At 38.0% G+C, this 141792-nt stretch overlaps 2 protein-coding genes and 2 long non-coding RNA genes across 4 annotated transcripts; 1 reads left to right on the top strand and 3 right to left on the bottom strand.

Moving 5' to 3' along the window:
* Positions 1 to 24545: 24545 nt before the first annotated feature.
* LOC125261044 lies at positions 24546 to 42529 on the bottom strand. Its single transcript, XR_007183200.1, has 4 exons — positions 42470 to 42529; positions 33667 to 33859; positions 29152 to 31687; positions 24546 to 28973 (listed from the first exon to the last, which is right to left on the bottom strand). It is a non-coding gene; the product is annotated as an uncharacterized LOC125261044 (long non-coding RNA).
* A 13568-nt stretch (positions 42530 to 56097) lies between these two features.
* fxr2 (FMR1 autosomal homolog 2) lies at positions 56098 to 80897 on the bottom strand. Its single transcript, XM_048179586.1, has 12 exons — positions 80300 to 80897; positions 77685 to 77737; positions 68880 to 68973; positions 67112 to 67183; positions 61163 to 61311; positions 60604 to 60697; positions 60400 to 60516; positions 60096 to 60266; positions 59045 to 59123; positions 58751 to 58908; positions 58504 to 58590; positions 56098 to 57216 (listed from the first exon to the last, which is right to left on the bottom strand). The coding sequence occupies exons 1-12, from the start codon at positions 80348 to 80350 to the stop codon at positions 56902 to 56904; spliced, it is 1440 nt and encodes a 479-aa protein (XP_048035543.1). The 5' UTR covers positions 80351 to 80897; the 3' UTR covers positions 56098 to 56901.
* An 8602-nt stretch (positions 80898 to 89499) lies between these two features.
* LOC125261051 lies at positions 89500 to 92259 on the top strand. Its single transcript, XR_007183201.1, has 4 exons — positions 89500 to 90852; positions 90944 to 91081; positions 91208 to 91336; positions 91415 to 92259. It is a non-coding gene; the product is annotated as an uncharacterized LOC125261051 (long non-coding RNA).
* Positions 92260 to 103671: 11412 nt separating this feature from the next.
* On the bottom strand, positions 103672 to 108484 carry si:dkey-165a24.9 (probable G-protein coupled receptor 132). Its single transcript, XM_048179613.1, has 4 exons — positions 108118 to 108484; positions 107829 to 107961; positions 106374 to 106956; positions 103672 to 104570 (listed from the first exon to the last, which is right to left on the bottom strand). The coding sequence occupies exons 2-4, from the start codon at positions 107836 to 107838 to the stop codon at positions 104162 to 104164; spliced, it is 1002 nt and encodes a 333-aa protein (XP_048035570.1). The 5' UTR covers positions 107839 to 107961; positions 108118 to 108484; the 3' UTR covers positions 103672 to 104161.
* Between the last annotated feature and the right edge of the window lie 33308 nt (positions 108485 to 141792).

The following is a 141792-nucleotide window of genomic DNA, read 5'->3' as shown; positions in this document are numbered from 1 at the left end:
AAGTCTCTGAGATCCTGACACCTTGCACTTCTAGAGACTCCAGGTAGGTTACAGTTCTGGAAAATGGTTGTAGCACCTGAATCGATCAGACACACAATTGTAAAAGTTAGTCTTCCAACCCTTTACCCATGCAGACTCTGTAATGTCTGGCGCCCCCCATGGAAAGCTATCACCCTTCTGCTTCTCTCACACACTTCAAAGACACTTGGGAGATAGTGCCTGCTCATAAAAGTACAAGTCGAAAGAATCAGACCTTCAGTCCATAGAAATGGAACCCTTGCCACTAATTAATTCACAAATCGGTCCAAATGAATGAACGTGCATTTCCCCAGTACATTTTATTTTTACTGTGTGTATATTGTTCTTTTGCATATTGTTATGCATACCTGAAATTTGGAACTACTAGATAATAGGTGATGTTTCATATCAAAATACTCATCAATTAATGACTTTGGTGGACATCATCTCTCAGAATGCATTGTGTGTTTGTTATATTTATCAGAGTATAAATCTACACAAACTGCCAGCTTACTCCCCTCATGCAAATGAGTCCACTTTCAAACAAAGGAACATTTCCTGCTTGGGAAATTGCACCTTTCTCATTGGTCAAGCCAAAACTCAAAGGTGTGACTGCTGTGGAGTTTAAAAAGCCCCACGCATATTGTGCTGGTCTCTTCTGGTCTTCTGCCTTTGTTCTTGCTCATTCTACTGATTGCTGGTCAACTCACCCGGCCAGCTGGCCGGCGCAGCCGTACTGACAGGTCTCATTCACTTCAAGCCATGCACAACTTCCTCAACAACAGGGTCAAATTAACAGTGCAAGTTCATCCTCATTTCTTCAGTCAACGCAAAAGATATTGATTATAACTTCAGCACCATCAAGAATTTCTCCTGAGACTGCATACCCTGACACTCCTCAACAGCTAAGGCATTTGCAAGTATCGTACATTTGAACACAAAATGGCGATTTAGTATTAAGTTGTGAACCCCTTTGTTAACAAAGGTGCTTTATAGTGAGAAACTAATAGTTCTTCCAGCTCGTTAAATGACTCTTTTCATAGCTACATTTCCGTTATGCTATGTGTAATGGGGTAGAAGGTGTAGGACTACAAATTAGTTTGACTACAAATCCCAGGAGTCAAGACACTATAAAAGGAAACCACATTTCTTGGACTTCCTCTTTGTGCTACCATGTGCTAAGCAGGAGAAGCTGTTTGGTGTCTTTCAAGGCTGTGTAATAGCAGATGAAAAGACCAGTTGACTAATGAATAGCATAGTAGCATAGAACTGAATGGTGAAAGTAAGGGTTGTGATTTATGAATACTATTAGTCAGTTTGTCTAGTTTTAACATCTGTATTTGCTTTCTGTTTTAGTGTCTTCAGGGGAATTGTGTTGATTGATGCCTCAAAGAATTAACCCTCTGGAGTCTGAGGCTGATTTGGGGCTTGGAGAAGTTTTGACATGCCCTGACATTTGTGCTTTTTTCAGTTGTTCATAAACATATAAATGACAAAAGTGTCATTACACTGTATTCAGCACAAACTAGGCTACAATAATATGTGAGGAACATGTATGTACATGTTTGTTTTTTTGAAGGAATAATGTTTATGCGTGGTTATTGAAAAAACAAAAACTTAAGTCACTGAAATAAGGCCAAAAAAAGTATATTAAATCTATGTTCACAAGACTTTTGGGTATTGGAGGTTGTAGACTAGAGTTTTTGCTTCAGAATTATGTAAAAAATTATGCTGCCTACTCCTTCATATAAAACAATATATTGATTTAGTTTTTGTAAGACACTTTTTGTCAAGAAACACAGTATGCTTGGGGACGTGAATCTGCATGAATAATGGGCCATTTACACCTGAGAAGACAAAGGAATCACATAGTAATGATCTGAAATGACTTGCATATTAATGAGGCCTATCAGTCAGGTAGGCTGTGAAAAAAACCCTCTGTAATAATGTCTCAGCTCATCATAAACAGCAATACTGTGAAATATTATTACAATTTAAAATAATGGTATTCTATTATATTCTTTAAAATATAATGTATTTCTGTGGTGCAAAGTGTCTGAACAATTATGTTACCTCTATGGCATTTCATATAGGCTTTTAGCTTAAAAGCATGCACATTTGGAGAAATATTGATGGATTCTTATATATTTATGTCAATTTTCTATACTGAGAAATAATATTTATTGTCATCACTATGAGTGCTGGATACTGTGTTTTTAATTCATACTTGCAGCCGGAGGGCGCTCTTTACACCTTTAGTCCACAAATTCATAATATAAAGAAGAAAAGGAACTAGGAACTAATGGCATGTCTTCTAGAGATCGCTAACCATTGCTGTAACATCCAAATAAACACTTTTCAAGACAATAAATACACGATTGAGACGATGAATGCATGTATTGCCTCTGAATTTGCGTCTGAATAGCGCTGGCTCCATGGGCATGGCCACATTAGCGGATAATGAGTTGAATCACAGACTTCTGACATGGCTCTCTTTTCATACAGATTACATAAACACAGAATGTTGTTTTCGATTTGACTTGCACGATTTAAAACCTGACATTTCAACATTTCTTTAGACGTAAGTGTCATTTTTTTGTCATTAGTATTCATAAGTTACAGTTCATTTTCTGAGAACTATCAGATTGGACTTCGTTCAGAGGGAGAGGAGAGATCACGCATCATGTTAGTTTTCTTTATTTTACAAAAAGCACAACATTGTGTTTTTACTCTGAGTGTACACAAATAAAAGAAGATATTCTATAGTTTCAATTGATATATTACTTATGTCTCTATGACAAGAAATGACGGAGTATTTTAAGTCTGTTTTGCTGCAATGTGAAAAAAACCCTGCAAAACGCGCTGGTGCGTTTTCAGACCTCAGGGAGTTAAACAGATATAGTTAAGAATACAGGTACTGATCTTAATTGAATTGATTGGGGAGAGTTGGTTCTAAGATTTTAATATTGTAAATGTATGTTTAATTGTTTTTAAAGTGTTTTTTACATTTTTGTAAATATTGTATAGGGCAATCATCAATTTGTATTGGTAACACTTTAGAATAACTCACGCTATGAAGCATTAGTTAAGCATTAGTAAATAGTTAATTCATCATTTATAAAACATTAATAGACATTAGTAAGCCATTTATAAATACAGCTATAAATGCTTTGTTCTTGATTTATAAGCATATCTATAATGAGTTTAATAATTGTATTTTCATACTTTATTAATGATCAATTTATCATTTCTAAATTATGTATTACATTATTCACAAACCAGTTAATTAGGAGTTGTCAGTGGTTCATAAGATCATTTAGGAAGTGTAAGTAAATGATTAATAAAATATTTAAATGTACATTTATGCATCTTATTATTTAGACATATAGTATTAGGTACTCAGTGTGTTAATAAATGCTTTATTAACATATTCCTAGTGTCAAAACTACCTCGGTACTAACTTTAAAACATTAGAGAACAGCAGTGCAGAAGATCACTGAACCTTTAAATCTCATTTATAAAAGCTTTACGAAGCATAAATAGTCCTCACTTTAGATGAGCTCACAAAAAATAGTTAACTGACTGCTTCTAAATGTTTTATAACTACCTGAATTACTCATGAATTGCAGTAGGAATATGTGTTAATAAAACATTTACTAACACACTTAGTAACTATTACTATATGACTAAATAATAAGATGTATAAATGAATGTTTAAATAGTTTATTAATCATTTACTTACACTTACTAAATGAACTACTGACAACTCCTAAATAACTGGTTTGTAAATAATGTAATACTTAATTAAGAAATGATAAATTGATTATTAATAAAGTATGAAAATACAATTATTAAACACATTATAGATATGCTTATAAATCAAGAATAAAGCAATTATAGCTGTATTTATAAACTACTTACTAATGTCTATTAATGCTTTATAAGTGATGAAATAACTATTAACTAATGCTTAACTAATGCTTCATAGTGTGCAGTTATTATAAAGTGTTACCCATGTATTTTCTTTATTTGTTTTGTTTCTTGTTTTTTTACTTGGACCTACAAATGACCAAGGGGTTCCCGTTTTCTTATGTATGGTGTACTCTGTTAAGGCGGGGGGAAGAGAGTGTAGTGGTTTAATGTCATGATTTACTTTTGCTTTGGAGTGTGGAGTGACCGGGTGTTTTATTTGTGATTGAGTGTGCACTTATTTGCAGAGCAATTGTCATGGGATATGATTGGGAACCCTGTTGTCTGTAATGGTTACAAGTTAGTTTTTTGTTTTTGTTTTGTCTCTTTGCCATTTTGATTACTTTTGAATGCTGTATAATAAACTTTGTTATATTTGCAAAGAAACACTGTGGTTGTTACCCTTTTTGGAGTTCTCCTCATCCCTTGTGTGATGATGGGGTTACAAATGGCGTAGTCGGCAGGGTCTTTGATTTTTTTCGGGCAGCACTACAGTGTGTTTAAATGCGCATTCTGTTTTTATGGTAATTTGTTTTTTTGTTTTTTTGAAAGCCACAATTTTTTTGTGTGTTGGTATTTAATAGGTAATTGTGTAAGTAAATGGCAATCCTGCAAGAAGAAAAACTAGCAATGGAGCAGGAGTTGACAGAGTTGCGGGAGCAGATACATAGCCTACGGGCAACAAACAAACAGTTAATGAGAGAACGCTCTGAATCCAGCCGTGACATTAACCAACCTGTATACAACCCTAATGCCGCACCTTCTGTATCTTTCAGCAGGGTGATGTATGTTCCTCGGGAGTGGAAGTGTCACTGGTTCTTTGGGGACTTGGACTCTAATTTGAACATTGAGGCTGAGACCTGCATTGGGGATGGGAGTTGGACTGTACGAGAAAGGGTATCATTTCTGTTAGATCATTTGGGAGGGGAAGCCAGAATGGAGATCAAACTCCGACCAGCAGCTGAACGAGAAACTCCTGAATTGATATTTCAGGTGTTAAGAAGTATGTATGGTGCAAAACAAACATTTGTGCAGTTGCAGAAGGGGTTTTATGATCGCAAACAAAGAGAGGGCGAATCCCTCGTTGAATTTTCTCATGCACTTATGTCTTTGATGGACTCTATTCTCACAAGTCGTCCAGAGGGTGTCCCAAATGCTGATCAAGATCTCTGTGATCAGTTTGTGGAGCATGTTAATGATGTAGCGCTTAAACGCGAACTCAAACGTTTTGTAAGACAAACTCCACACTGTACTTTACTTGATGTTCAAAGTGAAGCCATAAGATGGAATAAGGAAGGGAAAAGAGAAGTTATTCCGTCTGCTGCTCAGTTATGGTGTAATGCTGCTCAGGGTAGAGTAATTGAATCACAGATGCATAAGGAATCTACTGAATTCCTAATGAACCCTCCATCTCTTTGACAAGGCAAAATACTTCTTGAAGGTGTTTACGTTGTAATAAACAGGATCATAAGCCTTGTTTGTCCTACAGTGGTACAGCGTCTTATTGGCAAATGTCCTACTGTTGTCATTCAAATGGGGAGTGTTCCTGTGTCATGTCTACTGGATACTGGGTCAATGGTGACCACAATAACAGAGTCTTGTTTTGACCAACATTTTTGACAGCTAGCACCAGATGCTTTAAAAAAGTGTGGTTGGCTTCAGCTAAAACTGCCAATGGTTTAGAAATTCCTTATGTGGGGTATTTTGAAACTGATGTCAATGTATTGGGGAAAACTTTATTCAAACAAGGTGTATTGGTTGGGAAAGACCCAGAAAACATTGTGTCCAAGAAGAAAGAACTGGTTCCTGGCCTGTTGGGTATGAATATAATAGGGCAGTGTTACAATGAATTATTTGAAGAACATGGTTCAGCCTTATTTTCAGTCCCACAGGTTAAGCAGGCGGAATCAGGCTGGAAGGATGCATTGTTGCAGTGCCAGAAAACTAGTGATCCTTCTTGTCCTGGTTTCATTGGCCATGTCCGAGTGCAAGCTAAGTATCCAGTGCAGATTCCAGCTGGAACAATGAGGTCAGTTACCACTTAGTGCCCCAAGAGTGTTTCAAATGTAGTCACTCTACTAGAACCTATGAGCTGTGATGGTAGCGGTGGATTACCTGCAGGAATTTTGATTTCTCCAGCATTGTTACAGTCATCCCAAAATACAATCTGTGTTCCTGTGGTTAATGTCAGCACAGAGACAGCATATTTACCTGCAAAAGCTAAGTTGGGTAGTTTGGTTAGCGCCGAGGTGATCAATCAATCTGGCCAAGAAATTTCTTTTGAAGAAAATTTGCAAGGTAATGTTAGTGAAATGGTTATTCAGTGCCAGATGTCAGCGTCTATTTCAAACCACAGTGAGCTGGGAAGGGTCAAGTTACCAGGGCTTTCAGAGTTTGAAAAGGAAGTAGTTAAGCACCTCTTGCATAAATATCAGTATGTTTTTGCCAAGGATGATGGTGATTTGGGTGTACTAAATTAATAGAGCACCAAATCCCTTTGTTAAATTATGTTCCGATGCGTCAGCATCATCGCCGAATTCCCCCTAGTCAGTTGGAAGCAGTGAAAACTCACATTAAGCAGCTTTTGGAGAGCCAGGTCATCAGGGAGAGTTGTAGTCCATATTCATCCCCAATTGTGCTGGTGAAGAAAAAGGATGGCTCCTTAAGAATGTGTGTGGATTATTGCCAGCTAAATGCAAAGACTCGGAAGGACGCTTATCCTCTTCCTAGGATTGAGGAGTCCTTAGATGCACTGACTGGGGCAAAATGGTTTTCTACATTAGATTTAGCAAGTGGCTACAATCAAGTGCCAGTGGCTGAAGCTGATTGTCCTAAGACTGCCTTCTGTACTCCTTTTGGACTCTTTGAATTTCTTCGGATGCCTTTTGGGCTTTGCAATGGACCGAGTACTTTTCAATGGCTCATGGAGCGAATTTTTGGTGACCAAAGTTTTCAGTCCCTACTGCTCTACCTTGATGCTCTACCTTGATCTGTTTACTAGTTTGTTCCTTTTTTGTGTTCTTTTATATTTTTTTTGTTTTGTCCTGGTCAGTCAGTGTGGGTTTATGATCGCAGTACCCTGCTTCAGATTCGTTCGTTTGTTATGGACTTGTCGATCAGCAGTGGAAATAAGAATTTTTTTACGCATTCTGTACTGCCATCGCGTACACAGTGGGGTGGAAGTGTGTGCTGCAAGCAGAGGCGCCGGCGAAGACGGGGGAGGCGTGCAGGCGCGCACGTGAAGCAGCGATTTTTGCGGAAATATTCTGATGTGGTGCAGTTTGCAAGAGAAGACGGTAATGCGGAATTTGCTGTGGAGCTGTGGGGTTGGCGCCGTTCATGCTTGCTGCCAGTCTACCCGGAGGGATGTCCGTCGGCGTTGCGCTTTTATCTGGATGGAAATTCTTCTTCGTCGTGTTCCAGAGGTGCTGACTTGAGCAACTTACTCTATCCTAAGACGGTAAAGTCCGGTCAAACCTCAGTTGTTGCTTCTACGGTCTCACAGACTTTAAAGATGTCATTGGTTAATGCACGCTCGATTACAAACAAGACTTTCATTTTAAATGATTTTATTTCACATAACGTCTTGGACTTTTTATTTATCACAGAGACTTGGATAAATGTGGATGAATGGAGTCCATGTGATGAACTTTGTCCAACTGACTATAACTTGATTAATACCCCAAGATCAGTGGGTTGTGGTGGGGGTCTAGCTACAGTGTGCAAACAGCAGTTTAAATGCCACCGGTTACTCGAGCTTTGAAGTTCAGTTGTTAAAACTGGAGCTCTTTAAGCCTGTTTTGGGTGTGGTCATTTATCGACCTCCAAAGTATAGCCAGGTCTTTATCCAGGAATTTTCTGATTTTATATCTTCTATTTTATTGTTGTCTGATTATATCTTAATTGCTGGGGATTTTAATATTCATATCTGTTGTCCTGGGAAGCCTTTAGTCAAGGAGTTTTCAGACCTGATGGACTCATTTAATTTTATTCAACATGTCTCTGGTCCTACGCATGAGAAAGGACATACCTTGGACCTTGTTTTTTCTTTAGGGTTGTCTATTTGTGATGTTGATGTTAATGATGTTTGCATTTCGGACCATATGCCTGTTACTTTCTGTGTAAATGTGCCAACTGAAATGAGGGCGAGTCAGTCCTATTATGTTTGTTCCCGTACAATTACTTCATCAACACCACAGGTGTTTGGTGAGATTTTTAGTACCATTTCTGATGTATCACGGTTGGAGTCTGCACCTCTTATGACTAATCCAGATGAACTACTTTCTGTTTTTAATTCTATATGCTCTGAAGTCTTGGACTCTGTTGCTCCTTACAAGAATAAGCATCGTAAGGTAAATCATCAGCCCTGGTTTAATGAACATACTCGTGATCTTAGACAGCAGTGTAGGAAGGCAGAACGGGCTTGGAAGAAAAATAAACTTCTGGTTTCACAACAGATTTTACGAGAATCACTTCTTGGGTATCAGAAAGCTGTAAAGGATGCTAAAGCAGACTATTTTTCAAATATTATATCGCAGCACTCAAATTCACCAAAGATCTTGTTTCAAACTATTAATAGGTTTTTTAATCCAAATGCCATCACAATACCGCCATCTATAGAGTGTTGTGAAAAGTTTTTAAGTGTTTTTTCTGAAAAAACTAAAAACATTAGGTCCGGGTTTCGTGATTTGGGCAGAAAGGTAGCAAAGGACTCTATTAATATCAATACTTTTGATGAATTTGATCTGGTTGCATCTACCGATATTAGTCATATTATTGCTAAACTGAAACGCCCAGGTACCAGTTGGGATGTTTTGCCTTCAGGTTTGCTTGGTACAACAGCTGACTTTATTGGACCAAGTATTACATCTATTGTGAACTGTAGTCTTTCTACAGGTATTTTTCCATCATGTCTTAAGCAAGCGGTCATTCAGCCTCTTCTCAAGAAGTCCACTCTGGACCCCTTGGATTATACAAATTACCGGCCAATTTCAAAACTGCCTTGTATTTCAAAAATATTGGAGAAAGTGGTTTTATTTCAGTTGAGCTCTTTTTTAGCTAATAATGATGTGCTAGATGCTTTTCAGTCTGGTTTTAGGGCAGGACACAGCACTGAATCTGCTTTATTGCGAGTTTCCAATGATTTGTTACTCATTGCAGACTCGGGTAGTTGAGGAGCTTTAATTATGCTCGACCTTAGTGCAGCTTTTGATCTAATAGATCATGACATCCTTATTAAACGTTTAGAGCATGTTTTGGGTCTGAGAGGGACTGTTTTAAAATGGTTTTCTTCTTATTTGAAGGGACGATCCTTTTCAGTGAGGGTTGGGGAATTTTCCTCTTCTTCAGTTCCTATTGACTGTGGAGTACCTCAGGGCTCCATTTTGGGCCCTATTCTGTTTTCATTATTTTTGTTGCCTTTAGGCCTTATTTTCAAAAAACACAGAATGTCTTATCATCTTTATGCTGATGATATTCAGATTTACCTACCTATTAGATCTGGAAGATCAACTTCTCAGTCTTCTTTGCTATTATGTCTTGAGGAGGTGAAGAGCTGGCTAGAGCAAAACTGCCTACAGCTTAATGAGAATAAATCTGAAGTAATCATTTTTGGGTCAAATAAGTTTGACTGTGACATAAATGATGTGTTAGGTTCATGGACAACAAATGTGCAGCCCCAAATAAGAAATTTGGGTGTAATTTTTGACTCTGCTTTAACGTTTGATCGTCAGATTAAAAGTGTGGTGAAAAGTTGCTTCTTTCAGTTGAGGACTATTGCAAAAATGAAATCCTTTCTGTCTGCTGCTGACCTTGAGATAGTGATACATGCATTTATCTCCTCCCGTTTGGATTACTGTAATGCACTTTATTTGGGAGTAAGTCAAACTCTTATTTCAAAATTGCAATTGGTCCAGAATGCAGCTGCGAGACTCCTTACTAATACAAAGAAAAGGGAGCATATTACTCCAGTTTTGGAAAAGCTGCATTGGCTTCTGGTTAAATATCGGATTCAGTACAAGATGTTACTGTACGTTTTTAAAGCTGTCCATGAGTTGGCCCCAGAATATATTTCGGACCTGATTCATATGAACTCTGGTAGATCTCAAAGATCATTTAATTGCTTACTGCTCTCAGTCCCGAAAACACGCCTGAAAACCAAAGGGGATCGTGCATTTTCGGTTGCCGGCCCAAGACTCTGGAATACCCTTCCACCTGACATCAGATCTGCATCCTCAGTTGATGTTTTTAAATCTCGCGTGAAAACGTACCTGTTTTCTATGGCTTTTAACTGTTGACTTTTGGATGATGTATATTGTTTTTTTTTTGTTTTTTTTTTTGTTGTTGTTGTTGTTGTTGTGTTGCTGTACAGTCCTTTGGTCTACTTTGTAGTGGAAAGGGCTCTATAAATAAAGTAGACTTGAGACTTGAGACTTGATGATGTGATTATTTTTTCAACAACTGTAGAACAGCATTTGCAGCAATTGGAACTGGTACTGAGTCGTTTAAGACAGCAAAATTTAAAAGTTAAACTCAGTAAATGTTGTTTTTTCAGATCAGAAGTATGTTACTTGGGACATGTAGTTTCCACTGCAGGAGTAAGTACTGATCCAGACAAGATAGATGCAGTGGCAAATTGGAAACGGCCACAGACTCTTCAGGAACTTAGGTCATTTTTAGGCTTTGCTAGTTACTATCGACGATTTGTAAAAGGGTTTTCGAGTATTGCAGAGCCGTTGAATGCACTAGTAGCAGAGGTACTTCGAGATCAGAAAACCAAGTGACCAAAAGTTGAGTTGGGGGATAAGTGGGTGGAAGCCTGTGAGAATGCATTTCAGATCCTTAACCCTCCAGGGGTCTGAGGATTTTTGGGGCCCTGGAGAAGTTTTGACATGCTCTGACATTTGTGCTTTTTTCAGTTGTTCATAAACATATTAATGGAAAAAGTGTCATTACACTGTATTCAGCACAAACTAGGCTACAATAATATGCGAGGAACATATATGTACATGTTTGTATTTTTGAAGGAATAACGTTTATGCGTGGTTATTGAAAAAAAAAAAAAAAAAAAAACTTAAGTCACTGAAATAAAGCCAAAAAATATATATTAAATCTGTGTTCACAAGACTTCTGGGTATTGGAGGTTGTAGACTAGAGTTTTTGCTTCAAAATGAGGTAAAAATTATGCTGCCTGCTTGTTCATATAAAACAACAGAGAGATTTAAATTTTCTAAAACATCTTTGGTCAAGAAACACAGTATGCGTGGAGGCGTGAATCATCATGAATAATGGGTGATTCTCACCCGAGAAGACAAAAGAATCGCATAAAGAGCTCTAATGATCTGCATAAATAATGAGCTCTTTCAGTCAGGTAGGCTGTGAAAAAATCCTCTGTTGAACATGTCTCAAGCTCATGGTGTAAATCAAACATACAGAAAAAACAGCAATACTATGAAATATTATTACAATTTAAAATAATGGTATTCTATTATATTCTTTAAAATATAATGCATTTCTGTGATGCAGTGTGTCTGAACAGTTATGTTACCTCTATGGCATTTCATATAGGCTTTTAGCTTAAAAGCATGTACATTTGGAGAAATATTGATGGAATCTCATATGTTTATGTCAATTTTCTATACAGAGGAGTAATATTTATTCAATATTTATTGTCATCACTGTGAGTGCTGGATACTGTATTTTCAATTCATATTTGCAGCTGGAGGGCGCTCTGTACACCTTTAGTCCACAAATTCATCTAAAGAAGAACAGGAACCAGGAACTAATGGCATGTCTTCTAGAGGTCACTAACCATGGCTTTAACATCCAGATAAACACTTTTCAAGACAATAAATACACAATTGAGATGATGAATGCATGCATTGCCTCAGAATTTGTGTCTGAATAGCGCTGGCTCAGTGGGCGTGGTCGCATTAGCGGATAATAAGCTGAATCACGGACTTCTGACATGGCTCTCTTTTCATACACATCAAATAAACACAGATTTTTTGTTTTCGATTTAACTTACTCGATTTAAAACCTGACATGTCAACGTTTTTTTAGACACAAGTCTAATATTTTTGTCATTAGTATTCACTAAGTTACAGTTCATTTTCTGAGAACTATCAGATTGGACTTCGTTCAGAGGGAGACGAGAGATCACGCATCATGTTAGTTTTCTTTATTTTGCAAAAAGCACAACATTTTGTTTTTACTCTGAGTGTACACAAATAAAAGAAGATATTCCACAGATTAAAATGGTGTATAGCTCTTAATTTTATGTGCAACATTGACAGAGTATTTTGAGTCTTGAATTTTGAGTTTGGGTCGGCGTGACCACCGATCCAAGGGAGTTAAGGTAGCCTTGATCAGTGCCCCTGTACTTGCTTATGCTGATTTCAGCAAGCCATTCATTTTGGAGATAGATGCAAGTTTTCAGGGTTTGGGTGCCGTTTTGTCTGAGGAGTTCAAGGGCAAATGTCGACCAGTTGCTTTTGCAAGTAGAGGGTTGAGGCAATCAGAACGTAATATGCGAAATTATAGTTCCATGAAGTTGGAATTTGTGGCTCTAAAATGGGCTGTCACTGAAAAATTTTGAGAGTATTTGCTGGGCAATAAGTGTACAGTGTATAGTGATAACAACCCTCTTAGTCATTTGCAGACAGCAAAGTTGGGGGCACTGGAACAAAGAACAAAGGTGGGTCAATCAACTTGCAGAGTTTGACCTGGACATAAAATATAAGCCGGGACGCAATAATGGCAATGCTGATGCTTTGTCTAGACAAAGCTCTTTCACTTTGGTGGGACTGGCTTCAATTTCAGTTGTGCCTGAACAGATACGTCAGTCCGTTTCTGATTATGGTTCAGTGTCAGAGGTTAACCATATATCTGTTTTTCCTAGACCATCAAAGGAGAATTTGGGTGTTCTGCAGGAAGCTGATCCTGTTATAGGAAGGTTCATGGTGTTCATCCACCAGAGGTCTTGGAGTTAGTTCGTCAGTGGCAGAAGTTTGAGAAAGTAGATGGCATCTTATACCGACGATTTTGGCCACAAGAGGGTTATAAGGAAGTTCGACAGGTGGTGTTATCATCTACCCTTAGGGAAGAGGTTCTCACCTGCCTTCATGATGACCACGGTCATCAGGGGATTGAGCGAACAGTAAGGCTAGTAAGGGCCCGGTGCTATTGGCCAGGGATGTATAGCTATGTTGAGGATTAGAGTAGTTAGACCAAAGGTGCGTACTTTCATGGGGCATTTGGTAGCTGATAGACCACTAGATATCTTAGCTATTGATTTCACACTGTTGGAACCGTCATCCAATGGAATGGAAAATGTGTTAATAATGACAGATGTGTTTTCAAAATTTACCCAGGCAATCCCTACTAAAGATCAGACTGCTAAGACTGTGGCTCGGGTACTAGAAGAACGGTGGTTCTATATGTTTGGTGTCCCACGACAGTTACATTCAGATCAGGGAAGGTGCTTTGAGAGCTGCTTGATTCAAGAACTTTGTCAAATTTATGGAATTACCAAGAGTCATACTACACCTTATCGGCCACAGGGAAATGGCCAGTGTGAGCGGTTTAATAGAACCATGCATGACTTGCTGCGCACCCTTCCTGCTGAGAAAAAAAGCGATTGACCGTCACATTTGCCTCAGGTGGTTTTTGCATATAATACCACAGAGCACCAGTCTACAGGCTATTGTCCTTATGTTTTGATGTCTGGACAAGAACCACATTTACCTGTAGATTTTATGCTAGGTCATCGAGATAATCTGGAAAAGATTTTTAATAGTGCCCGAGCTCGTCTCCAGAAGGCTGCAGCTCAGCGCGCCCGTGCAAATGATGCTAAAGTATGTCATATGTCCCTACAGGAAGGCCAGCTGGTATATCAGAGAGCTCACAGGCATAAAGGCAGAAATAAAATCCAGGATGCCTGGGACCCAACCATGTACTGAATTGTTCAATGCCCCGAAGGTCAAGGGTCAGTATATTCTATTGTTCCAGTGGTGGTGGTGGTAAAGTGAGACACATACACCGTAGTGAACTACGACCAGTTTATGTTCCATCAGATGGCCAAGTAGAAAATCTGGGACTACCCCCTTCGAATGACGATCATGAAAATTTTAGAGGGGATATGACAGTCATGGTGTCAGGTGAATTACCTTGTGTAGAGTTGGATAATTAATTTTCTATGCCCCCTTTGGCAGAAAAACGTGGTCCTGATCGCGAGTTGATCTCAGTGCCATGTCAAGATGAACTGCCTTTGCAGCGAGAGTTGGGCCAAGTGAGACGGACTGCACGGTCTACGGCGGGGCAGCATACAAATCCATTTCACCTTCCTCAGTCTGCAGTGTGTAGAGAAGTCCAGCAAAATGGTCATGTCACTCTCCCTATGACAGAGCTCTCCATGGGTAGAAATAACTTGTTTTTTCGTCCTTGGTCATAGAAATCCGATCGACGGGATGTCGATTTAAATTAAGCAGGGTGTATTGTAATGGGGTAGAAGGTGTAGGACTACAAATTAGTTGGACTACAAATCCCAGGAGTCAAGACACTATAAAAGGAAACCACATTTCTTGGACTTCCTCTTTGTGCTACCATGTGCTAAGCAGGAGAAGCTGTTTGGTGTCTTTCAAGGCTGTGTAATAGCAGATGAAAAGACCAGTTGACTAATGAATAGCATAGTAGCATAGAACTCTGAACGAACTCCAATCTGATAGTTCTCAGAAAATGAACTGTAACTTAGTGAATACTAATGACAAAAAAATGAGACTTGTGTCTAAAGAAACGTTGAAATGTCAGGTTTTAAATCGTGTAAGTCAAATTAAAAACAAAAATCTGTGTTTATGTAATCTGTATGAAAAGAGAGCCATGTCAGAAGTCTGTGATTCAGCTCATTACCCGCTAATGCAGCCACGCCCACGGAGCCAGCGCTATTCAGAGGCAAATTCAGTCAATACATGCATACATCGTCTCAATCGTGTATTTATTGTCTTGAAAAGTGTTTATCAAAACTTTAAAACTTTAAACTTTAACTTTAAGCAAAAACTCTAGTCTACAACTTCCAATACCCAGAAGTCTTGTGAACACAGATTTAATATATATTTTTTGGCTTTATTTCAGTGACTTAAGTTTTTTGTCTTTTCAATAACCACGCATAAACGTTATTCCTTCAAAAACACAAACATGTACATACATGTTCCTCACATATTATTGTAGCCTAGTTTGTGCTGAATACAGTGTAATGACACTTTTTCCATTAATATGTTTATGAACAACTGAAAAAAGCACAAATGTCAGGGCATGTCAAAACTTCTCCAGGGCCCCAAAAATCCTCAGACCCCTGAGGGTTAATATTGTAAATGTGTGTATGTTTATTTGTTTTTAAAGTGTTTTTTACATTTTTGTAAATATTGTATAGGGCAATCATCAATTTGTATTTTCTTTGTTTTTTGTTTTTTTTACAGATGATGCATGATTGCCGTTTACTTTTATTGAAAGCATTGGTGTCTTAATGGGCATTTGAGAGATGACTTTAATGTTGAATTGGGTCTTGTCTGTTGAAGTGGCAAAGTGACTTATTTTGGAGATTGTGTTTTTTTTTTTTTTTGTTGTTGTTTTGTTATTGGTTTGTTTGCTTGTTTTGTTTCGGTAACATTTTATAATAACTGCACACTATGAAGCATTAGTTAATAGTTATTTCATCACTTATAAAGCATTAATAGACATTAGTAAGTAGTTTATAAATACAGCTATAATTGCTTTATTCTTGATTTATAAGCATATCTATAATGTGTTTAATAATTGTATTTTCATTCTTTATTAATAATCAATTTATCATTTCTAAATTAAGTATTACATTATTTACAAACCAGTTATTTAGGAGTTGTCAGTAGTTCATTTAGGAAGTGTAAGTAAATGATTAATAAACTATTTAAACATTCATTTATACATCTTATTATTTAGACATAGTAATAGTTACTTAGTGTGTTAGTAAATGTTTTATTAACACATATTCCTACTGCAATTCATGATTAATTCAGGTAATTATAAAACATTTAGAAGTAGTCAGTTAACTATTTTTGTGAGCTCATCTAAAGTGAAGACTATTTATGCTTTGTAAAGCTTTTATAAATGAGATTTAAAGGTTCAGTGATCTTCTGCACTGCTGTTCTCTAATGTTTTAAAGTTAATACTGAGGTAGTTTTGACACTAGGGATATGTTAATAAAGCACTTATTAACACACTGAGTAACTAATACTATATGTCTAAATAATAAGATGCATAAATGTACATTTAAATATTTTATTAATCATTTACTTACACTTCCTAAATGATCTTATGAACCACTGACAACTCCTAAATTACTGGTTTGTGAATAATGTAATACATAATTTAGAAATGATAAATTGATCATTAATAAAGAATGAAAATACAATTATTAAACTCATTATAGATATGCTTATAAATCAAGAACAAAGCATTTATAGCTGTATTTATAAATGACTTACTAATGTCTATTAATGTTTTATAAATGATGAATTAACTATTTACTAATGCTTAACTAATGCTTCATAGCATGAGTTATTCTAAAGTGTTACTTTTGTTTCTTGTTTTTTTACTTGGACCTACAAATGACCAAGGGGTTCCCGTTTTCTTATGTATGGTGTACTCTGTTAAGGTGGGGGGAAGAGAGTGTAGTGGTTTAATGTCATGATTTACTTTTGCTTTGGAGTGTGGAGTGACCGGGTGTTTTATTTGTGATTGAGTGTACACTTGTTTGCAGAGCAATTGTCATGGGATATGATTGGGAACCCGGTTGTCTGTAATGGTTACAAGTTAGTTTTTTGTTTTTGTTTCGTCTCTTTGCCATTTTGATTACTTTTGAATGCTGTATAATAAACTTTGTTATATTTGCAAAGAAACACACTGTGGTTGTTCCCTTTTTGGAGTTCTCCTCATCCCTTGTGTGATGATGGGGTTACATATGGTTTAATTTCATTTCCACTCTCTCTTCCTATGTATACATGATTTGTATGTCTGTGTGTATTTAGTCTAGCTATGTGTTTATGATTTAGTTAAATAAAACTTTGTGTACATTCTTGAGAGTTGATTCTGATCTGCTTATAAACCAATGTCAATAATAACGATTATGATCACAGTTACAGTGCTTAGCGTAAATGAGTACACCCCCTTTGAAAAGTAACAATTTTAAACAATATCTCAATGAACACAAAAACAATTTCCAAAATATTGACAAGACTAAGTTTTATATAACATCTGTTTAACTTATAACATTAAAGTAATATAACTTAGAGAACAAAATTTTCAGTTTTACTCAAATTAGGGTGACGCAAAAATGAGTACACCCCACTGAAAGTCTCTGGAGCAAAGTTAAATTTTACACTAAAAATGTCTAATTTAACAAGACTTCAACCACAGGTGAGACTAAATATTCATTACACAGGTGTCCAGCAGACAGTTGACTATAAAAGGTTGTTAAAACCCCTTCCCATTTCATGCTGTCAGCAATGGCACCACATGGAAGCGAAATGTCACAAGACCTGAGAAAGAAAATAATTACTTTACACCAGAAATGTAAAGGCTACAAGAAGATCAGCAAAGCTTTACTTATCAGTCAGAACACTGTAGTAAAAGTGGTACAAACATTTAAAAAAGATGGAACTGCAACCATGTCACAGAAATGTCCAGGTCGTCCACAGAAGTTAACACCTTGATGACAAGAGCGTCTTCTGATGAAAATCGGCATGCAAGTTCATTGCAGTTATCTAAAGAAGTAGAAAGCCAAACTGGGGTGATTATTTTATGGAAGTAAATTAATGCCAATTTTTTTTGAAATAAAAAGCTTGATGAATTGCATTAATTGAAAAAAAAAAAAAAAAAAAATGCATTACATTAGCTGTGCTTGCATTTTGATGCATTGTATTTTTAAGGCTTGCATTTTTATGGGCTGAAATTCAGCATGATCGTATATTTAAGCTATGAATATTTCAATTAAAAAATTTTTCACACACATTTTCATTATTAAAAATTCAATAATTTATATTCACCTTTCAGATTTCACTTACAAAATATTCATTCTGTTTAAAAATACAACCTATAAAATTCGACTAGCAATTTTCAGTCCATTTTATTTCACTTTACTAATTCGCTTACACAAATTCAGTGGTTCAAATTCGGCAGAAAATTCAACATTTCACATCCGGGAACTGCAGGAAAAGCAGTAGAGTGCCAATGCATGATCTCCATCTGCTGTTAGTCGACTTCACCAGCAGGTGCCGCCAGCGGCTGTTTATGAAGACCAGAGTAAAGGCTAGTAAGTCCTCATTTATTCATAAAAACGGATTTACATAAATGGAGCAAGCGGTAAGTGAATGTGTGATGATTATCAGGGCCAGTATAAATGCAGAAAAGCTGATAAAGACAAAAGCTGCATTTATGTTTAATTCAGTACCTTTACGCTTACTTTCCCTGTTTAGTCTACATGTAAGCAGCTTTTTCTCCAGTGAACGAGATTATAACTTTATTCTCCGAAGCTGATGTACAGATCAAATGTTAAATCTGAGGTAGACATATATTTTTCTTTGTTGTTTAGTTTCCTTAACTTTATATTGTAGCGCTGTGTTGTAATACTAGGGTGTTCCCTCATTCGTCATAGGATTCCCCTGCCATCAGGACATATAAAACGCTTAACATAGCTTAATGGACTCGTACAGTGATATAAAAGACCAAACTCGCACCTCATTTGTGATGTAGGTTATACTATATAGGCTCCAAGAAAGCAGATACTGGCATAGTTTGACGCTGAACGTTTGATATTCGATATTTTAGGGACCGTCTCTAAAGTTACGACATTGGTATTCACGTTTCTACCTTCAATAGTGTTTAAAGAGAATGATTTACAGTCACAAAACCAACTCTAAAGTGTTCATCTAGGTGTCAGGTATAATGCAAACCTTTTAGATTTTTGATGTTTATTAAAATAAAAGGTAACACTCTATATTAACTATTTAATATAAACTAACAATGAACTGCACTTCTACAGCACTTATTAATCTTTGTTAATGTTAATTCCAGCATTTACTAATACATTATTAAAATCAAGAGTTGTATTTGTTAACATTAGTTAATGCACTGTGAACTGCTAACATGAACAGTGAACTGCTGTATTTTTATTTACGTTAACAAAGATTTACAAATACAGTAACAAATGTAGTGCTTATGGATAGTTCACAATAGTTAATACATTATGAACCTTATTGTAAAGTGTTAAATAAACTGTCAGGTAAATATTGCCATGTATTTAACTACTGTATGGGATCATACAAAAATGCCATAATTTAAAGCTTTTTTCATGAAAAAAAAAAAAAAAAAACATATTGTTGCAACATTTTACCAAAATCAACATTTGGTTAAAATCTCATGTTATAAAAGACGAAGTGCTATGCAGGATATTTAAGACAATATTGGCTGATTAGACGGCAATACTGTTTGCCACATCTCAGACCTCAAATACAGAAAATATTACCCATTATAGACATAGTAATTTCAAAAAGGTGAGTTCTCACTGAAAGGTGAGGATTTTGCATCTATATAAAGAAGAACAGGGTGAAAGTGATTCAGTGGCTGGACTTCAAGGGCCAGAATTGAGAACCCCTGATTTAGCGTGTCCCATTGGCTAAACAGAAGTTCTGCATACACATGAATACATTATGTAAATAGACAAAGTGGTCAAGAGCAAAGACCGCAAGTCTGGGTATTGGGACAAGCCCAAAGTTGTCGTCTCACATGGAGGATAAATTGATTTGTGTGAAAGGCCACATAAGTGCAGAGGGAATATTATTTAAAAGTTTTTGAATTTTAGGCAGAATCGTCTATATGTGTGAGGAAATATATTTTGTATATAAAAAATAAACGACAGTGCATGCAAAAAGTTTGTCTTCATTTGAGCTCCGTATGAGTCAGATGTGGCATGTTAGGAACATGGTATTTAATGATTTGACTCCAAAAGTAACATATTAAAGCTGCAGTCCATAACGTTTTTTGGTTAAAAATTATCCTAAAAAAATTGAGCAAGTACATAACCAGCCAGTGTTCAAAACTATCTCCTTACCTTAGCCTGATTCACAATGGTAAGCTTGTAATAATGTTTTCTAATTCGAGTGGTACTGGTAGGTTTCTGCGGGAAATTCGAGCATGCAGCCGTCTTTGCATCATTACGTCACGTCTGTTTACATAAAGGAGTCCCAGCTAGTAGGCTATATTGCATGTGAGGATGCTGCAGGTTACAGATCATTTATAGCCTTTTGACTATAACAGCAGCTGGAATAATTAAACTTATTTTGATGCTGGATTGTATGGTATGACAAATTAACGTTAAGAGATTAGACTGTACAGAAATTGAAATCTACAGGTAACGCTAATATACACTAAATACACGAAGTCACGCAATGCTAATGTTGTTAACATTAACAATTTTAGAACAAAGTATAACAATAATAATTTGCATGGTTTGATGTGATATGAGCTAAGTGATTGTTAGATTTATTTACCATTGGTAGTGCAATTTATTATAATGCTTTTTCCTCAGTTGGTCAGAAAAAAAGTGGCAGATTTGTTACTTGTTCAGATGACATTTCCCAGTGAAAATTCTTATTTTGGAATATTTCCAAGACTACAGTCTATGATTTTGAAGTACAGTATCCACTGGTGCGGTGACTGACAGTCACACAATCTCGTCAAAACATTAGATTCATCCGCACTAAGGAGCCGTGCCGATGCACAACCCACGTAAAGATAACTGTGCAAATAACTGCTTGTTTTGGAATATTTCCAAGACTACAATCTGTGATTTTGAGGTGATTTTGAGGTACAGTACTGACAGCGGTGACTGACAGCCACACAATCTCGTCAAAACATTAGATTCATCCGCGCTGAGGAGCCGTGCTGATGCACAACCCACGTAAAGATAATTGCACAAATAACTGCAATTGCAGGTTTCGGTAACACTATACATTAGTTAAGTACATTGGTTAACATGAACTAATAATGAACTGCACTTATACAACATTTATTAATCTTTGTTAATGTTAATTTCAACATTTACTAATAAATTATTAAAATCTTGTTAACGGTAGTTAATTCAGTGAACTAACAAACAATGCACAACTGTATTTTCATTAACTAATGTTAACGGTTATATAATACAGTAACAAATGTATTGCACATGATTAGTTCATGTTAGTTAATACATTAACTAATGTTTAACTAATGAACCTTATTGTAAAGTGTTACCATAATTGTATTGTGTGGTAACAGTATAAAAGCAATAAGGTACTTGAGGCTGAAAGGGTTGCATGCACAACGCAAAAACGATCTGTATGGTAAATATTTATAAATCTGATTTAAAATATTAACATACATTGTGTGATAATCAAAAGCATGCTACATTTAAATGAAGAATATTTAACAAATAATATTCCTTTCAGCTGTCAATGAGTGTGCAGTGAGTATAGTGTTCCCTTTTGAAAGGGAGTTCAACTCTGCGTTTATCGCTATGGGGAACTGTCACTCGTGACAGGTGTTCGAAATGCCAAGAATCACACCACTCCAATTACGGCGTGAACCGTGACGTATAAAGGGAGCACCTGAGGAAGCAGTCAACATCTTCTCGTCTTTTCGGGACTGTCTTGTTCATGCTATTGTTTCATAACACCGATAAGGAATTACTCCATTTATGTCAATGTTCAGGAGAATGTGTTCATCCGTGTCCCAGGGGTTTGACACTTGATTTACACATTTCTGGTGTTTTTCTGTCTGGAGAGGAGTGAACGCATATACGGTGCTTGAGGGCACCGTCTGTGTGTTTGTCTATTGTTCACTGTAAGAGTCTCTCCTATCGGGATGCTCCATTCTCGATTGACACTTCCCGAGGGAGGAGGTGTCTACATCTGTGCCTGGTGATTCTAGCCCCGTGTGTGCTGAGGCAATACAGTGGCTGCAATCATAGGGCTTGCAGGTAAGCTCGTTGGGAAGTTTGAGAGAATTGTATTCTTTCTCGGCTTCCCCGGGGCTGGCGAGGATGAGTGGCTGGATGATGGTGACGTCCGTGTTTGACGTCACCGCGTCTGATAGCGAGCGCTCCTCTGGCTGCTGGGTATATGGAGCTGCTGTGTTTTTGGGACGTGCTTTTCGGCGGGCTGCAGCTGCCATGAGGGCATGTTAAGAAAGGGTCCGCGCACAGACGGCTCGATGAACGGTTCCTTTCTGTCCATGAATGTTGCAGCTCCCATAGACTTTCCATTCTCTCCTGATCTCAGCGTTTGAGATCGGGAGGGCATGGAAAAACCCCTAGCCATTCAGATTTGGATCTGAGCCAGACAGACGGGAGGAGGAAGAAGCGAGAGTAATGGGTGATCGATTGTAAACACCGTTGCATTTGTAATCGATCCCCCAGCTATTTAAAGGGCGATTTATATCTACGCTCTCCTCTTCTTCTTTTACCTCCCATATATATATACATATACACACACACACACACACACACACACATATATATATACACAAACACACACTCATATATATACAGTGGGTACGGAAAATATTCAGACCCCCTTAAATTTTTCACTCTTTGTTATATTGCAGCCATTTGCTAAAATCATTCAAGTTCATTTTTTTTTCCTCATTAATGTACACACAGCACCCCATATTGACAGAAAAACACAGAATTGTTGACATTTTTGCAGATTTATTAAAAAAGAAAAACTGAAATATCACATGGTCCTAAGTATTCAGACCCTTTGCTCAGTATTTAGTAGAAGCACCCTATTGATCAAATACAACCATGAGTCTTTTTGGGAAAGATGCAACAAGTTTTTCACACCTAGATTTGGGGATCCACTGCCATTCCTCCTTGCAGATCCTCTCCAGTTCTGTCAGGTTGGATGGTAAATGTTGGTGGACAGCCATTTTTAGGTCTCTCCAGAGATGCTCAATTGGGTTTAAGTCAGGGCTCTGGCTGGTCCATTCAAGAACAGTCACAGAGTTGTTGTGAAGCCACTCCTTCGTTATTTTAGCTGTGTGCTTAGGGTCATTGTCTTGTTGGAAGGTAAACCTTTGTCCCAGTCTGAGGTCCTGAGCACTCTGGAGAAGGTTTTCGTCCAGGATATCCCTGTACTTGGCCGCATTCATCTTTCCCTCGATTGCAACCAGTCGTCCTGTCCCTGCAGCTGAAAAACACCCCCACAGCATGACCACCATGCTTCACTGTTGGGACTGTATTGGACAGGTGATGAGCAGTGCCTGGTTTTCTCCACACATACCGCTTAGAATTAAGGCCAAAAAGTTCTATCTTGGTCTCATCAGACCAGAGAATCTTATTTCTCACCATCTTTGCAAACTCCATGCGGGCTTTCATGTGTCTTGCACTGAGGAGAGGCTTCCATCGGGCCACTCTGCCATAAAGCCCTGACTGGTGGAGGGCTGCAGAGATGGTTGACTTTCTATAACTTTCTCCCATCTCCCAACTGCATCTCTGGAGCTCAGCCACAGTGATTTTTGGGTTCTTCTTTACCTCTCTCACCAAGGCTCTTCTCCCCCGATAGCTCAGTTTGGCCAGACGGCCAGCTCTAGGAAGGGTTCTGGTCGTCCCAAACGTCTTCCATTTAAGGATTATGGAGGCCACTGTGCTCTTAGGAACGTTAAGTGAAGCAGAAATTTTTTTGTAACCTTGGCCAGATCTGTGCCTTGCCACAATTGTCTCTGAGCTCTTCAGGCAGTTCCTTTGACCTCATGATTCTCATTTGCTCTGACATGCACTGTGAGCTGTAAGGTCTTGTATAGACAGGTGTGTGGCTTTCCTAATCAAGTCCAATCAGTATAATCAAAACACAGCTGGACTCAAATGAAGGTGTAGAACCATCTCAAGGATGATCAGAAGAAATGGACAGCACCTGAGTTAAATATATGAGTGTCACAGCAAAGGGTCTGAATACTTAGGACCATGTGATATTTCAGTTTTTCTTTTTTAATAAATCTGCAAAAATGTCAACAATTCTGTGTTTTTCTGTCAATATGGGGTACTGTGTGTACATTAATGAGGAAAAAAAAATGAACTTAAATGATTTTAGCAAATGGCTGCAATATAACAAAGAGTGAAAAATTTAAAGGGGTCTGAATACTTTCCGTACCCACTGTATATATACACATATATATATATATACACACACACACACACACACACACACACATATATATATGCCGACAGAAATAATTACTATGGGCCCAGTCTGATCATAAGAAGTATCTGAGCATGATTTTATATATAATATGATATGTATGTATGTATGTATGTATGTGTATATATATATATATATATATATATATACATATATATATACACATACATACATATATATACATATATACACACACACATATATATACACACATACATACATATATGTGTGTGTGTGTGTGTGTGTATATATATATATATATATATATATATACACATACATACATACATACATACATATCATATTATATATAAAATCATGCTCAGATACTTCTTATGATCAGACTGGGCCCATAGTAATTATTTCTGTCGGCCCACTTTTTCGGTTTGATAATGAGAGGATCTTTTAGGCTTAAAAGAACCCTAGATTCTATCCTTTTTCATGTAAAAAAAAATGAAGCCGCAGGAATATGAGATGGGTCTATTTTATGGTTTTAAAATAAGACCTTGTTTTCCTTTATAGTTTTTCTGAGTATGTAGTTTATCAGGAGGCTGGCCCATCTTGAGCTGAGGCTCTGAGACAGGGCCAGAGGTCCAGTATGGTTGGCTCAAGCACCTCCTCTTTTCAGAGCAGACGCAGAAATGGCTGGGCTCGAGGAGGAAGAAGCAGGTTTGAGGAGGTGATTGATCACGTACACCAATAGCGTCTGTGATCGATTCCCTCTCGTTGCGGGGGCAACATTGCATTTGCCCTCGCCCCTTCTTCCTCCGCCTCCTGAGTTTGAGATCTTTCTACTTGCTCAGGTGCTTCTTTTACAGTTAGGCTGTCGGCTGGCCTTTTGATAATATTTTTTCTAAAGGCCACCTTCTGGCTTGATAGTGAAAGTGCTTTTAGGCTTAAAAGAACTTTTGATTTCATCCTTCTTCATGCATTATAATAAGGAGGGAAAATCTTCGTTCTACGAGCCGCAGCAAGGTAAACTGGGTCTATATTTTTATGTTTATAAAAAGTGTAGACCTTGTTTTTCCTGTATAGCTTTCCTGAGCATGTAGTCAGTAAAGTTAGAAGGGGTTCTTTTGGGCAAAATAACTGTAGCATTAGGTTGGCTAGTTTTCAAAACATGCAGGCCGCTTTATGGCCACTATTTTGTAGCCTCCTATGTTAGAATAGCTTCTCAGCTAATACTTTAGTTTGGTTTGAGTTAGCATTCGTCGCTTCAGTTATTTGTGTGCAGGACGGCTTATCGGCTGCCTGACACTGTTTGCTTGCAGTGCTTCATTTTCTCCTCATATTTGAAGGATTCAAAATGAAGCCCAAGCTTTGCTTGGCCCAGTAGGCCTTAGCTAGCGGCTAGGCTAGAGCTAGGTTTAGGTGTTTGTTTGCTACATCACCCTTATTATTACTATCCCTGTGAGGTTGTGTAGTTCCTAGTTCTGGCCTCCTCCTGAGGGAGTTGTTGGCCGTATGCCCATTTCCCCTTCGATGTGAAAATGTAGGTGCTATGGCTGAGGTTAACAGCTAAGGCTATAGGCTGTTATTAGCCTTCTTGGTGCTGTTTTTCCAGGTGGTAGGCCCTTATCTTTGAGGAGATAAGTTATGCGGTGCTGCTAGGCCCCACTTTTTAGAACTTTTGTCATGCTTATAATATCTTCACATGAGCCCCTTGAATTATATTCAAGTTTGAGCATACGGTGCTAAATGTTTTTAGCTTTCAGTCTCAAGGGTTCAATGCAGATCTCAGATCTGTTTTGTGAAAGCATTTATCCTGTTTGGATGGCATGTATTACAAAGCATTTGCGCTTGCTTTGGGTTCTAAGCTTTAGCCCTACATACTTTCAATATATGTGAGCTTACTCTAGTGCTGCCACAGGTTAACGCCTGTTTCTGTGATAGCAGGCTGTGATTAGCCTCTATCTATGAACATGGTGTTTTGTTGTACTCCCCGGTTAGGGTTTGTGTTTCACTGAGTGTATCACCTGTTGGATTGCACACTCAGGTTGAGTGTAGAGAGAATTATTCTGGTTAGAATAGTATGATCTCTGGTAGCTCCCAGTCGATCATGACCACAGCAGCTCTTTTTCATATGCTGTTAGATTGTTGGCTCTCTTTTGGTAGCCTCTCTCTTAATACAGCTTGCTTCTGGGCGCTGTTGGTTTACGATCGTGAGTTTTCTCACTTAGTTTAGCACTGCCTCAGGCTTATGCTCATGTTGTTTGAGGTAGCAGGCCTTGCAGGCCTTCCCTAGACCATGATAGCATATTATGTGTACTGGGTACATTGCCTGTTGGAATGTGTACACCTAAGCTCAGATTGTGTAAGCTAGTTACCCTCAGTAAACTTTAGGGTTTAGTGCTGGTCCCTTTTTTGAGGTTGGGTCTTATATATGACCACTGGTTGGTGCCACATGGTGCTAAAAGTAGTAGGCCAGGCCTCCTTTGTAGCCTTGGTGTTGGTCCAGCTGGGTTGGTTATATCTAGACTCATTCCATGGTTGAGTCTTGTCTTATGACTCACGCCGCCATCGGCCACGCCCACCTCTGTATGAGTAGGCCCTAGGTCAGGCCTTTCGTAGAGTTCTGCAGAGCAGTGTGTACTTCTCTTACCTAAGGGTTTTCTCGAGTACTTTGCCTGCTGGCTGGTTTTAGTCATGAAGCTACCACTGGCTGATGCCATGTGTTCATGGAGGTCGAAGGCCCCACCAGGGCCTCCTTTCAGTCTGCATGTTGGCACAGCTTTGTGTGGATTTCTATGTGACTCATCACCATGGATGGGTCATGATTGCCACTAGCTGACGCCGCGTGTTTACGGGTTGTAGGCCTTCGCAGGCCTCCTATGTGTCACGCTGGAGTTTGGCTTTGTACTCCTCTTGCTTAGAGAGTAAAAGGTGCTTTTACTGAGTACATTTTCTGAGTGGCTTGCCTCTCAAGGTGAGTTCTTGTGTTAAAACCAACTGTTTGTCTGGTTTTATGCATTTGCTTCCTTGAGCTAGCTACCTTGTTTGTTACTCGGTTCTATTTTGCTCCTAGAACTTAAGTGGCCGCTAGCTGATGCCGTGTGTGACGGGTAGACCTTAAGGGCCTCCTTTGGGAGCATGCTGGCATGTACCTTTTTGAGTGTTTTCTCTGACAATTTTACTGAAAACAGTAAAAAGGGATTTGAGTCATTGGCTGGCCAGGGCTCGGGCTGACTGATGACCTCCTTTGTAGTCGGTCTGTTTAGCCTGATCCTTGATAACACTGCCACGAGCTGATGCCACGTGTCTGCTGAGGTTATAGGCCCATGGGACCTTCTTTAGCGCGTGATGGCGTACGCTGTACTCCTCTTGCTTAAAGAGTAGAAAGGTGCTTTTACCGAGTACACTGCTCGTTGTATTGTGTTGGACGGGCTGTTTCGTGGGCACTCACAGCTGCCTAATTACTTGGTTGGACATGCGCTCAGCATGCTATGTTTTCAGTCGAATGGCCTTATGGGCCATCCCCTGAATACCACCATATGAATTGGGTTCTTGGTGTGATATCAGTTAATTTGTAAGAACTTTAGTTATGTTGTAGGCCCCTTCTGGTCGGCATCATGACTATGTGCCTACAGTATGGTCTGTCTGTTAGGTTGAGCTTCATACTTCCCTTTGGGTTGACTGCGTAATTGTGCTTAGCTCCCTAAGCTGGTCATTGATTTTAGACTTCTATGAAGTCTCCCGTTCAGACTAGCCCTAGGCTGGTTTGTGCTCCCCTGTACCAGGGTTTTTCTAGCGCACAGCCTCCTCAGTGCTTTAATCAGACACTGAGTAGATCCTAGGACGAGTGGATTATACTCCCCTCAATACGAGGGTTTATAGTGCTCAGCTGAGTTCCGCTCTCCAGGATGCCCATCTCTGCGCGTGGGTTTGAGTTGCTTACTGCTCTTTCGCAGTCGCTCTTATCTGCTCTCTTCTTTGAAGAATGCACTTTGGAGATTCTGTGTATCAGACAGGGCTGGCCCAGACTATGTTTGGCTTTCATTAGATTAGTACGGCCTCCTTGGTGGCGTTGGGGGTGACTTTGTTCCCCTCTAGTGACTGGCCGGGGTTCCGTTTGGTTTCCTGGCCACATTCCCTTTAAGAGACCACTTCCCACAGATTGCTGGTCCTGATGGAGTATTTTATCCATCCTATAGAAAACAACTGTAGCATTTGTTTGCTTACTATAAAAGCTAGAAGTGTTGTGAGGCCCTTTCGGCCTATTTAACTGTACAGGTCAAACAAGAGCGAATATTACCAGCCAATGATATTACTTTGGTGTGTTTTTTAAGAGATAAGAAAAATGTATAAAACTGTGCCACAGCTAAGGGAGCCTCAGATGCAGAGCTGGCATCTCACTTTGTTGCTTGACAATAAAGTTAAATACTTCTGAGACCTGAAACTTCGAGTTTTTCTTCGAGACCAGATCTGAAGGGACAAAGAAACATCAAATCTGCCACGACAGTCCCAGATGCCTTGAGCAGCCTTGGAAGGCTTTCTGCGGAAGGCCTCTTTTAGGCTCAGCTTGGGCTGTTGGCCATAGGGAATGCTGTCACTGACAGACTTGGGGGGAGTTGCTCCCGGCTTTTCTCTGGACGTTTGTCCAGACATTTGTCATGCACTCTGCTCCAGCATGGCGCTGTGGGTATATCGTTCCCCATAGCGGTAAACGCAGAGTTGACTTCCCTTTTGAAAGGGAATGTCTCAGCTTACATATGTAACCATGGTTCCCTGAGAACAGGGAATGAGACTCTGCGTTACACTGCCATGCTTCGGGTTGCCTGCTGAACAGGATTGGAGTGGTGTGATTCTTGGCATTTCGAACACCTGTCACGAGTGACGGTTCCCCATAGCGCTAAACGCAGAGTCTCGTTCCCTGTTCTCAGGGAACCATGGTTACATACGTAACCTGAGACGTTTTCAGAGTGAATAATAAAAGCTTCAGACAACAAAATCAAATGTTAGAAGAACAGTTTAATCATACATAGCCACAATTCTGCTTCCCAAAAAAAAAAAAAAAAAAAAAATGTTTTCCTCATCTAACATCTGGAAATGTACATAAGGCCACCTGAAAATGTACATGACTTTGACAGTGTGACAAAACTCATATGTTCATATTTATATAATTGACAATATCTTACAATTATTTTGCTTACAAGTTAGTGGCTGTTCCAAAATACAGCACTCCTTTATACAAAAATAATTCTTGTGTCTTGTGAAATTTCCATGGTAGCAGGTTGAACCAAAGACAGCCCCATGTTTTTTTTTTTTTTTTTTTTTTTTTTTTTAATTCATTAATTTTTTAATTATTTTATTCAACTGCCACAAGTCAAAATGACAATGTCAACAGAAGGTGTCACTGCTCCAGGTACATAAAGAGGCTGACCTTTTCCAAAAACTGATTAAAAACAAAACCATCTTGAGATTGATGCATAAAAAGTTTTTTTTTTTTCTTTTTTTTTTTTTTTTTTTTTTTTAAAATAATCCTTGTTCAAAGAAAACTGTATACATTATATTCAAAGGGAAAGGAGTGATGAATATTCACACATCAAAATGCACATTTTGCTAATTTTTTTCTTTCCCAAAAAGTGTAAAAGACATTCCATTTACAGCATTAACGTTTACAAATGTACAACTGTACAGACAAGATAAAAGCAAATCAATACGCAATTTAGCCTGTCCAACATTACAACTAGATTTTTCTTCTTTTCAACTAATAAACTTACACTTAACTCCACATATACTACATGTATTCTACATTTATTCATATGAAGCAAAAGAACGAAAGCCATTAATATATAAGCCATACAGAAAAAATGTGCAGCAGAAGACGGCAGCCCCATGTCCATTCTCTGAAAAAGTATACTTCCTGCACATTCTCAATTTACACCAATGAACACCACACATTTGACCCGACCCCACAACATCTCACGTTGAATGAAATCAATTCTGTTATTCTAGTTCTGAAGCCAAACATCCTGGGATGACACCAAGAACAGGGACCGTCGCCCACTCACCTCTCGACTTTGCCCATCTAAATCTTAAGCACCGTCTCCCCCCACACCCGAAAAACAGCAACGATTTAATATTTACTTGTACATAAAGATGCTATACATTTTGCCTAAGCTATTACAATGTAAAGAGATGATAATCAGTACATAACTATACTGTTTCTAGGGCAGTGTTCAAAAAAACAACTCGATAGACAGATGTTCCACAAACATTACAAAAATCATTCTTTTAAAACATTAAATCCAGACAAAGCATGCCAAATCTCCCCACCCCTTCATGCCTCACATATCTCCAACACACCCCAAAATAGAAAAATTATTCCAGGTTTCATCTGTCTACCAAGGTACCGGTCTCAGAGATGTGTAAAATGGCAAGAGATCTGGTGTCCTTAGACATGATTCTAAACACAATAGTGAACCGAGACAATAGCTGTGTGGAACAGACTTGGTCAGTGGGATGAAGAGTATATTGCAACCACATGCATGCTCTTAAAAAAAACAAAAAAAAAAACACAAAAGATGGAGCAGTTAGTAGAATGCACATGAGGGAGGGAAAGAAAAGAGATGACAAGTGCATCCACGTCAAACCACTTCCGAATGATACCACTCCCATTTGAAGGCAGCAAACTCTAGGCAGCAAGGCTCTATAATTGGTATTGGATATCTTAATCCAACTAACTTAATGGGAAGGCAGACTTGTCTACTAGCAAATTTCTTGAAGATCAATCTGACTGGCTCATTATTTTTCATCAGCAGCTTTGGCTTGTGCACCATAGCGCTAAAACAGGGCTTAAACGTACCACACTTCTTAACTGTGCCATTGTGAAGTCTGGATATAAAAAACAAAAATAGGAAAATAATTAAAAAGGATCACTCAGTTTGGCCTTATAAAGTCACTTGCTGGTGTAAATTGTAAGAACTGTAAATTTTCAGCAAACATTTCTTTTTCTACAGAGAATGTACAAGTTAAAAAAAAATGTACAAGTTATTTACTAGAAAACAAAAGGAAACAGTCAGTTACATCAATTCCATCATAAACAAGAGTGTTGTGCTTTACCCAGGAAACAGCTTACAGACCATGCATTCTCTGGTGTGTGTGTGGGGGTGGGGGGTGGGGGTCAACAGAGACTGCATCAGGGCACTGGTCAGACGTCTCAGCGTTCTTAGGTGAAGCCCACTTCTTTTCCTTTCATTTTTTTGGTAAAATCCCTAAAGGCTATGACAGAGAACTCCACGGTGGAGGAGATGCCCATAACAAATGTGGTTTTGAGGGAAAGGTGCGAGGGGTTGGGTGTCAGGCCCCTAAATTAGGCCATTGGTGGGGCCCCCAATGGGGCCTAGGTCTGATCCACTCTTCATGTAGTACTTCTCCAACTTAGCCAGGATGTGTTTTCCATATGTATATTTACGGAGAGTGGCAATATGGGGCCGAATCTGGAATTGACAACATGAATTGTTTAAAAGACTGTCTGTGATTAATACATGTCATTAATTATTCTAGAGCTGTCACTAATGATTATTTTGGTGATCGAGTAATCGGTCGATTATTTTGATGATTATTCAAGTAATTGACATTTTTTGTGGTAATAAAAATAAACCTAAGCAAAGACCTAAGCCTTTAAAATGACTTAAAACACATATATAACAATAATGAGGCAATAATATTTGGTTTAAAGGTGCCCTAGAACCAGTTTTTACAAGATGTAATATAAGTCTAAGGTGTCCCTGAATGTGTCTGTGACGTTTCAGCTCAAAATACCCCATAGATTTTTTTTATCCCTCAAATGGATCTTTACAAGATGTTCGTCATGCATACTTCATGCATGCATGAGTATAGTATTTATTTGGATGTTTACATTTGATTTTGAATGAGTTTGAGGCTATGCTCCGTGGCTAAAGCTAACATTACACACTGTTGGAGAGATTTATAAAGAATGAAGATGTGTTTATGCATTATACAGACTGCAAGTGTTTAAAAATGAAAATAGCGAGGGCTCTCGTCTCCGTGAATACAGTAAAAAACGATGGTAACTTTAACCACATTTAACAGTACATTAGCAACATGCTAACGAAACATTTATAAAGTCAATTGGACCCACTTTATATTAAGTGGCCTTAACTACTATGTACTTACATTTAAATTAATAATTTGATACAATGCACTTATTGTGTACATACATGTTTTTACATTGTACTTATATTTTAAAAACACCTGCATGTAATTACATCTGTAATTAATTTCTGTAATTACATTTATAATTACACTGTTGACCCGTCCCTTACACCTTACCCCTACCCTTAAATCTACCCATACCACCAAAGCTTTCCCTAACCTTACCTGTATCCCACCTCAAAAGCAGCAAAAGTGTTTTGCAATTCAATATGAACTCAATAAGTACATTGTACTTATTTTTTGATGTAAGTACATAGTAGTTAAGGCCACTTAATATAAAGTGGGACCAGTCAATTCACAAATATCAATTAAAATATCATGTAATCATGGATCATGTCAGTTATTAATCACTCCATCTGCCATTTTTCGCTATTGTTCTTGCTTGCTTACCTAGTCTGATGATTCAGCTGTGCACAGATCCAGATGTTAATACTGGCTGTCCTTGTGTGATGCTTTGAACATGAGCTGGTATATGCAAATATTGGGGGCGTACATATTAATGATCCCGACTATTACGTAACAGTCGGTGTTATGTTGAGATTCGCCTATTTTTTGGAGGTCTTTTAAACAAATGAGATTTACACAAGAAGGAGGAAGCAATGGAGTTTGAAACTCAATGTATGTCTTTTCCATGTACTGAACTCTTGTTATTCAACTATGCCAAGGTAAATTCAATTTTTGATTCTAGGGCACCTTTAAATAAAGAATCAAGAAAAACACTTAAAATACATAATATGCATAATATAAATTATCTTATTTACATTATGTATTGTAACAAATGCCTGCAGAGGGCACCAACGGCCTGGTGTTGTTACACTTTACAGCACCTCAAATTCTTGTTTAATGTTGTCCAAATGACAATTGAAATGTCCACTTAATCTGTAATATTTGGCCACTTCTTTACGATAGAAATGCTACAGCCACTGTAATTTCTTGAACAAGAACGTAACCTACACACATGTAAATAAATAAAGCACATATATATATTAAATACACAGCGCATATATTTAACTGAATCACAGCCTTTGTGAATTCACAATAGCATTAAGCTATAGTATGGCTTTTAAATGATTTTAATGCATTATGCACCATTTCCGGTATTTTGCAGGTTACTCGACGGGAAAATTGCAATCGAGTATTTTTTAAAATAGAGTACTCAAATTTAATCAAGGAATTGTGACAGCCCTAAATCATTCCTTTAATTATTTTACTGATGTGACAAAGCATTCTGTACTTATACCTTGTGCATAATGATCTTGCGCTGGGCGGGCTCAGCCATGTCAATCATCCTTTGCACCACATAATTTGCATACTGGTCCTTCATCATGGTGTAGAGGGCGCTGTGAGGGCCATCCTTCTGACAGCAGACTTCATCGATGAGCAGGGCCCTCTCTGCACGGGACGAATGAATCACACACTTCTCTACAACATTACTGTAAGAGACAGACATGAATACAAAAAAAAAAGTTGTTTTCAGATATAATCTACATAGTACAATCAAAGATCTAACAAAATCGTGCGATTTTTAAACTTGATCTACTTTTAGACTGACATGACACCTTCAAAAAAGTGGAACTTATGGCCCAATGCAAAGTAGTGAGTCCAAATTCAATAGCCATCCCTCTGCATGTGTAAATAAGGGTTGCCAACATATATGAAAAACTAAATTGTAACTTTTCACTTAAATATTTATTTAGGAGGAAGATTGCCAAACACCAGATTTTTAAATCAACAGTTCACAAATATAAACTAAATAATTACATGTGGTAATATTTGATTTATAAGATATTAATAACAAATTTATATATTTAATAATATATAAGATTTTTTTATATACAGTACCCTCCAAGTATTGGGACAGTAAGAACAAAACTACTCATTTACTGTGCCATCATGACATTTGTAAATATGCTTAAAAGATGAATATGAGGCAAAAGTACAGATTGTCATTTTATTATTGGCTGTTTTAACACATGCATGTTTTCAACTATGAAGAGCACTTTCAGAGTTTCATCCCTCTAATGTCAGCATAAGTATTGGAACCATTTAACTTAAAGCAAATGTACAAGTTGAAAAGCTAGTATTTAGTGCAAATCCCATGCATGAAATCAAAGCAGTGAGTATGCGACCCATAAATATCAACAGACTCTCAGTGTCTCTGGTGGAGTCTGGTGGTGTTTTCTTGAACTGGCAACCAACCATTGGTAGACAAGATGCTTTTGTAAACTTCTGAATTAATTCTGCTGCTGCCATGATTCATTAAGTCATCAATAATGAGTGAGCCTGTTCCAGAGACAGCCATGCATGTCAATGCCATGAAACCACCTCCACCACGCTTTACAAATAAGGCTGTATGCTTTGGATTATTAACATTTTTTTTCTCTACACATTTGCTTTCCCATCACTTTGATAAAAGTTAATCTTTAACTCATCTGTCCATAAAACAAAAAATATGTTCCAAAACTCTCTTAACTCTGTACTCTAATCTGACACTTATTTTAGAGTTATTTTTCACAGCATTTGTTTGTCAGTCAACTGCTGTTGTTTTTTCTCTGCTGACCTGGTTGCTGAAGTCACAAGGTTTTTTTTTTTCCACGACATTCCAAACTGTTGATTTGGTTAAGGCCAAGTATAATATATAGCTCTAATTGAGTTCTTGTCGCATCCAAACTGTAGATGCAGAATGCAAAAGCAATTGATAAAACTGATACTACACATTCCCTGCTTTTTTTAATGTGTGAACAATTAATGCAACAGGACATAGCTGATCTCTTAGAAACATCTGTGAACCAATTTGTCCCAATACTTGCGCTCACATTAACTAGAGGGATGAAACATTCTGTTGTTCTTAAGCCCTTCATTTTTTTTATGCATACGCTAGTGTACAGGCACAGTCGAACGCACAGCCTTGCAAAGTATACTTCATTTGACTCATACGCATACACTGGTGTTCGGCGCATGTGCAGTTTTGAGCAATCTCTCGCTACTAGTTACAACCCATGTAAACATCTTTGTATTCTTTCATGCTAGAGCTGTACAAATAAGAGTACTTTCTAACCTCTTCACACAATATCTTGTTTTTCTTTTTGACTACCTTGTCAATCTACGCCCCCAGGGCACGGTTGCCATCTTGTGGATAAACTAATTGCTGCAAAAAAAAATTTAAATGCGCATGTGCGACCTGCGCGTACAAGTAAGCGCTGTTACAAAAATCCGGCGCATACCCTCGCATACACGTAAAAAGTGAAATATACTTTGGGCTTTAGTTGGTGGAAGATGTGTTTGTTAAAACAGCCAATAGTAAAATGTGACATTCTGTACTTTTGCCTCACATTTGTTGTTTAATCATATTTACAGATGTCTCGACATATATCTCTACACACACACACACACACACACACACACACACACACACACAGACACACAGTTAAGGTAACAATTATTAGATTTTAAGGAGATATGGAACAATATTTACTTAATTCATAAAACTTTACAGAGTAAAATATAAATTAAATTGAGCCCCATTTGGTGGATTGTGGATTGTTCAAAAAAAAATCTTCAAGATTGCTGTGTAACAAATATAATGAAAATCCAGGTTGTCAAAATTATTATTTGATTCAGGAGATATCTATAAGCGATATCTAAAATTTTGTAGAAAAAAAAAAAAAAAAAAAAAAAAAATCTGAAATGTCAACAAGAACCCCCAAATCTCTGCAACGATGATTCTCTGCAATGATGATGTTGCTAAACTGGCCTCTCCCTGACTTAAAGTTTCAAGGAAGACTGTTGTGTGGGATCTTCATTGTGGAGAACTTCTAGGTCAACGCACAAAGAAAAATCCATTGCTCACACAGCCATACAAAGCCAGACTGAAGTTTGCCCATGACTATTTAAAAGATGGGGATGAGTTTTGGAAGTCTGTTGTATGGTCTGATAAAATGAAACTGGAGCTGTGTAGCCATGTGGATGTTGCTTTTGTTTGGCCAAAGAAAGGAGAGGCCTTCAACCCTCAAAAAAGTGAAAGCACATTCCAGGGCCCAGGTTTACAACCCAAATTCCTGAAAAGTTGGGACGTTTTTGAATAAAATGAAAACTAAAAGACTTTCAAATCACATGAGCCAATATTTTACTCACAATAGAACATAGATAACATAAATGTTTAAACTGAGAAATTTTACAATTTTATACACAAAATGAGCTCATTTCAAATTTGATGCCTGCTACAGGTCTCAAAATAGTTGAGATGGGGGTATGTTTACCATGGTGTAGCATCTCCTCTTGTTTTCAAAACAGTTCGAAGACGTCTGGGCATCGAGGTTATGGGTTTCTGGAGTTTTGGTGTTGGAATTTGAACCCATTCTTGCCTGATATAGATTTCCAGCTGCTGAAAAGTTTGTGGTTGTCTTTGACATATTTTTCATTTAATGTTGGTCTAAAACCTTTATATACCTTTCAGCATTCATAGTGCCTTCCAAAACATGCAAGCTGCCCATATCGCATGCCCTTATGCACCCCCATACCATCAGAGATGTTGGCTTTTGAACTGAATGCTGATGACATGCAGGAAGTTCTCCCTCCTCTTTAGCCCGGAGGACACGGCGTCCATGATTTCCAACAAGAATGTTAAATTTGGACTCGTCTGACCAAAGAACACTTTTCCACTTTGAAACAGTCCATTTTAAATGAGCCTTGGCCCACAGGACACGATGTGCTTCTGGACCATGTTCACATATGGCTTCCTTTTTGCATGATAGAGCTTTAATTGGCATCTGCAGATGGCACGGCAGATTGTGTTTACTGACAGTGTTTTCTGGAAGTATTCCTGGGCCTATGGAGTCAAATTAATGCCTTAAAGTTTTGCACAAAAATAAAGTTTTGCAAAAAAAAACAAAAAAAAACTGAGCAATAAAAAAATGTTTTGCAAACAAAAATAAAGAATTGCAAAGGAAAAATAAAGTATTGAGCGGAAAAAATGAGTTTAAGATAAAATAAAGTAGTGCAAAAATAAAAATATAATCAATTACAAAAATCAATGACAGCTGTAATCCTATTTTATCTTTGCCACATATTTTTCATGCTCAAACTTACTAAATCATTTGCAACGCTCATTTTATTCTGCGTTTCAGTCAAGCGTGTGCTCACGATACCCGTTTTCCTTTGCGCTGCACTTTTCTGCGCGGTTCTCTTTGTGGCACTGGTTTGATGAGGGGGTGGAGTCAAGAAACGGGGGCACGCCCCCGCGAAATGCATTGGAGGGGAACGTAATCGGCGACAGGTGAAATAATTCTTTGACATGGTTAAAAATAATGAATGGTTTGTTTTTGTTGGTTTGTTTAGCATATGTTGTCGCCGATTACGACCTCCTCCAATGCATTTCTTATAGTAATATGACCCGTTGCGCTCCGTCTCACTGCCTGTATCCACTTTTGTGTCCTTAAACATTAGTTTTTTGGGGTTCGACAGCTTATAACAACTTATTTCTGTGTTTTTTAGCTTGTTAGCTGTACACCTTGTCACACAGCAGCTTTTAGGCATTGTTCTGTTTTTTGTAATAAGTTAGAAAAGACAAGAAGGCAGCCTCACGCAATACAAAGTAAATGGAGACGGTTGGATTGTTTCCCTCCGGTGGGCGTGGTTTTCTGATTATAATAAATGCGCTCTGTCTCTATGCTTGATCTATTCTGTTGCGATCTGCGTCTCCTGCCGATGACGTGTTTCGCGGGGGCGTGCCCCCGTTTCTTGACTCCACCCCCACGTCAAACCAGTGCCATAAAGAGAACCGCACAGAAAAGTGCAGCGCAAAGGAAAACCGGTATCGTGAGCGCATGCTTGACTGAAACGCAGAATAAAATGAGTGTTGCAAATGATTTAGTAGGTTTGAACATGAAAAAAATAGGATTACAAAGATAAAATAGGATTACAGGTGTCATTGATTTTTGTAATTGATTATATATTTTTTTTGCACTACGTTATTTTATTTTGCAATTTATTATTTTTGTTTGCAAAACTTATTTTTTTCTGCTCAATACTTTATTTTTCCTTTGCAATTCTTTATTTTTGTTTGCAAAACATTTTTTATTGCTCAATTCTTTTTTGTTTTGCAAAACTTTATTTTTGTGCAAAACTTTAAGGCATTAATTTGACTCCATATGGGCCCATTTAGTAATGTAACTGACACAATCATGCCGATGAGTGATGCAGTATTGTCTGAGGGCCCAAAAAACACGGGCATCCAATAAAGGTCTTCGGCCTCGTCTCTTACGCACAGTTTCTCTGAATCTTTTGATGATGTTATGCACTGTAGATGATGAGATTTGCAAAGCCTTTGCAATTTGACATTGAGGAACATTGTTTTTATTGTTTTTTTTATTTCACAATCTTTTTATGTACTCTTTCACAGATTGGAGAGCCTCTGCCCATCTTTACTTCTGAGAGACTCTGCCTCTCTAAGACATCCCTTTATAGCCAATATAATATAAATTATCAATTAACTTAATTAGTTGCTAGATGTTCTCCCAGCTATATCTTTTCAAAATGTCTTGTGTTTTCTGCCATTTGTTGCCCCTGTGCCAACTTTGAGACCTGTACACTCTAAAAAATGATGGGTTAAAAACAACCCAAGTTGGGTTAAATATGGAAAAACCCAGCAGGTTGGGTTAAAGGGCACCTATTATGCCCTCTTTCACAAGATGTAATATAAGTCTCTGGTCTGGTCAAGTTTCAGCTTAAAATACCCCACAAATCTGCCCCCATTTGGGGGTGAGCAAAAACATGCCTTTTACTATATTACTATATTGCTGGCTAAAAAAATAAATCCAAAATTAGTTGGAAAAAAAAAAAAAAAAAAAAAAAAAAATGGCTGGGTGAAAACATCCCAATCCCTGGGTTTGTCCATATTTAACCAAGCATTTTTTTTTTTTTTTTTTTTTTTTTTAAAGAGTGTAGCAGGCATCAAATTTGAAATGAGCTCATTTTGTCCATAAAATTTCTCAGTTTAAACATTTATGTTATCTATGTTCTATTGTGAATAAAATATTGGCTCATGTGATTTGAAAGTCTTTTAGTTTTCATTTTATTCAAATAATAAAAAAAAAAAAAACATCCCAACTTTTCCAGAATTCGAGTTGTATGCCGGAACACCAAAAAAATTCATCAGGACCTTTTGGATGCAGCAGTGGGTGAAACAAAGATGTGTCACAAGAACATATTCAAATCCATTAATAACTATGCAAATGAGTTCCACAGAGGAAAAAAAGGTGGGCCACACTGTGTGACACCTCTGATGCCAGCAGCCAATCATAAAATTGGAATGGAAAAGCGCCAAATTGCAATCTCCTCCTCTTTGGAAAGGGATAAATGTACCCTTTCACCAGACACTCCTTGATCTGAGTCTACAGTCCATGAGAGAACAGAGATTAGCCAAGTTGCCATCCAGTTGTTCTTTTTCCCCCTCGTCGACAAAACAATACGCTGTGGGATTACAGATTTGTGCTATGTTATATCTAGGTTCCAATGTAATAGTATATGAACTGAAAACTTTATGTACATTGTGTTTTACATTTTGAGGTAAAGATAATGACATTCAAAGGAGATCAAGGCAGGCAGCCCAGGTGTCTATAACATTAACCTTTTGTACTTCCTGACCATTTGGCAGGACAAGCTCAAGATACAGCAGTGCTTTTGTCTCTATGATAATGTAAAGGTATGGGCAATACTGTCAGACTGATTGGATTAGCACCTATGCATTTGAATGACACAGTTATGCTGATTAGATCATGGCTGGGAGATGTAGGGAATGGCCTGATTCCTGCACTGCATTTGCATGCTTTGTTTATATTGTCTCCTCCTTTACTCCATGTATCCCTCCCCCTTGAATGTATACGAACTACCAAGTACACTGCCTTAGTTAGACTTGGATGACTACAGCGACACACACAGCGAGTTTCTCAATAAAGAGTAACTTCTGCTTGAAAGATATCCCAACGTCTCCTGGTCTCTGCTTCGACGAGAATAAAAGTTTCCAACAACGCGTTTAGGAAATTTGCTGTTTCCAGCCTGTTTCTATTCAGTTTGCCTTTTACCGATAATATGGTTTGTACAATGAAAGTCATCCCTAAAAAAAAAAAAAAAAAAAAAAAAAAAAAAAAAAACCTGCGTTCCATACATAATTTCACGTATATCGCAAATTATATTGTATCTTTTGCATCCTTCTTACTATTTTCACAAATAATATTTTTAAATGAGGAAATATCAGAGTATGACGGTGAAGTGGAGCAGCTTATCTGACGAGAATGCATGCAACTGCCTTTGTCCAATGCCCATGGCTTGGACATAGGGCAGCTCATTTTGTATTGACCTGTATGCAAAATTTTAGGGTCCATAAAAAGATTGGTATAGTGAAATGTTCAGTCCTTTGCATATAGCTGGGGTGTCGTCCTGGAGAGCCACAGTCCTGCAGAGTTCAGCTGTTCAGGACTGTGGCTCTCCAAAACCAATGTTCGCCACCCCTGGCATATAGCAACAACCTTTAATGTAAGCTACCCTTGAACAAGCAAGCCAGTTGTGTTTTGTCATGGCCAAGAATAATATAATCCAGATCAAAGCAAAAAATTGTATTCGTTCTGTAACATCAAATCGATGAAAAATATCAAATCGCTGCTGAAAGTTTTTTTCAGAGACAGATGCAGCTGTGACTTAAACATTTTATTTGTGTATTTAACCTTTTCAAATGGTTTACGTAGCTTAACTGATGCTGTCTTCATTCTCACATAAAATTTGTTTTGAGCTTTTTGGATAGAACCCACTTTATTTTCCTCATTTGTTTGAGATAAAATTATATCATGTCATATTTATGATTTTTGTCATGTTGCCTATAAAAGCTTCTGACCATGAAATAAAAAAAAAATAATTTATTCAGATATAGAACATGTTATTTGTGTATTTTACCTAATTTTTACCTCAAACCATTTTTGACGAGCTGCAGATTTTCAATATGCTTTATTTTTCTAATCCTTTTTTACAACAAAACATTACATTATTAAATTGTAGGCAATACATAAACTTATTTTTATTAACAAGTTTAACCTGTCAAAAGTGTTTAGCTCTTCGTTATATAGACTATTTAGATCAATACTGAACAAGCAGTATTAAGAAACAAGTGCAGTTGTATTTTTCTAAATACCTTTATTAGACTGTAGATTTAAAAAAAAATGCTTGGTGATAGGTCTATTATTTTTAAAATGTGAGAAACTGCCTATTCCTAAATTATACACCGTAAAAAAAATAATTGTTGATCAGGGCTCTGAACCGGTTCAAGGAATGAAAACAAAAATTGTAAACCAACAAAATTTAACAGGAACAAACAAAAACTAAATCAAGTTTAAACGTTTTTAACATAAATGTTTGAAATTACCGTTAACCAGTTAATAACCTTATTTTATTTTTCCGTTTAAGATTTTAATTTGACAGTCAACCAATCATGAATTCAAATAGTACGACCAATGCAAATGTGACGCTGATGCATCCAACATGAGTAAAATGCCTGCGCTCAGTTGTCAAGTCATCTTAAGTCGCAAGGCAATGTGCTGCATTATCTGTTGTATCTCAGGGGTTTATCTGAGTATACGTCACCATGGCAGGTTATTTCCAGCATGGTGTGTTTTGAAACAAGTGAAAATTGCAGGTTAGTAGTAATAGTTAATAGTAGTCAGAGATGGCAAAAGTACACACATCCTTCACTCAAGTAGAAGTATGGACACTCATGTTTAAAAAGACTTTGGTAAAAAGTTGATGTACAGACTAAACTTAGTCAAGTTAAAGTAAAGAAGTATGGGCTCTGACATGTACTTAACACTCTGGAGTCGGAGGTATTGCCGGTGATACCACCTCGGTTTTTTTCTTATCAGTGTGAAAGAGACTAAAAATACTCTGTCAATTTTGCACATACAATTAAGAGTTGTACACCATTTGTGAAATATCTTCTTTTATTTGTGTACACTCAGAGTAAAAACAAAATGATGTGCTTTTTGCAAAATAAAGAAAACATGATGCGTGATCTCTCGTGTTCCTATGAACAAAGTCCAATCTGATAGTTCTCAGAAAATGAAGTGTAACTTAGTGAATACTAATCACAAAAAAATTTAGACTTATGTCTAAAGAAACGTGTATATGTCATGTATTAAACCGTGTAAGTCAAATCGAAAACAAAAATTCTCTCTTTATGTAATCTGTATGAAAAAGAGCCATGTTAGACGCCCGTGATTCAGCTCATTATCCGCAAATGTGGCCACGCCCATGGAGCAAGCACTATTCAGACGCAAATTCTGAGGCAATACATGTATACAATGTCACAATCGTGTATTTATTATCTTCAAAAGTGTATCTGCATGTTATAGCCATGGTTAGCGATCTCTGGAAGCCTCTGTTAGTTCCTGGAATGTCACATGGTATGCCTGTTCTTCTTTAGGTGTCATTTGTGGACTAAAGGTGCACAGAGCGCCCTCCGGCTGCAAGTATGAATTGAAAACAGTATCCAGCGTTCATAGTGATGACAATAAATATTGAATAAATATGACTACTCTGTATAGAAAATTGACAAACATATGAGAATCCATCAATATTTCTCCAAATATGCATGCTTTTAAGCATATTAAGAAATTACGGTCACTATAAGATTTTAAGAGTAAAACAGAGGTCAAAATGTGAAGCTTGAATCTTAGATCTTTTTAATGATGTATAGTTTGTCAAGTGCACATTAACATTTAGGCTACATAATATAACAAATATAGTAGCCTATATGAAATGCCATAGAGGTAGCAATGTTCAGATGTATTGCATCACAGAAATACATTATTATTATTATTATTATTATTATTATTATTATGTGTTCAATCTTTTGACTGGTACTGTAATTTAACATAGGCCTATACTAAATTTTCTTCACATGATGTGCAATAATACGTGCATGCATGAGATCACAAAAATCATGTTTTTTTTTTGTTTTTTTGTCAAGAGTGGACATTAATTCTCTTATCAGCATGATCACAGAGGGTTTTTTCACATAGCCTACCTGACTGAAAGAGATCATTATGTGGATCTTTTGTCTTCTCAGGTGTGCATTATTCATGAAGATTCACGCCTCCATGCATACTGTGTTTCTTGACAAAAAGTGTCTTACAAAATATTAATTAAAGGATTAGTTCACTTTCAAATTAAAATTTCCTGATAATTTACTAGAGATGTTCCGATACCCCTTTTCCAATCCCGATACCGATTCCGATACATGAGCTCAGGGTATCGGCTGATACAGAGTACTGATCCGATACCAGGGTGCAGGGCTCTGAACCGGTTCAAGGAACGGGAACGAAAACGAAAACCGGAAACGAACGAAATTTTGACCGAAACGTAACCAGAAACGGAAACTGAATCAGATTTAATCGTTTTAAACAGAAACGCTCATTTGAAATGGCCATTAACTGGTTAATAACATTATTTTTTCGTTCTATTTAATATTTTGCTTTGGCAGTCAACCAATCACAAATTCAATTAAAGCTGCAAGCAGCGTTGAGAGGGCCCTCGCACCCGGGCTCACCGCCACCCGTTGGCCTCAGGAAAACAGTGAACAGTGGGCGTCATGCATTTAAGTGAGTGAATACAGGAGAATTATGCCAAAGTCATTTCGAAATGCCACACTTCCTGCGGCCAACAGGTGGCGCTTTGACCATCACTGAATATTGCCATGCTGATGTCTTCAGGCAAGGACTATCATCGAACATGTGAAGTTTGAAACAGATCGGACATTGTATGCCTGAATTACAACAACTTCCTGTTTCTTTTGTGGTGTTATTTGCATACATTAGAACTTAGCCAAGTGTTGCATGATTTAACATGTTTCTAGCATGTTTTGGTACTTCGTGGCATAATGAAACGTGAATCTGGTAGTGAATTACAGTGTAAAGCATGCCATTTCCTGTTACCAGCAGGTGGCAGTATGGCTAACTGAATATTGTCATATAGATGTCTTAAGGCCAGGACTCTTAACACTCATGTGAAGTTTGGAGCAGATCGGATATTGTATGCTTGAGTTACAACAGCTTCATCATTCATGGCGAAACATCAGAATTTGTCAGTCCGCCACAGACACGCCCTTCAGCAAAAACTCAAGATCTTTGATATTTAACATCTCCAAGGCCTTAAGATTAGACTGGCCATATATGATGTGCTTCTTGTTTAATCTCTTTGAGGAGTTAATCACAGTGTAAAACATGTCATTTCCTGTTGCCCCCAGGTGGCGCTATGACTGTAACTGAATATTGTCATATAGATGTCTTCAGGTCAGGACTCTAATAAAACATGTGAAGATTGGGGCAGATCCGACATTGTATGCCCAAGTTACAACAACTTCCTGTTTCATGGCGAAACATCGAACTTTGCCAGGCCACCACGGACACGCCTTTCAGTGAAAACTCTAGATCTTCGCAATTTAATGTCTCAAAGGCCTTTAGATTAGACTGACCAAATATGATGTTGATCTGATTAAAGCTCTAGGAGGAGTTAATTAAAGTACAACGTCTGGAAATGGCAAAAACTGCACAAATTTTGCAAAGAAAATTCAAAATATCTCACTTCTAGTTGGTTTTCAGATTTCACTTCAAGAGACTTTTTTGTAGGTATTGGGCTGTTAGATGTGTGTACCAAATTTCATACCTGTACGTGAAACGTAGTGTCAGGGGCACTTCGTTGAAATTTTTTAGGTGGCGCTATTGAGCCATTTTGCCCCACTTAATTCTGAAACCCACATCAGACGTAAATTTTCACCACTTCTGACGCGTCTGCAAAGTTTAATGAGTTTTCGAGTATGTTTCGGCCCTCAAAAAAGTGATTCACCTTACATGGCGAAACATCAGACTTTGTCGGTCACCACGGACACGCCCTTCAACGAAAACTCAAGATCTTCGCAATTTAACATCTCAAAGGCCTTAAGATTAGACTGCCCATATATGATGTTGATCTGGTTTAATCTCTATGAAGAAGTTAATCACAGTGTAAAACATGTCATTTCCTGTTGCCCCCAGGTGGCGCTATGACTGTAACTGAATATTGGCATATAGATGTCTTCGGGTCAGGACTCTAATAAAACATGTGATGTTTGGGGCAGATCAGACATTGTATGCCTGAGTTACAACAACTTCCTTTTTCATGGCGAAACATCAAACTTTGCCAGGGCGCCACGGACACGCCCTTCAGCGAAAACTCTAGATCTTCGCAATTTAACGTCTCAAAGGCCTTTAGATTAGACTGACCAAATACGATGTTGATCTGATTAAAGCTCTAGGAGGAGTTCGTTAAAGTACAACATGTGGAAATGGCAAAAACTGCCAAAATTTTGTAGAGAAAATTAAAAATATCTCACTTACTGTTGGGTTTACAAACTTTGCACCCAGGGGCTTTTTTTGTAGGTATCGGGCTGTTACATCTGTCTACCGAATTTCATAACTGTACGTGAAACGTAGCACGAAGGGCGCTTAATTGAAATTTTGTAGGTGGCGCTGTCGAGCCATTTTGCCACACCTAATTCTGAAACCCATATCAGATGTAAATTTTCACCACTTCTGACGCGTGTGCAAACTTTCATGAGTTTTTGAGAATGTTTAGGCCCTCAAAAATGCGATTCATTTTGGAGAAGAAGAATAATTGGCTGAGCAATTTCCAATAGGGTCCTCACACCATCGGTGCTCGGGCCCTAATAATAATAATAATAAACGGAGCAATTCCAATAGGGTCCTCACACCATCGGTGCTCGGGCCCTAATAAATATAGCTGCAAGCAGCAATTACGGGGCCAAGCACAAAAACGGCACAAGAAGCCAGCCAACAGGGCTGGGAGCATCAGACCAACAGCAGCAGTGAGCAATTAGAAAAAAGACCTATTGAGATCATTTTATGTCAAAAGAGCTGAAAAATGATTGACCAAAATTGGCGCTGGTCCGAATTTACTGGTTCATAGGCTCCTTCAGGGCATTGTCCTGATGACCCATGCCAAATTTATGAATTTTGGTCAAACCCATCAGAAGTTATAAGCAAAAATAACAATTTTTCATATCTCCACTCCAGTAGGTGGCTGCTGACCGAAATTAATGTGGTATAGCCTCAGAGTGATGCTTGTGACAATGACACTTACCAAAGTTTGGTGTCAATATGTCAAAGCATTGCAGAAATACAGCTTCAAGACTAATTTTTGCATCATATCTCAAATTCTTTGCTCCGGCATATGAAAACGGTTTGACATATCGACTTGAAATCCATAACTTTTTGTCGGCGTGGTATGAAGATGATACGGTTCAATTTTGGTGAAAATCGGAGCAACGGTCTAAGAGGAGTTCGAAAAAGTAGGTTTTTAAAGAAAAACAATATGGCGGACAGGAAGTTCAGCTGACTATGGCAAATTTGATATCTGTGTTCTCAGCATGACCCAAGGAATCTACAGAGACCAGTTTCATTACAATCGGTTGATATAATCAAAAGTTATTAGCATTTTCGTAAATTTTGTTATAACTTTTGACCACAAGGTGGCGCTGGTCTGAAACTTCTCAGGCTCCTTCAGGGCATTGTGCTGATGACCTATACCGAGTTTCGTAAAGATACGCTAATGCGTTCGTAAAATACAGCATTTTAGCACAAAATTCAAAATGGCCGACGGGCAAAATGTCCTATATGGAAAAATTGGTTATCACTCGACTCGACATGATGCCCTGAATCTAACGAGACCAAATATATGATTTTTGGACAAACCCATCAGAAGTTATAAGCAAAAATATCAATTTTTCATATTTACGCACCAGTAGGTGGCGATGCGCCGAAACTCTGCATGATGCCTCAAGTCATGCTTGTGATGACATGTACCAAGTTTGGTCTGAATACGATAAAGCGTTGCGGAGATACAGCCTTACGTCTATATTCGCAAGAACTACGTACAATTCGTTCCCGTGTTTTTCAAAAACTGTTTCAGGAATTGACTTGAATTCCATAACTTTTTGTCAGCATGATCTGAAGATGATCTGATTCAATTTTCGTGAAAATCAGAGTAACGGCCTAGGAGGAGTTCGAAAAAGTAGGTTTTTCAGAAAATTCAAAATGTCAGAAAAATTTCATGACTGAAAATGACATCATATGGTGAATTCGATCGGTTTGACCCAAGGAATCAGAGGAAAAATGAATTTTGTTTCTAGACCTTATGATTCAAAAGTTATTAGCATAAACATAAGTGCAAGTTTGGACAGATGGTGGCGCTAGAGGATTGAGTTAGAGACTCCAATTTGCTATGGACAAAGATCAGACTGTCCTCTAACTGTGTGCCAAATTTCACAACTTTCCCGCAAGCGGTCTATGGGCTGCCATAGACTTCAAGAGCGGAAGAAGCAGAATAATAATAATAAATATAGCTGCAAGCAGCAATTACGGGGCCAAGCACAAAAAACGGCACAAGAAGCCAGCCAACATGGCTGGGAGCATCAGACCAACAGCAGCAGTGAGCAATTAGAAAAAAAAGTTATTAACATTTTTGTCAATTTTGTTATAACTTTTGACCACAAGGTGGCGCTGGTCCGAAACTTCTCAGGCTCCTTCAGTGCATTGTCCTGATGACCCATACCAAATTTATGAATTTTGGTCAAACCCATCAGAAGTTATAAGCAAAAATAGCTATTTTTCATATCTCCACTCCAGTAGGTGGCGCTACGCCGAAACACTCTATGATGCCTCAGGTCATGCTTGTGATGACACGTACCAAGTTTGATCTGAATATGATAAAGCATTGCAGAGATACAGCTTCAAGAGTCATTTTTGCATCATATCTCAAATTGTTTGCTCTGGTATACGAAAACGGTTTGACATATCGACTTGAAATCCATAACTTTTTGTCGACATGGTCTGAAGATGACACGGTTCAATTTTGGTGAAAATCGGAGCAACGGTCTAGGAGGAGTTCGAAAAAGTAGGTTTTTAAAGAAAAACAATATGGCGGACAGGAAGTTCAGCTGACTATGGCAAATTTGATATCTATGTTCTCAGCATGACCCAAGGAATCTACTGAGACCAGTTTCATTACAATCGGTTAATATAGTCAAAAGTTATTAGCATTTTTGTAAATTTTGTTATAACTTTTGACCACAAGGTGGCGCTGGTCCGAAACTTCTCAGGCTCCTTCAGGGCATTGTGCTGATGACCCATACCAAGTTTCGTAATGATACGCTAATGCGTTCGTAAAATACAGCATTTTAGCACAAAATTCAAAATGGCCGACGGCCAAAATGGCCGAAGTGGGAAAATTGGATATCATTCGACTCGGCATGATTCCCCGAATCCAACGAGACCAAATTTATGATTTTTGGACAAACCCATCAGAAGTTATAAGCAAAAATACCCATTTTTCATATCTCCGCACCAGTAGGTGGCGCTGCGCCGAAACGCTGCATGTTGCCTCAGGTCATGCTTGTGATGACAGGTACCAAGTTTGGTCTGAATACGATAAAGCGTTGCGGAGATACAGCCTTATGTCTATTTTCGCAAGCACTACGTACAATTCGTTCGCGTGTTTTTCGAAAACGGTTTGAGGAATCAACTTGAATTCCATAACTTTTTGTCGGCATGGTCTGAAGATGATCTGGTTCAATTTTCGTGAAAATCGGAGTAACGGCCTAGGAGGAGTTCGAAAAAGTACGTTTTTCAGAAAATTCAAAATGGCGGAAAAATTTTCATGACGGAAAATGACGTCATAGGGTGCAATCGATTCGTCTTGACCCAAGGAATCAGAGGAAAAAAGAATTTTGTTTCTAGCCCTTACGGTTCAAAAGTTATTAACATAAACATAAGTGCAACTTTGGACAGCTGGTGGCGCTAGAGGGATTGAGTTAGAGACTCCAAATTTGCTATGGACATAGGTCAGACTGTCCTCTAACTGTGTGCCAAATTTCACAACTTTCCCGCAAGCGGTTCTATGGGCTGCCATAGACTTCAAGAGAAGAAGAAGAAGAAGAAGAAGAAGAAGAAGAAGAAGAAGAAGAAGAAGAAGAAGAAGAAGAAGAAGAAGAAGAAGAAGAAGAAGAAGAAGAAGAAGAAGAAGAAGAAGAAGAAGAAGAAGAAGAAGAAGAAGAAGAAGAAGAAGAAGAAGAAGAAGAAGAAGAAGAAGAAGAAGAAGAAGAAGAAGAAGAAGAAGAAGAAGAAGAAGAAGAAGAAGAAGAAGAAGAAGAAGAAGAAGAAGAAGAAGAAGAAGAAGAAGAAGAAGAAGAAGAAGAAGAAGAAGAAGAAGAAGAAGAAGAAGAAGAAGAAGAAGGCCAACAATAACAATAGGTGCCTCCGCACCTTCGGTGCTTGGCCCCTAATAATAAACGGAGCAATTCCAATAGGGTCCTCACACCATCGGTGCTCGGGCCCTAAATATAGCTGCAAGCAGCAATTACGGGGCCAAGCAAAAAAGGGACAACAAGCCAGCCAACATGGATGGGAGCATTAGGCCAACTGCAACAGTGAGCAATTAAAGACCTATTACAATCATTTAAGGCAAAAGAGTTGGAAAATTATATATACAGTCAGTAATAAAGATTTACTGGTTTATCACTTTTGACCAATAGGTGGCGCTGTGACCAAATTAATGTGGTTTGGTCAGAGTGAGGTGACAATGACACTCACTAAGGATATGACTCCCGAAAAAAATAAGTCAACCAGATCAAAAGTTATAAGCATGTGAAAAAAAAAATACTGTAGGTGGCGCTGGTTTGGAACTATTCAGATTCTTTCAGGGCCTTGTGCTGATGACCTATACAGAGTTTCGCAACAATATACTAATGCGTTCACAAATACAGCATTTTAAACCAAAATTTAAAATGTCCGATGGCCAAAATGGCCGACATGGGAAAATTGGATATCATTCGACTCGGCATGATGCCCCGAATTGAAAAAGACCAACTTTATCATTTTTGACAAACCTATCTGAAGCTATAAGCAAAAATAATGGCTATTTTGGCTTTTTTGTATCTCCAGACCAGTAGGTGGCGTTATGACAAAACTCAGCATGTAGGCTCTGGTCTTGCTTGGGATGATATGTATGAGGTTTGGTCTGAATATGATAAAGCATTGCAGAGATACAGCCATGAGTCCAAATTGGGTGCTCTGCGTTAAATTAATTTGCGTGTTATTTGAGAATGATTGAGTTTATCAAAAAGCTTTTTGATAACTTTTTGCCACAATGGTCTGAAGATGATCTGATTTGATTTTCATGACAATCAAATGAAGTGTCTAGGACGAGTTCGAAAAAGCAGGTTTTTCGCAAAATTCAACATGAGGCACAAACTATATGTCGAAACCTAGCATGTTTGGTATCGTTGGACTCAGAAGGGATTCAGGAGTCTAAGGACATGACTCACGGACATAGATCAAAGATTTTATCAAAAGTGGGTGTCAATTATATTTTTAAGCTTAACATATTTTGTTATAGTCTGCACTACATCAGTGGTTCATCTCGCAAATTTATCGGTCTCTGCAGTCATCTCAACCAATACAGCAACAGGCTTTTGTGGTAACGTTAGCATAAATAGACTAACTCAGTTTTACAGAACAGTGGCTTTACTTTGATAACAGTCAACTTATATGCAACTTATATGTAATTGTCTATCTAACGTTACTTTGCTAAGTTTGCAGTTTTACTGCTACCTATGTGCTACCTACAACACTACATATAGGCTACTGTGTTATCAGTCTAGTATCAGCGAATCTTACCTCTAGGCGAATACGCTTAGTACCAGATGCCCAGGCTGTTCGTCCTCTGGGAAAGTGAATATCGATCGCGGTGTCCTTCAGAATGGTTCTCTTCATTGCAAGGATATTTGGTTCGCAGTCCTCGTGCTTGAAATGGAGACTACATATTCTGCGGTTTTTTAGGTTTTCTATAACGGTGTCATCTCCAAACTTCGGGTGTTTGATGGCCCGCAGCCACTGTTTACATCGCTCCAAATCTTTAACTTAATCGGAAAATGATGGAAACTTACTTGTCCTTTCCTGGTTTTGGGTGTACATCCAGGTACAAAGCAATTTAGCACCATTTCGCTGTAAATGTATGAACTAACTCACGATTTATAGAATTAATATGTAACAAAGCAAGCCTAGTTTGAATTTTCCTGGTAATTCCGCCTGTAACCAATAGGCGTGGTTTGGACGTGGCCTCGCAGGGGCAGCAAAACAAGTGCATTCTGGGAGTTGTTGTCTTTCATCCACATTAGTCAAAAATACATTTTCTGCCTTTTCTCAGTCTAGAAAGCTCCAAATTCAAAAATAATTTCACATTTCTACTACATAAATGACCAATTTTAAATACACATTCATCTTTCCAGTGGTGAAGTACCCCTTTAAACACAATACACTGATTAAACACAATCTCAGCCTAAAGCATCGAGTATGCCGTGACATGTTTATAAATCAAAAAGCAACGCCACTGCCGGTTGCTTTTAGAAGACAAATGACTGTAAATCAGAGCGCAGATGAGGCAGAGATGATGTTGAAATTTAACACGGCCTACTTCGTTGCTGAAGAGGAACTACCCTTCACCAAATACAAAAGCCAGCTCGACCTTCAAAGGAAGAATGGCTTAAAACTTAATGAAACATACAACAATGATACAGCATGCGCACAATTCGTTGGAGTAATTGCGGATACTCTGAAGGGGAAGACTTACACGAAAATCAAGGATGCTCCGTATTTATCAATTATGATCGATGGGGACACCGACGTTTCAACAAAGGAATGCGAAATCATATACGCAAGGATCCTAAATGAAGGGAAACCAATGAATATTTTGATTGGCCACATCGAAGTGAAACATGCACATGCTCAAGGTAAGTTTAATTCAAATTATGTTTAGACCTATATCACTAACTTATTTAGCTGTCTTTACTTTGAATATTTATAAGTTTAAATAATCACTTAAGGTGCCGTAATGGCTGTGCCTGAAGATATGTTTTAATTCACATTTTGTTTAGACCTATTACTAACTTCTTTAGCTGTCTTTACTGTGAATATTTATTAGTTTAAATAATCACTTAAGGTGCCATAATAGAGAATACGAATCTGACGTCACGCCGCGTTGAGTTCTGGGTAAGTTCTTTGTTTATACGCCATCTTGACAGGATCGCGCAGCCTTTCCGTCATTGAGTTTAGTGCAGTAATTTGTTTTCTGTCATGATTGTGAAAAATGTCACCATTGTATGTAATTTATGCTGCATCGATAATGGCGATAGTAACTCTGATAATCGTTCTGAGAGAGAACTGGACAACGAACAACCTTTTTTGCCTTTTCTACGTGTAAAAACACCAAGGGAAGCAGGTCGAGGAGATGACGAGAAGACGCAGGATGGCAAATCTTTTAGTAATGGCACTGATTAAACCCACTGCATATCACTCAATAAAAGAATCACATTGCTAAGTGTTTTTGATATTTTTGGTTTAATAATTAACATTACCTTTTGCGAGTCTGATCTCACTCCGCTCGTGAATTAGTAGAACTTGAACGGGGATATTCAAATGCTTTTAAGAATGAAGAAACGCTTAATGCACCGAGACAAACACAAAATTCTGTACATATCTGTTAAAGCATACTGTGTGGAGAACGCGCTTGCGTTCATATTTAGGGCTCATCTGCACATCTTTTAATACACTGTCATCATAATACACTAAGCCAGCGTTTTTAAAATGTGCCCTCGCAAGGACTCTACTAAACTGTTGACAAGCTCTTAGGGTTTTGATTTTGTTTGTCATTTGTTGAAATAAATATAAAAATACAGTGTGTGCACGTCCGTCTGTCCGCTGACTGACCCATAATCTCTGATTCTCTGGGATCGTGGAAAGGAATATTTACAATGACAACAGTTGTAGGCCTACTCAATATGCTCGTTTAAGCATCATTTAAACGTTTCCAACAAATAAATGAATCGACTTTTCTCAGCGTGTTGAACCTATACTTTTATTTGGATATTCATATGATGGCTGAAGCAGCAGCGAGCGTCCAGCGTGCGACACGGTAAACAGATGAACATTGTAAACGAAATTCTACAAAACTTCAGTGAAAAAATAAAAATAAATAAAATTATCATGCAATGCTATAAAATAGCTTCTGTTCCCTGCAAACGATATCATTAAAAATGTGAATGTTCCACTTAATGGCAGAAACAAAACAAAAGGTAAGCAAGTATCTGTATTCATTTCAGTGCAAGTAGTAGGGGACGATCCTGTCAAAATGGCGGCGCCGCCCCGGCATGCAACGCAGCATGACGTCAGTTCGTATTCTCTATACTTCAGCTGTGAGGTGTGATGATGACAGAGGGAAAAAACTGTTCAGGCAACTGGTGTTTTCGTCCAGTGTAAGACATAATTGTACACCATTGTCATGGTTACTAAAGCATGTCAAAAGGTTACTAAGCACTTTGTTACCAAGCACTTTTTTTTTATTCTGAATGTATGGTATTTTGTTTACTATTTGTACTGTCATGACAGCGATGGTGCTGTCAGTTTACCTTGTTGTTGCATCTTCAAAAGTGCAGAATAAAATGTGACACTGAATTTGAAACAGCACATTGTAATTTCTGCATCTATTATTAAAGTATTTATTAGTAATACAGTGGAAATTAGTAGATTTGGTTAGCATGTTGATTTACGGTGTGCGCCCCTAAATTTTCTGGTTGTGCCCCTAAAATTTTCAGTTGGGGGCCACTGTGCTCCTAGTGAAAAAAGTTAGTCTGGTGCCCTGATAACCACTTCATAACATTTAAAAAAGAAACACTGAACATTAACTGTTGCAAGAGATCATGTCAAAAATCAGACAAACTTCCAGGTGAAGGGTGAAAGGTAGGTGTTGAGAAAAGTACTGTTGAGGGTTTTTGTGCCATCTAGTGGTTCAGAAGAAATTAAAAACAAATATGTTTTTTTACCAAGGGATGCTTATTTTTTTATACATAACACCATGATACAGATATAATTAAAATGTTTTTGCTTGTAGCTGTGATGTAAGGAATACTGTTTCCGGGTCTAAGCCTTCACTCGTTTCAAGTGAGAATACTATCTCAATAGCCGTTCATGAGCACTATTTAATCATATTTCATAATTAAGGTAAGTTTTCATAAACAGTGTATATTTATAGAGTGCAATATTACAACAATTCATAAAAGATTAATCATTGTCTGGCCATCTGGGATTTTAGTATGGAGATATATCTCAAATTTTCTGTATGTATATATTAGTGTATATTAGTACTCTTTGTTTGCTTTTGGGATCTGATAGAGCATTTGGACCCGGAAACGGTGACGCTTGACTATAGGATTAAATTCCCGCCAATATTATTGTGGTCACAGATCAAAAAATAAGCATGAATCAAAAAAAAAAAAAAAATAAATAAATAAATAAATAAATAAAAATAAACAAATAATGAAAAATGATCAGAATAGCAAAGAATGTGGTCATATTTTGCTCATATTTTACTTTTTTGTACGCTTGTGCTGTTTTTCTCTTTGCTCTTCTTTCCACATTCTGGTCTTGCATTTCCAAATGTTGCAGTTCAAGTTTCATATAAATTAGGGAGGGCTTAAGCGTCACCATTGGTCCACTAGTTCTCGACTGACAGCTCCTCCTCTAACCAATCAATCAAAGAGAGGAAGATGACATCACTTCAATGCGACTCATGGCTACTGATGCTTACACTCATAAAGGGGAAGATAACCATCACAGCTGGCAATTTCCGAGCTGGGGTAAAATCTTTACACCGTTACACTGTATATTTGCCTGCAACTCGACCTGCCGCCGGTATATACGTCCACCTGGCAATCTTTTATTGTTAAGTTCACCATCCTAATGACAACCTGTCACAGTTGTGCCTGTCTGACGATCCATCACTGTTATATTTACCTTTAATGCACCTACAACTGGTCCTGGCACCGCGAAACGCAACTGCCACTATGCAGCGGCCTCACAACGTCACTCTTATGTGTGCCTGGCTCGTCTATACCTGTTATGTTACTGTTAGATATTTTTAGTATTCATACAATAATAATAATAATAATTATTGTCTCTTCAATTCCTGTCTTTTGCACAATATATTTGAGGCCTGCATAGAGAGCAATGACATTTCCTCTCTCATGATCCATAAAAGTACTAAAAACATATTTAAATCAGTTCATGCAAGTACAGTGGTTCAATATTAATATTATAAAGTGACAAGAATATTTTTGGTGCGCCAAAAAAAACAAAATAATGACTTATATAGTGATGGCCGATTTCAAAACACTGCTTCAGGAAGCTTTGGGGCATAATGAATCAGTGTGTCGAATCCGCAGTTCGGAGCACCAAAGTCATGTGATTTCAGCAGTTTGACGGCTTGACACGCCGAATCATGATACGATGATTCATTATGCTCCGAATCTTCCTGAAGCAGTGTTTTTAAATCGGCATTCACTAAATAAGTCGTTATTTTGTTTTTTTTTGGCACACCAAAAATATTCTCGTTGCTTTATAATATTAATATTGAACCACTGTATTCACATGAACTGATTTAAATATGTTTTTAGTACATTAATGGATCTTGAGAGAGGAAATGTCATTGCTGGCTATGGAGGCCTCACTGAGTCATCGGATTTCAACAAAAATATCTTAATTTGTGTTCTAAAGATCAACAAAGGTCTTACGGGTATAAAACGGCACGAGGGTGAGTAATTAATGACAATTTTCATTTTTGGGTGAACTAACTCTTTAAGCAATTGCAATCACACCAGTTAAATCACACCAGCAAGAGTGTTTTCCCCAATATTAGATTAGCTGTTAAATAAATCAATATAGCAATATGTTAATTATGAGTGCGTTTTTGCATTTTGATGAAAGGAGCATCAAACAGCAGAACTGTGTCGCTCGCCTCTGAGCAACAGCAGTGCTTCGTTAATGAATCCACATTTTGAATGAGACGTTTAAATGAAAGACTCACTCATAAAGACAGTAACTTTCCACCACCTGCTGGCCATTTAAATTCATATTTCTATAACATGGATGGGCAATGTTGGTCCTGGAGTGCAGAGTTTAGCTTCAACCCTAATCAAACACACCTGAACCAGCTAATCAGTGTCTTCAGGATTATTAATACTATAGACGGGTGTCAATTTTTTTTTTTTTTTTTTTTTTTTTTTTTTAAATCAGGGTTGGAGCTAAACTCTGCAGGACAGCGGCACTCCAGAACTGATGTTGCCTATCCCTGATCTATAATTTTGTTTTTAAAGCTATATTTAAAACATTAATCTTATAGTATTGTGCAATTATGTAGTTATGTAAATAAACAGTAAGTGTGTGAATAAATCATTGAATATCAAATCCACCTGGTTTCTGTAACTATCTCCTCTTTAACACTATTGTAGTCAATGCAGAAATTATACATTCAGTGATCCATGACCGCAAGACTATTGGTGCGAATTTAATCCCACACTTGACGTCAGACTTAACGATTGTAAAGACTGTCCAAGACAGAGGAGCATCATGGGAGTTGTAGTCTCACCATAGCCAGAGTATGTATTGTTAGATTTTCGCCCACGTCCTCTTCCTCCGTAGGTGCGTGTGGCCTGCAGAGAGTTGGTGCTCTCGTCCGTGAGGTAGCCTCGTTCACGCTCGCCGGCGGCCCCTGAACCAGAGCGGCTGGGGGGTGCACGATATCCCACCCCAATCTGTCGGAGCTGTTCATCAATCTGTAGACGCTCGAGACGCAACTGCTCCACCTCCTGTCAATAACAGAGGTGTCAGGCACTTAAACTACATATGCAGTCATAGAAAACACAAACAGAAATCTATCACAAAAGATAATATGATATAAAGCAGACTGGTTGTCATTGTTTTGTAACATAAGGGGAGAAATTGCATAGGCTATTAATATCTCTGACAATATAGCATATAATAATATAATACAATAAGTAAAAAAGGATAATATAATAAAACATGTATAATGCAATATATCACTATAAATTATAATATAATACAATAAAAAATATAATTTAATTTAAAGTATAAAATAAAATACAACAAACTATATATCATTATAAAATATATTTACTGGTTTTCATTATTTAAAAGCAAACAGGGAAAAATTAAATATACTATTTATATTGCTGACAATATAATTTGATAAAATACAGGATAATTTAATATCTAATTATAAATGATAATATAATACGATACACATATTATAAAACAATATAGTATAATACAATATATAATAATACCAACAATATAAAAGACAACAAAATTTATAATTATAATATAGTATATTATTATTATTTTGTGTATTATTATTATTTTGTTTGTTTTACTATTACACAAACAAAACAAAATACACAGTAAAGCGCTTAAAGTCTTTCTTATAGAGACGGCGGCAGATGAAATGATTGGCTATGAGAGTGCCAGTCCTTCATGTCATCAAGCAGTATTATCTGCACAGACAGCATTTACTGTGGTAGGATTTCACTAGATCAAACATGTCTGTAAAAGTGTGTGAGGGTGTCAAATCAGAATGTGACAGCTGCTGGTTTGAAACAGCTGCTGCACACTGATGGTGGGGGGCAATGTGGTAGAGCTGAGGTGAGACGGAGATAGGAAATGTCTATTTTGAGAGGTGCCTGGGTACATTGCATGTAATCCACACTTTGCCCCCTCCCCCACCAAATCTACCCCCAAAGGGGGTATTTTTAGTGTGAGGTTGTGGCTAAGGGTGACCAGCCTCTTTCCTTGGAAGAGATCAGCTGACTAGTCGAGAGAACGTTTTTTTTTTTTTTTTTTTTTTTTATTAAATGAACTTTAGTGGTACAATATATCTGTGCAATTTTATGTTGCCAATAATGTTTCAAAATTTGTACACTTTTGAGTCTTTAATAATAACAGACAAACACATGGGATTTGCAGACTCCCTTAAGCAACTGTAATCAGTTCAGAAGCTGAAAACCCTTAAGGTAAAATGTAGGCACAAAAAGGATAAAACCTGTTCCTAGATCAGTTTTCAATGATTGGTGACTAACCTGAAGGTAGGCCACGTGGTATTCGAGCAAGGCCTGGGCGTTACTGATGTTCTCTTTGGTTCCAACAAAAATAAACGGAACCATTCCCTGAAAAACAAAGGAAGAGGAGGGAAAGCAGTTGCGGTGTTAGTAAACACTTGCATGAAAATAAGCTGCTTGTTACTAATAATGTATTGTTTTCCTCACTGAGGTTTTATTTAGCCGTAACAGTGAGAGATTTGTTGTATCAGGTGGGCGGCTCATTCACCTCTTGGCTGCTGACAATGTTGTCTCTGCCAGCCCCCTGCCTGCCTACCTCCTCCCTGGGCAGCTTTTTATCATTGTCCCCTTCGATCCGGACCCGAACCACACCTGATTTGTCTACTATTTCCTGGATAATTTTGCCGTTTTTGCCAATAACTTTGCCTGTTGTAAAAGAATCATTGGGTAAGAACATTTGGGCCAGATTTTCAGAAATGTTGCGTAGCTAATGTCTGTTCACAAATAAACTGCATCCACATGTCCAAATGAAATATGACTGATAAGCAGAAAACCAACTCACCTACGAGATTCCTTGGAACCTGGAAGGAATCCTCTTTAAACTCTAGATAAGTTCTGGCCTGCTTTACTGCCTCTGGGGTCTTGAGTCAGAGAGACAAAACCCATCAAAAACACTGCTGTCACTCACCTTACATGCATCTTCATAAAACAATCCAAGATGAACTAGAGGTGTAACAGTACACAAAAATGACGGTCCGGTATGTACCTCGGTTTTGAAGTCACGGTTCGGTACAGCAGGGGAAAAAACAAACCGTGTTTTAGTGGTTTACTGAACAAATTATGTCCGTCTTTAAATGAAATTTAAAAAAAAAAAAAAAAGTCTGTCAACATTGTTGCAACTGGCAGCAACATACACTGCAGTTTATAGTGTTGTAATTGGGGGACAAAATGCTTACACTTTGTCATGCAAAATGTGTTAGCAAACTAATTTAAAATTAGGTTATATTTAGGTTAGAATTAATCAAATCCATTCTAAACCACTTTCTATTTGATGTTCATGCACAAGCTGCATTAAAGTGCATTAAAGTGTGCAAAGTTAAATATAGACTCATTTAAATATAGATTAGTTTGCTGTCAGGAATCCTTGAGAAATACTTGAGTGAATTTATAACATTTATAGGAAAGAAAGATATAAGTTGTGCACTGAGGAAAACGCATTGCATTACACAACACACGCATCTAACTGTAGGGCAAGCCGTGTAGGTTTATGATTTAGTTTGAAGTGCTTAATATAAAGTGAAATACAAAAATGTTTCATGTTTAAGACAACTTGGACCATGCACAGCAGCCTATTCTGTGTCCTTCGCTATTTTTTTAGACGTGTTTGTAACAAAGTATGTCTATATAACTTATATTGTGTCCCATCCTTGGGGAGAAACTCTGAGTTTGAAATTACGTTCCACAAACAGAAAAGTACCACACGTGCAGCGGTTAAAACACTGTATTCGTTCAGTACACATGCGTACTGAAATGAAAGACCCATACCTAAATTTTTTGGTAGAAATACATGTACCGTTACACCCCTAAGAAGATCTTAAAGAAAAGATGAAGACCTCTCCGTAGATCCTGAATGTGCAACTCTCTTCTTCCAGCTCAATGGCAGTGACGCCGGGAACTTTGCGGGCCTGCTGGATGTTGGCGCCGTGAGAACCAATGGCCAGACCCATTAGATCCTCACGCACCCTCACTTCCTCCTGATACGCAGACGCCAGTTGTTTACTTGTCTGTGGCACACACAAAAAACACAAATGTCAAGCTGGCTGTATGTTTAATTAAAACAGTTTAATTAAACCACAGGGGGAATTCCAGTATGACCAGAATCACTTCTACAAGAACATGCATATAAAGGACACTTACCTCTAAGTGTTTGGTGGCCTCCTCGTTACGGGACATCAGCATGAGTTTGGTGCGAATACTCCGGAAATGCATGTCACTTAGTAGGCCTGCTCGCTTCACCGTGGACTCATTTATGGACTGCAGAGAAACAGACAAATACCTTCATACACAACAGTGCATATTTAAGCATCATAAAGCAAGAATAAATAAGAATTAAACACTGACCAGGACAATTAGTTGGTGTGTGCAGGTGTTGTAGAAGATGCAGTTGGCTCCAATTGCTTTCCTGAAGTCTTTGTGGATGTTCTCAGTTAAACAGCTGCATCATTAAAATAAGAATAATAATATTAAAAAAAAAATGTAATTAAATAAAAAAAAATTAATTCTTCCAAAATTCCCAACCACACATTCAATACATCAGTGGTACAGCTGGTCTGTCTTAATATAATTCATATATATTTTATTCTACCCAAAGTTTTTCATTGCTTTTAAGCATGTCACACAATCTATTGAAGATGGCATTGGATTAATTTGTTTAGCCTGAAACAACTGACAGACAATATCACTGGGAGGACGCACAGTCTTTGACATATTACAACAATATGTTTGAAATACCTCTTTTTTTTATTACCATATTGGAATCAAAACTATAATTCAAATGATACTCAACCCTAGCTGTGTGCCACCCTGTCAGAATAGACCTGTGACCCCATAGAACCACTGCAATAAAGAGTTGTATAAATATTATAAAATGGACCATCAGAACACTGCATGTGTGACTTACATGTCTCTGAGATCCTCGGGTACAGCGATGGGGACTTTGTAGAAGGAGTTTTGAGAGGAGGGGCTGTTAGGATTGACTGGACGGATTCGTTCTGATGTGACAATTTCGTTGTATGTGGCATCACAGGCTGCATACTCGATCACATAGAACTGAACGGACAAAAAAATAAATAAAAAAAAATACATATCACAATGCCCACCACACACATAATGGCTGCATGCTAACCTATGTTTATTAATTGTTTTAGGTAGTTAAATTGGATTATTATGCCAATTGTTACTCTGGTCAAACACAGCATTCTGAGATCAAATATTTTTGTATAATGACTGTTAAGATGTATATTTGACCATTTAATAAAATCATTTAAACTCAAAACCAATTTTTAAATCACCTCTTATTTACTCATTTGGCAATTAGCCATGCAACAAGTGGGATAAACGTACAGTCATCTTTGAATCTGGCTCTTGATCACCCTGTCAGGTTGATTTTGCTGTAATGACCAGCTGACTGTTTATCACACAAGACACAATGGCCTCTTTCACAGCCTCACCACTTTAATGACACAGCAAACAGACTGAAGCTGCTCAAAGACGGTTTTGTTGTGCTAGCCCACTAGCTCAAAATGACAGTAATTAGTCACTCTGACGAGGCACATTAGCACAGCACACGCTGAGTGAGACTGAAGCCATCTTAAGGGCAAAATTATATATCTAAATGCCCCTCCTGCCTAATAACAAACCCTATAATAATCACAGAGCTACCACATCTCATATCAGGGTAACACCTGAATACACTTGACCTAGAATGCAGTCAAAAGTCAAGTCTAAAAAATTAGTCCCATTATTCGTCTGCCCCAATATCAGAGTAAAGTGTGCAAGAGGGAGAAGACAGTGTCCCAGTGAGAGGTCTGACTGTCACCCATGTGCTGCGTTAACCTAATTAGTCAAAATCTGTGTGCAAAGGAAGGTTTGAACAGGAACTTGTGACAAACAGTGGACAGAAGCAGACAAGCTCTGAGGAGTTTAAGCAGTTATTAGAGCATATTAGTATTTTTTAAGTGTATTAAAGAGGACCCATCATGATTTTTTACGTTCAACGTTTTTTAGTGTAATCAGGGCTGGAAATGGGGGGTAACGCAGGAGGACAGTAAATTGAGGGAGGGGCAGCATTCCACATAAAATTGGTCAGATTAAGGAAATGAAAAAGGATTTCTATACATTATTCACTCAATAGCCTATGAAAGCGATACGAATTCAACACAAAAACATAGCACCAAAAAAAAAAAAAAAAAAAAAAAGTAGTGTATAATAAAAAAATGCAGTATTCTATGGTTGGCTTCGCAATCAACATTCGTGATTGGCCAAAATAGCTACAGTGGGCCAATGCCTCTCTGTCAGCACAAGTCCTCACAGAACCAATCATCAGAGCAAACCACCAAAGGTAAATTATTTGATGAACCAAGATTTTAGCAGAAAATGTGACAAAACATGTGATAACAGAAAATTATCTGATAACAGATATGGATATGAAACAATGTTTACATATCTGAAATTTTTTTTAATGCAAACTCTGATTTAATGCAAACTCTGTCTAATAATGATGTCTAGCCTAAAAAGAGACGTTTCCATTAATGTGACACAGTAGAGCTACACGATTAATCTTTAAAAGACTGCCATCTTGTGTCTAACACCCTAAATGACAATGATTCATGTATTAAACTTTTGACAAATGCGAACATTCAGATCTGCATTGGCACTGCCGCTGAGCCACAGAGAGCAGTTGTCATATTTAGGTATGAAGCATGTTTAGGTCTTTTCAACAGTAGACTATCATTATTTCTGTGTTACAATAATTCAAAATGATCAAAGAAATACTGGGATAGAAGTTTATAGTTCAAATATAAACACTGATGTCTACGGTAGTGATCAAAAGAGTAATTCACCTTTTGAAAATAACTTGACGCTTCAAATAAATATTGAATCAATTACATAACGCCACCAGGTGGCGACAAGTGACTGATAAAAATGTATGTGTCAATAATTCATTCAAGAGATTTGCTCAAAATGACTGATTCATCCAATAATGAAACAAGTGGTCTTTATGAGTGAATCAGTCATTGAATCATTCAAACCAATTTTAAGAAAAAAAAAAAAAAAAAAAAAAAAAACACTTGAATTAAATATTTTTAATAGAAAGCAGCAACTAACATTTTGCCAGAACCTCTAGTAAATTACATTATTTTGTTTAGTTCAGCATCAACCTCATGTGATGAAAGAGGTTGTGAAAAGGAGGGGGAGATCAACTCATTAATACTCATTAAATTCTTAAAAGCATTTGAAATTGAGATTTCTTATATTCTAAATTCTTATCCAAATTATTTTGATTTTTAGAATGCACATTAGATTCCTTTCCTTTAAAACTGGATTCACCTTTAATTGTGTTTAATAATTGTTGATTTTCAAAGCACTAAACTGAGAGGTCGCCATCCAAAACATTGTTTAGTTCTTTAACTTGGGGACAAATGTTTTTAAAAGGTTTGTGTGACCTGTTCAATTCTACACGCACCACATACAGATTTTTACACAATGTATCTTTAAGTTGACCAAAAGAGAGGTAATCAATTATCTCCAAGCAGAGATTCTGTTGAATGAATTGTGTGCCAGACAATTCATTTATGCTGTTCTGACCTTTTAATGTGCCTGCTCAATTTAAAAAAAAAAAAAAAAAAAAAATTGAGGAAACATGAAATATGTTTAATGTTATTATAGATTATACAAGATTTTATATTTACATATGTCTGAAAAGTAACTGAAAGAACAAAGAAAAAGTAAAAGGAAAGGAAAAAAGAAAAAAATAATAATTTAAAATAAACAAGTCTTCCCAACTAGAGACTCCCCTGTGAATCTCAGCCATTTCCAGCCGTGTGTAATGTTGCTGTTTGAGAATGAAAAAGGTCTGCAAAAATCACTCCTAAGGGAGTTATTCTCTATATCAGTAAGCACTGTTCCTGAACTCCCTGAAACTGACTGATTGTAGTCTTGAGTTTTCTTCCGGGAACAAATACATCACAGTATTCCTCAATTAAATAACTCCTGCCTAAAGCATATGCAAAATAAAGGGAAGAGGCCTGGTTGAGTTAGTTAGTAGAGTGTTGAAACTCACGGTTATGGTAAGGGGCATGACAAAACACGCTCTGGTTGACCACCAACACACTGGTCCAGCCGACCAATTAGAGCACACTGTATTTTTCAGAAGGAAGGGCTTCTTAGACAGAGGAACTAAATAAAAAGGGGTGCATTTCTCAAAAGCATTGTTATACATAAAGATACAATACATAACAGGGCTCAACATTAACACTTGTCGGCTTGTCTGGGAGTAGGACGAGTGGATTTTTTGAAGGAGCAAGTAAAAGAATTTAACTTTTACAATTTTTTTTTTTTTTTTTTTTTTTTGAAGAATTTCACAACCAGACAGAGCCTGATTAAAACATAAAAAAAAAAAATAAAAAAAAATATGGAATCACCAAAACATGAGAATGATTCTGATTTTATTAAATTTATTGTCAGTGGCGAATGATAGTGGATAATGTATAATGTATAGAAGCAGGTAACAAGGTTGTGCTGTTGAGGCTCCCGCAACCTCAATGAAAAAAAACAAAAACGAGAAAAGCACACATTAAGACACTCAGTTAACATACTGCGGTAATACTACACAGTGCTGTTTTCCTGAATACCATCACGATTGAAAATGTGACACTGATTTCAACAGTTCAATAAACAAATAGTTAAGTCACTTACTGTTTAATATCGACTGTTTTTGTCTATTTCAGCAGCGTAAATAGTTGAATATTAGGCACGCTATTGATTGTCCATTGCTAAGCATCTAGTCATACCATTGTAATACCGCATCATTTCACACTGTACAACTTTGGCACCACAGTGCAAGGTTAACATCGCAAAAGCAGTGCTAACCCTGCTTCAGAGCAGGGTTTCATAACCCCGGGTGAAAAGCGGTACTAAACCCTGCTTCTAAATTACAAGTGTGAAACGCTACTTTACCTGGGATTAAAAGCAGTGTGAAAAACCCTAAGGGAATCAGTCATTAAGATGGCCACTTGCTGCCACCTACTGCCCTCAGGGTAAATATCACAAATATGCAGGTTTATATATGTCAAAGCTGATAGAACATTGATGACAATATTGTTTCAGAATAAATCTTCCAGACAGAATAAATTTTCCAGACAAGCATCATTATTACTCGGACAAGTGAATGATTGATTCACTTGCACATGACAAGGCTTAAAGGGTTAGTTTACCCAAAATTGAAAATGTAATTTATTACTCACCCTCATGCCGTTCCACACCCGTAAGACCTTCGTTAATCTTCAGAACACAAATTAAGATATTTTAGTTGAAATCCGATAGCTCCGTGAGGCCTCCATAGGGAGCAATGGACACTTCCTCTCTTAAGATCCATAAAGGTACTAAAAACATATTTAAATCGGTTCATGTTAGTACGGTGGTTCAATTTTAATACTATAAAGCGATGAGAATATTTTTGGAGCGCCAAAAAAACAAAATAACGACTTATTTAGTGATGGCCGATTTCTAAACACTGCTTCATGAAGCATTGGAGCATTAATGAATCAGTGTGTCCACATGAACCGATTTAAGTATGTTTTTAGTACCTTTATGGATCTTGAGAGAGGAAGTGTCCATTGCTCCCTATGGAGGCCTCACGGAGCTATCGGATTTCAACTAAAATATCTTAATTTGTGTTCTGAAGATTAACAAAGGTCTTACGGGTGTGGAATGGCATGAGGGTAAGTAATAAATAACAGAATTTTCATTTTTGGGTGAACTAACCCTTTAACCTTACAATAATGTTCCAGGTTCAATACAAGTAAACATTAGTGGCATGCTGTCAATAATCAAAGGAAATAATTTATAATTAAATAATGATATTCCTCAGTTTGAAATAAAATAAAATAAAGATTGTGCTTGCATTAATGTACTTTCATTTTAAATTTAACACACTGAACCAGGATAAATGTTAAAATAAACTGGGCTTCGAGAGAAAAAACAAAAAAAAACAAGGATTAAAAATTACATGTTAACATGATACTAGTGAGGTAAAATTGCTTTCTAACCATTTGCATGTAGTTATATTCAATCTTTCAACCCGTCATGACCATGCTGTTATGCCCCGTTTACATGGAGCAAACAGGAATTACAGGAATTTACTTTTACCTAGAGTTTTAATTAGAACATAAGTCCACACTAATAAATAAAACGCTAATAAAAAACAAGCTTAAAGAATAATGGATTATTCTTCATTACTAAAAATATTAAAGATGAATAAAATTCTTATCAATAGAAATTCATAAATGTATAGTCAGTATTTTTCTTTGAAATGACTGCTAATGTTTACATTATTGCAAAGGGACAATTCAAAATTATTTTTTGTGGTAATGACAGAATACAACTGATGTGGCCATTCGAGCATTTCTAGTATTGAACCCAGAACATTCCTTTAATCTGATGCTTTAAGTGGGACCCATATAGAGGATCCCAGATGTCTTTAAATGGACCTATATTTTAAGGTTGTTTATCTTGCTCATGCATACTGAACACATATTCTAGAGCTTATGGCAATCTACCATTAGATCACCAGGGGCTTCAGTCTGACTCAATAAATGAGATCACTCTAATGTTTATGGGGAACTGGGTCAGTGCTGCAGATTTGCTTGTTAAAGGCCTACTGGAGCAGCAAGTCCCAGAAAGACCTGAAACACCCTTCATCAATATTCATACATTCACTTTGGACTCAACTTCAGAGGCCAACTGAGTGAATAATGAGAGACAGAGCCCTTGAAATGCAGACCCTGTAACACACACCTTATCAAATACATGCTCGTGTGCACAGCTCGGACACCTGGACCCGACTTACCTCTCCCTTCATCATCCTCACTCTCGCCAGCCACCAGCCGCAGGGCTCCTGCTCATTGGCTCTGGAGTAAACCTGCAGGAGAAAGATCAGGTCAGGTAAGTGTGTACGCTTGACTGGAAGAAGCTGCTCTCGAGGAACTTGGCCCTGCTTCATGCTACAGTAATGTTAATAATTTCATTCATGAACATGATTTCTGCAATTAAAATGTACATACTATTTGCAGAAACATTTATTTTACACAATATTTACCCAATTAACTAAGAATACTTGAAAACAAAACAAGCATTATTCATTGACAATGTTGTCGGCAGATTTTGGATCTGTTTCAGACCTGTTAATCAAATGGGCAATTCAAATGGGCAATTCAAAGTTAATCAATTCAAAGTGGCTGGTGAGATGCACGGTATTAAAATTCTGGCTGATACCAATACCACCAGTAGATATTGAAATTCCGTATTTTAAAATATAGATTCAATAAAACACTAAAATTAAAACAATTTTTCTTAAATGCTACAAGGCATCACAAACACTAAAATCAGCCAATAACAGATAATGGTACAGATGTAAAATTAGCAATTTCAAATTGTCTATCACACATTTTAAAGGGGTCATGAAATTGATTTAATTATTGATTTTTGCACTAAAAACAAAAAACAAATATACAGTACTGTTTAAAAAAAAAAAAAAAAGTTATTTATATCTTTTGCAATAGTCTTTTTGTCAGTAGGAAATATCAGTTTACATTCCTTTTGCCATTAATTGTAATAATCCAATAATCCAGTTAGTATTCACAAGGAGTCTGACAGCAGCCGGTATGCTCCACATGTAGATCTGATCTCGCCATCATCAAGTGCATCTGCAGTTACATGAAGAAACAAACAAACAAACAAAAAAACTGAGACAGACTAAATCCAGAAAAACTGCGGCAACCTTACCCCCAAAGCTAGTGAAAGTTTTAAGCACCTGTGTGAAAATGCTGTAAAGTGAGGATGCTTTCAAAAATAATGTCATAAATAGATTTTATTTAATGAAAATTTAATTCAATTAACTTCTTTTAACTCAAATCAATATTTGGTGTGAGCACCCTTCATGTTTAAAGCAGCTTTTTTCCTAGGTACACCTGCACAGGTAGCTTTGGAGGTAGGTTTCTTCAAGAGTCTTGGAGATTTAGTCTCAGTATTTTCATGTAATCCCAGATGGACTCGATGATGGTGAGATCAGATCTATGTGTGGAGCATACCAGCTGCTGTGCATACAAAAAAATTCTCACTGATTACAATTAATGGCAAAAGGAATGTTCGGAATTTTAAACTGATATTTCCTACTGATACACTATAGCAAAAGATATAAATAACTGGCTTAACTTATTTTTTTGGTCAAAAACTTAAAATAACTTTTGTCACCTCTGAAATTTCTTGTCTGCTCACATAAAGGCTGCATGGGCAGTGGAAGGAAAAACAATACCACTGTATACATTTCAGAATCCAATCAAATCACATGGCTAAGATTCTATTATAAATAAAGCCCCTTTATACATAAATACCTGCATTTCACTCCAAGTACTAAAGTTAAACATGTTGTAAAGGCATTTCATGTTGTCTTTAAAGAATGACCTGTGTTTAGGGCTAAGGAAAGTAATGTAAGATGACAGCCTGATACATGTTTTGTAAGCAGAGCATTTCAAGGGGCTATTTCTCCAGTGATGATTCATATGTGGGGGCTTTTTTGAGTAGTGCTCCGAGTGTTTTAGAAGTGAATGTATCCCTACCTCCACCTCATCACCCTCACAAATGTCCTTGTGGTAATCGGGTGGGGGCGGCAACCTCACGTCACTGAACGGCAGCTGTCTCTCCGGTTGCCAACTTGTGGAAAAGAAGTCATACACACAGAGCTGTCAGTCAAGTTTCACTTCTGACACCCCACCTCCAAAAACCCTGCAGACTGGCCTAACAAAACCCAATGCAGAGAGAAACAGCACAGCTTAATGGCATATGTATACTCTGGAAGATGTCCATTTTAAAGTAGTATCACGCTGGTGGAGGAGTATTTGTGTGAGGAGGGGTGTCAACACTGCAATATAAGGGTTCATTGTGGCTCTACTGAAATGTGCAAAACATATGCTCTCAGAAACAAATGTTAAACTCACAACTTTGAATAAGTCACACTTAAATGAACACAAAAGTTCATCATTTTCTCAATTAGTGAAAAACCTCACTTTTATTGAAATTCCTTCCACTGTCTTAATCTGTTTGACTTTATCAACTAAAAGGTTAGACAAATTCACTATTATGCACAAATCTAATAAAATCCAAAAGCACATGGTATCAGAGAGATGATAGTGCTCCTGGTTGTCCATGGGTCAGCAGAACCATCCCAAGAATGACAGGGCTACTGTCCCACACTCCCCTGCCTGCATACCTTACTGATCTATTTATGGATCTCAGTCAGCCCAAAACGGGGGGTGAGAGAAGAAAAAAGAAAACAGATAAAGATGGGAGGAGTAGGGTGACATGGAGTGGGGGGAGAGAAATATAAAGACCTGTCTGTCAGTTGCTCAAGAGAATTAGCACAGGTGCTGAGAGAGACGGGCTGAAGCACATGGCTAAAGGAAAAGTGGAAGTGATCGGTCAGTTAAGCACAAAATAAAACAAAAAAAACAAGCTGATAGTGAGATGCAGACATCCCCATCTTACTTTTATTTAAATAAATTACATTATAGATTGATCTTCTTGTACATGTTAATACTAGCATGAATTTAATAAATAAAATATTGGATACAACCATGTTTATTTTTTTATGAAGATGTACACACTACCATTCAAAAGTTTGGAGTCAGTTAGGGCTGGGCGATAAAACGTGAATTACAATATAATTTTCCTCGATAAAATGCTAACAAAAGTTTGATAAACGTTCAATATAATGTTTATGCTGAAAAAGCATAATGAAACAAAGAGAACGGTGCCAGACGGACCATTTATCAGCTCAGCTCAAATGGCAGCACAGGGCTCCAGACGCGTTTTGCTGAACGGTCTTGTTCATGTGACTATTAAACAGCACTGTGCGAATCAGTGAGAAGCACTTAAAGGGTTAGTTTACCCAAAAATGGAATTTCTGTCATTAAGTACTCACTCTAGTGTTGTTCTAAACCTGTAAGACCTTCGTTCATCTTCGGAACACAAATAAGATATTTTTTGATGAAAGCCGAAAGGTTTCTGAATGACACATAGGCAGCAACGTCATTGCACCTTTCAAGAACCAGAAAGGTAGTAAAGACATTGTTAAAATAGTCCATGTGACTACAGTGGTTCAACCTTAATGTTATGAAGCAACGAGAATACATTTTGTGTGCAAAAACAAAACAAAAATAACAACTTTATTCAACAATTTCTTCTCTTCCCTGTCAGTCCCTACGCTGTTGACATAGAACCAGGAAGTGCTGCACTGTTACTACGTCAGAACGCTGACTCAGTATTGGCCGACATTGTACACTAGCTATCAGAGTTAGTACTGGCTGCGGATAAAGTCCTTGTTGTTGGTGATTTTAATATCCATGTAGATAATAATAAAGACGCATTTGGATTGGCATTTGCAGACATTTTAAACTCTATTGGAGTTAGACAACACGTGTCAGGACCCACTCATTGTCGTAATCATACCTTAGATCTAATACTGTCGCATGGAATTGATATTGATGCTGTTGAAATTCTACAGCAGAACGATGATATATCAGATCATTATTTAGTCTCGTGTATAATACAGTTAGCCAAGGCTACAAAACCACCACCCAGCCATAAATATGGTAGAACCATCACTTCTACCACTCAAGATTGCTTTATAAATAATCTCCCCGAGCAGTTTCATCGCCTTAGTATACCTGACAACTTAGAAGAACTCAATGCTGCAACAGAAACTATTGGCTCTCCCTTTTCCAGCACATTAGATGCAGTCGCTCCTTTACGTCTAACGAAGATTAAGGAAACTAATCCAACGCCGTGGTATGATGAGCACACTCGGGCTCTAAAACGAGCTGTGAGAAAAGCTGAACGTAGTTGGAAGAAAACAAAACTAGAAGTTTTTCGCCTTTCGTGGAAAGAAAAAATGATTGAGTACAGAACGGCTATAAGAAATGCTAGATCTACTTCTTTTTCAAATCTCTTAATAGAAAACAAACATAATCCTAGGTATTTATTTGACACAGCGGCTAAATTAACTAGAAACAGAGATTCAACTGCTGACGTTTCCAAAGAGCACAGCAGTAATGACTTTATGAACTTCTTTACTTGCAAGATTAGAGTTACAAACGATCTACTCTTATCATCCGATCGTGGCTGTATTTCTCTATTAGTGTTATTAGATCTCAGTGTTGCTTTTGACACTATCGATCACAACATTCTTTTAAAAAAGACTTGAAAACTATATTGGCATTAGTGGAATTGCTTTGGCATGGTTCAAATCATACTTATCTGACCGTTATCAGTCTGTAGTAGTTAATGAAGAGATGTCGTATCGATCACAAGTTCAATATGGAGTACCACAAGGCTCAGTACTAGGACCGTTGCTTTTCACTCTGTACATGCTGCCCTTAGGAGAGATAATTAGGAAGCATGGTGTTAGTTTTCACTGCTACGCTGACGATACGCAGCTCTATATTTCCTCGCGCCCTGACGAAACCTACAAATTCACAAAACTAACAGAATGCATAGCTGACATTAAAAACTGGATGACAAGAAATTTCTTATTATTAAATTCAGAAAAAACTGATATCCTAATCTTTGGACCAAAAACTTCCTCACAAAAAAACCTTGAATACTCTCTAACACTTGACGGGTGCTCCATTAAATCTTCGTCCTCAGTTAGGAACTTGGGTGTGCTCTTTGATACCAATCTTTCATTTGAAAGTCATGTTTCTAGTATCTGTAAAACCGCCTTCTTCCATCTAAAAAATATATCTAAATTACGACATATGCTCTCAATGACAAATGCGGAACAGTTGGTTCATGCATTCATGACCTCAAGACTAGATTACTGTAACGCTCTACTGGGTGGTTGTTCTGCTCGGCTTTTAAACAGACTACAGTTGGTCCAAAATGCGGCAGCTAGAGTTCTTACTAGAACCAGAAAGTATGACCATATTAGCCCAGTTCTGTCAACATTACATTGGCTCCCTATTAAACATCGTATAGATTTTAAAATCTTGCTACTTACTTATAAAGCTCTAAATGGTTTAGCTCCCCAATATCTAAGCGAGCTCTTGGTGCATTATAGTCCTTCACGTCTATTGCGATCTCAGAATCCAGGCCAGTTGATAATACCCAGAATATCAAAATCAACTGAAGGCGGCAGATCCTTTTCCTATTTAGCACCTAAACTCTGGAACAATCTTCCTAGCATTGTTCAGGAAGCAGACACACTCTGTCAGTTTAAATCTAGACTAAAAACACATCTCTTTGCTCTTGCATACACATAACACATTATCAATACATTAACATTTTTTCAAATCCGTTAAAGGATTGTTATGCTGCAATAATTAGGTCGGCCGGAACCGAGAACATTTCCTATAACACTAGATATACATGTACATCAGAATAAGAATGGCATCTACGCTAATATCAGTCTCTCTGCTTATCCTGAGGTTTGCCGGGTGCTGGATCCAGGCCGTATCCAGATCAGATGGAGAACCTGTGTCTGGACCTGACTACAACGTAGCCCAGGAGACAATGGGCCTACAGATCCAGTTCTGGCTGCATCTATAATTCAGATTTTTAAATCTCCATATCCGCTTACATATATTTATATATAATCTATTTTTAATCTCTATAATAAAAATGTATAATTCAGATTTTGATCTCCATAACCATTTACATATATTATATATATCTTCCAAGGGGTTTTTTCCCTCCTAGGACTTTTTTCCCAGTGTTAGCACGCTGGGTTTTTCTCTTAGGGGTTTTTTTCCACCCCTGGGAGTCAGCCGACATTGGCTTAATGTAGCACCATCTTGTAAATGTTACATGTTACCACGCTTGCTTGTACAGTTTATTTTTAACCACTTCTCTTTTTTCTGTGCTTCTAATATGTAAAGCTGCTTTGAAACAATTACCAATTGTAAAAAGCGCTATATAAATAAATTTGACTTGACTTGACTAGCAGAACGATGCATGCATTTGATGCTGACGCAGGAGCTGGCCAATAAGGAGTCGGACACCCTTTGCGTTTAAAACAATTCAAGCTACCACTACTGTCAAATCAAGCTACTGTGAAATGTGCATTTCTAAGAGACAAAACATGTAATATTATTAATATTGCAGCCTGCACCACAAAGTATGCCAAAGATACGTGCCATCAAAGTCAGGCAACACAAACCTGTGATGATTTGAAAAAAAATATCATAGTTAGAACATGCAGAAAGTAAGAAATACATTTTTCTATTAAATTTATTTTGTTAAGGAAAAAGACCGAAAAGGAATTCAAAAATGTTTTGAATGTTCTACCTCAGATTAATTAATTAACTACAATTAATGGTCTGGTTTCTTCAACTTTCTCTCAGGAGCAAAAGTCTGCCTTTAAACTTGAAAGAAATAAAGATTTGACATTTAACGTGACAATTATCGATATTGCTGATATGAAAAAATGTTATTGTGATAATTTTTTTTGGCCATATCACCCAAGCCTAGGGTCACTAATAGTGATCAACTGATATTGATTTTTTAGAACCAATACCGATAATTTGTGTGTTTATGTGCCCGATAACGATACGCAGAACCGATATTTATTTACTTTTATACTTCTGTTTTTGACAATTACAAAACCACTGAACTGAACAAACCATTTTATTTATAACAATCACTCCCTCCTTGCTTAGAAAACTAAACAAATCTTATTTTTACACCAATAATTAGAGGGGTCTGAAAGTGCAAAAAATAAATAAGGTGCACCATTACTAAACTGTTTTTGTTCAAAAAATATAATCTTTGATGAGGTTAAAAAAAACAACAACAACAAAAAACAGGTAAAATAAATAAAGCACATAAAAGTAATTTTAACAGTGTAATCTTTCAGTCATCTTAAAAAAAGTGTTGAAAATTAGTAGTCTTTCATGTTAATTTTAATCTTCATATTACAAAAATAATTTTATTTATAAAAAGCATCAGCAGCAACACTAATGTTAACAATAAGAAAAATAAATGTAGAATGTCTAATGTTTTCAAATGGAGAAAATAAATTAAAGACAGGAGACATATCAACTTTGCAAAAATGCAATACTTAATTTTAAACTACAGTTTTAGTAGATTTATAAGCTGTTTAATAAGCTAAAGAGTGAAGAATAATTCGCTGGATAATGTTAAATAACTGAATAATATTCTCTGTAATATTGGAACATAAACATTGTATTTTATTGCATTTCTAAACTGGTATGTTATATCAGAATTATTAATAATGTTTTTGTCATTCTAGATTATGAAATCTGTGGACAAAGCATTGTTTATCTTTATACATTTACACAGAACTATACTCAAACTGCGATTGCTCGCGGAGATAAATAATTCATTTCCACAGAGTTGTTTACTTGGATGTTTATTACTGAATTAATGGTTATATAGTAAATGTTTATATAATTACGGTGTTTTCAAAAAGTGAAGTTACATGCGGTAGCCGAGCATCAACCCGCAGCAACCCGTTTCCTGAGCATCAACCCGCTGAGTGAACAGCAAAATGCAGACGATTTCACGAGACTAATGATGAGCATAGACAACAGAGAGAATTAAATTCAGTGCTTTTATTTCCAACATGTGCTCATTCATGGCTGTATTATTTAATTCATGCAAAGTTACATATTTATTGGGACAGGACTTAACAGATTATCTTATGTGACTCCATGAGTTTGTCTATTTCTTAGAGATAAGATGCATAAACTAGCTACATTTCAGGCATCTATGTAACATCTAATTTGTGCATTAATGGCTATTATGTTAAATAAAATTTACTACTTACAGCAAAGCAGGTTGTCTAGTCTCCCCTCAGATGCCCTTTAAAGGGTAAGTTCACCCAAAAATGAAAATTCTGTCATTTATTACTCACCTTCATGCCGTTCCACACCTGTAAGACCTTCGTTAATCTTCAGAACGCAAATTAAGATATTTTTGTTGAAATCTGATGGCTCAGTGAGGCCTGCATAGCCAGCAATGACATTTCCTCTCTCAAGATCCATAAAGGTACTAAAAACATATTTAAATCAGTTCATGTGAGTATAGTGGTTCAATATTTATATTATAAAGCGACAAGAATGTTTTTGGTGTGCCAAAAAACAAAATAACGACTTATATAATGATGGCCGATTTCAAAACACTGCTTCAGGAAGCTTCAGAGCATTATGAATCAGCATGTTGAATCAGCATTATGAATCAGCATTATGAATCAGCATGTTGAATCAGCATGTTGAATCAGCATGTTGAATCAGCATGTTGAATCAGCATGTTGAATCAGCATGTTGAATCAGCATGTTGAATCAGCATGTTGAATCAGCATGTTGAATCAGCATGTTGAATCAGCGGTTCGGAGCACCAAAGTCACGTGATTTCAGCAGTTTGGCGGTTTGACATGCGCCAAAGTCACGTGATTTCAGCAGTTTGGCGGTTTGACATGCGCCAAAGTCACGTGATTTCAGCAGTTTGGCGGTTTGACATGCGATCCGAATCATGATTCGACACACTGATTCATAATGCTCCGAAGCTTCCTAAAGCAGTGTTTTGAAATCGGCCATCACTATATAAGTCATTATTTTGGCACACCAAAAATACTCTCATCACTTTATAATATTAATATTGAACCACTGTTCTCACATGAACTGATTTAAATATGTTTTCAGTACATTAATGGATCTTGAGAGAGGAAAAGTCATTGCTGGCTATAGAGGCCTCACTGAGCCATCGGATTTCAAAAAATATCTTAATGTGTGTTCTGAAGATTAACGAAGGTCTTACGGGTGTGGAACGACATGAGGGTGAGTAATAAATGCCGTTTTTTCATTTTTGGGTGAACTAACCCTTTAATGGCGATCCTGTGCGCAATTCTCAAAACACCCACAAGATGGCAGCGTTTAACGGTAAATACAATATTACAAAACCAATATCCGATTATGGAAAAATGCTTAAATATCGGGGAAAATATCGGCAAACCGATATATCGGTTGATCTCTAGTTACAAATATTTTTTTTATGTTTTTGAAAGAAGCCTCTTATGCGCACCAAGGCTGCATTTATTGGATCAAGAATATGCAGTAAAACAGCAACACTGTGAAATATGATTACAATTTAACATTTTAAATCAATTTAAATCATATGATGATTTGCTGCTCAAGTAACATTTCTTAATATTATCAATGTTGAAAACAGTTGTGCTACTTAATAAACTTAAAAAGAACAGCATTTATTTGAAATTGAGATATTCTATAACATTATAAATGTTTTTACTGTCATTTGATCAATTTAATGCATCCTTGCTGAATAAAAGTATTTTTAAAAAATGGTAAAGACACCAAACTGTTGAACAGTAGTGTGCGTTTATATATTTTACAAAAATATATCAAGACAACTGATAACGGGCCATTCTGCAGTACCATTGCTTAATCCCTTTTAAAGATCCCAGAGATACATAAAAAAATCTGTTAAATTTATGGTAAAAAAAAAAAATTGCAGTTGTGATTGCCAGAAATTTACCACCAAAAATAACGTAGCAACATTTTAGGTTTTACAGATTTAACTTAAATTTACAGTAAAAAGCTGAATTTCATTAACTGATATAATGTTAATTTACCAACCTATTAAAGTACTAATATCTGTTTTGCAATTTTGTAATTCACTGACAACCACCAAAAACAGGTGGTGATGAGAAAGTCACATGATGAATCAAAGCTCATCACAAGCAGCTTATCCAGAGGCTGAGAATGTAAATACTAATATAGAAGCTTCAGTGTCATTCACACAAAAAACTAAACACCATCATGGTAACACACATGATATTCAAAAAAAAATAAAAAAAATAAATAAAATGCAATAAACATTAATTTAACAACATTAGATGTAACAAAACTTGACTGTACATAACTGATTAGAAAAAAATTAGAAGAAACAGTTATTTCAATGAAAATACATCAAATGTGAAGTGTCACAGGGAATTCTGGGAATGTCAATTTACGGTTTTTCACTGTAAATTATTCAATGACTTGTTCTTTTTCACTTCCAAAAACTGTAAATGTAACTTTTTTTTTTTTACATTTCTTTTTTATTAAATGTACGGTTAGATTACAGCTATTCACCATATTAGTATGGAAACTTTGTTGACAAATTAACTTTTTTTTTTTTACTGCAGCATTTTTACAATCTTTTATAGTTAAAATCATGGTCATTTTTACAGTATACTGCAATTAAACAGGGTAAATCTTCTCTTCTTGGCTAACCTTATATTTTTGTTGGTTGTGTAGGTGGCAGAGAGTGAACACTTTGTGAAACAAAACCTTGTGAAACAACCATAGGCTCTGGGAAAGAGCGTGAACAAAATGCTCGGCTAAACTTACTTGTTTTCAAAGACTATTGTGAGGGAGTCTTCGTGTACATCCTTGATGAAACCCTAAAAATGAAGGGAAAATATGATCAGCAAATGTGTTCTCCATGGTACCAAGTTAGCACCTGTTGTTTGGGGAGCTAACAAATCCTGTGAGACACAGATGTGATACAAAACCATGTGATTTTACACATTAACTTCCTAAAGCAACATGTATATATTTGCCACAAACATGGACACAAGCATGTCACAGGTATAGCGTGATGGTTTGTGAATGCGAGACATAATTGGGGAGTAGGCAAGCAAAGTCCCCTCCTCAAAATCTGTTACTCACAGGTGCATATGCAGGCCTATTTAGAGTCACAAGACACATTAATTCACATATAACCACCTAATGGATGAATCGGCACTATCACTCTTGTCAAATCCACATTATCCAACAGAGAGAGAGGTCTAAAGTTTTTATTTCTGTATGTCTGTCTATAACTGTGAATGTAAAATGTACAATAACCAGCTCTATTTATGCTATTAAAATAATTATTTAATGTCTTTAATTCTGCTATTTTACAAGTCAGCAAAATCTGAAAATCTGAGCATGATTTTAATATAGACTGTCCTGTGTTGAAGCCATTCCAATGTACTAGATTGTGAAGTTACATATTCCCATGTTTGCTTACCGCATATGCCCATGAGAGGCATGGACCCTAATGTTAAGGTGGCAGTTCTGGGAATGTGATACTACAGACTGCAAGGACCCAGCAGGACGAGTTGCAGATAACTAATCTATGACAGAGACCCTTGTCCATCCTCTATTCATTCCCTCACTGCGGAACCTCAAAGAAACCTTTAAGTTAAACTGCATATCTAGAATAACTTTCATATTTCAAACTTATGAATAGGTCTTATAAAAAGTCTGTTAATTTAAAAAAAAAAAAAAAAAAAAAAAATTAATAAAACTAAAAATACACATTCAAGACAGGAGAAAAAGTAATCATTTAAGATTCTGCACATATCGGTTGCACTGATCACTAGAATATTGGGGCAGACTTTACCCTTCCTTCAATGTCTACTTGGTGGAGTTGAAAATATGCTTAAGATTTTTCTACTCATAACCTGGTTACAAAACCAAGAACTTGTTGGGATTACTTGTTAAATAGTCAATTTAGAATTAAAAGAACATGGTGAAAGAGCTTACAGCAAAAATGCAGAATGTGCATATAAATAAAACAGAGGTGAGACTAAATTGGCAAGAATTCATCTTTTACATAACATCACAACATGATGGGTCATGGAACAGAAAAAGTAAAGAGAGCAAAGGATAAGAGTGCTAGTAATAGTATTGGTGGGGGGTTGTAGAGTGTTGTGTGTCAGATCACCTGTTCCTCTCCCACCTGCTTTGGCCCCTCAGAGTTTTACAGCTTGAAACAGCCATCACTGTCATCTTACTACAAAATAGTATATCCTTAACTAATAAATCACAATGGAATAATATCCAATGGAATGAAATAACCGATGGAATAATATGCCCATCAATAAAAAAAAAAAAATGGTCAATTTCATATGGTCTGTTCTATCAGGGTTGGGCTCTGTTGAATTCTCTGTTCACACTTCCACAGAGATGGATGAAATCAGTGAAACATATGTGACTCTTCATGGCACACATTTGCATCACTTCACAGCTGCAGTTTGATAAAACTGGATGGTCACAACACCTAAATACTTTGTGATTTATCAAAGGAGCCTGATCTCAACCTGAACAAATTCACCATCATAGGCAACAGCAGTACTGGAACTGTTCTTTGGTCCAAACAGCTCATTTTGGTTGAAGCAACACAAAAGCTGAATTGAGTGGTTTCCCCACAGCCTAACCTGAACACATGCTGACCAAAAAAAGAGGACAGGCTTGTGAATAACAACCAGTCACTCTAGTTTCCCAAAATGAACATAAAACACAATTTAAGGCTGACACTTTGATATGTATAAAAATCAAAGACACTGCCTTAGTCTTAAATGGATCGTTCATCCTTAATGAATATTTGTTCTTCAATGTGGAAGAATGATGCCATCAGACACCATTTACTTTTTTGTTGTCTGGCAGTGAAAGTAAAAAAAAGATGCAGTGAAAGTGAAATAAGTCCCTAACATTTTTGTGGCCCACAGAAGAAAGAAAGGGTTTGGTACAAACATGAGGATGATAAATGATGACAGATTTAATTTTTGGGCTAACAATCTCTTCAAGCACTGATGGAGTGTCCCATCACGTGTCTCAAAACAAAGTGAGACACCCATCCTCTCATGAAAGCGCCTGTGATGCCCATAAATACTATATAGGTAGGGCAGCTCATTAGGTTGATACACTGCCATTGGTTTCTTGTCAACAGACTCATTAGCTAACCTGCTAACAGGACTCGGTGGTTCTCATGTTTACCAGCTAATAAATAAAATAAACAATCTATCCAAACAGGCCGATGACTACCGAGTAGGTCCAAAATAGCAGGGAGCACTTACATCTCGGTTCTCTTTGAAAGTGATGCACGTCACTGCATCACACCTGAGCTGTATAGACTCGTTTGTGAATGCGTACACTTGATGTTTATGGTTTCATATTGTTGTTTAAAATAAGGTTACCTTGTAGAAGGCCCCGTTGGAGCCGCGCACCTCCACCGCCAACCCGTCCATGTTCGTCGGCGCGTCCCCACGACTGTGCCTTTCTCCGACAGCGTGCGAGTCCGGTATCACCCCCAGCTTCACGGGCCTCTCGCCGTTCTCCGGCCGCTTGTGTGTGTCCAGTGTTTCGGGTGAAAGAGGGGGGCAAAGGTGACGGGGGAGCACAGAAGTCACAGGGAGGGGTTCAACTTCGACAACCTTTCCAGTGTGGGCAAATCAACTCAATAACGGATGCCTAAAGCGTGAGGGAAGCTCGCAGGAGTGCAGCAAGTGGTGGGTCTGGTGCTGGACTGATGCTGTCTGATGACGGTGGATGTAAACGAGGTGTTAGCACAACAGCTAACGCAGCCGCTAATCAACAGTCACCGACACCTTATGGCACTTGAACTCACGGTTCCTGTATATGTCGGGGTGATTTTCGTGAGAATCCTCTCTACTATATCTGAAAACGATCTTGATTAGGACGTTTGTTCTTTAATAAGACTGTAGTCATATGCTGCTACACCCTTCCCCTCCAGCACACGCCGTCAGAGTGGAGCAGCAAGACTGTGAATGACCCCGAAATCTCCACCCCTCTCCACTCTACGCCCCGCCCATCGTAGCGTTTGTGGTTGGAATTGGTCTACTGTGCTGCCATTCACGCACAGCTGCGCGCCATGATTGGCGGAACTGTCGAGGGCCGGTCGACGCGGACTCAGTGCTCGCGGCTTCAGATTCGCCGGGTTTGTCCTATTAGCGCCAGTTGTGTAGTTGCTATATTTGGGTGGCTCTGGTTTTTGACGAGACCTACTGATTCACAAAAATGATCATATGTAGGCTACATGTCATTTTAAAGGTCCCGTTTTTCGTGTTTTTTTGAAGCTTTGATTGTGTTTATAGTGTGCAATATAACACGTGTTCATGTTTCGCGTGTAAAAAAACACAGTATTTTTCACATAATTTACTTATCTGTATACCGCTGTTTCCACTGTCATAAAAACGGGCTGATGACTTCCTTGTTCTATGAAGTCCCTCCTTCAGAAATACGTAACGAGTTCTGATTGTGCCAGCGGTTCCTGTGTTGTGATTCGACAGCAGCTTAGCGAACCTTGCCCGGAAAGGTCACGCCTCTTACCATAACGTGGAGATGCACGCGCTCAGTCTTATTGTAAACATGTCTTTAATTTTACCCTATCAATTTGAGCCGGAATCAGACCCGGTGATTGGACTGCGGGATGAAAATAACAGCGTTTCGACGACATGGCGACAAACACACTCTACAAACGCAACTCTTGTGTATTCCTGTGGGCGGAGGTTAATCAAAAAACTGTTTTAGTGACGTCATTAAAGAAGGAAGTAGAGGGATGTAGTCCAAACTGGCCGTTCGATGTAGGCGACTTCTGTTAAATAAAATATCTCGCTTGGCATTGAACTTTGAGCTTTAAAATTTTACAGATTTTATTTATACTCTAACAACAACATTACACACTAACTAAAGTTTGAAACATGGGATCACGAAGAACGGGACCTTTAAAACAGTTTCCAAAAAGCTCTTTTTTATGTATTCTGATATACCTTAGGGAAAATATGATAATGTTTGTTAAACACGAGGCAATGCCAGATGCTTTGGGGCCTTTCATAACATCAAACACCCTATGGAACTTCATGATAAATAATCATAAAACGTACTAAATTCAAAACACACTTTGAAGGCTTTGGTGCATTAGGCACAGCTGATTGATTTGTATGTCAAACATTTAAAATATCCAGTGTATTTCTTTTTAAATCAGGACTCATCTAAAATGTAGACTTGAAACTGCTGCTTTTTATAATCCTTAAATGTCTCTGTTTGAAACACTTTATGGCAACATTAAAATACCATAGAATAAGTAATCAAATGCCATGCATAACCACTAAACTATATTCTTACAATAGGCTACTTTTTGTAACAGATGTTGGATAGTGAAATCTAACAGCTTCATGAATGTTTTACTTGCACATGCTATGGTATATGCACTAGACTGATGTCTGATACAAAAGGAAACAAAAGTACCATAAGGTAGCCTAAAAATACATAGAATTGTCAACAGGATGCTGGGATACTTGATAACAAACATGGAAGGTGTGAACTGTTCCAGGATGTTGGTCAACTTGATGCTACTTATTGATGGGTGAGGAATGAGTCATGACACATAAAAAAGTTTGACCAAATGAGAAGGTGAGGAACTCAGGAGGGGGTTGAAGAAATGACAGCTGAAGACAGCAGATGTTGGAGGACATGTGTCAAATATCAGAGGATGTTTGAACAGATTCAAGCCACTGCATTTGTGAAGTAAAGGGATATAAAGTGAATTGGGAAGTTACTGTTCCATTAGAGAAATGTCTTCAGTGTCACATGATCCTTCAGAAATTCTAATGCTGATTTGCTGTTCAAGAGACAATTCTTCTATTATCAATGCTGAAAACAGTTTTTGCTGATTTATATTTTATGTGGAAACCATGATATATTACCATTCAAAAGTTTAGGGTAAGATTTAAATAATAATAATAAAAATAAAAATACTCTTATTCAGCAAGGATGCATTAAATTGATCAAAAGTGACAGTAAAGACATTTATAATGTTACAAAAGCTAATTGTAATGGAGGAGTCCACTGGAGGCGAGTGTAGTAGAACCCAAGTGCAGTTTAATGACAATAATCCAAAATACAAATGTGAACAGGAACATGAGAACAGGCTTGACTTGAACAGGCTTGACTTAAACAGGCTTGACTTGACTTGACCAGGCTTGACTTGACTTGACCAGGCTTGGCTTGACTTGACTTGACTTGAACAGGCTTGACTTGACTTGACCAGGCTTGACTTGAACAGGCTTGACTTGAACAGACTTGACTTGACTTGGCTTTACGTCATTGTACATCCGGCATTGTCATGTCAGACCATCTTTGTTGTGGCAGCTTTAAAACAACAATTTGCGTCCTTTTAAACTCTGCAATTATTAAAACATGAACAAATCCGCTTCAAATCCAATTTAATTTTGTACTTATGAAGAAAATGAAATTGCACTGTCACAAGGGGATGCTAGATTTTCCCCATCCTGATGCGTTAAAGGAATCAGCGGAACACCTAGTATTTCACTGAAAATGGCTCCCCCCCGAAGCACCAGAGGTGGCGGGGAAGGAGGGTTTATGTGAAGGTATTGAGAAGGGTTGGGTGTTAGATATTATGAGGCTGCTGAGCGTGATGAGCTGGTCCCCAGTTTTTACGAGGGGAAGCGCAACTTGCCACAGTCTGCTTTTGAGCCTTTCTTAGCAGGTCAGCCTTTTCCACCTGCAACACTGCCATACACAAGCAGTACCAGTCTAAAGGCCTGTACACACTGGGATGAATATCGCACGCGTTTATCATCAGCGTTTGAATGAATATGAAATGGCATATATATATATATATATATATATATATATATATATATATATATATATATATATATATATATATATAGTCAGAAACGGTAGTGTAAATAAGTCACAATGACAGTAGTGCAAGTGAACGGTAGTGCAAATAAAAATATTTATGAAACAGACATTCTCAACTATACTTATTGAATGTAAAAGAAAAAAAAAACAGTAAAAATACAGAAATAATACACATCTATTGGTGTGGCCAAGAAGTGGCAGAGCACCCATAGCGTGCGTCTCAATCAGCTCCCTAGTTCACTAGTCAGGGCACTGATCAGGGAGTCGGCCACATTCATTTACAGTATACTGATACATGACCTAGGAAGCTAGAGAGCTGATTGAGACGCAGGGATAGTTTGTAGGGGTCTTCCTCGTCTACTTACTTTCTCTTCGTCGTCTTGGTATCAATTTTGTGCTTGAGCGCCACCAAGTCATGTTTTACTGTAACTTCAGTAGCTCCAGGCACGTGAACAAAAGCGCCACTCTCATTGGTCTGCCAGTTTTTAACGCGGCGCATCAAAACAAAAAAACGAACCCGAGGCGTTTTTTAAAAAACGACGCTTTTACGCCTCGCGTTTTTCGCGTCGGTGTGCACACTCACATTGGCGGCCGTTGTTTAGTCACGAGGCGTTAAACGTCGACGAAAATCGCGCGCGATATTCGTCCCGGTGTGAACAGGCCTTAACACACTGATCAAAACGCCTTCCCACCAGCATGGATGTTATTATGCATAGCTTGGTGCACTCAAAAAAATGAATTGTTGGATTTACTTAAAAAATAAGTGTCAAGTGGTTCCACGCAACAATATTGAGTAATTTGTACAAAAAACTATTTAGTTAAATGAACAAAAGAAATTCAAGTAAAGCTGACAAAATTTCTTTGAGTAAATACAAATCATTTGAATGTCACTGTTACATAATGTTTATATGTGCAGTTTACTTAATAATGTTATGTTGATTACGTAAGATGAACACATTTCTTTTTTTTTTTTTTGAATAATCATTTAAATAAAAAGGATACATCATATCAGAATGCAGCCCCTCACCCCAAAATGCACTCAATAAATAACTAATTGAACAAACTCAATTGAATTGAGAGCAGGAATTTCATCCTATAAACATGCGTATATGAGTGCGCACAGCCTAAACACAGGCGACACTCTTCTGCATGATGGTAACCACAAAATTCAAAAACATTACAGAAACTACTCTAAATGTCCAACATAACTGAATGTTAAACACTAACATAAACTAACAACATCTTTCCCTTTACTGAAAAACACAAAAAATAACACTTTAATCCCTAAATTTACTCTCCTAATGCAGTCCCTTGCAAAGCATGCTGGGAACTACGGATCCACTGCACAGTTAGTTATGTCAATAATAATGTGTGCGTTTCACACAGCAATGTTAAGTTGACTGAACAAACACTTACTAAGTAAAGCTGACAATACTCAATTTTAGTAGAAACAACGCAGTTAAATTACGTTCATGTAGTTACATGAGTTTTTTAAGTAATGTGAACAAGGATGGTTTGAGTGAAACTAACAACAGTGAAAGTTCATTTTTTTGAGTGTGGGGAGCGCTGTCTCTTTAAGTGACTATGAGCTCCAGAGAAGAGATAACTTGCAAGCGTCTCTTCGAACCGGAACATCATCGTATAATCACATGCCCTTGCACCCACGATAGTCGGATAAGTTGACATAGAGGGCACAAAGGCACACAAAAAATAAGGTTTTCCCCATGAACGAGTTAACGTCATGGAGGACCTATTTTATTTTGCTTATATATATATATATATATATATATATATATATATATATATATATATATATATATATATATATATATATATATATACATACAGTACAGTCCAAAAGTTTGGAACCACTAAGATTTTTAATGTTTTTAAAAGAAGTTTCGTCTGCTCACCAAGGCTACATTTATTTAATTAAAAATACAGTAAAAAACAGTAATATTGTGAAATATTATTACAATTTAAAATAACTGTGTACTATTTAAATATATTTGACAAAGTAATTTATTCCTGTGATGCAAAGCTGAATTTTCAGCATCGTTACTCCAGTCTTCAGTGTCACATGATCCTTCAGAAATCATTCTAATATGCTGATTTGCTGCTCAATAAACATTTATGATTATTTTCAATGTTGAAAACAGTTGTGTACTTTTTTTTCAGGATTCCTTGATGAATAGAACGTTCAAAAGAACAGCATTTATCTGAAATAAAAAGCTTCTGTAGCATTATACACTACCGTTCAAAAGTTTGGGGACAGTTAGAATTTTTATTTTTATTTTTTTGAAAAGAATTTAAAGAAATTAATACTTTTATTCAGCAAGGATGCATTAAATCAATCAAAAGTGGCAGTAAAGACATTTATAATGTTACAAAACATTAGATTTCAGATAAACACTGTTCTTTTGAACTTTCTATTCATCAAATAATCCTGAAAAAAATATTGTACACAAATATTTTGTACAATTGTACACATTAAATGTTTCTCAGCAGATCAGCATATTAGAATGATTTCTGAAGGATCATGTGACACTGAAGAGTGGAGTAATGATGCTGAAAATTCAGCTTTGCCATCACAGGAATAAATTACTTTGTGAAATATATTCAAATAGAAAACAGTTATTTTAAATTGTAATAATATTTCACAATATTACTGTTTTTACTGTATTTTTAATTAAATAAATGTAGCCTTGATGAGCAGACGAAACTTCTTTTAAAAACATTAAAAATCTTAGTGGTTCCAAACTTTTGGACTGTACTGTATATATATATATATATATTATATAATTTTATTAAAAATATATATATTATAGGGCCTATTATATATATAGATGGGATATAGATGCGCTCCCAGGGGAGAGATGACACGCGAGCATCTCTCCGATCTGAGGCAGCATCGTATAAAAGCGTGGCTTCGCACCCGCGATAGTCGAGCGGGCCGACGTCATGGGCACAAAGATACATTTATTTTATAAATGCTTTGGGGGTCTGACTAGTGTTTCACTGTATGAGTGCCCGCCCAGAGCAGTTCCCTTTCGCTTTCTCATCTCGGGAGGAACGCTCGGAGACGGACAAACTCACATTCCATTCCATTCCAACGGAAAACACTTCAGTGTCCTCCGCCCGAGCCGAAGAAGCGCCTATAGGCACGCTTCGGTCCCGGCAAAAGGACATCGCGATTCGGAGAGAGAGAGAGAGAGAGAGAGAGAGAGAGAGAGAGAGAGAGAGAGAGAGAGAGAGAGAGAGAGAGAGAGAGAGAGAGAGAGAGAGAGAGAGAGAGAGAGAGAGAGAGAGAGAGAGAGAGAGAGAGAGAGAGCAACAGGGATGGACCCGTCTCTCAATCCTCTGCCAGATCGCCACGCGAGCCCCAACCATCACATTGTGAGGGCTACCCTTTGAAATAAACAAAGCGAACGCGAAGCACTTAAACTGTGAACATTCACAGTGCTCACTCACCCTGTAACAACGCAAGGGCAGCATGCTCTTCCCCAAACAAACAAAACAATGCTGGTGTGTGTCCGATTCGGAGATGGAACGCGAACACGGAGACACACACCTTTTGCTCCATGACGTTCTCTCAAATATATAATATATAATAAATGTGTGTTCACTTTTCACTTGTCAGACAGAGTTGAAAAAGGAACAAGGGGAGAGAAAGTTCTGCGCACTGCCTGTCAAATCTAACTCATAACAAAGTGCTGAAGGAAAGCGTTTGAGCAGAGATGTTTCACACACACCTCACAGTATGGCCTCTGAAGACAAAAGACCTGAAGATGCACCTGCGGTTCATCTAATTATAGCCTCGCCTACGACGCATTCCAATGATGTCACGCAGACTATAAATGATGTTTTATTAACAAAATTCGGGAGGAGCAACGTTCAAATAATCTGACTAATCATCACGTCATTTCAGCTAGCTGTTAGCAATCAGTAATCAACATATCTACCCAATCAGCATGAGTGAAAGCATATAGACACAGTCGACTCACCCATATTCCTCAACAGTTTTACAGCATCCCTCCACCACCCCGTCTCCTCACACTTGCCTGGTTACTTTCCTAACCAGAATATGGGGGAGCACTTTGGGTTCGGGCCAAAATACCGAGCTCGGCGCTCTCTCCTCGGACAGCACGCCAAATACGCATACTACTACGCATACTATTTACTATCTGATTATTTGTAAGTGTAAACTCGTGAAAAATAGGTCAATTTCATTGACGTTGTTTTACACATATTCACAACTAGTCACGACTAAAGACGTTCCCATAGCGCTAAGCACAGCTTTGAGTGTAGCCTTTGAAAGGGAACAATTGTTTCTTATTTTCACTGGCATGTCTCTAACTTCGGTAAAGTTGGTTTTATATTCGCACATTCGGACTTCCGCTTTCAATAACTTTGTGAATCTGCATTTAAAAAGGCTCATTTAATTTTATTATCGTTACTGACTGTTATGAGCACAAAGTACAACACAATTTTCTGTAGAGCTCGACAGCAAACAAACACACTTACCTCTATGGAGGGCTGTGACGTCATCGTTAATCTGAGGAACCATCTACAAAGTGCAAATTTCGATTGACAGCGTGATAAAGACTCACTGTCCATGGTACTTAAGTCTAGTGATGGGACGGTTGATACCGAGGCTTCGAGGCACAAATTAATTAATTTAGATGAGATTAGTTTATATTAGATATAACTGATTCAAGACAAGAGTGATTCCGTATGTCACGGACTTCCGAAGCTTTGATTAAGTGCTTTTTCAAACCGTAGATCTGTGATTTAGATGATTTAGATATGGTGGAGAAACAAGTCTGACCACCAGATGTCGCTAATGCGCACTATGTGGAACTGGAACTGGAACTGGAACTGTCTGTGTGCATCAAAACAGCCTTAGACCTTTGATACTGAACTTTTTCAGATAAAATGACTTCATTAAACACTTCATTTGTTCTTTACATTAATATAAATATTTTACAACTCCTTTTGAAAGGCTGTGAGTGTGTTTTCAAAAGCTATTGAACTGGAACTGTCTGTGTGCATCAAAACAGCCTTAGACCTTTGATACTGAACTTCTTCAGTTAATATGACTTCATTAAACACTGTTCATTTGTTCTTTACATTAATATAAATATTTTACAACTTCTTTTGAAAGGCTGTGAGTGTGTTTTCAAAAGCTAGTGAACTGGAACTGTGTGCATCAAAACAGCCTTAGACCTTTGATACTGAACTTCTTCAGTTAATATGACTTCATTAAACACTTTTCAACTGTTCTTTACATTAATATAAATATTTTACAACTTCTTTTGAAAGGCTGTGAGTGTGTTTTCAAAAGCTATTGAACTGGAACTGTGTGTGTGCATCAAAACAGCCTTAGACCTTTGATACTGAACTTCTTCAGTTAATATGACTTCATTAAACACTTTTCATTTGTTCTTTACATTAATATAAATATTTTACAACTTCTTTTGAAAGGCTGTGAGTGTGTTTTCAAAAGCTATTGAACTGGAACTGTCTGTGTCCATCAAAACAGCCTTAGACCTTTGATACTGAACTTCTTCAGTTAATATGACTTCATTAAACACTCTAACATCAAAATGGAAATATCCTTAATGCAGACAATATTTAAGGACGTTGACGAAAAATACTACATACAGCATTTCAGTGTGAATTGGTTAATTGTTCATTTGTACTCTGAGTTGAGGATCAGCATTCTTGTGCATCATTTGCGAAGTAAGTCTCCTGTGTCCCTCTATCTTGATGCCACTGGTGGTGTAGTGTCAAAAATTCCAGAACAGCCAAAACTGGTGTTGTAATATGCGCTCACTCTTCCAGGAAATGCAGGTCGAGATGCACCACCACTGCTTATTTGTGAGATGCTCTCCAATGACCAATGAAGCACTCAGTACCACCAATCACATTTTGACTCATGCAATTCACTTTGCATTTATCAAAGTACACCCAAATAAAAATTCACCAGGTCGAAACTGATTATAGCTGGGCTTTAATACAAAGTGTGATGCTCGCTTTCAACAAAGAGCACATCAGCACTTACCTCAACAGAGCATATGACTTCTGCATGAACAAAAAAATCAGTGGATGAAATGAAGTCATATATTGTACTACACATTTGCTCTGCTCACATCCTGAAAGCTGTCAGACAGGCAATCTGTAGGCAAACAGATGACAAAGGACTGAGATACTTTGCCACATCTGCTTTTGCAAGACTTCAAAATGCCAGCAACATGACTTAATAAAGAAAGGTGTTCCGTGCATTATGTGCCTTGCTCACAACCCAACAAAACACAGACCTCGTCAAAGAAAGTCTGCGTATTTTGGAGAGTGTCATTTCAAGATCCAAAGAGGAGCCACTGGAAGAAATTCCCCAATCTGAAGACTAGGAAATGTGTGAAAGTGAAGACAGAACACATGCAACGACCATCAGTGGCAAATCACCATTCTATGCCTTTTTTCAGCAGATTATGAAAGAGGTGAAGGAAGAAATGGTTGATGATGACACAGGGTTGGCAACAGAAGACAACCCATACTTTTGTCCAGGCATCCTCACAGTCCTCTTTGGTATACCTTGCTATCTTTCCTCTTTGGAGTGTTGGGAGACCTGATGGATGAATGTCATGAACAGTACATGGAGACAACAAAGAAACAACCAAAAACAAGAGATGCCAACTGTCACATTGAAAGGTGGTTTGGAATTGTCAAACATTCCATAATGCATAAAGAAAAAAAGTCAAACCAGGGACCTTCATAAGAAAAATGCACAAGTCTCTACAAGCGAGGTATACAGAGCATATCATCAAGCATGAACTTCCTCAAAAGCTTTTGCGGCAACCTGAGGCACCTTTGAACCTTGATCAGTCTCAAGAAACTTGGAAGAAGGAAGAACGTTTCCCATCCACCAAATCCAAATTCTTTTCTGTTCCACATAAAATACCTGCTCCCCAAAAAGAGGATCAAGAAGGATGTGGAAGTGGAAACTTCAAGTTCTGAAGCATGTCAGCCTCCTGCAGATGGACTCCATGTAGATGAACAGGTAATGAAGTCATTAGAACAAAACTTTAAACTATTAATTGCATATATGAAGGTATGCTATTATTTACTCTATGAACGTCATATCATTACAGATCCAGATGCTATTGAAGAAGAAGGAACATACAGAGCTGCTAGTAGCCATTGTTCAGTCTCCTAGCCAGGATCTTGAGTTCCTTTTACATCACAAGGTATTCAATGCACTGAGGCCACATGAATGGTTATTTGGAGAGGTACACATTACAGAACAAAAATCTAAATGCATAATTACAATTATATTTGTATGTAACAGTAAATGTTGTCCTCAATGTATGTCAATCAAGTAATGTGATTCAAATTGAAATGCTTTATCATTTTAGACTATTGAGTGCTATTTCAGAACTGTACTTAATAAGGAGGATGCAAATCTCTACCAGCTAAGCCATTACACCACAGGTGTCATTTTAAATGGCACAAGAGAGCAGATGGAACAGCAAGGATTTTGAAAAGTGAGTGCAACTACTTATGATATTTAATTTTCACATGTACACTGCACAGACATGATCTTTTACATTTTTGATAAACAGGTCAACTTAGAGCAATATGATGGGGTCATCACTTTTGTCAATATCACTAAAAATCACTGGAGGTTTGTGGTAAGTAAAAGAGTGCTAATTTCAATGATAAGCTACTACATATGCCCATTTAGACATGTTTGATCTTTCATTGACATTTATTTGCTAATTTATTTGTTTCTTTTTATCCAATTTAGTTTGTATATGCTCAGACTGACACCCTTTTCGTGCTTGACTTTCTGACTGGTACAAATGAAATGAAACTAAAAGGCATGCCAAAAATTCGGGTATGATAGTCTGTTTTAAAAAAAGATATTTAGCATGTGTAGATCCAAAACAGTAATACTTTTTTTACTAGCAAGCGCATACCCTTTCTGCTCTTTGTTCATGTATGATTATATTTGTGGAGTGAGACATGCTTATATTATGCTGTATTATAATCAATTTTACTATAATAAAATCTTCTTCAAAGGCAACTATACATTAGTGCTTTACTTTCTTATTATTTTGAACATTATTTTGTTTGTTTTTATAAAAAAAATCATAATCATTTATAGTCATGTATGTAGTTGTCATTGATTTATCATTATTATGGTAGTACTTTAAAACATAAATAATTCACAGAAACAAAACATAAATGACTGGTTAATCAAACATACTCAAACATACTCATAGTGTTTAATATAGTAATATTTACTGTAAAAGTGTAGTTTGTACCCTTAATGTGTAGTAAAGCTATTTTGTATTGACACACTATTAAAATTAATATCTTTGGAAAAAAGCATCATATCAGTGTAAAAGACATTTACAAATATTTATCTCAATTTAAAGAACATAATCATGGTGTTTAATGTACAAATATTTACTGTAAAAGTATAGTTTGTACCCTTAAAGTCTAATTAAACTATTTTGTATTGACACACTTCTAAAATTAATATCTTTGGAAAAAAATATCATATCAGTGTAAAAGAAGTTGCAAAATATTTATCTCAATGTAAAGAATATAGTCATATTATTTAATATAGTAATATTGACTGGAAAAGTATAGTTTGTACCCTTAAAGTCTAATAAAGCTATTTTGTATTGACACACTATTAAAATGAATATCTTTGGAAAAAAGCATCATATCAGTGTAAAAGAAGTTGCAAAATATTTATCTCAATGTAAAGAACACACTTATAGTGTTTAATGTACAAATATTGCCTGGAAAAGGATACTTTTTACCCTTAAACTGTAATAAAGCTATTTTGTATTGACACAGTTCTAAAATTAATATCTTTGAAAAAAATTATCATATCAATGTAAAAGAAGTTGCAAAATATTTGTCTCAATGTAAAGAATATAGTCATAGTGTTTAATGTACAAATATTGCCTGGAAAAGGATACTTTTTACCCTTAAACTGTAATAAAGCTATTTTGTATTGACACAATTCTAAAATTAATATCTTCGGAAAAAAGCATCATATCAGTCTAAAAGAAGTTGCAAAATATTTATCTCAATGTAAAGAACACACTTATAGTGTTTAATATAGTAATATTGACTGGAAAAGTATAGTTTGTACCCTTAAAGTCTAATAAAGCTATTTTGTATTGACACACTTCTAAAATTAATTTCTTTGGAAAAAAGCCTCACATCAGTCTGAAAGAAGTTTACAAATATTTATCTCAATGTAAAGAACATAGTCATGGTGTTTAATGTACAAATATTGCCTGGAAAAGGATACTTTTTACCCTTAAACTGTAATAAAGCTATTTTGTATTGACACAATTCTAAAATTAATATCTTTGGAAAAAAAGCATCATATCAATGTAAAAGAAGTTGCAAAATATTTATCTCAATGTGAAGAATATAGTCATAGTGTTTAATATAGTAATATTTACTGTAAAAGTGTAGTTTGTACCCTTAATGTCTAATAAAGCTATTTTGTATTGACACACTTCTAAAATTAATATCTTTGGAAAAAATTATCATATCAGTGTAAAAGCAGTTGCAAAATATTTATCTCAATGTAAAGAACACACTTATAGTGTTTAATATAGTAATATTTACTGTAAAAGTGTAGTTTGTACCCTTAATGTCTAATAAAGCTATTTTGTATTGACACACTTCTAATATTAATATCTTTTGAAAAAAAGCCTCATATCAGTCTAAGAGAAGTTGAAAAATAGTTATCTTAATGTAAAGAACAGTTGAAAAGTGTTTAATGAAGTCATATTAACTGAAAAAGTTCAGTATCAAGGGTCTAAGTCTGTTTTGATGGACACACATAGTTCCAGTTCAATAGCTTTTGAAAACACACTCAACAGCCTTTCAAAAGAAGTTGTAAAATATTTATATTAATGTAAAGAACAAATGAAAAGTGTTTAATGAAGTCATTTTATCTGAAAAAGTTCAGTATTAAAGGTCTAAGTCTGTTTTGATGCACACAGACAGTTCCAGTTCAATAGCTTTTGAAAACACACTCACAGCCTTTCAAAAGAAGTTGTAAAATATTTATATTAATGTAAAGAACAAATGAACAGTGTTTAATGAAGTCATTTTAACTGAAAAAGTTCAGTATCAAAGGTCTAAGGCTGTTTTGATGGACACAGACAGTTCCAGTTCAATAGCTTTTGAAAACACACTCACAGCCTTTCAAAAGAAGTTGTAAAATATTTATATTAATGTAAAGAACAAATGAAAAGTGTTTAATGATAATTTTAACTGAAGAAGTTTAAAACATAAATGACACACACAAACAAAACATAAACGACTGGTTAATCAAGCTACTTAATACAGAGTTTCAGAGTAAAGTAAAGTTGGCCGCATATTCACAGATTCCAATTTCCCGGATCAATAACATGTGCGCTAAACGCTGTTACTACACAAATAACACCTCTTTTTAATCGTAGTAACATAGACAAGCAGCAACAGCCTTATTTTCCTCAAAACCAGCTTTCATCTGCAGTGGAAAACACGCATTGATCTCTATACGCACACGGCTAAGAGACAGAATGAAAGGAACCATCTGCAAAGTCCTACGAAACTCCAAATACTTTACTTCAAACAGTCAAGAACCTCACTGTAATACAATGTTGGTGATTTCTGTGCAGGATTCCACACCACCCCCCTTCACCGCTGGAAAAAAAATCATGAACGTGGGCTATATAAAGGTATCTGTCACATCTGGAATGATGATCTGGTGTGGAATGATCATAAAATCTAGGCTAGGCAGGTCAGTTAACAAAATACCGTTTAAAAAATTACTATTAAAACGTGGTGGAAAACATGTGTATCTTTCATTTCCAATGTGTATATCGTAATGTATTACCTTGAAAAATATTTATTGTCAAATGTGTTGAATGTAAAGTCCTCTGAGGAATTACACCATTCAGTGTGAATTTATCTGAGAATATTCTTAAATAAGGAAATCTATTCAGTGATTGGTCCATGTCTATGTCGTCATCCAAAATACCATTTGTGGCACAGCAAAGTGTCGTGAATCATCTCTAAGACGCTGACGCTCTGACACTTAAGATGTAGTTCACTTAAATTATGACTGAGATGCTTCATAAGTAGGCCTAACTTTTAAGCGTAGATTTGAGGCAAGATTTTTTTCAGCAGTGTTCTTGTGAGTAATTGTCAGAGGCTTGATAAATATGGGTTACCATGATGGTGATTGGTGGTTCCAGTAGTTGGCCACTAATCGTTTAAATGTTTGGTTTATGCTTAACTGCTGAATCGGTGTGTGTTAAAACACAATTGAAGCAATAAATGAAGTGGAAATATATGAGTAGAATTATGGGTAGTTCTTTTTTAGATGTCATTAATTATATCTTGTTTTATCAATGAGTTTGAAATATAATAATTAATATGAGCCCTTAATATAATTTATTTGCTAATCCGGTGATAGTACAACATGGCTTATAACTGTACTGCAGGATTGAAGGAAAGAGGACTCTAATGAGAAATATAGATATCAGTAATCAGCATATGAATCTCAACAATGGTGACAATAAACAAAATATTCATAAAGATAAATTCGACATAAAAAGCGAATAAAACACAACAAAAATCACAGCAAACAACTATCGTTTTCCAACAATAGTTCGAAAAAAATATATTGTACAATTCAGTTGCATTATTTATTAATAGTGTGATGCATTCTGGGAGTTTTTTTTTGTTTACCATGGTACCCAGCATGCATTGCGACATGAAACTTTGGTCACCGTTACTGAGAATCATGGGTTGATTGTTGATGTGTTCTTTTGTCACTGCAGAAAAGACTTTTTATTTTAATTTATTAATATAGTACATGTTAACAATTACATTCAAATTAACACTGGATAGTAAGGAAAATCCACGATTCTTATATAACCATAATTTCCGATCTTTTATCTTTTCATAACATTACAATTTGTAAGATCAACAGATCCTCAGATACTTTGATCTCCTGAGATATGGACAGCACAAACGCATACAGCCATTTGTCTCCACACCCTACAGCGTGAAGTTGCGGGAAGGCTTCTTTCCATCCTGTCCTTCCTTTGCATTTGCTCCTTCTCCCCCACTTCCTTCCCTTTACACATTCTTCCCATCACTCAGTTCACTTAAAAAGATTATATACAAATTATAATGTTCTGTCAATGCAAATGAATTAACATTCATGTTTGGTATCATTTGAAATGTCTCAATGCAACTGGTACAATGGTCTCGTCTACATAAAAGTAAACCAAAGGTATTAAAGGTTTTAAGAGTTTTAGAGATACTTTGGTTGCAACCATGGGTGTGCCTCTTTCCCAGGGTCTTTCATCTAAATTACCTCCTGTTCCACAGCAAGGTGCGAACCCCTGAGGTCTGTGACCCTAGTCAATGCAAATTCTGATTGTAAGTTCATGCCCCACATTGGGGGATGTTTTGTCTTGGTCTGAGTATTTAAAGAAATGTTGCAAAAGGCTCGGGGCGCTTCTGTATTCAGACGTGCCCTCATTGCTGGGTGTCTAGGACACTCAGCAGTGTGTATTTTCCTAATGTCAGGTATGCATCTTACTCTGTTTCTAAGCATTTGATGTTTGGTATTGATCACCTTTGAATTGATTATCTAATTGGCAGGATGCATTTACCTGACTAATAAATTGTCACATTTGATTTATTCTGACTTACTCTGAAATTATTGACTGTAGATTACGATGTATCCATTGTTACCGCAAATCTGCGTCAGGTTAGTAACGGACTAAAGTCCAGTTGAGTGGAGCATAAGGGCACACTAACTGTGATTTTAGAGCTCCGACTAACACTTGGCACTAGTTCAAGTGTACTTAGACTGTAAAGGCTAAAAAGGGAATTCCGTTTAGGACAACTAATCGACCAACCTAAATAGGGTGAGCCTTACCTCTGTTTATTGTAATGTTACTCTAGCTAAGTGTACATGAGAAATCATGGCATAACCAAACCAAAGCTACTATAAGAGAAGTAATATTGGTCGGCTTACCTGTAGTAGTGGTTATGACCTCTGACTAGAGTTAGTGTTACTTTAATTCAAGTGTATACAGATCTATGGGGACTACACAAATACTTTTAGAGAAAGCAAGCATGAGAGCGGCACTCTATTAGTATGGTCAATTACCTCTGTCTAGTGACCAAGACTGACGAGTTTGTGATCGTGGGCCCGCATATTAATGAATGGCCAGTGCGAGGACCCTGTGCGACACTGAGAACCGAATGAACGAGTATAATAAGAGTAAAGAGTTAAATAGAATATTCAAATGTAAAGCTAAATTATTATACAAATGACCAATAATCAATTGACATTCTAAACTAAATTCGAGGTCATAATAACATGGAGTCAGATAAAAGATTATTTGGAATTAAACTACTTTGCCACGCTGAAAAGACGGAACGCGCAAGAAACCTTCCCCGCCCGGTGGAAAACCGCCATTGGGCCGATTGGGCGGGCCTTACAAATTATTGATATACTGCAAACATGTTTGTTAAACAAACTGTCTCAGCAATCAAAGAACACCACTACTTATAACAAAACTTTAGAGACCAATAAATGGAAACATCAATCACCATCATGGTAACCTTAAATGAAAGAAATATAAAAGTTGTGTTAATTATCAATAAGAACTGCTGCAGACGTCTGACAGAAATAAATGTCATTGAAGTTAGTAATAAGTGAAGCTGGTAATGCTGTTTGTGGAGTTCTTTAATCCTCCTCTGCTGAGATATTAAGAGATTTAATGTATTTTGCCTAAAGTTGATTTCAGGCTGGTCGATTTGTTGCTATAAGTTGCTAAATTACGTTGTGAATTCATTGCGTGATGACATCATCACGTAGCCACAAACGCAAATCTCAGTTTTTGTGAAGTAGACACATAAAAAATAATTTTGTAATATGGTCAGATTTTGTAATATTTCAATATAGATGTGTTCATAAAAAAAGGATATACAAATATGATTTGTAAAAGTAGTAACATCTTTATGATCACATAGCCTATTACTTTTTTTAAATGCAGTAGCCTACAAATTGGGTGAATAAACATTGTGGTACCCTACCTTTCTCATAAATGTCCAGTAAATCATCTTGAAAAAAGTTTTTACACTACTTTTTGAAGTGTTCACCCAAGTTAAACATCCTGTTTGCTGTTATACTTTGTGAATGCTTGTCAATAATCTGATTGATTCAGTACCATGGACAGTGATAATTCTGCAGGACTGTAAACATCCTTCAATGCACATGATTTGTGATATTGTGAGAGTTTATTGTTAAACGAAGGTGTCATACAACAGGAAAATATAAAAGACAGTTTAGAAGTTTAGCCATTTATTTTATTTAACACGTGGAGAACACTGTTTTTATTACCACTTCAAACCAGAGAAACAGAGGTGAATAAAACAGCAATACATGGGCTGTATGTTCTGTAGGTATAGAAACAGAAACAGAAAAATATCTATATTCTATATTGTACATAGTTGGATAAAATGTAGTTGTCTGTTTGCACAAAATAAAACAATATCGAACTTTTGAGACGCTCCCTATGTGGTTTTCCGCACAACATTGGACATTCAGCAGACATTCAGCAAGTAAGCGATTAAACAATATATGGCCGTCTTGTTCGATTCTGGAAAATGTACAGATTGATAATAATTAGCTGTGAATAGCATGCCATGCTTTGTATTCGCAAATATTCACTTCAAAGCACATATAATTAGACAAATCTTAAACGCGGAAGTCCGAATGTGCGAATATAAAACCAACTTTACCGAAGTCGAGGAACTAGTGCATCTTTGAGCCTACATTCAGTATGAGTAAAATACTTAAAGGGATACTTCAGGATTTAGCATTAAGCTTTGTATTAGTAGAATACCACTAGTATTTTCGAATTACCGTGCTTTCCCCCTTCATATCAGCCCGAGATGAGAGATTTATGCATTTTTATTCTGCAAAAAAGCCTCCGATGACGCAAAAATCGCCATTTTGCGTCATCGGAGGCTTTTTTGGCCAGAGGCTTAAAACTACAGCCAGTAATAGCAGGTAGTTCCGCATTTTTTCACCACGCCCATATGGGGTTTCACTAACGCAGCAGACGCGATTGGAGTCTGAAATGACAAGTTCAATAACGTTACATAATATTTCAAGGAAATGAAGTTATTCTGAAGTGAAAAAAATGTGGGTTTTTCGTTGCCCAAATAAGAAGGCAATACATCTAACATATGCGCATTTGAGGTTACTCACGGACATAGATCAAAGATTTTATCAAAAGAGGGTGTCAATTATATTTTTAAGCTTACAGTAATTAACATTATTTTGTTATAGTCTGCACTACATCAGTGGTTCATCTCGCAAATTTATCGGTCTCTGCAGTCATCTCAACCAATACAGCAACAGGCTTTTGTGGTAACGTTAGCATAAATAGATAAATAGACTAACTCAGTTTTACAGAACAGTGGCTTTACTTTGATAACAGTCAACTTATATGCAACTTATATGTAATTGTCTATCTAACGCTACTTTGCTAAGTTTGCACTTTTACTGCTACCTACAACACTACATATAGGCTACTGTGTTATCAGAAATAGAGTCTAGTATCAGCGAGTCTTGCCTCTAGGCGAATACGCTTAGTACCAGATGGCCCAGGCTGTTCGTCCTCTGGGAAAGTGAATATCGATGGTATCGCGGTGTCCTTCAGAATGGTTCTCTTCATTGCAAGGATATTTGGTTCGTAGTCCTCGTGCTTGAAATGGAGACTACATATTCTGCATTTTTTTAGGTTTTCTATAACGGTGTCATCTCCAAACTTGGGGTGTTTGATGGCCCGCAGCCACTGTTTACATCGCTCCAAATCTTTAATCGGAAAATGATGGAAACTTACTTGTCCTTTCCTGGTTTTGGGTGTACATCCAGGTACGAAGCAATTTAGCACCATTTCGCTGTAAATGTATGAACTAACTCACGATTTATAGAATTAATATGTAACAAAGCAAGCCTAGTTGTTTGAATTTTCCTGGTAATTCCGCCTGTAACCGATAGGCGTGGTTTGGGCGTGGCCTCGCAAGGGCAGCAAAACAAGTGCATTCTGGGAGTTGTTGTCTTTCATCCACATTAGTCAAAAATACATTTTCTGCCTTTTCTCAGTCTAGAAAGCTCCAAATTCAAAAATAATTTCACATTTCTACAACATAAATGACCAATTTTAAATACACATTCATCTTTCCAGGGGTGAAGTACCCCTTTAAGTACTCTTAAAATCAGATACTTCAAGACTTTTACTCAAGTAGTATTGAAATTGGTGATTTGTAACTTGTAATGGAGTAATTTTCACTGCAAGGTATCTGTACTTTTACTCAAGTATGGTTTTCAGGTACTCTTTACACCTCTGGTGGTCTCACATCATCATCAGCTCAATTTCTGATATTCTGTGTTTCTTACAAGACCTTATGGACAAAGTCAGGTCTTTTTCCACTATTAAGATCTACCTGGCGGCTATTTCTGAGGACGCAGCGGTCAGACAGCATCCTCTAATCTTCAGATTTATGAAGGGTGCTTGTCATTCTTTGCCAGTCATCAGGAGAACTCTTTCTGAATGGGACCTCTCCATGGTGCTGGAGGCTCTGTCTCAATACCCTTTTGAGGCCCTGGGATGTATTTCCCTGCAGCTGCTGTCCTTCAAGATGGCTTTGCTCTTGGCCTTGGCTTCAGCTAAATGTGTCACTTGTCAGACTGAGCTACGTGTCAGTGAGCTACATGCACTCTCTGTTCCTTGTGCACTAAATTCTCTCTTAGTGGAGATAAAGTTTTTCTTAAGCCTAACCCAGCTTTTATGCCTAAGTGCTTCATGGCATTCACGTTGGAGGTCTTGGAGCTGTCTGCTTTTCACCCTCCACCTTTTTCCTCCACGGAGGATCAGAGGCTGAATGCTCTGTGTCCTATCCGTGCATTACAGACGTATATTACCAGGACCAGTGCTTTCCGGAAGAATGACCAGCTCTTTATTTCAAAGGTGTCCCCTCGCAAGGGGAGTCCCATATCTAAGCAACACCTCTCACATTGGCTTGAATGCTATTGCTTTGGCACACGAATCTAAGGGAGTGCAGCCACCAGGTAACATCAAAGCTCATTCCACGAGGGGCTTAGCCGCCTCTTGGGGTTTGTTTAGAGAAATGTCACTGCAGAACATCTGCTCTGCTGCCAGCTGGGCCTCTCCCCATACATTTGTGCATTACTACCAGATAGATGTTACCAAAACCTCGGTAGCACATTCTGTTTTAGGGGTGGGGTCTTCATAGCCCTCCTTGTTACCTTCCTTTCTCCCTTCCTATTTACACGTTGTAGTAAAAGAAGAAAGGGTGTGTGGGCCGGCAGGCCATGCACATTCATGTCACCTTCCATTCATTTACATTCCTGCCTGGGTGTTTATATTTGTATTGCTGGGATTATTTACATGTGTATGCTTCATACATGTTTCATGTCTTGCATGTGCACTGCAGTCATGTGTGTGCGAACAGGGTTGTCAGGTGCATGATTTTGTGACGTGTCAGGCACAGCCCCCTTAGGGTGACCATCCTCCTCTGCCTTACAGAACCTCACTGTAAGTGTATTGGGCAATCGGGGAGCTGTCCAGGTCTCTCCCAGAGGTGGATCTCAAACACAAGATGATGGAAGAGAACAACAGGTTAATGTCGTAACCCTGGTTCTCTGAAACATCGAGTGTAGTGATCCAACAGCTTTGCCCCGCTTGCCACACGAGAAGTGAATATACTTACTGGACAATAGCAGCGCATGCAGCTCATATATGCTCTCAGGTAAGGGGGGTGGGGCCTTACCTGGCAATGGCTATGCACTTCTGTCTGTCTAGCCAGACTTGGTGCAATTGGTACCCTTGGTGCCCTTCCCATAGGTGGATCTCTCCACTTGATGTTTTAGATAACCTGGGTTACGACAGTAACCTATTGTTTTCAACAAAATGCAGTGCGATCCCTGATTAAGATTTGAACAGCCCTCTTGCACTTTAATAAACATAAAGCGTGTGCAGACGCTCTGATTACTGTTGGAAAAGGGATCTTCTCTTCTGGACATTTCATGGAAAGCCAACTGGTAGTCCAGTCGTCGAGCATTGGACAGCAGTATCACTAATGACATGGGTTTAAATCCCAAACATATACGGGCTACTGAGATGTGTGTGTCCTGCAGTTCTAACACACTTTTATTTTTTTACACCATAATTTATTTGCTTACATTTATAGGCTATAATTTATCATATAAATGCATAATGTTCCAGCTATTTGAATAGACTAGTAACAGTGAGATATTACAGTGACGGCAGACAAAAAGCTTAATTCATTGATGTATTTCAACAAGTCAGGCATGCACATTGAAACATTCATTCACGTACAATACAGAGCTCTAAACATAACATGCAGAAAAATTGTCCATGAATTAAGAAATTGTTGATCACTTTTTATTAAAGCGTTCCTTTGTAAATGAATTATGGACCTTTTGTTCACATTTTATTAAATTGTTTCTTTGTAGCCTACTAAAAATGTGAGAACTTTGTTAGGCTATTAATTTGTTCTTACGATTTGAAAAACGAAGAAACTAAAAAAAATAGGCTAAAAGTAGCCACAATATAACTACAGTGGATGTAAAATTACAACCCAGTCTCTTGCAAGAGGCAGCTTTATGTGTACGCACTGGGAATGAAGAATGGGAATAGGAATTATGCGCAACCCACACCGAATTTCAGACCAACGTTTCTTACGATTCACAATTTTATGATAAATTAAATTTTGTGTTAAAATTTGTTGTTATTGGAGACATGAGAGATTGATGGTACATAATTAATGATTTTAAACATTTTAGCAATTTAAAATTTTTGAAGGACTTTTTACATGGCACTCCTGCTCTTGCCAAGATGGCACCCTGGTTGGGAAACGCTGTTGTGAAACGTGTATTCCAGTGAATTTATCTATGGGGGAAAGAGAAAATAATCAGGAGGACAAATAATGCAGTGACTGAAAAGAGCTCTTGCCATAGATATTCTTGTAGGTTACCATGTCACATTAAAATACCAAGTTTTATGGTATTCTCCTGACGTCTAATATTAGAACATGAAGGAAATTTTACTGCCCATTTAGTCATACTGATGGATAAGGATTATTTGTAGCACAGCCTTATGATTTGAAATTATTTGTTTCAGCTTTTTTGAGTGAAACTAAACCAAACCTGAAGTGCCTCATGTGATCTAAAACATAGGCCTAGTGTAGGAAAAAGGTGGATTACCAGTTTCTTGCGAAAGTGAACTTCTTGATAGCTGCAGTATTGTTGAACATATATATTTCAGCCCATAGTGTAAATGCATCCAAAGCAAGCACATTCAGTTTCACTCTAGGCATGTAGTTACATTCATATTCTCATTGTACTGTTCTAACAAAATCTATGTATGTCTGCCTTCCAGTAGGTGTCAGACATGATTTGGATATCCTTAAAATCCTTAAAAAGAGCTAGACTTTTGCCCTGGTTGCTTACTTGCTGTGATCCAGGATCTTCTTGTTTTTGTGATCTTGTTCTTTTGATCTTTTTATTCATCAAAGAATCCTGAGGGAAAGTATCATGGTTTCTTCCAAAATATGAAGCAGATCAACTGGTTTCAACATTGATAATAATCAGAAATGTTTCTTGAACAGCAAATCAGCATATTAGAATGATTTCTGAATGATCATGTGACACTGAAGCCTGGAGTAATGATTCTGAAAATTCAGCATTGCGTCACAGTAATAAATTACTTTTTATAATATATTTAGAAATTAAAAATAGTTATTTTAAAAAGATATTTTTACTGCATTATTGATCAAATAAATGCAGCCTTGGCAAGCATAAGAGACTTCCTTAAAAACAATAAAAAATCCAAACTTTTAAAAGGTAGTGTAAAATCATACCTGAATTTGGTAAAATCACACCTGAATTCGGTAGATGTAAAAATGTATTTTTAGCAATATAGAGACGTATTAGAGTCTCCTCAGGCTGTATAGGAGTCTAAACATTTGACTGAAGATGCTGCAGGCGGACCTCTGACACACATTCCCTGTGACAGCGATCCAGAGGACGTGCCAATGTCTCATACCAGCCATGTCTTAATGACATCAGTGATGTCATTGCAGTGGTGACAGGTAATCAGATCTTAGTCTGATAAGAAATTTCACGTCATGTGTGAAATAACCTTGGTTTCAGCACATGGCGTACAAAGTCACTAAACCCGATTAGCATCTGTATGCTAAAGCTAAACATCTGCACTGTGGTTGAGACGGCCTTTGGGAAAAGTAGGTACTCGTGATCCCTGGTGCACCCTATTACCCCGGCAGGGGCAGAGAAGAGATCTGCGTAGCTCTTGGCGAGCATCGTTGCAAAGAAAGATGTAGAAAAGAGGGTCTAGGAGGGTGTTGAGGCTTGTGAGGCCGTAGCAGATTCGATAGTAAAGGTAGAGGGAAACTTCCACTGAACACTGGTCTTTTTCAGTTTCCGTGAGAAGCAGGGTGACAAATCTGTAGCCGACCACCAGATGATAAGGACCAAAAATGACAATGAAGATAATAGTGATGACAGCCAGCGCAGCAACAATCCTGCGGCGTTCGTGATCCAAGACAGATGGGGAATTTCGTAGAGTTAATCCGATTCGGGCCGAGGTGTACCTGAATTTGAATAAGAGGAAAGAAAGGCCAAAAGGTTATGAATGATATAGTCATGATTGTGTTTACAGTAACATTCCATTAAAGAGACAGACGTTGTATCTGTGTTTGTCATCTTCGCAATGGCATTTTTCCGGTATGCAAATTCATTCCTAGGCCTGTGTGTTGAGACAACATGTTAATAAATACGGGTTGCTAAAAAGTTTGCAGGGGCAGTGACAAATAAGAGCGTCCATGATAATAAATCTTTATCAAGTTCATAGAAATGTACTCATGTTGTACTTCACTGTAAAAAATGATCATGATTTTAATGGCAAAAGACTGTAAAAATGCTACGATGAAAAACAGTTTATTTATCTTTACAGAAAGTTTCCATACTATATACGGTGAATAACTAATAGATCTAATGGTACATTTAATGTGATTTTACTGTAAAATACGATTAAATTTAGTTTTTGGAAGTGAAAAATAACAAATCATTGTATAATTTACAGTGAAAAACCATACATTAACATTCCCACAATTCCCTGCATGACATTTCACATTTGATGTATTTTCGTTGAAATAACTCTGTTTCTTCTCAGTTTTTCTTAGTTTTTTCTAATCAGTTATGTACATTAGGGTTTTATGTTACATCTAATGTTGTTAAATTAATGTTTATTGCATTTTTAAAATGTTATGTGTGTTACCATGATGGTGTTTAGTGTTTGCGTGAATGACACTGTGTGCACCTTCTATATATTAGTATTGTCTTTATCAGCTTTTGGAAAAGCTGCTTGTGATGAACTTTGACTCATCGTGTGATTCTTATCACCACTGTGTTTGGTGGTTGTCAGTGTATTACAAATGTACAAAGCACATATTAATACTTCAATAGGTTGGTAAATTAACATTATATCAGTTAGTGAAATATGATTATTTACAGTAAATTTAACTGTTTTTTTTTTAAATAAATTGTTATGAACCATAATTATTACTATATAAATCTTTAAATTATACGGTTTTGAACTGTAAAATAGACAGTAAACTAAGTGCTGTCCCGTAAAACCTAAAAGGTTGCTATTTTTTATGGTAAAGTTCTGGCAACCACAGCTGCCATTTTTTACTGTAAATAATAAACATGTTGCTTTCATTTAGTTTTGAAACACATTTATACCATTTTCGTCAAAAATTTGAAATTTAAATTTTAAATTTCATAAGTTTGAAATGCTTTTATTGGCAAAAACATTCAATATATGCAAAGAGCCATAAATTCTGCAATTCCCTCTGGCAGCTTCTGGGCCAAGATGGTCTGATGGTGATCCATTCTTGCATTATTAGTGTTTGGAGTTGATGCAAATCACAATTTGTCACAATTTTCCAGATGTCCCAAACAGTCGGAAGGGGGCTTTATCAGAGAAAATTACTTTGCACCAGTCTTCTGATGTCCAATCCTTGTACTTCCTGCAGAATTTCAGTATGTCCTTGATGTATTTCTTGGAGAGAAGTGGCTTCTTTGCTGCCCTTCTTGACACCAGGCTGCTGTCCAAAAGTCTTGGCATCATTGTGCAAGCTTGAAGCTTGCCCTCAATTAAGCTTTTTGCAATTATTTAAAATGACTCTGATCACTCTGCACAATAATCTAGAAATCAACACCACAACAACTGAAGTAGCAATGTACTGCATAATTGCATTTTTAGTGTTTATTTTTATTGTTTATAATTTTTAAATAAATTGTTAGATCGGGACCAAATAAGAACATTATTTCATTGACCCAGCTGTACTGAAACACCAAAACATAAATGTCCTTAAGTGCCTTTCACTTACCCTAGTATAGAGCAGGGCATCAGGAATCCTAAAGCAACTGTGGCAATTTTGAAGTAAGCATATCTAGTGCTTACAGGGTACTGCTCCAGACACAGCTCTCTCTGGGGCTCGAACACAGATGGATAGAGGCCAGTCAGGCAGAAAAGAAATATCAAAGTCCACACTACTACACCAGAAAAGGCTGCCACATGCACTTTCCGTACACCACGGCTGCTTAGAGGGTACACGATTGCTAGACAGCGGTCCAGGGCGATGAGGCAAAGAAAAATGACGCTGGCATAGAGGTTAACGTAGAAAACGTAGCCCACTAGCTGGCATGTCACAGACCCATAAGGCCAGCGGTGGTCTCCTTGCAGGTAGAGGATCCACAGTGGTAAGGTGAGTAGTTGGAGAAGATCTGAAAGGAGTAAGTTAAAGATATAGAACAGCTGGCAGCCACCTCCACCAGACCGGCCTAGCTGGTACAGTCCCCACAGGGAGAGCAGGTTGGCTGGGAGACCAATAGAGAAGGAAAGGCTGTAAATGTAGGTCAGACCAATTCTGTCATTTGCCAGGGGGATTTGGCAGCTTCCATTGGTCAGGTCTGTGAAAAATTAGGAAAATAATTGCACAAATCTGGAGGCTAGCTCAAACAGGTTAGCAAGGAATGCACAATATATCTGTACTATATTATAATCTGAAGATATTAGACATTTTTACATTCATATGAATCAGTACTGTTTAATACTGAATATTTAATTGTGCATGGTATTTTTTAAATTAAAGTTAACTTTGTCATCATCTAACACATAAACTTTAAAAATACTAATAATTTAACAACTCTGTAAATGACTACGACTTTTTTTTTAAAATAGATAAATATTTTTATTGAGCAAGGACATGTTTAATTGATCAAAAGTGAGAGTAAAGAGTTTGATGTAAAAGATTTCTATTCCAAATAAATGCTATTCTTATGAATTTTCTATTCGTCAAAGAATCCTGACAGAAAATGCATCACAGCTTCCACAAAAATATGAAGCAGTGGCAGCGCAACTGTTTTCAACATTGATAATATTAAGAAATGTTTCTTAAGCAGCAAATTAGCATATTAACATGATTTCTGAAAGATCAAATTCAGCTTTGCATCACAGGAATAAATTACATTTTACAATATATTAAAATAAAAAGTTATTTTAAATTATAAAAATATTTAACAGTTTAAATTATTTTACTGTATTTTATCAAATAAATACAGCAAATAAATGCAGTAAAAGAGACTTATTTAAAAAAAACATTTAAAAAAAATCTTATACCAACCCCAAACATTTGAACGGTAGTGTATTTTTCATAGTGTACATTTTTTAATTGTTTTTATGCTTAAATTCACTTAAAATTAGTTTAGAATTAAATGAGAATTTTAATGATGTGAATCTGTATTTATTTTTAGATATGTTATGCATAGGAATGGTAACTTACTCAGAAGCATGGTTTCTATTGTTGTGACTTGTCCATGACATTTGAATCTTCAAACTTTTCATTAAACATGTTGAACCAAACCTCTCCACTCCTCTTAGTTTTTTCCAATCACCTCTGACAATGATTAAGCAACCTTAGCAGAGCACAGAAACGTCACATGACATGGTTCCACTATAAAATTAATGTTTGTCATAAGACAACACATTTCAAATGCAAAAATCAACATAAAACAAACTAATGTTTCTAGAACCTATGCATCTATTTATTAAAATAGGAGAAATATTCTCACCTCGATTAGGTCTGGAGAGCGTCTACTGCATATCCAACTCCACTACATGTGCATGAACCTGTATATGTGTATATGAATTAGAGTGGAAAGTTTTGCTGTGTCCAACCCAGGGGCTTGTCTAGCTTTTTGATCATTTCCCCCAACAGGAAGCCACTTCGACTGCTTTTGAGCGGCAACATCCTGAAGCCTTTCTCCTTCAGAACAAAAACACCATCCTGCCTGCTGGCCATTATGTGAGGCAGAGATATGAGAGAATCTAGGCTGTTCTTTCAGACGGAAGGGCCACTGAGAGACAAGTTGTAACACCCTTTATAGTCATTTCCATGTCCCCTGTGACACCCCTCCACCCTACGCCCCGCTGCTCTAGCTTACTGGCCTGCTCAGGACACTGTTTGATTGGTGTATCTAAACAATATAAAAGCAAAGTTCCCTAACAATAGTTGTTTTAACAGCAAATGTACATTTGCGAACAAAATGTCATGGGGAGACAGTCTGAGTATTTCAGAAACTGCTGATTTACTGGGATTTTCATGCACAGCCATCTCTAGGGTTTACAAAGAAAGGCCAGAAAAAGAGGAAATATCCAGTGAGCTGCAGTTCTGTTGATGCCAGAGGTCAGAGGAGAATGGCCAGACTGATTTGAGCTTATAGAAAGGGAACAATAACTCAAATAACCACTCATTACAATTGAGGCATGGGTTGAAGCAGATGGGCTACAGCAGCAGAAGACCACATCGGGTGCCACTCCTGTCAACTATGAACAGGAAACTCAGGCTACAGTTCAGATTGGCTCACCAAAATTGGACAATAGAAGACTGGAAAAATCTTCCCTGTTCTGATGAGTCTCAATTTCTGCTGTGACATTCCGATATGGCAGGGTCAGAATTTGGTCTAAACAACATAAAAGCATGGTTCCATCCTTCAATCTGCTGCTGCTGGTGCTGGTGGAATGGTGCGGGGATGTTTTCTTGGCACATTTTGGGCCCTCTTAGTATCAAATGAGCATCATTTAAACGCCACAGCCTAACTGAGTATTGTTGCTGACCATGTCCATCCCTTTATGACCACAGTGTACCCATCTTCTGATACATCCAGCAGGATAACATGCCATGTCACAAAACTCAAATCATCTCAAACTGGTTTCTTGAACATGAAAATGAGTTCACTATACTCAAATGGCCTCCACAGTCGCCACTTCTCAATTCGTTATAGCACCTTTGGGATGTGGTGGAATGGGAGATGCGCATCATGGATGTGCAGCCAACAAATCTGCAGCAACTGTGTGATGCTATCATGTCAATATGAACACACACAAAAAAACAAATCTCTAAGGACACATCGTTGAATCTATGCCATGAAGAATTAAAGCAGTTCTGAAGGCAAAAGGGTCCAGCCTGGTACTAGCAAGGTGTACCTAACAAAATGGCCAGTGAGAATATATGAAATTTGGATTATGATGTTTAAATGATGCCAATAGCTGCTCGCATCCAGTTGAAGGCTCTGATGTTTGCCTGCAGAACAACCACTGGCTCTGCACCGCTATACCTTAACTCACTACTTCAGACTTATGCGGCCTCCAGAAACTTGCGTTCTGCAAGTGAACGGCGCCTTGTGGTGCCATCACAAAGGGGCACAAAATCACTCTCACATACCTTCTCCGGGTCTGTTCCTGGCTGGTGGAATGACCTACCACGCTTTATTCGAGCAGCTGAGTCTTTAGCCATTTTTTTTAATATATCTTTTTCATCAACACTTGACCCAGTAATAGTAGCACTTACTTTTTATTTATCTATCTTCCTCTTCTTTTTTTCAATTTCTTTTATTTTTCCATCTATCTGTGTATTTAAAAAAAAAAAAAAAAATCCTTGCTACGAGCACTTTACAGGTGAAACTGTGAAACTTCACACAGCACTTACATACTGTTGTACTGATGTTGATTTGATTGCTTCTACTATTCTATTCTATTGTAAGTCGCTTTGGAGAAAAGCGTCTGCTAAATGACTAAATGTAAATGTAAATGTAAATGTTAAATGAAATTAATTTAAATTTGAGCCATTTTTAAACATGGCTGTTTGTGCAATGTGCTAGGAATGCTACTGTTTTTTTTTTTTATTCTGCAGATGTAAACATGTGGTAAATGAATAAGCAGGAAAGAATTCATGAACTGAGATTATAAATACCAGGAAGTGGATTAGACCTGAAACAAGCAAAAAAGTTGCCTATTGAACATTAAATGATGATTTAAAACAAATTCACATTAGGAGAGGGAACAACATCAAGGCTGAACTGGGAATACATCTTTTTGGCTTTTTTATAGATTTTAAAAAAGCCAAAAAGATGTCAAAAGAACCAACCGCGATAACAAGTTGGTACTGAAATTTTAAAAATGTGATGCTTCGAGCGCTGTTGAGTGGATTCGTAAACACCTCTGATTGGCCTTTGTGTTTACTCGCTCATCAGATATGTCTGTGATTGGCTATAATGATCAATGCACGGGAGCGTTTGAAAGCACGAAAGTGTTTGAATTTGAAAGCTGAAGCAAATGATCTAAAAAGAAATAAGAATAATTAATTATAACAATTTATAATTAATTATAAATATTTGGATTAGTTTCAGACTGTAGCAGAATTAATTTTATGATTATTTAATCAGCTTGTCCAAGCGAACAGACAGCATAATCAGTTATCAATTCTAGGAAAAATTATCTTCCTGACCAAGAAAGAATAACTTTTCCCTACTGTATAAAGTACTAGCAGGTTAATAGCATGTAGCTAGATCAAAACGTTTAAGAGACTTTGATTTGTGAGCGTGAACACAGACATTTTCTCAGGAGTGCACTTAAGCGTTCGCTTGGGTTCTTCTGGGTTCTTGGATTCTTCCACGTTGAATCCAACGAAGGGTTAGTTCACCCACAAATGAAAATTCTGTCATTAATTACTCACCCTCATGTCATTCCACACCCCTAAGACCTTCATTCATCTTCAGAACACAAATAGATATAAGATATTTTTGATAAAATCCGATGGCTCAGAGAGGCCTTCATTGCCAGCAATGTCACTGAACCTCTCAAGATTTTATCTGTTAAAACAGTCGACGTGACTACAGTGATTCTACAATAATTTTAAGAAGCGACGATAATAAAAAAATAAATAAATAAAATAACGACTTTGTTCAACAAGTTCTTCTCTTCCGTCTGGGCCTCTGACGTGCTCTAACGAAAGCACCATGACACATTTGCGGGAAGATGACTCAGATGACAACGTTCTGACATATGACCCAGAAGTGCTGCATTGTGTTTGCAAGCAGAGGAAGATGCACATAAAATGTACATAAAACAGTCTTCATTTTTTTTTTTTTTTATAAAACAGTCTTCACAAATCAGATCACCGGCTTCTACGTCATCTTCCCACAAATGCGTCATGATGCTTCCGTGAGCGCACGTCAGAGGCCCAGACGGAAGAGAGAGACAAAGGAAATTGTTGAACAAAGTCGTTATTTTTTTTATTTTTTTGCACACAAAAAGTATGTTTATGTGTAAAAGTATGTTTACTGCCCGCTGCCTGCCTAGTGATTTCTCTGCCTGTTTACTGATTTACCCTGTCTTGCCTGCCGCCTGCCCTGATTGTTTGCCTGATTCTGACTCTGAGCTTGCCTTGCCTCTGACACTGCCTTTGCTGTATTCTGACCCCTGCCTGTACGACCACGAGCCCTGAATAAAGCTGCAAATGGATCTCCCCGAGTCTGCCTCGTTACAACATAATACAGGGAATATACTGTAACGTCTGAACAAGAATTAGTCTTAGCCAACCAACTTTGGAATTTTCAGAATGCTTTTAGCCTCCTGAACTGTGCATGTAAATCATGGATCGGCTCGGCCGGTCTAAGAAAGACGGGCACTTTGGCACTTTTGTGGACCTGCTGAGGTTAAACAGAGAACCCCATTTCCCAGCTCTTGGGACATCAAAGGGCTCCTCATGTGTATTAAGTGCCAGACCAGCCAGACCAGCCAAATTCCAACACACACACCGACACACACAAACACGTATGGATGATTATATGTGCAAAATATTACTATGCCTAAGTGTACCCGCCGTTGTATTTCAAATTGCATATAGGTATCCCTACTGTCTAAGCTTAGCTAGGATTGTAGTTGTGCTAGTGTCAGTTTTAATGATGGAATTTGCCTGTAAACTATAACTTCTTTTATATGCTTTTCGTACATGACAAGTTTGGTTTCATTATAAAGCTCTCATTACGCCTCATTCAACAATGTATGTCACATAACTGTAAAATGCATTGTTCTATTTTTAATGGTACTGTGAAGAAAATACAACCCGATCTGAGGTATCATATATTATGCAAATTGAGCCACAAGACAAGACAAAGAAAAGTTTTGCCCGCCAACATTGCCACGCATCTATTGGCTGTTTCACCCAGGGAGGTGTGTTGGCTTGGTTTTCCATAAAAGACAACAACATGCAACTTTTCCTTTGTCTCTCGTTTGCCTCTGAATTGTCCATCGTCCTCTCGTGCACGTCTCCAGACGTCTTAGGCGACCGCGCTTCCATCACGTGCTATTCTTCCGCGGGACGACCATTTTCTTGGCACAAGCTTTGCTTTTGTCAAGCCGTCATCCACCATCACCTAGGAGATGGACTCTCTCTCTTCTTTCTTTCCCGCCAGAGGACACACCCCTTAAGAAGGACCAATTACCGAACCGAGCGCTCTGAAACTCTACAGCACCCGAACCTATATGCAAGTATTAACTTCTTTAAGATTTGTGTGAGTTTTCTTTGCTGGCTCTCGAAGGTTAACTGTTTGTAATTTGCCAATCTTTGATCACCTCTCTGTTCCTGCCTTTACTTTCACTTTGTATATATGTATATCCTCTGTGTATAGTTAGATGTCTTACCTCTGTATTAGTAGTTTTCATATATTAAACACATTATATTCATTATATTATATTCTCGATTGTTCTGCTGCTCATTCATAAAACTCAAGCCACTTTTACGTTCGGTCCGGCACCATTGCTTTACACTTTGATGCTATAATAGGAGTTTTATTCTCGTGGCCAGAGAATAACCTTCCTTTTATAATAGTCTGTGGAAAACTAACAGTTTGCTGGACAAATTTGGATAGTTTCTCTAAACAACTATTAAGCTAGAACTGATCATATACGTAAGTGATTATAATTCGTTGTAATTGATTCACATATACAGTGGGCACGGAAAGTATTCAGACCCCCTTAAATTTTTCACTCTTTGTTATATTGCATCATTTAAGTTCATTTTTTTCCTCATTAATGTACACACAGCACCCCATATTGACAGAAAAACAACATTTTTGCAGATTTATTAAAAAAGAAAAACTAAAATATCACATGGTCCTAAATATTCAGACCCTTTGCTGTGACACTCATATATTTAACTCAGGTGCTGTCCATTTCTTCTGATCATCCTTGAGATGGTTCTACACCTTCATTTGAGTCCAGCTGTGTTTGATTATACTGATTGGACTTAATTAGGAAAGCCACACACCTGTCTATATAAGACCTTACAGCTCACAGTGCATGTCAGAGCAAATGAGAATCATGAGGTCAAAGGAACTGCCTGAAGAGCTCAGAGACAGAACTGTGGCAAGGCACAGATCTGGCCAAGGTTACAAAAAAATTTCTGCTGCACTTAAGGTTCCTTAGAGCACAGTGGCCCCCATAATCCTTAAATGCAAGACGTTTGGGATGACCAGAACCCTTCCTAGAGCTGGTTGTCCGGCCAAACTGATCTATCGGGGGAGAAGAGCCTTGGTGAGAGAGGTAAAGAAGAACCCAAAGATCACTGTGGCTGAGCTCCAGAGATGCAGTCGGGAGATGGGAGAAAGTTGTAGAAAGTCAACCATCACTGCAGCCCTCCACCAGTCGGGGTTTTATGGCAGAGTGGCCTGAAGGACTCCAAGATGGTGAGAAATAAGATTCTCTGGTCTGATGAGACCAAGATAGAACTTTTTGGCCTTAATTCTAATTATAAATCTGCAAAAATGTCAACAATTCTGTGTTTTTCTGTTAATATGGGGTGCTGTGTATACATTAATGAGGAAAAAAATGAACTTAAATGATTTTAGCAAATGGCTGCAATACAACAAAGAGTGAAAAATTTAAGGGGGTCTGAATACTTTCCGTACCCACTGTATGTGCATAATTCCCTCTTGGGTCGATATATGTATCATAATTAATCATAAAGCTTTATGATTTATTATATTCATATATTTTGCCCATAAAATGATTAAATAACTGTACGATTCGTTACAATACTATATAGAGTTGGGACAGTTTGATTGTGGGTAAAAATGGAGTCAATGTCTTTTGAAAGTTTGTCTGTAGTCTGTGGACCAAATGGCTGGAACTTTCTGTTGATGGGGAATGCGGAGAGGGGATCGCCTTCTGTCTTTGAAGCTTGCAGAGAGCTCCAGACACCGTCTCTTGCTAAGGTCGTTCATGGGAACAGAGGTGATAATGGCCTTTGAAGAGAACTGGTTTTGTGACTCTTTGGGGCCGATGACTTAGTTTGAACAACAGGGGAGAGAAAAGGAAGAATTTTATGATGCCTGAAGTATTTTGATCATGTCCATTTTGTTACAAAGTGTTTTGAAAGCGGGAGAGTTTGAAAGCAGGCATAAAAATGTAAAAATATACACTAAAATATTGCTAAACAAAAATTAGCTAACAGTGTCAGGGTTCTACCCTGGCAGCCCTGTCTGTGTTGTCTTTAAAGACGCTCTTGCAAAAAGGAGCTATAGAAGGGGTTCTCCTCCCAGCAAGCTGTCAGGGTTTTACAACCTATACTTCATTGTTCCAAAGAAGGATGGAGGGTTATCCCACAGATCAGGTCCGAGGACTGGTTTGTTGTGATAGACCTGAAAGTTGCTTACTTTCATGTATCCATCCATCCTTCTCACAGGAAGTTCCTCAGGTTTGCTTTCGGGGACGAAGCTTACCAATACAGGGTTCTTCCTTTCGGCCTATCATTATCACCCCGCACGTTCATGAAGTGCGTGGATGCAGCGCTGGCTCCATTGAGACTCCAGGGCATCCGCGTGCTGAACTATATCGACGATTGGTTGATATTAGCTCAAACAGAACAGTTGGCAGTTCAACATCGAGATGTTGTTCTGTCGCACATGAAAAAGCTTGGGCTGAGGCTCAATGCCAAAAAGAGTGTGCTGGTTCCAAGTCAGATTGCAAACTATCTAGGAGTAATCTGGGATTCTACCACGATGCAGGTGCGGCTGTCTCCTGCTCGTGTGAATTCCATTCTCGGAGCCGTGAATGGAGTGAAGTTAGGCAAGTCACTCACTGTAAAACAGTTTCAGAGACTGTTGGGTCTGATGGCAGCTGCGTCCAACGTGATTACTATTGGCCTTCTGCACATGAGACCCTTACAGTGGTGGCTCAGGACCAAGGGGTTTTCCCTGAGGGGAAATCCTTTTCGCATGATCAAAGTCACGCGGCGATGCCTTCGTGCTCTAGTCATATGGAAAAGGTCTTGGTTCCTGTCCCAGGGACTCGTGCTGGGAACTCCTCGTCGTCGCGTAATGCTTACGATAGATGCTTCCCTCACGGGCTGGGGGGGCGATCATGAGTGGTCGCTCGGCTCAGGGTCTATGGGAGGACCATCAGCTCTCCTGGCACATAAATTGGCTGGAGATGATGGTGGTGTCTCTAGCACTGAAACACTTCCTCCTAGACCTGAGGGCATTAAAATGTGGGAGCAGACGCCCTGTCGAGGCAGGGGCCGAGGCCCGGGGAATGGAGTCTCCACACTGAGGTGTGGAGCTCACTTTGGAAAACTTTGGTCGAGCTGAAATCGACCTATTTGCTTCAGGGGAATCAACCCAGTGTCCACTGTGGTTCTCCCTATCTCATTCAGCACCACTGGGTCTGGATGCCATGGTACAGACGTGGCCGAGGCCGCATCTGTATGAATTTTCCTGTTCGCTCTGCTCCCGGGAGTTCTGGAGAATGTACGCCAGGAAGGGGTCAGTCTAATATTGATAGCCCTGTACTGGCCAACCAAAATATGGCTCTCAGACCTAGTGTCACTTCTAGATGGCTCCCTGATGGAGCTTCCTCTCAGGCGGGACCTCCTGTCTCAAGCGGGCGGCATGATAATTCATCCACGCCCAGAACTATGGAGACTGTGGGCCTGGCCTCTGAGGGGGCCAGGCTCATAGATGCTGCTCTCCCAACTGAGGTTGTGGAGACCATACTCCACTCCAGAGCTCCCTCCACGAGGAAGTGTATGCGGCCATTTCGGCCATACTCCTCTGGGGGATTCCTCGGTAAGTCGAGACCCCCTACTGAATGGCTTCAGTGGTGTAGGCAGTAGCATGTTGAGTATGATGAAGAAACTTATGATGCACCTGTTCAAAGCGTTCCTGCCTGAGTTCAAGGTCCCCACCAACGTCCGCCTTCTGCTATCTTCCTCCATTCACAACTTCGGATCAGGAGAAACTCAATCTGCTCTGGTGAGGGCGATATATCCACAGCTGCCCTGTGGGCAAAAGAGATCAATTGTTTGTGTGTTTTATGGGTCTCATTAGAAAGGAGGTCCAGCATCTCACACGCATTTCGAGGCGGCCGGACAGCCATCAGTAAAGCCGGTTCCCTGATTACCACTAAATCGCCATCACCTGCTTTCAAATGGAGCGCCTTTTAATAGACAGAGCTGTAGTTCACAGACGTCTTGCTTCAAGCCACGCCTGGTCCGTGAAAATCGGGTTCACGAACACAAAATTATAGAAGTCGTCTCGTTCCCTTATCAGGGAACAGGGGTCATCTTCGATACTGAACGTGATTTTGCGTGGCTTGTCCGTGAACTACGGCTCTGTCTATTAAAAGGCGCTCCATTTGAAAGCAGGTGATGGCGATTTAGCGGTAATCAGGGAACCGGCTTTACTGAGGAAATGCGCATGAGAATCTCATGTGATATATCGCCCAGCCCTTCCTTCTGCCGAGTTCGCTATTCTCCCTTTTCCCATCACATTTCACATCAGAAAGGCATTTATTTTCAATAAAATGAAGAAAATGTTCTAAAAGTGGAAGTAAATTGCCTAACGAGTGTTTAATAATGATAAAATCATTTACACTCTTATTATTGCATCCTGTTAAATTATTATTTTTTTCTTCTTCTTTTTTTTGCATGTGGGATACCATGAAAATGAATATAAGTTCAATAACTTACCATTCTACCAGTTTTCACCTCTGATATTATAACAATGATAAAAATTAAACTTGCATTGACTCAGAAGTATGCCGACATCCTTTTGTCATGTGCTGTTGCCATGGTGAATCGTAATATCGGAGCTCCATTAATGATGGCTTTTCATAGTCGTGGTGCACGCGCTTAACTCAGAGTCGATTGAACTAACTCATTTCAGCTGTTCTGAAACAGAAAACTCAAGAGTTTTCAGGATAAGTCAACTCAGAGTTAAAGTTTTAACTCAGAGTTGATTGAACCTCCTTATTGAAACGGGCCTCTGGTCTCTATGTTTGTGTTGTGTGTCAGCACATGGCTTTGTCTTTGTTTGTGTTTAGCCCTATTCGGACGGGGCTAGTTTCACAGGGGGACGTTAGAGAAATGTCTGTTTCACAGACGTACTTTGAGATTTTAATCCCGTCCAAATCTGCCATGTCTGTCTTTTTCTCACACAACCTCTTTAAAAATTCCAGAGCAAATTACATACTGTTTTTCGTCAAACTCGGCGGTCCTCAGAGAAATCTAATCCCGTCTGAATGCGAATGTCTGTGATTTCCGAAAATGTTTTTTCCAAAACGCTTTTTCTTGTGTGTTTTGGTCATTGTGAACTACCGTACAATCTCTCGCTATCGCGCCGGTGTAGCAGCCGATTCTGTTCCCTTTGGAATGTGTGTTCCCCCTGCTGACAGCGCATGCGTCATGAAACACCGCTGGATGAACGGAAAGCGAAGAAGGACAAAAATATCGGCGCTACATTTAAATGTCTTGCACTGTAGCATAATAAAATGATTCTGACAGTCCAGTTTTATTTCTGTAAATTGAATTAATCTTGAACTTGTTCATAGTTTATGTATTATGCATGAATTTAGTTTATTATGCCTGAATTTATTCAGTTGAATTGTGCCTGCTACACAAATTAGCTTATGTCCATGCTGATGTCCAAACTTGATGCCTCATATTACTGCCTTTTTATTTTTTAGCTTTATTATTATTGCAACATTTGATTCTGTTCCCCTCAGAATCTGTGTTCCCCTTTACACAAGCACAACTGGATGTACGGGAACCCAAAAGGTTAAAAAAGTATGTCTTTTTCCCAAGCGGCAACCTCCCCCAGTTTCTTGTGAAGCCAATACGGAAGTAATTTAAACTGCGATTCATCGACTGGCCGCTAGGGACAGGCTGCAAAAGGGAGCAAAATCTCATTGACCATAATGTTAAAACAGCCAAGTTTACAGCAGAAAAAAACATGTTTACACTCTGGTTCACATTGGGTTTTGGTCTGTACTGCTAATTTTGCCCTTCATGACAACTCTGAGGGGGGTGAAGTTTTTTATAACTTATCCGTTTAAATTATATTAAGCCTTAAAGTTCTGCATAATTAAGGGCGTGGTCACTTGAGTGACAGGTGAATTGGCACTGCTGTCTGTGAGCCGTCATGTTACCTCAGCAGCTAATTTCAGCCACTGAATTTGGCATCTCAGCCGTATTTGTGCCTTTTTTTCTGGATTATTTTATACAGTATATGGCTTGCTGCATACTCGAGACAGATGTCAGTTTGTGTACATGTGCTCGCATGCGGAACACACGTTGTTGGATCGTTGTGGCATTGGCTGAAAGTTTTGTTCCTGAGATTTACTACAATGACAATACCAGGAGGATATACAACTCTGACAGCACTGCTTGGATATTATAACTAAAACTGCTGCACTATTTTGAAAAAATTATACTTTGGGAATGTGCTCATTAGTTTGAGAGAACATTTGAGAGTTATACAAGTGCAACGGATTGGATTCATCTCGCGATCTCTATTTCATTAAAGGTATGAAGTCCCAGTTGATTTTTTGTGTTATTTTGCACACCCCACACAAATTAATTAGACTACTGGTGTTATAGCATCTATAACGTTATCTTAAAAAACACCGTAGATTGACAGTAAACCTTTAGTACTTTCTAATGATATTGTTATCTTTATTAATATTTTAGATAGTATCTAAGATAGATATGCTAGGCGGGTGTGGTTTCAGCAACAAGTCGTATGGGCTCCAACTATGTCCTGCCTCTTTGCCCATTTTCAGTTATCCGGGAGTGACGTGCAGTGACGCGCTGCTAAGATGGCCGCGGCCTCATTTGTGCGTCAAAACTGATGCTCAGAACTCTATGGGTGACGTCACGGCCACTACGTCCATATTTTTTTACAGTCTATGCTTTTTCCCCAAAACTTGAAGGTGGTGGGTTTATGTTTTCTGTTTTCTTTTTTTTTTTAGAAGCAAGATTTTCCCATCTGTCAATTCAATCTTTATTCCTTTTCCAATTTAAAACGCATTACTGAATCAATGTCATGTTTATTAAGGCTTTGGTTAGTACAGATAAGCCTCTACTTCAGGCCTGTTTGAACCACAATGAGGTCAGGGGTGTTTTTAATGGCAAATTTTATAAGAAAAATATTTTTCAGAGACTGATTTGAGTAGGTATAAGAGTTCACCCAAAGTAAAAAAATTAAGGGGAAAATAAAACTCAAACTCCAAAAACAAAGGCTTCAGAATTGAGTCATTTATTGCATAAAACACATTTGTATTCATTCTCTGTGGATGGATTGCCCACACATTTTAAGTGGAACCACCACCTGCAGTAATCACAGGAAATCTGTAAAAATAAGAGTAACAATAAATAGTTTGCAATGGTCCATTCATTATTACTTGATGTATGCTACAAACCATAAATGCTCTTACCCAAATAACCTTTTCAGAGTCAAATGTTTCTGCCTCTCCTCCAGTGTCTTTTAATGTTTCTGTCTCTTCATCAGAGTCTTTAAATGTTTCTGTCTCTCCACAAAAGTGGCACAGTTTACTTCTGTCATCTATGAGGTACAGTACACCACTAATGAAGGTGATGCACACCAAAAAGCACATCAATGGCATTCATGAGTTTAAAGCCATACCAGATTGTCGTTGCAGCACTAACTTTAAAGTATTGTACCATTTTAATGAACATTTAATATTTTTATATAATGCTATATCACACCTTCAAAGCAAACACGCCACATGACATGAAACACCGCTCTGAAGAGGGTGAAGTGATTGATTGATTTCATTAGTGCCCTTTGAAATTATACCTATGTTAATTTTGTTAAGAATGTTATATTGCACCCTTGCATCTTGCATGTGAAAAATATTAAAGGAGGCAATAATGACAACATATAGTTTTATTCATATTTATTTATTCATTTTTATTTCATATAAGGAACAAAATGTAACATAATATCTGTTTCCTTTGTGACAATAATTTGAGGAACTCAAAGAATTCTCTTGAATGTACCAACTTTCAGACGAACACACCACAGTAAGGTTATGGCTGTGGGTGTGGAGTTTTCTCAAAACGTCTTGCATGTTCACCCAGTGATTACCATCCTCAGGCAACACCAGGATATTTCCACCATGACAGCAGCACAACACAAAGAGTAGACAAGTCAGTGCAGATAGTTGTTTGGACCTCAAATCCATAATTTAGAAAGCTGTAAATACACAAAGAGTGCAAGATGTTTACAATTTTACAGCCAGTGTATTTTCTTCTAAAACAATACAATAGACATTGTTATGATAGTACATACTGTATGATCAAAATGGAAATAGAAAACGTCTCAGGTTAGGTGTGTAACCATGATTCCCTGAGAGGGAAAGAGACGCTGCGTCGAAGACGCTGCGGAAACGCCTCGGTGTGATTGCGTCGTGAAGCACATATGAAATTAGTCCAATGGCGTGACAGAACGTCATGACCAGGAAACTTTAAAGCATACTCACACCAAAACGGGCTACCTTCTGATAGGCTGAAGCAAGTTGGTCACAGGCATGCAGGGAGCATGGCAAAGTGATGCAGCATCTCGTTTCCTCTCAGGGAACCATGGTTACATATGTTTCAAGGGAACTCGCACTGCGTTGAAGACACTGTGGGAACCTCACTACCCACGCTGCCATAATAACAAGTGTCTGTCTGTGCCGCATCACAAACTTCTTGAAGGGAAACTCCCGAAAGCAAAGCTTTTGAAGCGGCCAAACTCAGTAGTAGATTGGGCCTGGACCATCAAGGGTGAAGGCTGGCCAGCCAACTCATAAGCAAGTGATATAGCCTCAACTATCCACTTCCTCATCATCTGCTTACCCAGATAGCATGTAGTAATCGGCCCGAGCTCGGCTGCCCCACAGCGCCTGCGGCTCAGACTCAGCATCAGCGTGTGTTAACCGGGCCGATTCTGGCCCGCAGCTCACTCTGGCACATGTGTATTTTAAAAATTAGGTCTAGCACACTGGATCACTTGTTTCAGTCAGAGTTTTTGAACGAATTTCATCATATAGATATATTTCATCAATAGGCCTAGAAACAATCTTTATCAAGCATAGCATTAGTTTCCCATAGCAGCTCCTGAACATAAATTTAATTTAGATTCTGGGTCTTAGTGCTAGTTTATGATAGCTTAAACATTTTTTCTATGCTTTATATTATAATTGCTGAACACAGAGAACACTTTTGGCAGACGTTGCATTATTCAGCCTGAGGGCGGCGCTCTAATGTTGATTGACACACACGACACGTTGTTTTAAAATATTACAAGTTGTCAGTGTTTTATTTGTTACACAATACCGAGAACTCCCCAAAAAGTTCCCACTCAAATGAGGGAACCATATTTCATTCAAATGGGCCTATTATGGATTTGTTTTCGTTATTAGGAAAATTTTATATTCATCAAAATAAATGGAAAACCCAATTTTGCTAATTTTCAAACAGCCTTTAAAGTTTATTTAGAATCTGTAAAGTTTTTTAAAAATCAAAAAGCCCAAAGATCTTTGCTAAATGAATTTAATGTTTGTGATGGCCTTTAATTTTAATTTATTTTGTTTTGTTTCTTTTTATTTAAATTATTGTTGTGTTTCAGTTTATACTTACAAAATGTATGAAATGTGTCAAGAACATGCTGTTGAATTCTGCAGTTTTGAAAGTTTAATAAAAAAGAAGTTGTGGAGGACTTCCAGTGAGGAAAAGAAAGTCATGTCTGTTCTCTTACCAAACATAAAAGAAACACAACAGTAGGCTACTGTAAAACTTAAATCTATTCACACAAGCACGTTTAAACTAAACGATTTATAGCAACTTTTTATTAATTGTATACGTTAGTCCACATACAGTGGGTACGGAAAGTATTCAGACCCCCTTAAATTTTTCACGCTTTGTTATATTGCAGCCATTTGCTAGAATCATTTAGGTTCATTTTTTTCCTCATTAATGTACACACAGCACCCCATATTGACAGAAAAACACAGAATTGTTGACATTTTTGCAGATTTATTAAAAAAGAAAAACTGAAATATGACATGGTCCTAAGTATTCAGACCCTTTGCTCAGTATTTAGTAGTAGCACCCTTTTGATCTAATACAGCCATGAGTCTTTTTGGGAAAGATGCAACAAGTTTTTCACACCTGGATTTGGGGATCCTCTGCCATTCCTCCTTGCAGATCCTCTGCAGTTCTGTCACATTGGTGGACAGCAATTTAGGTCTCTCCAGAGATGCTCAATTGGGTTTAAGTCAGGGCTCTGGCTGGGCCATTCAAGAACAGTCACAGAGTTGTTGTGAAGCAACTCCTTCATTATTTTAGCTGTGTGCTTAGGGTCATTGTCTTGTTGGAAGGTAAACCTTCGGCCCAGTCTGAGGTCCTGAGCACTCTGGAGAAGGTTTTCGTCCAGGATATCCCTGTACTTGGCCACATTCATCTTTTCCTTGATTGCAACCAGTCGTCCTGTCCCTGCAGCTGAAAAACACCCCCACAGCATGATGCTGCCACCACCATGCTTCACTGTTGGGACTGTATTGGACAGGTGATGAGCAGTGCCTGGTTTTCTCCACACATACCGCTTAGAATTAAGGCCAAAAAGTTCTATCTTGGTCTCATCAGACCAGAGAATCTTATTTCTCACCATCTTGGAGTCCTTCAGGTGTTTTTTAGCAAACTCCATGGGGGCTTTCATGTGTCTTGCACTGAGGAGAGGCTTCCGTCGGGCCACTCTGCCATAAAGCCCCGACTGGTGGAGGGCTGCAGTGATGGTTGACTTTCTACAACTTTCTCCCATCTCCCGACTGCATCTCTGGAGCTCAGTCATAGTGATCTTTGGGTTCTTCGTTACCTATATTACTCCGTTACTCTGATTTTCACAAAAATTGGACCAGATCATCTTCAGACCATGACTGCAAAAAGTTATCAAAAGCTTTTCGATAGATCCATCCGTTCTCGAATAGGGCACAAATGAATTCGACCGAAAGCTTGCAAAATCACACTTAAGGCTATATCTCCAAAAAGATTTATCGTATTTTGACCAAACTTCATACATGTCATCACAAGCATGACTTAAGCCAACATGCAGTGTTTCAGTGCAGTGCCACCTACTGGTCCGGAGATACGAAAAATGGCTATTTTGGCTAATAACTTCTGAATGGTTTGTCCAGAAATCATAAATGTGGTCACGTCGGATTCAGGGTATCATGCCGAGTCGAATGATAACCATTATTACCATATCAGCCATTTTGGCCGTCGGCCATTTTGAATTTTGTACTAAAATGCTGTATTTTATGAACGCATCAGCGTATCGTCACAAAACTCTGTATGGGTCATCAGCACGATGCCCTGAATGAGCCTGAGAAGTTTCGCACCAGCACCACCTAGTGGTAAAATCAAATATTCAAATGCTTATCACTATGAGTGTGGTCGACTTATTTTTAAAATAGTCATGATCTTAGACTCCTGAATCCCTGCTAAGTCCAACGATACCAAACATGCTAGGTTTCGACTTATGTTTTGTCCGCCATTTTGAATTTTGCGAAAAACCTACTTTTTCGAACTCGTCCTAGGCTGTTGGTCTGATTATCATGAAAATTGAACCAGATCATCTTCAGACCATTCTTGCAAAATGTTATCAAAAGCTTTTTGTTAAACTCAACCATTCTCAAAAAACACGCAAAATAATTTAATGCAGAGCACCCAGTTTGGACTCATGGCTGTATCTCTGCAATGATTTATCATATTTAGACCAAACTTCGTACAAATTATCCCAAGCAAGACCAGAGCCTACATGCTGAGTTTCATCGCAACACCACCTACTGGTCTGGAGATTCAAAAAAGCCAAAATAGCCATTATTTTTGCTTATAGCTTCAAATATGTTTTTCCAAAAATCATAAATTTGGTCTTGTTAGATTAGGGACATCATGCCGAGTCCAATGATATCCAATTTTCCCATATCAGCCATTTTGACTGTCGGCCATTTTTAATTTTGTTCAAAAATGCTGTATTTTATGAACGCATTAGCGTATTGTTACGAAACTCAGTATGAGTCATCAGCACAAGGTCCCGAAGGAGCCTGAGAAGTTTCAAACCAGCGCCACCTAGTGTGTTTTTTTCATATGCTTGTAACTTTTGATCTGTTTGACTTATTTTCACGGGAGTCATATCCTTAGTGAGTGTCATTGTTACCTCACTCTGACCATATCACATTAATTTGGTCACAGCACCACCTATTAGTCAAAGTGATAAACCATTAAATCTTAATTATTGACTGTACATATCATTTTTCAGCTCTTTTGCCTTAAATGATCCTAATAGGTCTTTAATTGCTCACTGTTGCAGCTGGTCTGATGCTCCCAGCCATCTTGGCTGGCTTGTTGTGCCTTTTTTTGCTTGGCCCCGTAATTGCTGCTTGCAGCTATATTTATTATTAATGGTGCTTGCCAAAGGCAAAGCTCCATTCTTATTCTCCTGCATACTTATTAATGGTGCTTGCCAAAGGCAAAGCTCCATTCTTAATCTTCTGCATACTTATTAATGGTGCTTGCCAAAGGCAAAGCTCCATTCTTATTCTTCTGCATACTTATTAATGGTGCTTGCCAAAGGCAAAGCTCCATTCTTATTCTTCTGCATACTTATTCTTCTTCTTCTTCTTCTTCCACTTTTTTTTCTGCGTGCTACTCCTCCCGCAGTTTTTGTCATAGACCCATGAATGAGGTGTCAAATCGACCGGCTCATTGAGGACAGGTGTGCTATGACTTTTATAAGCGATCGGGTGTACGATGTTCGTCCGGCGGGCGAAAAAGTAGCGAAAAAAATCCCATAGACTTTGCATTGGGACAAACTTTGACGAGTAATAGCTCCTAACGAGAATTTCATAGAAACATGTGGGTTACCACGTTTGAAGAGCCTGATAGGCTCTCTCAGACCATACCTCAAAATGGGGTGTAAGTTGTACCCCTGGGGCGCAAGAGCTGCCCAAAGTTGCCCCATAGACATACTATGGTGAAGCCGTGCCCATGAACCAGGAAGTACTGTGTTTTTCCTACTATGGGAAATTACATAGGGATTTTGTATTGAACATAACTCTGGATCACAATGTCATAGAGACAAGGGGGCGGGCTCATTTTACTCAGGCAACCAATCAGTCTCTCAGGATCATTGTGAAGCTATCAAGCCACGCCCTAGCAACCATATAGAGCACCATAGCAACAAGTTCCATAGACTTCCATTGAAAAAGATCAAAGGAATATCTTTGGATAGGAGTGTCATAGAAACATGAGGGTGGGCTCATTTGACTCGGGGCAGCAAACGGCCAATCACGAATCACCTTAAACACTTCATTGCCACGCCCTAGCAACCATTTAGAGCACCTTAGCAACCCAAAGCATAGACAGATATCTTCAAATCTGAATATCATAGAGGCATGGGGGTTGGTTTATATCATTCATACTAGCAAGCAGCCTTTGGAGTATCATCATTGGTAGCTGCCAAGCCACTCCCTAGCAACCAAACAGAGTACCCTAGCAACCGTTTTGCAAGATCTATATCTCTGCATCAGAACATCATAAAGACATGGGGGTTGGTTTATATTGTCAAGCAGCCTTTGGAGTATCATCATTGGTAGCTGCCAAGCCACTCCCTAGCAACCAAACAGAGTACCCTAGCAACCGTTTAGCAAGATCTATATCTCTGCATCAGAGCATCATAGAGACATGGCGGTTGGCTCTTTTGACTCATGCTAGCAAACTGGACTTCCAACATGCTACACATGCTAGCAGTGAATAGCTACATGCTAATAGTGATTAGCTTAGGGTTTAAACATGACACAAACTAGTAAAAATGTGTTAGCATCATGCTGGTAACATGCTAATTGTGTTAGCATAATGCTAGTAGCATGCTAATCTTGTTAGCATCATGCTAGCAAACATGCTAATTATTTTAGCATCTTGTTAAAAACATGCTAACAAAAAGGTAATCATGCTAGCATCATGCTAGCATTATGCTAATCATGTTAGCATGTTTTTATCTTCTAAAAACATGCTAGCAGCATGCTAAGGGTGTTAGCATCATGCTAGCAACATGCTAATCATGTTAGCATGTTGCTAGCATTATGCTAACATGATTAGCATCTTTCTAAAAAAAAGCTAGCATGCTAAGGGTGTTAGCATCATGCTAGCAACATGCTAATCGTGTTAGCATGTTGCTGGCATTATGCTAACATGATTAGCATCTTTTCAAAAACATGCTAGCAGCATTCTAAGGGTGTTAGCATCATGCTAGCAACATGCTAATCATGTTAGCATGTTGCTAGCATTGTGCTAACATGATTAACATCTTTCTAAAAACATGCTAGCAGCATGTTAAGGGTGTTAGCATCATGCTAGCAACATGCTAATCATGTTAGCATTTTGTTAAAAACATCCTAGCAGGACGGTAATTATGTTAGCATAATGCTAATCAAGAGTGCCGAGTTTTGCTACTGCAAGCACCATTCACATTTTCTTCAGGAAATGTACATTCTAGTTAATGGTGCTTGCCAAAGGCAAAGCTCCATTCTTATTCTCCTGCATACTTATTCTTCTTCTTCTTCTTCTTCTTCTTCCACTTTTTTTTCTGCGCGCTACTCCTCCCGCAGCGTTTGTCCTAGACCCATGAATGAAGTGTCAAATCGACCGGCTCATTGAGGAGAGGTGTGCTATGACTTTTATAAGCGATCGAACCAACGATGTTCGCACAGCGGACGAAAAAGCGGCCAAAAAAGTCCCATTGACTTACATTGAAAAATTCAAATTCACGAACATTCCGTCTCTCTCAACTGTCACTTTCTCACACACACTCACACACGCAGGCCCTTAGAAGCCTTTCTCTCTCAGACACAGACACTCATTTTCTTCCACTTTTATTTCTGCGTGCTACTCCTCCCGCAGCGTTTGTCCTAGACCCATGAATGAGGTGTCAAATCGACCGGCTCATTGAGGAGAGGTGTGCTATGACTTTTATAAGCGATCGGACCAACGATGTTCGTACAGCGGACGAAAAAGCGGCCAAAAAAGTCCCATTGACTTTCAATGGCGGAATCTTCAGAAATTTGAATTTCAACTGTCACTTTCTCACACACACTCACAGACGCACGCCCTCAGAACCCTTTCTGTCACTCACTCACTATTGATCACAGTGTCATAGAGACAAAGGGGTGGGCTCATTTCACTCAGACAACCAATCAGTGTCTCAGGATCACTGTTAAGCTATCAAGCCACTCCCTAGCAACCATATTGAGCACCATAGCAACAAGTTCCATAGACTTCCATTAAAAAAGATCAAAGGAATATTTTTGGATAAAAGTGTCATAGAAACATGAGGGTGGGCTCATTTGACTCGGGGTAACAAACGGCCAATCACAAATCACCTTGAACACTTCATAGCCACGCCCTAGCAACCATTTAGAGCACCCTAGCAACCCAAAGCATAGAGGGATATCTTCAAATTTGAATATCATAGTGGCATGGGGGTTGGTTTATATCATTCATACTGGCAAACATCCTTTGGTGTATCATCAGTGGCAGCTGCCAGGCCACTCCCTAGCAACCAAACAGAGTACCCTAGCAACCGTGTAGCGAGACCTATATCTCTGCATCAGAGCATCATACAGACATGGGGGTTGGTTTATATTGTCAAGCAGCGTTTGGAGTTTCATCATTGGTAGCTGCCAAGCCACTCCCTAGCAACCAAACAGAGTACCCTAGCAACCGTTTAGCGAGACCTATATCTCTGCATCAGAGCATCGTAAAGACATGGCAGTTGGCTCTTTTGACTCATGCTAGCAAACTTGCAACATGCTACACATGCTAGCAGTGAATAGCTACATGCTAATAGTGATTAGCTAAGTGCTAAAGTGGGCTGAGAACATGCTAAGAACTCTATAGAAACTCCATAGTAACTATCTGTGGCAACTACCAACCACCTGGTAACACCATAGCAACCACCCAGGTTACCATAGCAACCGCCCAGAACACCCTAGCAACCGCCTAGCAACACCTTAGCAACCACCCCAAGTACCTTAGCAACCGCCTAGCAACCGGTGCCGAATTTTGCCACTGCAAGCACCATTCACATTTTCTTAAGGAAATGTACATTCTAGTATTGTAATTACTATTCACCTGAACAAAACTTTGGCGCGTAACTCGTCCCGCACCGTTTGTCGTAGACCCACGAATGAGGTGTCAAATCGACCGGCTTATTGAGGAGAGGTGTGCTATGACTTTTCTAAGNTCATAGATACATGGCGTTGGCTCTTTTGACTCATGCTAGCAAACTGGACTTCCAACATGCTACACATGCTAGCAGTGAATAGCTACATGCTAATAGTGATTAGCTAAGTGCTAAAGTGGGCTGAGAACACGCCAGGAACTCTATAGAAACTCCATAGTAACTATCTGTGACAACTACCAACCACCTAGTAACACCATAGCAACCACCATGGTTACCATAGCAACCGCCTAGCAACCACCCAGAACACCCTAGCAACCACCTAGCAACACCGTAGTGACCACTCCAGGTACTTTCGCAACTGCCTACCAACACCTTAGCAACCACCCAGGTTACTATAGCAACCGCCTAGCAACCACCCAGAACACCTTGGCAACCGCCTAGCAACACCTTAGCAACCACTCCAAGTACCTTAGCAACTGCCTAGCAACACCCTAGCAACCACTCAGGTTACCATAGCAACCGCCTAGCAACCACCCAGAACACCTTAGCAACCGCCTAGCAACACCTTAGCAACCACTCCAAGTACCTTAGCAACTGCCTAGCATCACCTTAGCAACCACCCAGGTTACCACAGCAACCGCCTAGCAACCACCCAGAACACCCTAGCAACCGCCTAGCAACCGCCTAGCAACACCATAGTGACCACCCCAGGTACCTTAGCAACTGCCTAGCAACACCTTAGCAACCACCCAGGTTACCATAGCAACCGCCTAGCAACCACCCAGAACACCCTAGCAACCGCCCGCAACCTTAGCAACCACTCCAAGTACCTTAGCAACTGCCTAGCAACACCCTAGCAACCACCATGGTTACCATAGCAACCACCTAGCAACCACCTAGAACACCCTAGCAACCACCTAGCAACACCTTAGCAACCACCCCAAGTACCTTAGCAACACCCTAGCAACCACCCCGGTTACCATAGCAACCGCTTAGAACACCTTAGCAACTGCCTAGCAACATCCTAGCAACCACCCAGAACACCCTAGCAACTGCCTAGCAATACCCTAGCAACCGCTCAGAACACCTTAGAAACTGCCTAGGAACACCCTAGCAACCGGTGCCAAATTTTGCCACTGCAAGCACCATTCACATTTTCTTCAGGAAATGTACATTCTAGTATTGTAATTACTATTCACCTGAACAAAACTTTGGCGCGTAACTCGTTCCGTACCGTTTGCCGTAGACCCACAAATGTGGTGTCAAATCGACCGGCTTATTAAGGAGAGGTGTGCTATGACTTTTCTAAGCGATCGAGTGTACGATGTTCGCACGGCGTACGAAAAATCGCAAGGAAAAAGAGACTTGGGGCTGGGCTCGTTTGACTTGGACATCCAATAAGTAGTGACACAGCAAGTTCATAGCCACACCCTAGCAACCAATTACAGCACCCTAGCAACCGAGCGGCGAATTTTGCCACTGCAAGCACCATTCACATTTTCTTCAGGAAATGTACATTCTAGTTAAGTTGGCTTGAAAAAGCCAACTTATTGATATTCTATTTAAGCTTATTATTATTATTTTTCTTAGACTAAATTTCTCAACGCTACTCCTCCTAGACTGTTCAAGCTACAACCACCAAACTCGGACTAGACCTTCAAACTGTTCTGACTCGAGTTGCTATATCTTTTCAGACTGATCCGACTTATGGTTTTCCTAAAAATGCTGATTAAAACTGGAAAAAACTCCCATTGACTTACATTGAAAATCTGAACATTCCATCAAACTCCAACTGTCAAAAATTCAAATCTAAACACACTGAAGCCCATTAAACTCAATGAAGCTTCCATTCTATGTACTATTACTGAGCCATTCAAACTCATTCAAACTCATCTATCTATCTATCTATCTATCTATCTATCTATCTATCTATCACTTCTCATCTATCAATCTATCTATCTATCACTTCTCATCTATCTCTCTTCTCATCTATCTCTCTATCTCTCTACTCATCTATCACTTCTCATCTATCTCTTCTCATCTATCACTTCTCATCTATCTATCTATCATTCAAACTCATCTATCTATGTATCTATGTATCTATCTATCTATCTTCTCATCTATCTCTCTTCTCATCTATCTCTCTTCTCATCTATCAATCTATCTATCTATCAATCTATCTATCTATCTATCTATCTATCTATCTATCTATCTATCTATCTATCTATCTATCTATCACTTCTCATCTATCTCTCTTCTCATCTATCTATCTATCATTCAAACTCATCTATGTATCTATCTATGTATCTATGTATCTATCTATCTATCTATCTCTCTTCTCATCTATCTCTCTTCTCATCTATCACTTCTCATCTATGTATCTATGTATCTATGTATCTATGTATCTATCTATCTATCTATCTATCTATCATTTCTCATCTATCTCTTCTCATCTATCACTTCTCATCTATCTCTCTTCTCATCTATCTTTCTTCTCATCTATCACTTCTCATCTATCTCTCTTCTCATCTGTCACTTCTCATCTATCTCTCTTCTCATCTATGACTTCTCATCTATGACATCTCATCTATCTATCTATCAACTCATTCAAATTCATAAACTCTATCTATCTATCTATCTATCTATCTATGATCAACTCTCATAGCAACCACCCAAAACAACCTAGCAACCACCCAGAACACCATGGCAACTGCATAGCAACCACACAAATCACCCTGGCATCATCCTAGCAACCAGCCTGGGTACAATAGCAACCGCATAGCAACACCATGGCAACCACCCCGAGTACCCTAGCAACAGCATAGCAACACCATAGCAACCACCCCGAGTACCCTAGCAACCGCATAGCAAGACCATAGCAACCACCCCGAGTACCCTAGCAACACCATAGCAACACCTTAGCAACCACCCCGAGTACCTTAGCAACCGCATAGCAACACCCTAGCAACCACCCCGAGTACCCTAGCAACCGCATAGAAACACCCTAGCAACCACCCCGAGTACCCTAGCAACCGCATAGCAACAGCTTAGCAACCACCCTGAGTACCCTAGCAACCACATAGCAACACTTTAGCAACCACCTCGAGTACCCTAGCAACCACATAGCAACACTTTAGCAACCACCCCAAATACCCTAGCAACCGCATAGCAACACCTTATATATCTATCTATCTATCTATCTATCTATCTATCTATCTATTAAAACTCATTCAAACTCATGAACTCAAACTCATCAAATCTATCTATCTACTAAAACTCATTCAAACTCATAACTTTAAAACTTTAAACTTTATAAACTACTTTAAAATTTCTGGACCAACTTTTTCAAGCCAACTTAAAGTTTGTCTACAAACTTTTTTATCTAGTTATTATTCTTCTTCTTAGACTAAAATTTCTAATTGTATCTCCTCCTAGACTGTTCAAGCTACAACCACCAAACTCGGCCCAGACCTTCAGACTGTTCTGACTCGGGTTGCTATATCTTTTCAGACTGATCAGACTTACGGTTTTCCTAAAAATGCTGATTAAAACTTGGAAAAATCCCATTGACTTTCATTGAACTGCCTTGGCTGATCTGAACATTCCGTCCAACTGTCAAAATTCAAATTCAAACACACAGACTCAATTAAACTGCCATTCCTATTTCCAAGCCATTTAAACTCATTCAAACTCATTCAAACTCATTCAATCTATCTATCTATCTATCAAACTAATCTATCTATCTATCTATCTATCTATCTATCTATCTATCTATCAAACTAAATCTATCTATCTATCTATCAATCTATCTATCTATCTATCAAACTAAATCTATCTATCTATCAAACTAAATCTATCTATCTATCTATCTATCTATCTATCTATCAAACTAAATCTATCTATCTATCTATCTATCTATCAAACTAAATCTATCTATCTATCAAACTAAATCTATCTATCTATCTATCAAACTAAATATATCTATCTATCTATCTATCTATCAAACTAAATCTATCTATCTATCTATCAAACTAAATCTATCTATCTATCTATCAAACTAAATATATCTATCTATCTATCTATCTATCAAACTAAATCTATCTGTCTATCTATCAAACTAAATCTATCTATCTATCTATCTATCTATCTATCTATCTATCAAACTAAATCTATCTATCTATCAAACTAAATCTATCTATCTATCTGTCAAACTAAATCTATCTATCTATCTATCTATCTATCTATCTATCAAACTAAATCTATCCATCTATCTATCTATCAAACTAAATCTATCTATCTATTTATCTATCTATCTATCAAACTAAATCTATCTGTCTATCTATCAAACTAAATCTATCTATCTATCTATCTATCTATCTATCTATCTATCTATCTATCTATCTATCTATCAAACTAAATCTATCTATCTATCTATCTATCTATCTATCTATCAAACTAAATCTATCTATCAAACTAAATCTATCTATCTATCAAACTAAATCTATCTCTATCTATCAAACTAAATCTATTTATCTATAATATACATATACATGGATACATACATCACTTCTCATCTATCTCTCTTCTCATCTATCACTTCTCATCTATCTATCTATCTATCTATCTATCTATCTATCTATCTATCTATCACTTCTCATCTATCTCTCTTCTCATTTATCTATCTCTCCTCTCATCTATCTTTCTCATCTATCACTTCTCATCTATCTCTCTTCTCATCTGTCTTCTCATCTATCACTTCTCATCTATCTCTCTTCTCATCTATGACTTCTCATCTATGACTTCTCATCTATCTATCAACTCATTCAAATTTATAAACTCTATCTATCTATCTATCTATCTATGATCAACTCTCATAGCAACCACCCAAAACAACCTAGCAACCACCCAGAACACCATGGCAACTGCATAGCAACCACACAAATCACCCTGGCATCATCCTAGCAACCAGCCTGGGTACAATAGCAACCGCATAGCAACACCATGGCAACCACCCCGAGTACCCTAGCAACCGCATAGCAACACCATGGCAATCACCCCAAGTACCCTAGCAACCGCATAGCATCACCATAGCAACCACCCCGAGTACCCTAGCAACCGCATAGCAACACCATAGCAACCACCCCGAGTACCTTAGCAACCGCATAGCAACACCCTAGCAACCGCCCCGAGTACCCTAGCAACCGCATAGCAACACCATAGCAACCGCCCCGAGTACCTAGAAACCGCATAGCAACACCTTAGCAACCGCCCCGAGTACCCTAGCAACCGCATAGCAACACCTTAGCAACCGCCCCGAGTACCCTAGCAACCGCATAGCAACACCTTAGCAACCGCCCCGAGTACCCTAGCAACCACATAGCAACACCCTAGCAACCACCCCGAGTACCCTAGCAACCGCATAGCAACACCATAGCAACCACCCCGTGTACCATAGCAACACCATAGCAACCACCCCGAGTACCTTAGCAACCGCATAGCAACACCCTAGCAACCACCCCGAGTACCCTAGCAACCGCTTATCAACCACCCCGAGTACCTTTGCAACTGCATAGCAACACCATAGCAACCGCCCCGAGTACCCTAGCAACCGCATAGCAACACCTTAGCAACCACCCCGAGTACCCTAGCAACCGCATAGCAACACCTTAGCAACCGCCCCGAGTACCCTAGCAACCACATAGCAACACCATAGCAACCACCCGAGTACCCTAGCAACCGCATAGAAACACCATAGCAACCACCCCGTGTACCATAGCAACACCATAGCAACCACCCCGAGTACCATAGCAACACCATAGCAACCACCCCGAGTACCTTAGCAACCGCATAGCAACACCCTAGCAACCACCCGAGTACCCTAGCAACCGCATAGCAACACCCTAGCAACCGCCCGAGTACCCTAGCAACCGCATAGCAACACCCTAGCAACCGCCCGAGTACTCTAGCAACCACCCCGAGTACCCTAGCAACCGCATAGCAACACCCTAGCAACCGCATAGCAGCACCTTAGCAACCGCCCCGAGTACCCTAGCAACCGCATAGCAACACCCTAGCAACCACCCCGAGTACCCTAGCAACCGCATAGCAACACCTTAGCAACAACCCCGAGTACCCTAGCAACCGCATAGCAACACCCTAGCAACCACCCCGAGTACTTTATCTGTCTATCTATTAAAACTCATTCAAACTTATGAACTCAAACTCATCAAATCTATCTATCTACTAAAACTCATTCAAACTCATAACTTTAAAACTAAACTTTATAAACTACTTTAAAATTTCTGGACCAACTTTTTCAAGCCAACTTAAAGTTTGTCTACAAACTTTTTTATCTAGTTATTATTATTCTTCTTCTTAGACTAAAATTTCTAATTGTATCTCCTCCTAGACTGTTCAAGCTACAACCACCAAACTCGGCCCAGACCTTCAGACTGTTCTGACTCGGGTTGCTATATCTTTTCAGACTGATCAGACTTACGGTTTTCCTAAAAATGCTGATTAAAACTTGGAAAAATCCCATTGACTTTCATTGAACTGCCTTGGCTGATCTGAACATTCCGTCCAACTGTCAAAATTCAAATTCAAACACACAGACTCAATTAAACTGCCATTCCTATTTCCAAGCCATTTAAACTCATTCAAACTCATTCAATCTATCTATCTATCTATCAAACTAAATCTATCTATCTATCTATCTATCTATCTATCTATCTATCTATCTATCTATCTATCAAACTAAATCTATCTATCTATCTATCTATCTATCTATCAAACTAAATCTATCTATCTATCTATCTATCTATCTATCAAAGTAAATCTATCTATCTATCTATCAAACTAAATCTATCTATCTATCTATCTATCTATCTATCTATCTATCAAACTAAATCTATCTATCTATCTATCTATCTATCTATCTATCTATCTATCTATCTATCAAACTAAATCTATCTATCTATCTATCTATCTATCTATCTATCAAACTAAATCTATCTATCTATCAAACTAAATCTATCTATCTATCTATCTATCTATCAAACTAAATCTATCTATCTATCTATCTATCTATCTATCTATCTATCTATCTATCTATCTATCTATCAAACTAAATCTATCTATCTATCTATCTATCTATCAAACTAAATCTATCTGTCTATCTATCAAACTATATCTATCTATCTATCTATCTATCTATCAAACTAAATCTATCTATCTATCAAACTAAATCTATCTATCTATCTATCAAACTAAATCTATATATCTATCTATCTATCAAACTAAATCTATCTATCTATCTATCTATCTATCAAACTAAATCTATCTATCTATCTATCTATCTATCTATCTATCTATCTATCAAACTAAATCTATCTATCTATCTATCTATCTATCAAACTAAATCTATCTGTCTATCTATCAAACTATATCTATCTATCTATCTATCTATCTATCAAACTAAATCTATCTATCTATCAAACTAAATCTATCTATCTATCTATCAAACTAAATCTATATATCTATCTATCTATCAAACTACTATCTATCTATCTATCTATCTATCTATCTATCTATCAAACTAAATCTATCTGTCTATCTATCAAACTAAATCTATCTATCTATCTATCTATCTATCTATCTATCTATCTATCTAACTAAATCTATCTATCTATCTATCTATCTATCTATCTATCTATCAAACTAAATCTATCTATCTATCTATCTATCTATCTATCTATCTATCTATCTATCAAACTAAATCTATCTATCAAACTAAATCTATCTATCTATCAAACTAAATCTATCTCTATCTATCAAACTAAATCTATTTATCTATAATATACATATACATGGATACATACATCACTTCTCATCTATCTCTCTTCTCATCTATCACTTCTCATCTATCTCTTCTCATCTATCACTTCTCATCTATCTATCTATCTATCTATCTATCTATCTATCTATCTATCTATCACTTCTCATCTATCTCTCTTCTCATCTAACACTTCTCATCTATCTCTCTTCTCATTTATCTATCTCTCCTCTCATCTATCTTTCTTCTCATCTATCACTTCTCATCTATCTTTTCTCATCTATCTCTCTTCTCATCTGTCTTCTCATCTATCACTTCTCATCTATCTCTCTTCTCATCTATGACTTCTCATCTATCTATCTATCAACTCATTCAAATTCATAAACTCTATCTATCTATCTATCTATCTATCTGTCTATCTATGATCAACTCTCATAGCAACCACCCAAAACAACCTAGCAACCACCCAGAACACCATGGCAACTGCATAGCAACCACACAAATCACCCTGGCATCATCCTAGCAACCAGCCTGGGTACAATAGCAACCGCATAGCAACACCATGGCAACCACCCCGAGTACCCTAGCAACCGCATAGCAACACCATGGCAACCACCCCAAGTACCCTAGCAACCGCATAGCATCACCATAGCAACCACCCCGAGTACCCTAGCAACCGCATAGCAACACCATAGCAACCGCCCCGAGTACCCTAGCAACCGCATAGCAACACCTTAGCAACCGCCCCGAGTACCCTAGCAACCGCATACCAACACCATAGCAACCGCCCCGAGTACCCTAGCAACCGCATAGCAACACCATAGCAACCGCCCCGAGTACCCTAGCAACCGCATAGCAACACCTTAGCAACCGCCCCGAGTACCCTAGCAACCGCATACCAACACCATAGCAACCACCCCGTGTACCATAGCAACACCATAGCAACCACCCCGAGTACCTTAGCAACCGCATAGCAACACCCTAGCAACCACCCCGAGTACCCTAGCAACCGCTTATCAACCACCCCGAGTACCTTTGCAACTGCATAGCAACACCATAGCAACCGCCCCGAGTACCCTAGCAACCGACTCATTCAAACTTATGAACTCAAACTCATCAAATCTATCTATCTACTAAAACTCATTCAAACTCATAACTTTAAAACTAAACTTTATAAACTACTTTAAAATTTCTGGACCAACTTTTTCAAGCCAACTTAAAGTTTGTCTACAAACTTTTTTATCTAGTTATTATTATTCTTCTTCTGACCCTAAATTATCAATTCTAACTCCTCCTAGAGCTTTAACTCTACAAACTCCAAACTCGGGTCAGACCTTCAGACTGTTCTGAAGTTAGTTGCTATATCTTTTCTAACTGATCGGACTTACGGTTTTCCTAAAAATGACGATCAAAACTCGGAAAAATCCCATTGACTTTCATTGACGGAATGTTCAAATGAGCCAAGACATTCAAACTCCAACTGTCAAAATTCAAATTTAAACTAAGGAAGCCCATTAGACTCAAAAACTCAATCAGACTCAACTGCCATTCTATATACTATTTCTAATCCATTCAAACTCATTCAAACTCATCTATCTATCGATCTATCGATCTATCTATCTATCTATCTATCTATCTATCTATCTATCTATCCATCTATCTATCTATCTATCTATCTATCTAACTAACTAATAACTATCTAACTAATATCTATCTATCTATCTATCTATCTAACTAATAACTATATATCCATCTAACTAATATCTATCTATCTAACTAAAAACTATCTAACTAATTATCTATCTAACTAATAACTATCAAACTAATATCTATCTAACTAATAACTATCTATCCATCTAACTAATAACTAACTAATATTTATCTAACTTATATCTATTTATCTAACTAATAACTATCTATCCATCTAACTAATATCTAACTTATATCTATCCATCTAACTAATAACTACCTAACTAATAACTATCTATCCATCCAACTAATATCTATCCAACTAATATCTAACTAATATCTAACTAATAACTATCTATCTATCTATCTATCTATCTATCTATCTATCTATCTATCTATCATATATAGAATATCCTAGCGACTTCATAGCAATACTCTAGCAACCCAAAGCATAGAGGGCCTTTGGAGTATCATCACTGGTAGCTGCCAAGCCACTCCCTAGCAACCAAACAGAGTACCCTAGCAACCGTTTTGCAAGATCTATATCTCTGCATCAGAACATCGTACAGACATGGGGTTTGGTTTATATTGTCAAGCAGCCTTTGGAGAATCATCATTGGTAGCTGCCAAGCCATTCCCTAGAAACCAAACAGTACCCTAGCAACCGTTTTGCAAGATCTATATATCTGCATCAAAACATCGTACAGACATGGGGTTTGGTTTAAATTGTCAAGTAGCCTTTGGAGTATCATCATTGGTAGCTGCCAAGCCACTCCCTAGCAACCAAACAGTACCCTTGCAACCGTTTTGCAAAATCTATATCTCTGCATCAGAACATCGTACAGACATGGGGTTTGGTTTATATTGTCAAGTAGCCTTTGGAGTATCATCATTGGTAGCTTCCAAGCCACTCCCTAGCAACCAAACAGTACCCTAGCAACCGTTTTGCAAAATCTATATCTCTGCATCAGAACATCGTACAGACATGGGGGTTGGTTTATATTGTCAAGCAGCCTTTGGAGAATAATCATTGGTAGCTGCCAAGCCACTCCCTAGCAACCAAACAGAGTACCCTAGCAACCATTTTGCAAAATCTATATCTCTGCATCAAAACAGCGTACAGACATGAGATTTGGTTTATATTGTCAAGTAGCTTTTGGAGTATCATCACTGGTAGCTGCCAAACCACTCCCTAGCAACCAAACAGAGTACCCTAGCAACCGTTTTGCAAAATCTATATCTCTGCATCAGAACATCGTAGAGAGATGGCGGTTGGCTCTTTTGACTCATGCTAGCAATCTGGACTTCCAACATGCTACAAATGCTAGCAGTGAATAGCTACATGCTAATAATGATTAGCTAAGTGCTAAACTGGGCTAAGAACATGCTAACAACTCTATAAAAACTTGATAGTAACCATCTGTGACAACTACTAACCACTTAGCAACATCATAGCAACCAACCAGGTTACCATAGCAACCGCCTAGCAACCACCCAGAACACCCTAGCAACTGCCTAGCAACACCTTAGCAACCACCCAGGTTACCATAGCAACTGCCTAGCAACCACCCCGAGTACCCTAGAAACCGCATAGCAACACCCTAGCAACCACCCAAAGTACCCTAGCAACCACATTGCAACACCAGAGCAACCACCCAGAACACCTTAGCAACTGCCTAGCAACACCTTAGCAACCACCCAGGTTACCATAGCAACTGCCTAGCAACCACCCTGAGTAGCCTAGCAACCGCATAGCATCATCTTAGCAACCACCCCGAGTACCCTAGCAACCGCATAGCAACACCCTAGCAACCACCCCAAGTACCCTAGCAACCACATAGCAACACCATAGCAACCACCCAGAACACCTTAGCAACCGCATAGCAACACCTTAGCAACCACCCTGAGTACCCTAGCAACTGCATAGCAACACCCTAGCAACCATGCAGATTACACTAGCAACCACATAGCAACACCCTAGCAGCCAGTCAGAACACCTTAGCAACCGCATAGCAACCACTCTGAGAACCCTAGCAACCACATAGCAACACCCTAGCAACCACCCTGAGTACCCTAGCAACCGCATAGCAACACCCTAGCAACCACCCTGAGTACCCTAGCAACAGCATAGCAACACCATAACAACCACCCTGAGTACCCTAGCAACCGCATAGCAACACCCTAGCAACCACCCCAAATACCCTAGCAACCCCATAGCAACACCTTAGCAACCACCCGAGTACCTTAGCAACCGCATAGCAACACCTTAGCAACCACCCCGAGTACCCTAGCAACCGCATAGCAACACCCTAGCAACCACCCCAACACCCTAGCAACCCCATAGCAACACCTTAGCAACCACCCCGAGTACCTTAGCAACCGCATAGCAACACTCTTGCAACCACCCTGAGTACCCTAGCAACCACTTAACACCCTAGCAACCGCCTTAAGTACCCTGACTCTATCTATCTATCTATCTATCTATCTATCTATCTATCTAAATCTATCAAACTAAGTCTATCTATTGAACTAAATCTATCTAATAAAACTTAAACTTTCAAACTTCAAACTTTTAAAACTACTTCAAACTTTCTGGACCGGCTTTTTCAAGCCAACTTAAAGTTTGTCTTCAAACTTTTTTATCTAGTTATTATTATTATTATTATTATTATTCTTACTTGAATTTCCAAGACTAACTCCTCCTAGAGCTTTAACTCCACAAACTCCAAACTCGGACTAGACCTTCAAACTGTTCTGACTTAGTGTGCTATATCTTTTCAGACTGATCCGACTTACGGTTTTCCTAAAAATGCTGATTAAACCTGGAAAAAACTCCCATTGACTTTCATTGAACTGCCTTGGCTGATCTGAACATTCCGTCCAAGTGTCAAAATTCAAATTCAAACGCACAGACTCAATTTAACTGCCATTCCTATTTCTAAGCCATTTAAACTCATTCAAACTCATTCTATCTATCTATCTATCTATCTATCTATCTATCTATCTACCTATCTATCTATCTATCTATCTATCTATCTATCTATCTATCTATCTATCTATCAAACTTAATCTATCTATCTATCTATCTATCTATCTATCTATCTAACTCATTCAAACTCATCTATCTATCTATCTATCTATCTATCTATTTATCTATCAAACTTTATCTATCTATCTAACTCATTCAAACTCATCTATCTATCTATCTATCTATCTATCTATCTATCTATCTATCTATCTATCTATCTATCTGTCAAACTAAATCTATCTATCTATCTATCTATCCTCATAAACTATCTATCTATCTATCTATCTATCTATCCTCATAAACTATCTATCTATCTATCTATCTATCTATCTGTCTG

The sequence above is a fragment of the Megalobrama amblycephala genome, unplaced genomic scaffold (genome assembly GCF_018812025.1).
Source record: "Megalobrama amblycephala isolate DHTTF-2021 unplaced genomic scaffold, ASM1881202v1 scaffold253, whole genome shotgun sequence".
In the NCBI taxonomy this organism is placed as follows: Eukaryota; Metazoa; Chordata; class Actinopteri; order Cypriniformes; family Xenocyprididae; genus Megalobrama; species Megalobrama amblycephala.
The sequence above is the reverse complement of the archived record's forward strand: the minus strand, read 5'-3'. Positions and strand labels throughout refer to the sequence as shown.

Bases quoted from the DNA above. Each gene is read 5' to 3' on its own strand.
- fxr2 (XM_048179586.1), bottom strand. From the start codon at position 80,350: ATGGACGGGTTGGCGGTGGAGGTGCGCGGCTCCAACGGGGCCTTCTAC. The intron at 60,698-61,162 runs GTAAGTCACACA...TTAATGATGCAG, and splicing joins CCCGAGGATCTCAGAGACAT to CTGTTTAACTGAGAACATCC. The intron at 60,517-60,603 runs GTCAGTGTTTAA...GTTTCTCTGCAG, and splicing joins CACACCAACTAATTGTCCTG to TCCATAAATGAGTCCACGGT.
- si:dkey-165a24.9 (XM_048179613.1), bottom strand. The intron at 104,571-106,373 runs GTAAGTGAAAGG...ATTCAAATTCAG, and splicing joins ATGCCCTGCTCTATACTAGG to GTACACCTCGGCCCGAATCG.